We start from the raw sequence: 130,030 nt of genomic DNA, 5'->3' as shown, positions 1-130,030 counted from the left end.
GCAGTTCGATCACTCTGGCGCTCTCTCAGGATAATTTCATTGCCTGGCCTCTGAGCAGCCGCGTCTGTTCACTGGGAAGTGCGCGGTGCCCGGCCTCTAGTGCTTAATAAGTATCTGTTGAATGAGCAGCTGACTATTCTCGAACGGGGAGATTGAAAGCAAACCCCACTTGGTACCTTAGTTTCTGTAAATGACTTGGTCAAACTGACCCGGAAATCGGAGGTCAAACTGACCTCTTGTGAACCGATAGCTGAGTGGACCATTGGGGAAACACAAGGCCAGTGACCAGCACCCTGCTCCACGTTTCAGGAGACGGCTGTGTGACCTTGAAGGACTCAGTCAGCCTCTCTGGTTCTGCCTGCCTCTGTAAACGGATAGCCTGACACTGTGCATTTCCCCCCTTACTCTGCAGCTGGTAAGGACGGGTCCCGGGTGGCACAGCAGGCGTGGTGTCTGCTTTCTCCACCGGGCTTCTCGGACCTTTCCCTTCCCGTTGTGAAACTGCAAACAATTCTGCATTGTTTCCCTGGTGTCTTTGACCTTGTGAATCCTTGTTAAAGGTGGACTTCCTTTTTCCTGGCTCTCAGGAGGCCATTATGTCAGGAACACAGATGATGAGAAATCCCCATCGATCAGGAAGTCTCTGAAGTGCAGCTGTTCCAGCGAGGCTGTGAGAAGCAAAGTCTTTCGTGGGAATGTTCTAGACCCCAGTTCAAGTAATTTCAATGTCAGGAAAGATGGGTTGTGTGAGGACTTTGGACACCCCTTCTGCAAAATATCATTCTGTGTGGTTATCCACAGCTGCTGTGTGCTGGGCGCTCGTCACATGCTCTGGTGTGTTGGGACTTCTCTTTTAGTGGGGGAGACAAGCAGATGCACCTGCTGGGCCATCAGTCTGGGGTGTCACATCAGGGGGCGATAACTGAGAACCACTGGCCCAGGAATAATCCAGGGGTCATACCTGGGTGAGTGCAGTGATGAAGCTGCTATCTGGTTAGGGTGGTCCAGGAGGGCCTCTCAGAAGGGCTGTGATGAAGAGAGACCCAGATGAAGACGCGAGGGTGGGAGCAAAGCTGGTGTCCAGGCAGAGGGGACGGCGTGTGCCAAGGCCTGGGGTGGGACTGGGTTTGGCATGCCCGGGGCCTGGGGTGGGTGGGGGAGAAAGGCGGCCTGTGTGGCTGGAGGGCTTTGCGAGGTCGTCGCTGAGACGGGAGGCTCTCTGCAGACCCCTCCTGTGCTGGGTGCCGCTTCTGCACCAGGTCACTTATGTTCACAGACCTGAACAGACCTGGGTGCGGGCACTCCGATCACCCCATCTCACAGGGGAGGAAATGGAGGCACCAGGGGGCTCAGTCACTAACCTGGGGTCACAGAGCTCATGAGTGGCCGAGCTGGACTTGAACCGGGGTAGCCTGGCCATGGAGTCTTCAAACGGCCCAGCAGTGGTGGAGACGGGGGGCTGCCCTGGTACCTCCAGGCCACAAGAGCAGAGTGCCTGGGCCGGAATGTTCCTCGTTCACGGGGTAGCTAGCTGGTTACTGGGCCATTCCTCTATCCACCGGGGAGCCCTCCTTCTCTGTGTGCCTGTGCCAAGCGCCCCTTTGTGGGCAGCGCAGGCAGCAAAGGGCAGCGGGTCAGAGCTGGCCAAGCACTGTCCTGATTCTTGTTGGGTCTGCACATCAACCTCAGGTGCCGTTATTTTTCCACTTTGCAGGTGAGGGCAGTGGGGTTCAGAGAGGGTAAGTGGCCATCTAGTGAGTAGTGGCCAGGGGTGCTGCCAGACGTCCCATGGTGCCCTGAGAGGGCTCGAGCCAGGCCGACGGAGTCCAGGCCCCCGCTGCCTGTCCACAAAGCCACACTGCCCAGACTTTGAGACTTTACAGCCCCGCAAGTGAAAACCAGGACGAGGTCCCGCCTCGCACCTGTCAGAATGGTGGCCATCAGTAAGTCGACAAGCAAGTACTGGTGAGGATGCGGAGAAAGGGGACCCTCGTGCGCTGTTGGTGGGAACGCAGACGGGTGCGGCCACTGTGGAAGCAGTATGGAGCTAACCTCAAAAAATTAAACATAATGCTGCCTTTTGATGCAGTGATTCCACTTTTGGAAATACATCTTCAGAAACCCAAACACTGATTCGAAAGAACGCATGCACCCCTCTGTTCATCGCAGCATTTACAAAGCCAAGGTTTGGGAGCAGCCCGAGTGTCCTTCAGCGGATGAGTGGATACAAAAGCTGTGGTGCATCTACACAGTGGAACACGACTCAGCTGTAAAAAAGAAGGAAAGCCTTTGTGGCAGCATGGATGGACATAGAGAACATTATGCTAAGTGAAAAAAGCCAGACAGAGAAAGACAAGTGCCATGTGATTTCACTTGCATGTGGAATCTAATAAGCAAAATGAACTAACAAGCAGAATAGAGACAGACTCATTGATAGAGAGCAGGCTGGCCACTGTTGAGGAGGGTGGTGGTGTGTAGGGATTGAGCAAAAAAGAAAAAGAGAGAGAATTCACGGACATAGACAACAGTGTGGTATTTGCTGGAGGGGTTGGGGGCGAGGGGGAGGGGAGGAGGGATAAGTGGACAGAGACTTGACCTGAGAGAGTGAACACAGTGTACGGACGACGTGTTGTGGAATCGTGCAACTGAAACCTGTGTGATTCTGCGAACCATTAAGAAACAAACTCCACAGCCCTGAGTCCACATTTCAACCCTCCCACCCCCTGGTGTTAGTGGAATTTGGCCGTGGCTCTAGCTTCAGTTTCTTTAGCTGAAGAATGCACAGAGCAACCCCACAGGTTTGGGCAAAGATTAAAAATGAATGTAACACTGAGGTTATTTTTTTGTTGTTCTCTTGTTCTTTTTCCTTTCTTTCTTTTTTTTCCTTTTAAAAGGACTCTGGTCTGACACATTTGAAGAAGGCTTTGGGGTCCCTGAACTTGGGTAGAACTGCATGGTCCTGGAGGCCAAGGGCTGTGACAGCCGAGATGCATCTCATCTCTGCTGTCCTCTCAGCCTTGAGCAATGGTGTCTGGCATGGAGTAGGTGCTCACTAAATGTCGGTCTCTTCACCTTGATGTGCCACACACACACACACACACACACACTCACACTCACACACACCCCTTTTAGGTGCTGCCATTGAGTGAACGCATCGGGCGCTGTGTTGCCCGTTGGCAGGGTTGGGGGAGGGTCCTCACACTTGGGCTGACCAAAGCCTGCAGGGCTGAAAGCCACACAGGAAGTGTGGTCATCACGGAGCACATGCAGCTGCTCTGTTACACCCAGCAAAGCCTGTCCACAGATTCCCTGAGGCTCACAGCGCCCACGAGGACCTTCCAGGCTGCCCGGTGAAGAAGAGACCGTTGACCCCGGGTGGGATCCAGAGACACAGCCACGTCTCTGAGCCAAAGAGAGTCACCCTGAACTTGGAGGTGGCCTTCACTCCTGCACCCTCTCTGCCACACCGGGCCCAGAAGGGACGGACATGACAACCGGAGAGCAGGGAAGTGCTTCCTCACACCCGGGTCCCATTCTCCTGGTCTGTTCCTGGCTCTGTGTGGTGGCAGGAACGACCTGTCCCCACCTGGGGGAGGCCCACGGCCTGGTCGGGGAGGTATGGAGTGGCAATGAAAAAAATGACCCTTTGTCGCTGGGGAACAGCAAGGACCCCTCAGCTGTGCCCACCTCTTGGAGGTCTCCCACACCGTCCCACCAGCACGGTGGCTCCAGGGCAGGTGGGCTTCTTACACAGTGGCTCACAGTGTGTGCCCCGAGACGGGGAAGGCCAGCTGGGCACTGAGCCTCCTCTCCAACTTGGCCTCCACGAACCACAGAGACCCAGGGACTCCTGAGTCCACCAGGGACCTGGGTGGGTGCCTGAGGCCAGACCTTGCTCAAGGGGACGGAAGTAGACCTCACCTTCTTGATGGGAAGGGTGTCCAGGACTTTGCAGAAGAGATGTTTTACAGTTTCTGTTTATTAAAAAGCTATTTTGACATAATTTCAGACTCAGAGAAAACTTGTAAAACATTACAAAAGAATTCCTAAATACCCTTGATTCAGGTCTCCAAAACATTAACATTTTACTAAGTTATTCTCTCTCCGTTTAAGACACGAGGCCCATTTACCCCTTTTACACTTCAGAACACGTTTGCCTCCAGGTAAGGGATTTTCTTATCTAACCCACAGGCCTTAATTCAGATTCCACGATGATGTCCTTTGTCACAAAATAACCCAAGAGCATGTGTTGGCTTTAGCTGTTCCGTCTCTTCGGGGCATCCGGAGTACAAAACAGTCCCTGCCTGCCTTTTGTGGCGTGGACTTTTGTGAAGACCAGCCAGCCAGGCACCAGGCAGACTGTCCCTGATTTGGATTTGTCCTGTGCTTCCTCCTGGGGACACTCCAGCCCTCGCTTTGGGCGTGTGCACCTCAGAAGCGAGGCCAAGTCCCCCTCTGGGCAGCTTCCAGTGGGCGCGTGCTGCCAGGGAGTTTGGGGTCCACAGTGGGAACTTCGGCCTCGGGGTGATGGTGGTGTCCCCAGGAAAGTTACTGTTTTACCCTGTCTGATTAATAAGTGTCCTTTGGAGCGATGCTTTGAGGCTATGACGATGTCCTGTTATTCCTTAAACCTCCTGTCCTTGGTTTTAACATCTATTAAGGGTCCTTCCCTGGATTGATTCTTACTGTGGTTGCCAAATGGCGTTTTTTAAAAATTCCACCATGTTTTTATGGCTGGTTTTCTACTGTAAGGACGGGCATTTATTTTTTATTTTTTTAAAAGCAGCGTAGACTCTTAGATCCTAATTTTTTTCAGTAGATTATCACCCTTTACTCTCCATATTTATCATGATGTCCAATTGGTCCCCAGTTTGGCCAGTGGGGATGGGTTCCTGTGTCCTTCCTGTGTGCTCGTGTTATTCTTTGAGCAGTTTGCTATTTTTTTTTTTGTTTGTCACAAAACACTCCAGACTCACCTTGTATGTCCCCTGCCTGAGCCCTCTCAGCAGAGAAGGGTACATAGAAATCCAGACCCGGGCATGAGGGTGTCATCACTACTGAGGTGATGTGGCTTCCAGGCCCGCTCGGAGGACAGAGCTGGGAAACGGAGGTACTCAGAGGAGCATATAGGTATGTGCATATATATTAAATGTGCATATAATATATGCACGTTCCCACCAGCACCTGCTTTGTGCTTCTATGTCTAGCTCCATACGGATGTTAAGTCCCGTGGGCTTAGATCATTTCAATACTTTGTGGACATATTTTAAAATAATTACCCCTGGTTCGAATCCTGACCCCCTTAATATCTTAGTTCACGAGACCTGGAAGTTAAAGAAATTAAGTTACCTGCCGAGGTCCCTCCCCCCCGTGTTAAATCGGGGTAGTAACTTGCTTACCGTGTGGTTTGTTGGCAGGGTCACGGAACATGACACGAGTGGCCCGTGGAAGGCCACGCACACTGTGAGAATTTGGAAACTGTCATGTCTCTAAGCTCTGTGATCCCATCCCTGCGACCTAAGGGCTCAGGGCAGGACCTGTGTGCGTCCAGGACGCTCAGGGACCAAGAGCCGGGACAGTGAGAGAGTGAGTCAACAGCAAACCAGATATGGCCACACCTGGCACAGGAAAGGAGAGCACGAGATCCAACCAGGGGTGATGAGGAGAACAGGGCCGGGGTGAGGGTCAGACGGGACTGGGGAGCGCCAGGCCGACTTGAGAGGAACTCAGAGGACACGACTGTCCCCACTCACACATGCGGACAGAGCTGGTTCCAACGTGCAAGGAGGGTTTTAGGGGTCTTGGGCAGGGACAAGTGTATTTTGCATGTAGGAGGGATGTAAACTGTCGGGGAGCAGAGGACAGACGGGAGGCGGCCTCCCGGTCTCCACCCCGTGTCACTGCCTCCACTCGAGTGTGGGCTGAACCTAGTGGCTTCTAGTAACAGAACAGGGCGAAATGGAGGGATGCCCGCTCTGCGCTTAGGTCACACCAGGAGTGTTCCTGCCATCTCGCCTACTCTGTCTTGCCCGCTCTCTTTCCTGTTCTGATGGAAGCTGGTGTCCATGTGGGGAGCAGTCCCGTTGGGAGGGGCCTGTGGCAAGAAGCTACAGGAGGCCTCTGGCTGACAGGCATCAGGACCTGCCGGCAGCCACGTGGGTGAGCTTGGAAGTGAAGCCTCCCTTGGCTGAGTCTTCACGCGAGCCTGCAGCCCAGGCCGACACCCTGACGGCAGCCTGTGAGACGCCTTGAACCAGCACCCCCCGCCAAGTCCTGCGGGGCCTCCTCACCCACAGAAACGATGGGATACATGTCTCGCTGTTTTAAGCTGCGAAGTGTTGGGCCACTTTGTTACTGAGGGACAGATTCTAAGAGAGAAGAAAAGGGAGAACAGCGCTGTGCCTCTTTGGGGAGGGGGGTGGGAAGGGGGTGCCCCCTGTCTTTGGACACCCATTTCCAAAGGATCACCAGCACCAAGAAGCTTGCACCCGATGGTTCTTTCATATAAATGTGTTCATGGCCTTTGTGCTCCCCCTCCACGGCCCCTGTTATGGTGATGATGGTGATGGAACGTTGTTTACTCGCTTGTGGATTAAACCCAGATTCTGAGGACCTTGATTAATCCGGACTGAAAGCAATGTGGAGACGGACAATAATTTACAATTGACAACTGTTAGTTCTTAGGGAGACAAACAGCATTTCAGAGGCCCGTTTTGTGTTTGTTTTTGGAAAGGTCGTGAAGTCTTTTCTGTGTGAAGTGGCAGGAAGTCCTTTCCAAAGAAGAGCTGAGGGGAGGGGAAGGAGACTTTAAAGATGAACTGAAAACAAACCCAAGGGCACTGGGCCTTCACTGCTGCAAACTCCTCCGGAGGGAGGCTGTGGAAATAAAACGGAGAGTTTAAGCAACTTCCGGTAAAATGGTTTGGACCTTTGAGGCCACAGAGAAAGAGTGTTTGCTCGGGAAGCAAGAATCTGGGTCTGAGTCCCGGTTGTATGACTCGAAGAAAACGATCCAACATTTCTGAGTTCTCGCCTCGCCTCTAATGGTGGAAACCATGGTGCTTACCTCACAGGGTCGTTACTAATGTAAAAAGTACTTATTGCCACAATGTAGCCATACCAGATGCCACGCTCGGTCCTGTACTCTGGGGCCCCGCTGATCCTTGGGGTCGGGACGAGTCTCCCCCAGGTGTGCTTCCGTGGGCCTGGGATGGTACCGTGTGCTGGTATTTGGTGGTGGTGGAAGGGGGATGGTGCTTTTAGACCCAGCTTCGGGCTCCTGTTTGCACCCGTGCACGTGGGCCATGCAGGCAGGTGTAATGGGGTGGGGACCAGAGTGGAGGCTGGATCTGCCTCCCTCCACCCCCAGTTAATAGCGAACACCGATGGGCTGGGCACTGGGCCCAAGGGTTTCTGGGTAGGAACTCACTAGTCCTCCCATCGGTTCTGAGGTGTAGCTGCTTCCCCGTCCCTGCCCCGCAGAGCAGCGAGGGCACCGGCTTCTCCGCCAGGTGCAGGCGGAAGTGCAAACCCCAGGGGGAGTCTCACAGACCCAGGGTCTTCCTGTTTGGTGAGCCACGGACCGACCTCGCTCCCCCATGCTCCAGTGTCCCCGCTATCCTGAGTCACTCTCAGGCTTAGTCCCCTAAGGGCTCCCCTGTTTTGCCTCACGGGAGGGACGGCAGCCTGAATTCCTGATCCCAAAGGCCACAGGAAGGGGTTTCCCACCAGGAATGCTCACGGATGCACACGCCCCCCTCCGACCCCTGTGTTTTATTTCCTTACACAACTCCAGGCCAAGTTCACGATCTCTGTCCCCAAAGGACCTCAGGGGCAAAGAGGGAGAGCACCTGGGCAGGGGAGTCGTGATAGCAGGTGCTCACCGGGCGTGTGCTGCACACACAGGCTTAGTGGGGTTTCCTGTTCACACACAAATCCGGGGGCAGGCGGGATGGGCAGCACTGCTGTGCCAATGACAAGACGGGGGCTTGCCCAAGGTCGCACAGCGAGTGTGGCAGATCTGAGATGCAGACCCAGGCAGGACCCCAGAGCCCAGTGTCCCCCCCACCACATCTGACACCTGCCTGGGGTGGCCGTGTGACTCAGGCTTCTGGGGGGGGGAGGGGAAATCCCCCTTCTCCTCCTGGTTCTTCTGGCTGGTTGAGGAATTAAAATAACATAAAGTAGATTCACGGGAGGAAAATGAAATCTGACTCATGTGCCCTGGGACTTCACTTGGACTTGGAGAATTACAAAGACGGTGTACCTCCCGAAGGCAGAAGGAGACCTCTGCATCACTCTGGACTGAGAAGGAAGTACGACAATTCAGTTACAAGGAAACGAAAAGAGTTAATGTTTAACAGAAAAATGTTTGCAAGGCCCTTGGAGAAAATGGGTCACGGAGGAGACTTTGACCAGACAGGCCCCTCCCACCTGCCACACCTAGCGGGGATCAAAGGGTTCCCAGGTGCTGGCTCCTTTCGCAGCCGCCTGGCTTGCTTACCTTCCCGCAGGCAGTGAGAGGCGAGGTCAGAAGTTCTTCCCGAGACTTCCAGGCTGTGAGGACAGCCACCCTAAAGGAGTCAATATTCCCAAGAGGCATATTTCGGGGTGGCACACTCCACTCCCCTTTACTCCCTTAGGCCAGAGTCCTGGGAGTGCAGGGGGGTCCTCAAATACTCCATCCAGACACGCCCTTCCCGTCTGTTCTGGGGCAGCCCTGGTCGCCGACCCCGCGAGGTTCAGAGAGCATTCTTCTGACTCGAACACTGTCCCCAGCAGCTGTCCCCACACCACTGCCCTCCCCCACAGCTGTGCGAGGCCTGTGGCCCTCGTGAGCACGGGGGCCCTGGTCATTGGAGGCACGGAGTGGAAAGTGGACCAGACGCCTCAGTGGGCCAAGGGTTCCCCTTGGTCCCTTGGGGCGCCCCATGGGCGTCTGGCTTGCCGGCCCAGCGGTGCCCTGCAGCCACACGCCTGGTCTCTCGACCAGAGTTGGGATGTTCCTCCGGTTCTGGAACTCCACCCCCCACAGGCCTCTGGGTTTGGGTGTCTGTGGTCCGGGAGGCAGCAGACACCGTGAGGAGGAGGTCGGGTGGGGCGATGGGAGGTGGCCCAGGGAAGTCGGTACAGGAGGCGGTGGAAGCTGACTCCTGAGGGCTGCTCGGATGCCAGCCCAAGAGGTCAGGGATGGAGAGCCCAGAGGCCTGTCTAGCAGGAATGGGTCCAGCGATCAGAGTCCTCCTGCAGGCAGAGAAATGGGACAGGGCATGCAGAGGGTGAGGAAGAAGAAGGATTATGGAGATGGGAGACTCTCTGTTGGCTGAATTTATTTTGTGGTAGAACAAGGGGTGGGGAGGCTACTGGGTTTCATGATTGAGAACACACACAAAAAATTGGTGGTTTGGGGGGGGATGGTTACCAATGCACACCCTGGGCACTGGGGCAGGCTGTGGAAGGGGCCCCAAAGACGGTCACATCCCAGTTCCCAGGACCGCGAGTGCACCTTACAGGGCAAACGGGTGAGTGTTACCTCATAGGGCCACACACCTGATGGAGACAAGAATCTCGAGGGGGCAAGGTCACCCTGGCTTGTCCCACCAGGCCAGGGCACCACCAGGGCTGAGCTGGCATCTGCTGGCCGGCTCCCGACTCTGCGCACTGCTTGTCCCTGGGCTGCAGGCTAACGGGGCAGCCTGGCACGGCTGCTTTGGCTGCAGGGTCACTTCTCCGTCCCTGCAGACCTATCCCCCAGCCTTCTTTGCCAGAGCAGTGCAGAGTCTCGAATTATAAATCGAGTAATGACGAATATGAGGTCCCAGAGAGAAGTCACAATCCGTCACCTAGAAGAGCGTCGCCCCAGCTGCTTCATTCGCTTCTTCGGAGAGATCGGTTTGCACCCTTCTTTGGCGAGATGTTTCGTTTCCTGACACCCAGCTCGGAGAGCCCAAGTTCCTATCAGCTTCCACCCAGCCCTGGATGCGTCTCCCTTCATGCCTCCCTCACACCTCCTCCTGTCATGTCCAAGTATTTTTAGCTAGAGGAAACAGCAATTTAAAAATCTCTCTAAGCCAGTGTTCCTTTCCATCCCTTTTTAATTATGTAGACACACACTTGAACTGGAGTACCCCTCTCGCCTTACCTCCTGTTCACCTCTCGAGCCCCCAGATCCTGCGCATGAGCTCCCCGGGCGACAGGCACACTGGTGCTTTCAGGAGCCCTTGCCAGTCTCCCACTGATCCACAGGAAACAGGGCAAAGCATTCAGGAACATTTTAGGGGTAGAAGGCAGGCGCTGTGCAGGGCTGGATAGAGCCTGTGGGATGCGTGAGTGGAGGGCTGGATCCCTACAGGCGGCTGAGCGCACAGGAGGAAGAGCAGATGAGAGTTATCTGGTCCTCACCTTCTCTCTGACCCTTTGGGGGGACCTCAGCCGGGGCGGGTCTGGGCACCCAACACCAGCCTCTGTCTCCCAGGGCCGCAGCACAGAGGGGAGCACCCTGAACACCCCGAACACCCCTGGGAGCCTCAGGAAGTGGTGGGTGTGGGAGGCCCTTGTCTTTTTCCCTCTGAGGAGTGACCTCGATGTTTGTTGTGTCCTGTCTGCCGGCTTCAGTGTTGGCCCGAATACCCAGACAGATCAGAAGTGGCAGTTTCCTGATCAGTCTCAGTGTTTGCACGACCACGGACGGTCACAGTCGCTCTCACGGGTCCCAACCCCCACTACATTCAGGGCCTGCCGAGGAGCCTAATTTTCTCCCTGGGTTATTTATAACCCAATCAAAGTGGGAGTCATTATGCAACGAGGGCTGTTCCCCTCCCGCGCTCCCTCAGACTCTTCCGTCCCTGCGGGTCAGGTGAAGCTCTGGCTGTTGTGATCAGACTTTGTGAATGAGCAGACCTGAGAACTGCAGAGTGCGAAGGCGAAGGGATCTGGTTACTCTTCTCCTACGAGACAAGAAAGCCCAGGGGCAGAGCGGGGCTTTGAGATTCTCTAATCTAACTCTCTCGTGTCACAGATGGAAAACCGGAGGATCAGGAGGTGCGATGAACTGCCGCAGTGGCATAGTTACGGAGGGGGCTGCGGCTTGGGAGTCTGAGCCTCCGATTGCAGTCCGGGCTCAGCCACCTCCCACGCATGTGATCTGGCTCATTACCTGGGGTCTGGGGCCCTGAACTGTCCCTTCTGGAAAGTGGGGGGACGAATGCCGATGCTGGGATGCTTAGAGGTGACGTGTACAAGCAGCTGGCCTATGGCAGATGCCACAGAAATGCCATAGCGAGAGTAGTGCCAGAACTGCCGCCCTCTTCCCAGCACCCACAGAGCTTCGGCAGGCTCGCAGCTGTGCGGGAGAACACGCGTCCACCTTTCCTGGCTCCCTGTGTGACTCACTCTGATTTTTCACGCCTGCAGAAGAGGCAGGATCCCGTGGGAGTTCTGGTTCCTCTAGACGACCAGGAAGAGCCAGCGGGAGGGAGGCAAGGAGGAGCTGAGGGAGAGAGAGCACTGACCCCCGATCTCCGTGACACCCCCTCTTTGATGTGCTCTGGTTTTAAGTAGAGTGCTCTGCAAATGCAGCTTCAGTGGTCCCTCCTTGCTGCCTCCCTGGCTTGAATTGTGTCCCCTCAAATTCATATGCGGAAGCCCTAACCCCCCAGGGCCCAGACTGGGACCTTCTTTGGAGATGGGGTCTTCACACAGGTACCAAAGTTAAACTGAGGTCACTAGGGTGGCTCCCAATATGATATGACTGGTGTCCTTAAGGGGAAATTTGGAGACAGACACGAGCAGAGGGGGAAGACCCTGGGGGAAGACCACAGATGCAGAGCAAACCCAGCCAAGATCAGCCCGGAAGAACCTTCCCCTGAGTTAGACTCACAAGCTAAGTAAGACTTTGGTGTGGTTTCTTGTACCTATAGCTAGTCAAGCTACAACTCACAGAAAAAGCCAGCTCGGGGAGTGTATGGAGCTAGTTACCACCATGGGTTCAACCCCACGGGAGACCCTGAGGGACGCTGTGCGGGGCGCCATGCAGACTTTCTCTCAACGCTGGGACTCCGAGGGACCACGATACTCATCCCCTGGTGCTGAGGGTTGTCCTGTGGGCATGAACACTCCCGAATTTCTGGACTGTGGGGCCGAGACAGCTTTCAGGGCTTCAGACAAAGCCAAGGGAGAAGAGTGGAAAGACCAGACAGCGTGCTGGGAACTGTCCATCCGCAGCAGCTGAAGTCTGTGGCGGCCCGGAGGGCGTTGGGGAGCACTGGTGGCATCCACAGCAGATGGGGCATCTCAGTCACCTCGCCGCCAGCGCAGTGAACACCGGGCAGCCCAGGCGGGGAGATGCCTCAGGAGGACAGGTCCAAGAGTGCCACGTGCCGGCCGTGTGCGTCCTCATGGTTCCTCTCCCTCTAACTGGGTTCCTCCCAGTGGGCTGGGCTGAGGTCCTGTAGTGTAGTGGTGGGAACATTGAACTTGGCTGGACTTAGAGATGGAAGACCAGAGTTTGGCTCAAATGAAACGAGCCCAGGAATATCTACTTCCCAGGTTTCCTCCAGCATCCTAGGCAATAACGTGAAAGCACCTTGCAAACTGGAAAAGCAGAGAAATGAGCATTGTCAGGCAGAGAAGCCCGCTCAGCACCACAGACAGCTCCAAGGTTAAGCAGTGGTTCCCGGAGAAGCCCTGGAGGCCCGAGTCCCCGCTGCCTTTCGGCGCGGGCAGCCGTGCCTCAAGGAAACCACTTGCCGGATGTCCAAAGAGCCCGACTTGGCCCTTCGATTCTCATTTGCCTTGGCTGTTTCCTGTTCTGCTCCACATAAACTGAGTTTAGGGTTAGCTGCGACTCAGAAACCTCAAATAGAGGTAGCATAGACAAGAGAGAAGTTTTGACTCTCATAAACGAAGGCCCTTTCCGAGCATCGCAGGGCTGCTACAGCGTGTCTGTCGCAGGAAGTCCAGACCCAGGGTCCTTGCTGTTTGCTGCCCTGCACCCCGAGGGGTGGCCCTCAACTTCGTGGTCTAAGGTGGGGGGTCAGTGTGCCTGTCAGTGTATCCACCTTCTTTCATTTGCTCCTCCCTCCAGTGACGGCAATTACTTTCCCGGTGTCTAGCATGTACCAGAAAGAGATGAAAAGGTGTTGCGACATGAGAGTAAAAAGCCAGCACTCTCAGGCTCTGAGGAAAGAAGGAAGAGAGAAGGAGAGAAAGGAGGAAGCAATGTCTGTTTCCTTTAAGACAGACACCTGTGAGGCGGAGCGGCCGAGACGACTGATGTGCTCACAGCGAGTCCGGGTTGGGACGGGGTTTAAGTCATACGCAGGCACACCTGTTCTTATCGTGCTTAGAAAGGTCGTGTGGTTTGCACCCTGAAGGTGTGTGGCAACCCTGCGTCAGGCACGTCTATTGGGGAAGATGCTGTGGAGGTCGTTGACATGACAACAGAGGATTTAGACTGTTATATAAAGACTGAGGTGGTGGCAGCAGGGACCCAGAAGACTGACCCCAGTTCTGGAAGGAGTTCTGCCGTGGGTAGAATGCTGTCCAGCGGCACCACACGCTGCACAGGAGTCGACTGTGAAAGGAAGAGCTGGTCGGGGGGTCAAACCTCATTGTTGGCTGAGTAAATTGCCACACCACCCAACCCTCAGCACCTGCCACCCCAATCGGTCAGCAGCCTTCAGCACGAGGTGAGGCCCTCCGCCTGCAGAGGGGCTGCAACCCGCTGAAGGCTCAGGGGATGGTGAGAGAATTTTAACAGCAAACACAGGGTCCAGCACAAATAACACCTCCCTTTTTATTACAAAACCTGTAATTACAAAATCACAACCATGTAATTCTGTAACCCAGCAATATCCCACTCAAGCATACTCTAGACACTTTAGGTGAAATGTTCAAATTAAAACTAAATTATCTCAGCAATACCATTACCCCACCAACCATGCTCCCGTAGGCCTTACTTCTATAGGGCTCTGTATTTTAAATGAAGGAATGTACATAGTTTACATATAACGCTATTGTGCACTTAATGAAAGTGCACTTGATGAAAGTTCTTAACAAAAAGAACTTTCACATGTATTGGGAAGCCCTAAGAACATGTGTGACTCACTTTATGGCGATGCTGGCTTTGTGGCTCTGGTCTGGAGCTGAGCCTGGGCGTGTGTGTCTGTCCCTCGGCAGAGCCCTGCCTGACATGCTGTCCTCCAGAAGGAGCTCTTCTAGGAGTGGCACACACGAAGCACACACGTGGCAGATGTCACTGGCCAATCACAGTGCCCTTTCCCACTGGCCCTAGGTTCAGCTTCAGAATCATTCTTAATATTTTTTTCCCCAGCTGCAGTGCCCCACCCACCCATTAGGAAGGCACATCTAACACCAGCCTCTCCAGATCTTCACGTGGTGACCCTCCTTTTGTTCTCTGTGACATCTCAGATTCTCTGAGGGGAAGATGTTTCGGGGCTGGGGGTCTCGAGCCCCATGGGACACAGCCTAACGAAGGCTCAGCCTAGAGGGTGGTGGGTTGGTCGCAGGCTCTCCTGAGCCCGAGATCCACAAGGCAGAGCCAACGATTGGAAACAGGCATTTATCAGAAGGCATGAAGATTCTTTCAACTGAATTCTGAAATCCTCCACCCAGGACCAAAGCCAGCAGCTCACTGCGGATCCAGGGTGCAGACTGAGAGCTGCTCACGACTGCTTCCGGGAGAGCTGGGACTAGGCTGCAGCTGGCGATTTTCAGTCCGCTCAGCCTGTGTTGGAGCGTGTTTTCCTCTGAGCGAGCGTTCACGCCGCAGCCTCATTCTGAAACCACGTGTTGATACACGGAGGAGGCAGGCTGTGGGCCTACGCAGGAGCTTGGGGGGGGGGCGCTCCTCCCAGCTTCCAGAAGAGTCTGGGGGAGTCAGCCATGAATAAAGCCCAAAGGGTCCCAAGGTTAGATGAGCAAAGATCCGTTAATTTTTAAATACTTACTAATGTTAAACGTGCAAGGGGATCTTTGGTTCCCCAAGGTGGCGAGGCCGTCCATTCAGACAGTCCCGTTTTGGACATACTTGTCCGGCGTGGAGGAGGGGCCTGCGTCGGGCCGTTCCCTGAGCTTGTAGTTGGTGACAGCCACTTCGATCTGCCCCTCCCCTGGGTATGCCTTGTTCCTTCTGGCAAAAGCCTGGCTGATTTCTGCGTGGGTTCTGTTTTTGGTCTCAGGCAGGACAAAATACAAGTAGAGCGCCCCTGCGAAGCAGATCGCGGCGAAGACCAGGAAACAGTAGGTGTGCAGACTTTTCTGTGGAAAGGCAGAGGCAAAAGCCATCAAACAGACCGTCCCCACCCTGGCCGCAAAACCGTCTCCGGACAGAGGACAGATCGTTTCTTCCTCGGCCCCCATCCGGAAGCCCACGTCCCTGCACAGAACGCCGCGCGGGTGAGGCTGACTCCAGAGGCATCCTCTGGTGCCTCCCGGTGCCTCCAGGTGCCTCCCGACCATCTCCCGGAGACGTCTCACCTGAGGCGCGGATACATCAGCTGGTAAAGATGAGGACCTGGCATTTCTACGTTTTGAAAAGGGGGCATGTAAAACTGAACCAGCACGAAAGCAAAGTGTCGTCCACTTAACGTTGTCCTAAGTTCACACTCGCTGTTAGCCACATTTTCCCTTCCCCGCAACATGCACGCTGGAAAGTGTGAGGACACAAGGAGGCAGAGTTCCTCTGTTCATAAGAAAAGTACGGAGCAGGGACTAAGCCAGGATAACATCATTGTTTCTTAATACAGAAGAGGTAACTCCCTGACTGGTCCTCTGATGCGGCCTTGTAGAAATCGGAGAGGCCAGAAAAAAGAGGAATGTTGAATGCAGTCGCTCCATTTCCTGTGTCCTGATTATAACCCTTAATGCTCGGACTAGAACGACCCTGCCAGCTGCTCTAGACCTTGAGCTTCCCAGTGGCCCGGCTGCCAGTGCAGCTGTGCTGTGCTGCATGGCACTTGGCTCAGGTAGCCACTCAATAAACCTGTGTTAAACAAAACACTTTGTGGGTTCTGGCTGGCAGGGCTGTGACTTTTTTCATGCAACAAACGTTTATTGACCCAGAAAGGTGACACTGTGTTGAATGTTACCTTACAGGAAGCAATATCTTGATTTTAGTCAGTTCCATACTATTCTTTGATGTGACCTTCGTTTTTGGAGCACGACACAGGGCTCACGAGCTTGATGGGTAGATGGCGTCCCAGTCCCGCCCGTGACTGTGACGGCCTCACACCACTGCCAGGATGTGACGGTGTTTAATCTGGGAAGAGGCAGGTGCTAATGAAGCCCCTCCTGGGAGCCATCGATACTATAGACGTGACCTCATCTGATCCCCAAAGCCACTCTGTGATAGGGCCACTTTGATTTCCATTTCGGAAGAGGAAATTGAGGATCAGAGATGTTCTGAAACACGGCCAAGTTTGGGCCGGTGGGAGACGGGACGCACACTGAGGTCTGCCTTCCTGGGAGCTCATGCCCTCTCTCCTCCACTATTTCTCTCCCCTTGCTTGCTGCTGGGTGTGGGGTGGGGAGTGAAGGGTTCTATAGGGTTCCCCAACCGCAGCTGGGAAGTAGGATGTCTTACCCTTCCTTCTCTGACAGGTAAGAAAACGGAGATCAGAATGGGTGAGTGATTCGCCTGTGGTCACCCAGCCAGTAAGGCTGCACCTGGACTTGAACTTGGCCTGATCTGGAGGCCATTGTCTTGCTTCTGGACCTGCCTCCTGTGTGCAAATTCATGCAATGCAGCCAGGCCTGCGAAGCAGCTGGCACAGAGCCCTGGAGTCACCATTTTCGTGTACCCTCTTACTTCTGCGCATCCCAGCGATGCCCCACGGTTCCTGAGAAGTTGCTCAGATGCTGCTAAGTCACAGTGGGTGGGGGAGGGCAGCCCCGAAGCATCCTGAGAAGTTGCTCAGATGCTGCTAAGTCACAGTGGGTGGGGGAGGGCAGCCCCGAAGCATCTTTTCTCTTTTTAAAAAAAGTCATGCAGGCTTTTCACTAAGGTAGAATTTACATTTAGTGACTCGCGCAGATCTTAAGTGCTCAGTTTAATGAGTTTGGAGAAGAGCACACCCCTGTGTAGTGACAGCTGATGCAGAGGCGCAGCATCTCCAGACCTCCAGGACATGCCCGGTGCCATTTCCTCCCCTCTGCTGGGGCACACCGAGTTGACCGCTGTTCTGGTTTTCGTCGCCTTCGCATCTGGTTCGCCTGCCCCTGTCCTGGATCTAGTTCCCACCAGGCAGCCAGAGTTCTTTTAAAAGCACAAAATGAAGCCTGTCTTCAAACCGCACAGTGGCTTCCCGGAGTCCCTGGGACAACCCCCAGTCCTTCTCCTGCCCGGGACACCTTGGGGATTCAGCTGGGCCTCCCTGCTCCCCCCTCAGGAGTCGTGCAGTTCTCTCAGGCCCTCGGGTGCTCTGCGGCGGCTCCCTTCTCCTGGCCGGACACGCTCCCGGGGCCCCCCCACGCTTACTTCCTCAGTCTCGGCTTGAAGGGCCCCTGCCCTGCTCAGCCCAATGAGGCACCCGTTTGCCCGTCCCGTGGAACCTAACTACCACTGCGCCCTTGAGGGCCGTGTCTGCTCTTTCCTAAAATGTCGGGGCAGGACTGTGCCCCTCCTATGCATCCCTTGCCGCCCAGGCCGGCACCAGCTGGTGCCGCTCCCTGATGCCTGGGAGTGAGGTGTTCCCTCCCTCCCTCCAGCCCCAAGGGGTACTACCTGGGCCAGCCACAGAGGCCAGGGGGCTGTGTGTTTGCTCTTAGACCCCACCCCCCGGAGCTGCATCAGCTGTCCCCTCGCTATGCAGAGGCATTTGGAACAGGACCCAGCGGTTTTCAAGCTGAGAAGAATCCCTTCCCCCCTTCGAGGTTTCATTGCACTTGGACGGAGGTTTCTGCCTTCAGTGGAAACAGGCAGGCGTCACATTTGCATGTAATTTCCTCTGAACCAGAAAACAAGGGTGTGGGTGTCAGAGGCCAAGGAGCCTGGCTGAGGGGTCTGCAGGCTGTTACAACGAATGACCCAAGGGACACTCTGACTCTGACCACAGCCCAGGCCCAGAGGGAGAGTCTGGGGCTGAGGGCAGAGAGACAGTGACATGGTCTCCTCAAGGGCTGAGGCAGCCCACTCACCCCGCGTCTAGAATATTTAGTGAGAAAGGGTCCAGGTGGAGGGCAAGAGGGAAGAAGGAGGGGAGAAGTCTGCTTTGGGAGGCAACTAGTCCTGAAGTGCTCAGCCAGTTAGAACAGCGCCAGCTTCCGGCCCCGAGCGTGATCCCCTCCTGTCCCGTCTCCTCCTCCCAGCTGACCTTGGCCGGCCGCATGACAGGAAGCACCTCTGGGCAGGAATGCTGGTCGAGGCAGCAGCCCTTCCTGAGTGTCCACGGGCAGCCCTGAGCCCAGGCCTTGACGGCTCTAATTCTTTTGGGAGCCCTGCTGCAAAGTGTGGGTGATTCTCTTGTTTTCTAGATGTGAAAGCATGGCCCCAAGAGCGACCGAAGTCAGACCGAGTTTGGCCAGCTGAGCAGCACAGCCAGGGTTTGAGGTCTGGCTGTCTGACCCCCAGAGACTGTGCGGTTTGTCCTGTGTGTCATTTGGGTGGGACACAGTACCTGGACGGTCGGAGCAGCACACAGGCCTAGGGGCCGTCATTCCCCAAGCGGCTCTGTCCCTACATGGGGCAGCAAGCCAGGGCCCCTCAGGCTGTGGCCTCTGACAGAGCCTGATGGGTGGGCAGTGGCAGGGCGGTGGCAAGTAGCTCCTCTGAAAGCGATCTCAGGAGTGCTGGGAAGGGAGGGACGGATGACCAGGTGTCCACACATCTGGACACAACACAGCTTAGTGCCTTAGAGGCTGCAGTCCCCCTGCTCTGGGTACAGGCACGGAAGTCCACACTCTCGGACCACTGCCTTGGCCCTCATGGGGGAGGGCGCTCTAAGGATTGGATTTGCAATGATGGACTTGCCCGTCCTCCAGGAGCCTCAGAACCCGTTTCCAGAGGCTTCCACGGGAAGGCCTGGTGACCACCTGGCAGAGATGCAGGCAGGGCACCCATGCATTCACTGGGGTTTCCTTCCTACACTGAGACCCGCCGCGTCCTCGGTTCCTCCTTTTCTCAGCCCCTGTTTCTCCCAAAGCACCCCCTGCCCCTTGCTTCCACGGCCCTGCCACACGGACCCAGCACACTCCTGCAGAGAGGGCTCTGGGGCTGGCTTTCCTCCCTGGCTCTTCCTGACCATCCATCCACCGCTGAGTGCACAGCCTGCTGAAAACGAGCCACTTGGGATGGAAGCGGTCCTCCTCACAGCACACTGTTATGCGGTGTGTGACTGTACAGGAAATTTGTCTAACACAGTGATGAACACATAGCCAACACGATGAGTAGGGTGCAGGTTGGAGATTCTACCCAGGATTCCTTGCATACCTGCAGCAATGGAAGGCTCACTCCCTCTGAAGTAGCCCCCAGTGTTCAGGGGTCGCTCCCGGAAGGCGCAGGAGGCAGAAACAAGGTTAAGGGTTTTCGCCAAAGCCCACGTCTCCCTTCCTTGGGCCAACAGCCCGAGTTTCCAGCTGAGGGAGCATCAGCCTCTGCTCTGTGAGGCGCCGCTCACTCAGAGGGCGGCCAGATCGGGGACCCCGTGGGCGAGAGGCCCGGGCAGTCGTACCTGGATGAATGGGAAGAGGAGCCCCACGGCGAAGTTGGAGAGCCAGTTGACCGTGCCGGCCACGATGAAGGCCGCCGGCCGCTGCGACTGCTGGAAGAACTCGCTGGTCAGGATGAAGGGGATGCCGCCTGCGGTCAGAGAATTAATCACTCCGAGGGGGCAGCCATGCCACCACCATCCATCTCCCTGCGTTGTGGGGGGCCCTCTTGGTAAGAGCCACTCTGCCTGGGTGAGCGATGGCTTTGGGGTGGGGACGGGAGTTACAGCCCGGACTCCTGAAGGCGTAAGGACCATATGCTGCCCCGCATCACCCAAACGAGAGATGCACCATGCCCTTGGCTCTCCTCACGTCCTCTGACCCTGGCTGTGACAGCTGAGTACCCTGGGCACTGGTCTGACTTACAAGGCCACCATGTTCCCTGAACGCACGAGTTAGGGATGTGCTGTCTTTGGGTTAACTGGGTCAGGCAGGGACTGGCTACCTCACTCCTGGGTGAGGACCTGGGAACCCAGAGAGGTGACATCACTCACCCAAGGTCACCCAGCTCCCGGGGAGCAGAGCCAGGACCCAGGCTTGGGACTCTGGCCTCCAAACCTCAGCTTTTCCTGCCACCCCTTCCCTGGGAGGGTGGGGGCCCCCGCCACACTAGCTATACTTTGCCCTCCTTCTCCCCCCTGATTGGATGCGTGGTGGCCTCCTGAGTCACCCGGCAGTGGAGGTGTGGATGAAAATACTGTTATCACTCGGGGCACTGTTCTTTAGTCTGAGAGGCCATCCTGTGTGAGCAGAACTGGGTGTTAACCACCCCTTCTGGGTGCCGGCACTAGCCCCAGTCACCGTGGCGACCCGAGCTGCTTCTCCGAGTTTCTAAAAGCCCTCAGGCACCATGCTGTGCCCAGTGTCTCTTAGGTCGGCACCCGCCCCTCCCCACGTTCCCCTTCCCACGTTCCCCTCACTGAGACTCAGGGTTGGGCCCTGTTCCCGGGCGCTGGGGCTCAGCACACCTGCCGGGGTCCCATTTGCACCCCATCCTCAGCTGGAGCCCCCACTCTGCCGAGCAGGCCCGCACGCAGGCATCCACAGAAGACAGGGAGGTGAGGAAGGGGAACCCTGATAGGAAGCCACTGGGCCGAGTCACTCATTCTACCGACATTCAATGAATATTGACTGTGCTGGGCTGGCCCCACTGTGGTGACAATGTCTGAGAGTGACAGTGTCCCTGCCCTCTTGGGACTCCCTCATTTGACGGGAAAAGATGACTTGTTTATGGAAAAGGAAGTGAGTGGGTGAATCAATGATTATGCCCTGCGGTAGGCAGTCCACTCGGGACAGTGGGTGTCTGGGAGGGGCTGGGTGAGACGTGGCTTTGAGGAGCAGACGCAGCTTGCGGCCCTGTGGGGAAGTCTTGCCAGGTGGAGGGATGGGAGGGCAGAGGCCTGGAGTGTGAACTGGATGGGTCAAGGTCTAGAGCAGAGGAGAGCCTGCCTGCGAAAGGGGAGAGGACCTGGGTGGAGTGGAGGGGGTCTGCTATTGAAGAAAAGCAAGGAGGGGTTTTAGGCAGCGGTGGAGGCTGTTGGGCACTGCGGGAGGGAGGCCGTGGCTGTTCGTGGGCTCGGAGGGTGGGGATGGAAGGGAGGAACGGGTTCAGAGACCCTCAGTGTGAGCATCGCACACGACGCCACACTCAAGGTCAACCGAGGGCACAAAGCCAGCACCCCCTCCAGCCTGTGTGGATCCTGAGCTCTCACTATGACAGCCCCGGCCCACTGCCGCCATGAGATGTGGACCCCCGCTCACCAAAAACGACCGAGGACCTGCCAGCCCTTGACCCCCAGACGGGCAGACAGAGAGCACCTACTCGGTCGACGCTTCTTGTTTGGCTCACACTCCCCAAATTTGATTTTGAGAAGAGTGGATGTGCTGCTCCCCACAAAGGAAGAGGACTCCCCATGTCTTTAGGGTACCTGTCAAAACGCGCGAGGACAGCGGCTGTGCACGGAAACGTGCCAACGCCAGCCTCCAGGCCACACGGATGCACACCGCCGTGACGCGGAGGGGCCGAGCGCCACGCGTGCAGCTGCTCCCGCGGCGAACCCGCCGGGAGCCCCCCACCCCCACTGTCCGCTCACGGGGTGCCGTGCACTTGGAACCTCGAGCCTGTTGCTGGCTGTGCGGCCCTGAGGCGGGGGGCACCTTGTCTCTCTTATCTCTCTGAGCCTTGGTTCCCCCATGGATGTAAATCACACAGGCTTTTGGTGAGAGTCACGGGACTTGCTGTGTAACAGAAGTGGACACTTGGTGACAGACAGCGTTATTCAGATGTGAGGAGCGAGGGGGGCAAGGGCGAGGGGGAGGGGCAGAGCGAGACCTGCCCCGTGATCACGCAGAAGGAGGTAGGGCCAAGCGGGGCTGAGCCTTGACCTCATGACTATTTCAGAACGTCGAGGAGAGACGGCGGCTCTCTACCCGAGGTGGTTCCGTCCCCAGGGGACATCTGGCCATGTCTAGAGACAGTTTTGGTTGTCACAATAAAAGGTGATGCTACCCACGGATCGTGGGGAGAGGAGGGATGGCGCTGGACATCACACAATGCGCGGGGTTACGGGGCCCCAAACGCCAGCAGTGCTAGAATTTTCTCCAGCGAGACACGGCACGTACTGAAGTCTGCCTTAACAAGGAGGACAAGGAAGGAAGTTAATGTTTGCCACGCACCACCTGTGCCAGGCGCAGCGTGTTGCCACCAAACAGTCCTTTCCGCGCAGTCAGGTGCAGGCTGTCAGTCTCTGTTAGTCTGAGAGGCTTTCCAAGGACGTCACCAGGGACAGGAGGGGTAGCCTGACGTGACCCCACGCCCGGGCTCTCCCTTGGTGCACTGCGGCAGGCAGGGGCGAGGTCCCTCCTTTCCGCACCGAAGGCAGATGTAGGCAGCGGAGCTGGACTGTCAGTGCAGGTCTGCCGGCGGGCAGGTGAGCCGGCCCCAGGCCCCCGCAGGAGCGCTGGGGTGCAGGGCTCTGGCCCAGCGCCTGTGCTGTGGCAGACACAGTCGTCCAAGCACATGGCTGCTGCGTGAAGACGCAGCCAGGGCAACGAGGCCCCGCAGGCCGAGCGCCTTTCCTGGGACCCGTCTGCCTCCAGCCAGAGATTTCAGGAGAGTTGAGGGGTAGGGGGACAGGAGCACAAGGGGCAGGCCCCAGCCCTCGCTCCGACACTCACTGTGATACGTGGGGCCAGCTACTTCCTAAGTCCCAGTTTCCTTATCTGTGAAATGGGTGCGCTGACCCAGCAAGGTGATGGATCGACGGAACAGTGGCTGCTTATCACTGTCGTGTCAGCGGCACTTCCACCGTCACTGTTTTCCTTGCAAAACGCACCCCAGAGCAGCTCTTTGAGGACCTGTGGGGCACACCGCCTCTGCCCTGTTAGCCACACGGCAGCCAACGCGGTCATTTGAAATGGAAATCGGCTTAGGTCAGCCCCTGATTAAACCCCTGGACGGTCTCCACCACCCGGGAGTCCGGCAGCTACACCGACCGATGCGGGGCTCACTTCCCTCCCACTCTCTGGCTTGAGTCCCCCTGGCCACTCCGTGCTTGTCCTAGAACCGGGCTGACCTGCAAGCCTCTCGCCACAGGGGGTCACGGGGCTCTTGGAACGCAGCCAGTCCCAGCTGAGACTTGCTCGGGGGTATAAACGCACACCGATTCCAAGGACTAGCTATAGAAAAAAGGAGTTCTGAGCACCCACGCACACGTCTTATACAATGATTACACACGGAAACAACCGTGTCCGGGAGATGCAGTTCTGAACTAACAATATACTGTTAAAAGCAATTTCACTTGTTTTTTTTAAATTTTTTGACCGGGGCTAAAATTCCATCTGTACCTTGAGCTATGTTCCTGGTGGGCAGCCTGTGGGGCCAGGCCAGGCAGGTTCTTGCCTCAGGCCGTTCTCCTAGCGGTGGTTTGGGGGGGCAGGGGGTGGGGGGCTGGGGAGGGGGGTCACTTTAGGTATCTGTCTGCAGGGCTCAGAGCCCCACCTGACTTGGCCTAGAGCTCCACTCACCCTGGGAGGCCTTTCCCTGCGACCTCAGCTGCAATGCGCCCCCTACTGTTCTAGCCTGTCCAAGCTGGGTGGGCCCAGTACGGTCTCGGGGTCCTTATGAAAGGGGGCAGGAGCTGAGGGGAAAGGAGACACCGAGGGGGTAGGAGATGCACAGGCTGGCTGTGAGGACTGAGGAGGCAGCCTCTGCCAAGGAAGAGGCAAGGAAGCCCCTCGCCCTGGAACCCTCAGGGCCAGGCCCAGTGCACTGCGACTCTCAGCCTGTGAACAAGATCACAGCCTTCTGGCCTGTGGGTCTGCAGGAGAGCACGTGCCTGTGGGTCCTGAGTCACCAGGTTGACGGTCACTTGTAACAGCAGAGGCGGGGCAGCCACAGAGCCCCACCCACCTGATTGGACCCTCCCACCCACAATTGCTTCTCATTCACTCCTCAAGATCAGGGGTCTGTGCTCCTTCTCCCCCTCCCTGCCCACCCCAGAAGAGGTGACCGTCTCTGGCCTTGAACCCGAACTGTGCCTGGTTAGCACCGACATTGCTGGTGTGGAGGGGCAGGGAGTAGAATGTTAAAACAGAAGCTGCATTTGGCCTCCGAGCCCAGAAACAACGAATTCCAGGTGGCCCAGTTGCATGGTGGCATTCGGACGGCCAGCAGGGGTGGTTGTTCGAAGCTCTTCAGCCCTTCCCTGCCCACCCCCCACCCCCTTTGAGATTAGAAATGGGTGAGACAGTAGGGAAAGAGGGAGGAGTCTGTATGGAAATGCAGGGGGCAGATTGCTGAGTCCTGGACCCCTCCCCCAAGAGAGGGGGGCACCGCTCCACTCACCTGTGGACAGAAGGGGACACATAGGAACACTGACAAGCTCAGGGGAGGCCTGCATGTTGGCCGTACAAACCCAGAGACCAAAGTAACCGCCTAGGGTGTCCGAGATGAGTACTTCCTAACTAAAGGCAGGTCGTGGTGGGCATGGCCCCTGTCCTGGGCCATGTTCTTCCCTAACAAGGGTCAGTCTTTATACCTTAACTGAGTCTGCCCATTGTCTATTTTTGCATCTAGGATAACACACCTGGTACCGCCACTTTTGAATATCAAAGTAACTTCCTTTTTCCCTGACCCCTCGCGGCACCAGAGCAGAGACCACACGCCCTTCATTGTTCCTGGTACAGACTTGCTCCTTAACTGTTCCCTGACCTGCACCGGCCTGTGGAGAGGAAGTATGTGTGGATCGCCTTCTCCTTTTATCCAGTCCCAGAGACTTCCCTGCTTTGCTGTCTCCCTCCCTCCCTAATCTGCCACGGCTAGATTTCGTGGGACCCCCGACGTCTTCCCTGTCGATTCTGGTGTGCAAATCAAACGGTAAGACGGTCACTCTCCAGAGCTTTTTCTCAGCCTGTTGAGAGTGGGCCTGCCGGCAGCTCTCATCAGTTTGGCCCCAATAAACTCATAAGACTCCCTACGAGTCTGAATGTTCCTTACGCTGCCACGCCCCATCCCACAGCTGGGGTGTGCGAATGCCACTTTATGTGGTGAAAGATGCAATTAAGTTCAGAAACGGGAGAGGAGGCGCTGCTCCTGGGTTACCAGCCCGGAGCCGAAATGCCCCATAAAAAGCACAGACGGAGGGAATCTGGGACACAGGCGCGGGGGGAGGGGGATCTGAAGACAGGGACACAGAGCCGCGTGACGCAGCTGCAGGTCAAGGAACTCCGGCCCGGCGTGGCCCTGCCCACACCTGGATGTCAGACCTTCAGGCTCTGCAATGGCCAGAAAGTCCATCCCTGTCCCTTGAAGCCCCCAGTCTGCGGGGCTTTGACGGAGCAGCCACAGGACCCGGACACACTCAGACAACCAGCTCTCACTGTCTCAGAGGTTTTGAGGAGCCGTTCACAGGACACGTTGCTCTGCCCAGGTTCCCGGTTCCTGGGACGGCCCCAGGCACAACTGTGAGGGAGACAGCATCTGGCGGACACCACGAGAGGGCCCTAGGAGCCAGCTGGTGGCCCCTGACCCCGGGGGGAGAGGCAGAGGTTCAGACCTCCTCATGTTTTCGCTGAAGACCCCGGCTTCACACAGACATCTTTTCCCTGTCTGTGTGTGTTGTTGGGGTTGCTTCTGAGGGATGGTCCTTTCTGGAGAGGGTTTGCAGAAAGCTGTAAAGAACACTGCTGTATTTTTTTATTTCTGCTTTAAGAGATAAGCGCACTAATTAACTCTGCCTTCGGCTGTGGGAAAGAGATAAGAAGGAAAAACTAAGCACAACCAGGGGGAGAATGGCAGGCAAGATGAGACTCCAGAGCTGGGTGGACGTGGGTTCCAATCCTGCCTGGCCCACCTGTGTGCCCTGTGACAGGGGCAGGATGGGCCCCCTCGTGCCCCGGTGTCCCCACGGGGAAGGGGATAGGCCTTCAGCTCTGAGGATACTATGGGGATCTGGTGGGTACCTAGCACTGAACAGGCGCTCAGCTTATGGAAGACAATCCTATCACTTTTTAAGTTTCCCTTGGTCCTCCTGAGTGAGCGGCATGTGCGCCATAAGCGTCGTGGGCAGCCTGCCACCCACCTGTTTGGGTCGGAGCATTAGATGATGCAAAGCTCTCACTCCCAAAGCCTCTGGCCCTGCCTCTCTGGCTGTCTGGGGGAAGGACATTTTTCCTGCTAACTTCACGGCTGTATGAGGCCCTGAGGCTGCTGCTAACCCATTGCCACAAACTCGTCTCTCACAGTCCCAGGGCCAGAAGCCTGAGCTCAAGGGGTCAGTGGGGCTGGCTCCCTCTGGAGGCCGCAGGGAGGAAATGTCTCCACCCCGGCCGCTGCTGTGGCCGGCCACCCCTGGGGTTCCTTGGGTTACCATACCTCCCCAGTCTCTGCCTCGGGTGTGTGCCTTCCTCTCCGTGTGTCTATGTGTCCTCCCCTCGTCTTATAAGGACTCTGGTTGCTGGGTTTAGGATTGAGATTTTCGACGAATTATATCTGCAAAGACCTTGTTTCTAAACCAGGTCCCATTTTCAGGTTCCCGGTGGACATGGATCTCGGGGGGACACTGTTCATGCCAGACAGTAGCTAGGCACACGAACGTTGCCACCCTGCTGGCTGCAGGGCCGTCTGCCCTGTGTGACCTCCTGGGGCTGTAGCTCCTCCTGAGAAAACAGGGAACATGCCGGTCGGCCTTGTGGGGCTGGAGCGAGACCCCAGCACAGAACCCGAGCTGCCAGCCAGACACTCCACGGCCCCCTCTGTCACAGCTGGCGTCACAATTGTGCCCTCTACTCCTGCCCTGAGGGAGTGTGCAAGGGGCGTGAATGGCCAGGGTTCAGTGTGGCCGGCTCACCTGGGCACAGGGGTCTGGCAGCCTGAGAGCTGGCCAATGAGCTCCGACATGTGCCCAGGTAAGAGTTAAGATGGCAGGTCCTAGAACAGGATGGTATAGCCAAATCTGGAGCTTGCCTCTTAGCTATGTGACTTGGAGAAAGTTACTTGATCTGTTGTTTGTTTGTTTTTTCATCTATAAAATGGGAATAAAATTAGTTTGGAAACTAAAGTTTCAGGAGCTGAACTGTAGGTAACTCATCTTTTACCACCTGGGAAAGAGAAGGAGGGAAAAAAGAGAAAACTGATGTGGCCCACCCACTGTGCCTGTAAACTTGCAACCTCACGTTACAATGGTGTTACCAGCAGGGACTTCGGAGTCCTCACGCGTGAGACGCGTTAGCAGGCTTCACCGGGCCTGTTGAGGTTGGGATGTGTAGCTCCGGGCACGCCCACAGGAACCTGTCACCACCAGCTATGGGATGATCCAGGGAGAAAGTGCCTCAAACAAACAGTTCCTGTGCTCCCGTGACACCCCGCAGGGTCTCTTAGGGACTGCACACGTGTGGTTGGGGCCAGTGTGTGCCCTGATTCGGCCAGGTGGCTGGGAAGGTGGCAGGTGGCTCACCTGCAGCTGCAGTCACTGGTGTCCCACGAATTATTAGCCAAGCTTGGTTCTCACACAAAGCTCTGGCTGTTGTCTGATTTCATTTTGACACCACGCTCCGTGTTAGCTGATATTCAGAGAGGCCTCCCTGGGCACGCGACTTCCATGCCGGACTTCCACGCCCGTCTTTGAGCCCTGTGACAGCAGGCACTGCCTGTCTCCTGCTCCCCAAGGTTTCTGGGCCTGGCTCAGGGCCACCGGGTCACCCACTCCCTGGGGCACCCAGGCCACGGCTGCCTGTGGAGTGGCGGGTGGGCAGCCCTGTGGGGCTACACACACTCCCTCTTTGAACTGTGTATGACACGTGCCCCTCGCTTGGCCTCCGGCCTCCCTCCCCCTCCAGCCACCTGACCGTCCTCAGCATCACTGCACCATGGGAGTACGTGCTTGGGCGTGTGTCCCTGGCGCCCTCCCCAGTCATGCCTCCCCAGCCCATTCTGCTATCTCATCAGACCTTTCTGACGTCCTGCGTGGGCACAGGTGTTTTTCGTCATCGCAAACACGGTGGGCTGTGGGGCCCGATGGGGGATAGTCTGATGAAATCTGTGCCCTCCCCCCAACCTGCCACGCAGAGGCAGAAACGGGGGATGGGTACTACCTGCTCTGCTGGAGACTCAGTGCGGTTGGCGGCAACACAGAAACCACAACGAAGAGGAGGCACAGCAGCCCCCCCCTCCCCAGAGGAGAGCTCTGTGCCCGCACCAGACCCACCCCACGCCACTTCTCAGTCCCACCGGGTCCACGGATGGGGTTGGGGGGAGGACACAGACCCAGAGCCTGGAATGGCAGGGCTCTCGGGCTCACCCACCTTGCCCATGGTTCAGATGGGGAAACTGAGGCCCAAGGAGAGGAGAGGACTTTCCCACTAGGGCAATGACAGAGCTGGAAGTAAGTCCTGGGTGAACAGCTCAGAACGTTCCAGACTGCACACCCTTGCAGGAAGTGCAAGGTGGCGGTCAGGGGCCAGTGACAGGCCCCCCACTCTGTGACAGGCCTCCCGCTCTGCCGGCTCTGTGTAAGGCTCCTCCCATCTCCACCCCCTCCAGAGCTGCCTCGAGATACATGCAGCACGCAGTCACCGACACATCCTAGCTGGCACCCCCATTACCATCATCGCCACTCTGCCTCCCACGCTGCACTGTGACTTGTCCGTGGGTGGGCACGGCTGGAACTTGAGTGCCTTCAGTTCATCCCAAACTAGCATGTGCGGCTCATGCGCTCCCCCCACCCTGCACTGCAAACTGCTGCAGTGTGACTTGCAGTGTGACTGTACCTTATCATCAACCCACCTCCGGGGAGCACGTGACCCGCCATCCGTGGGATAGAAATCAAGACAGTCACTGAATTTAAATGTCCAGGGAACTCTCTCTTCCCCCTCCACTCCCAAGCAGGCCTCCCCCTCTCTAGGCCCCAGACTTCCACCTGTACAAAGGAAACCCCCACCATGATGGCACTGTGAGCCCTGGGACAGCTGGTGCATAACGGGGGGGTGGGTGCACCTTACCTGGGCCACTGCAGAAGGATGCAATGATGGCCAGAATGCAGAAGATGCTCAGGTAAGGGATCCAGGAAGCCTGGTCCTGCGAGAGAGCAGCAGTGAGCAGGTGAGGGGGCAGGCAGGCTGAGGACCTGGATTCCCACCCCAGTGCCTCCTCTGTCCATCTGCATGACCTTGGACAAGTCCCTTTACGTCCGAGTCCTAGTTTCAGAGTGCAGAAAATGGGGATAGTGCTGACCCCTGAGCCACTGCAGCCACTGTCTTACAGATGGGAAGAGCAGAGAAATTAAGTGACTTGCCAAAAGATTCATGGTTCGCAAGCCGGGGACTCACACCCAGGCAGTCTGGCCCCAGAGCCCCTGCTGGTCCTCACCAGCCAATGTGTGACCATTGTGCAAGTGCCTTGTGTGGCAGCAACAGGCGCCTCAGGAGTCATCTCTCCTATTCCGCAGGTGGGCAAACAGAGACTCAGAGCTCGGAGAGGGGGTGTGTCTTGCCCAAGATCACACAGTTCTCAGGCCTCTGGTCTCCCAGTCCAAGGACCCACCACCGAACCCTCCTCCCCATGGCTGCAGGGCTGAGAGGCCCCGGGGGAGCCTTCGTGCCAGAGGCGTCCACAGACAGTGCTGACTTCCCAAGCCAAAACTCCGGGGCACCGAAGCCACACGCCAGCTCCCTGCTGACCTCCCCAGGGTGCCCCAGGCACCCTGTCTCACCTGCAGCGTCAGCGTGACTGTGAGAATCCCGAAGAAGAGGGTCATCAGCCCAAAGCCGCCAATGAGGAGCGGCCTCCGCCCCAGGCGCTCGATGACCAAGCCCTAGGTCAGGGTCAGAGAGAGACGGTTACTACTGCACTTCTAGCAGCAGGGGAAGGGGACTGGAGCCGGCGGCGGGGGTCCTGGTTAGAGGGTGTCGTTGACCTGAGGCAGGAGGCAGTGGTCTTTATGAGGAAGGAAGAAAGAAAGTCACGGTTCTTGCACACCTGTGTGACGGTCTTACACTCACCTTTCCTCTGAGTCTCCCTCGTCAGGGGGCGGGGCTTACCTGCGGCGGGGGCGGGGGGGAGGGGGGCCTGGGGGAGGGGATGGAAGGACAGGGCTGCCACAGCCCTTGCCACCCTGCTTCGGAGCCCCGCTGCCGTGGAGGCCACACTCTGCATTGCTCCGTGCCCCCACGCTGTGGATTTTAGACGCCCACTCCCAAGGCCCAGGTGCAGGGGTGGAGTGGGCAGAGAGCCCAGACCTCCGCCGCATTGAAGACGCAGGCTGCTCGTGGCTGGGATACGGGGCAGCTTCGGTCCCCCAGCTGCTGGCACCCACCGACACTGTCCGTCACTGTCAGGCACATCAGTCTGGATTACAGTGGAGTTCCACGCAGAGGGTCGCTGTGCTTCAGAGCCCACCCCTGTTGCACCCCCCGACAGTGCATCCCTTTCCATGCCAAGGGAATGAACTATCGGTGTCGTTCACCACACTTTGCTCCTTCGTTCACCAGCTGGTGGACGTCTGGGCTGTTTGCAGTTCGGGTTCTTATGAACAAAGTGGTTAGGAACGTCGGTGTCCTGTCTCTTTGCAGAGTGTGCTTTGACTTCTCCTGGGTAGACACTTAGGAAAGAACGGTTGGGTCGCAGGTACAAATTTTATAAGAAGCTGCCAAAGTGTTTTCCGAAGGGCCATGCCATTCCCAGTTCCCACCAGCAGAGGGTGGAAGTTCCCGTTGCCCCGCAGCCTCAGCAGCCCGTGGTGTGACTGGCCTCTGGACCCTCCTTACGGCGAACTCTGGTGTCTGCCTATGGGTTTTAGTTTCATTTCCTGACGACTCACGGCGTCAAGAACCTCTTTGCCAGTTCACTGATGTTTTTCTATCTTCTTTGGGAAGTGTCTGTTCAAGGCTTTCGCCCATTTTCAGCTGGGCTGTTGGTTTTATTCTGAGTTCGAGGGGTGTTTTACATGTTTGGACTCAAGTTCCCCGTGAGGCACGTGCTTTGCGGGCATTTCCCAGTCTGGCTTGCCTCTCATTCCCTCAACAATGGCTTGTAAGTAGTCACAGCTTTGAATTGTGGTGAAACCCAGCTGATCCCATTTCAAAACCGATTCCCACCTCGTGGGCCCACCTAAGGAATCTTTTCCCCCCAGGTTGCAAAGCCTCCCTCCTGCGTCTCCTTGAAGAAGTGTCCGGACTTCGCTTGCACGTGTTACTCCTCGGTCCATTTCGTGTGAACTTTTGTACGTACCGTGGGAGCAGGGCTCCTTCCTGTTTTTCCCACACAGACATCTACTTTTCCCGGCACTGTGTGTCGTAGAGACAGCCTTTCCCTGTCACACTGCTCTGTCGCCTTTTGCATTTCTGGACTCCGTCCTGCCCCGTTGGTCTGCGTGGCTGTCCTGAGGCAAAAACCTCGCCGCCGTGACGGCTGCGTGCCGAGCGCTGCCACAGCACTGACCAGCTGCCAGGTCTGGCTCCGGGTGCTTTACCAATAGTAATAATTTCACCCTCAAAATGTCCTATGGGGGACATGCTTCCCCTGTTATACCCAGAAACTGAGACTCGGAGAGGCTTAGCCACCTGCCCAAGGTCCCACAGTGGCGGAGCGAGCGTCAAGGCCTAGGCTGTCGGGTTCGGAGTCTTGCGTTTAACCCTGTGCTCCCCTGCTCTTCCTCGTCTCAGGGAGAGAGACACTCAGGCAGATTTATCAGGAGGAGACTCCCTCTCTCCACGCTGCCCTCCCTTCCCCTGTGGGAGGCTGGCGTGGGGGCACAGGGAAGAAAGAAGCGGGAGTCCTTCCCCCCGGGGAAAGTGCTGGGTGGAACTGAGGCCTCCCCCAAAACTAGATGGCAGAGCCCTAACCCCTGGTACCCTGAAATGTGACTTTATTTGGAAACAGGGACATTCACGGAAGTGATCAATGAGGTCCTTTTACGGAAGTTCCAATGAGGTCCCTAGGCTGGGCCGAAATCTAACACGACGGGTGTCCTCGTACAGAGGAAATCTGGCCCCAGAGATGCACACAGAGAAGGCCACGTGAAGAGGAAGGCAGAGATCCGGGGGCACTTCTACACGCCGAGGCCCACCCGAGACGGGCAGCAAACCCCCAGCGGCTGGGGAGAGGCCTGCAGGCAATGTCCCCTCAGCCACAGAAGGAAGCTACCTTCTGATACCCTGACCTCACACTCTGACCCCCAGAACCATGAGATAACATGTCCCTGATGCTTAAGTCACTCAGTTTCGTGCCACTTGGTTACGTAGCCCCCGCAAGTCAACATGGAGAGCTCACGCATGAGGAGGGCTGGGCTCGGCATGCTGGGGGTTTGTAATGTGATCAAATGTAGGAAGAAGGAGAAAGGGAGGGAGGGAAGGAAAAGATGGCCTAAAGGTTCATTGATTTCAAATGTGACCCGAAGCTTCCAGATCTGACTGGATGTGGCTTTACAGAAGACAGAACCGCACAGAATACTTCATGGGAGATGTGCAGGTCGGTCTCGTCGACACCGTGTTCCGTGTCTACACCTCAGTATAAAGTGCGTGAAGCACGCAGTGCTGGCCGGCATCCTGACATGTCGGCAACAGCACAGGTGGCTCAGGGACGAGGGTGGGCCACTACATCCTAGTGGGCGCCTGTTCTCTCTGTGCCAGGCCAGGCCGGGCCTTTTCTGACTCTGCTCAGCCCCGGGAACTTGCCTGGCTTGACATGACCCCCACTCGTGAGCTGCTGGGCCTCGCGGGCTGACTGCGTTGTGTGTGGGGTGCCTCAGGGAGGAAGTGCTGTCTGTGGGGGTCTCTGACTGCGCCAGGGCCCTCATTCGTCCCAGCCGAAGGCAGAGTGTGGCTTCCTCAGCAGATGCACTTTCCTCACCCGGCTTCAAAGGAGCCTGAACCAAGCACCTACGCGCGGGTGGTCGTGATGGGCCAGCACTGAGCCTAAGGGAGGCACGGAGACCGGGAATGGCAGAGGTCTGATATTGGCAGAGGTCTACAGTAGCCATTGCCATTTCTTTATATCGACAGTGTCACACACACACACACACACACACACACACATGTGCATGGGTATAGAGCAAAGTACTCAGAACACTAGAGCAAGATGATGCCGCACTGATTCGGACCAGCGCCCAGGTGTTCCAAATGGCTGTGCATGAGCTTGACCCTCCGGGATGGTGGGGGATCCGTGAGGGGTCTTGCCCCACAGCAATCAGTGACTCTCTAGGCAGAAACCAGATTCTTGCTGAAGCCCGAGCACCGGGAACGTGGGAGGAGGGAAGGGGAAGGGTTTGAGTGTCGCTGACCCAGCTCTGTCTCGGTGAAGAAAGCAAGGCAGACTGCGCGAGAGGAAACGCCAGCTCCCCGAGTTTCTGCTAACTGGTGGCCGTTCTGTTTTAGGCGCGCAGGTGTTAATCTTTGCCTTCACAAGTTTCTGCCTGAAAAGAAGCCCAGAGCTTAAATGGCCGTGGTTATTTTCAAGCTAACTGAATTTTAAAGTCTATCTTCAGAAAACAGGGTCTCAGAAAAAGGTTTCCACTTGGAATATGCTCTCTCTAAGCTGAAAATTAAAAAAATTAATTCACTGAAACATAAACTCTGTTTGGAAATTCCTGTTTAAAAGACAAAAGTGTGAGACCTGCACATCAGTTTGGGCCAAAGGTATGAGAAATGAAAATGTTACTTTTAAATGCTTGCCATTCCAGGGTGGTTCATGGGCCCGAAAAATAATAAATCACACTGGTCGTGAGACATTTCAGCCCACATACAACATCAGACATGGACTTTGGCCGACTGGACTCCAAGGAGAAGCCGGCCATAGATCAGGCTTCTGCAAGTCCTCATGTCCTCGGGTCAAAGCCATAGCTTTTGCAGCTCTTGAGGGGAACACCTCCCCTACCTCCTGCCCCCTTTGAAAGGAAAAGGTAGTTTTTAAGAGGTTTATGATCATAAATTTAAAACCGTTCTCAATTTGGGGCAAATGGGAAAAAAAGTTAGCTCTTAAATGGAGCTGAGAAAGAGACCCTGGGTAGCAGGTGGCTGAGGAGTCAGGGCAAGGCCACAGGGACACAGGCGAGGGCCTGGTGGGCATGGGGGCGAGGGTGGGGCAGCGGCACTTGGGGCCGGCAGGAAGTGGGCAGTGCACCATCCTCACCTCAGCCGGCAAGAGCAGGGCGGGGGGCACAGAGCCCAGCCGCCCCACATTCCGCCTGGTCGCCCCTTCCCACTCTGCCCTCTAATGCCTGGCACAGGGTCTGGGGGCTCCAGGTGCAGCCGTGAACTCCAAAGCCATTGATTCTAAAATCGCGAGGTTGCTGGGGAAGCAGAGAGAGCTGTGAGAAGTGGAAACCAATAGGACATTTTCAGGTTTTTTGCTTCAACTCCATGGCGTAGCGCCTTCCTGACAGCCACACAAACTCACGGCGGCGAGTGCAAAGTAAGAGTGACTTGCGCAGATTCTGTTTCCCCTGATTCGAGAAAGCGCCAGGTCTCAGCCTCTCAGCAAAGGGAGCCTTGTGCCGCGGGCCGCCTCGGCCCAGGTGGCTGTGTGTGCTCGGGCCCCTGTGGCCTCAACGGCACGCATGGAAGCTCCCTCTCAGGGAATTCACGCCACACCAAGCAAATGTCTGGAACACCAGCTCTTTCTGCAGGACGGCAATTATCCACAGCTGCCCACGCCGAGCCCACACAGATGAACAAAAATGCCTTTCTCAACATCAGGAGGCTCCAAAGCCATTTTTCTAGACTGCCAAAACCTCCGGGAGGAGAAAGGATGAAAAACTGCAAAGAACTTTTTGACAGGCAGGAGCTTCACGGGGCTGGATATGAAACTGACTCAGCGTTTTTGGAAACGAGGGAAGGAAAACTTCGCCAGGGCCGGGGCTGCACTGCCTGTCCACTCTGCCCAGAGCACTGGGCCTTCAGGCACCTCCAGACCCATCTCCATGGCAACTGTCTACCGTGGTGACTCACTGCGCTGCCTGCTATCACAGACGACCGCAAATGTAGCAGCTTAATGAAACATCATTTTCTCTCATGGTTCCGGAGGTCAAAGTCTGAAGTAGGTTTCCCCGGGGAAAAAACTGAGGCGCTGGGGATTGTGTTCCTTCTGGGGGTCCCAGGGAGAGTCGTTCCTGGCTTCCTCCAGCGACTCCAGGCTGCTGCCTCCCTCGGCCAGCGGTCCCGCAGTCCGCCCTCCAAGCTGGCGATTGTATCATACCAGCCTCTGCTTTTGTCCTCATATTTTCCCTGACTCCAGGTCCTCTCCTCTCAACTTCACCTATGAGGACCCCAGTGAGTCACTGGGCCCCGGATAATCGAGGATATTGTCACTGTCACAAGAGTCTTAATCACACCTGCAAAGCCTCTTTTTCTGTCTAAGGTGACACAGTCACAGCTTCCAGGAATGACATTTGAGGGTGGCGGATGGGGATGGTCCTCTGGCTACCACAAATGAACATGGTTACACCCATTTTAAAGGTGAGCAAATAAATTCAGACTTTTGGGGCAGTTTTCCCAGGGCCACTCAGCTGGTAAAAGGATGATTAGGATCTGAATTCAGAGCTGCCAGGCCCGGAAGCCAAAGCTCTTTCTCCCCAGCAAATCATTCTGTTCAGATTCCTGGACTCATGCTGAGTTTAATCTCGATTTTTCCAGGGGTTAAGGTACGAGCTACCATTTCAAGGACCACGTCCAAAATGGTCCTTAGACGAGACTGTCATGGACTATATTATATTATACACTAGTCTGCTTCCCTAGCTCTTTTAAAAGATGAACTAGGAAAGAGGGCAGATGACTGGGGACAGGCTCACAGGGCCGTGGAACAGGCTGCCCAACGCACGTTCCTTCCCTTTGCCTGGCTAACTCCTGCTGGCCCTTCCACTCAATTTCCTAATCCCCTCCTCCAGGAAGCCCTCCTGGACACCCTCACAGGAGAGTTCATCCCTGTGTTGCACGTGGTAGGTGTCCATTTCTGGGTCTTTCTCTCTAGATCATGACAATTTCACTGGTGACATCCTAGCGTGAGCATGGCATGGGTGCGCCCTGAGTGCTGGTGGGGTGGATGAGTGCATGAATGAGTAAATGTCACCAGGGTGATGAAACCTCACTTCCCGCAGTGGGCCACCTGAAGGCTCCTGAACCTCCAGAACACACGTGATCCAAAATGACGGTGACCCAGACCGGAAGGGGCAGCAGGCAGGCCCTCCAGAAGCTGGGGCGCCCAGTCCTGGTTTTAGAAAGGTCCTCTTTCTCTCAGGAGTAGACCCCTAAAATTCAGACGCCTTTGAAGTGACAAAGGACACGCTCCTTTAGCAGGGGCCGGCGGAGGGTCCCCACAGCCCTGTTTAATCCCTGGCACTGTTCTCTGAAATAACCCTCCATTTACTTACAGAGAAGATGGAAGCCAAGGTCTCGATGCCGCCCGTGCTCAAGGTGATGTAGGGGATATTTCCCGGAGGAACCCCAGCCTTTCCAAAGATGCTGTTGGTGTAGAACCAAATCTATAACGCATGGAGGAAGAAGGGAGTGGGGTCAGTGAGGGGCATCCATGTCCGACATTAAAATCAGGCCCACGGTGTTCTCTTGTGATGTGCAAATCCAGAGTCACAAGGTGGACCCCCATGTGGTGTGTCTGAGCTCACGACACTCAGACACTGGCTGTCCCCACGGCCGACTTGGAGAGCAGACTCGATGTTTTTTCCCACCATGTGGTCATGCCTCGGGGTTGAAGGACACCCCCTGGTGGAGTTTGTGAGGTCATGTGGGGCACGCAGATTGGAAGGTGGCATCCCGGTGGGGAGAGAATGCTGTTTACAAACGCCACGGCCCCCCGTCTAGAGGCCTCCGCACACAGAGAGTCCCTAAGTGGCTCTTGTGACTCCAAGTTTGGGCTGTAAGAAACGAACGTATTCTCCCTCTGCTTTCTCAGAATGGGGGTGGGAGGGGTGGTGGCTTTGAGACCCTGAAGCATGACCTTGACCTTACAAAGAGGAGGAAACAACAGGACTCGTCCAAGGTCATGCCATTGACCCAGGCCCCTCCTCATTCTGCACACCTTCATGAGTGGGGAGCTTACCCACCCTGGAGGCAGCCCACTGTGTTTCTCCCCAGCCCCCAAATTCCCAGATTCTAATTTCTGGAGCCATTGAGAGAGAGAGAAGGAGCAACTAAGTTCACCAGAGGGTTTGGGGGCTCTCGGGGAGGGCCCCCTCTTCCCACTTCCTGCCTACGTAAGCTCAGGCCCATGAAACAGCCTTTCAACCTTGAGATTTCCTCACGCCAACATTGCCATTGAGTCAAGCCCAGCCTCAAGCACTTTTATTTAACTCATCTCAAGGTCTCTTCCTCATGACTTCCTAATACCCATTTTATTAGCAAATAGGACTTTTAAGTATTTTAGGAACAAGTCATCCTACTGACAGGCAGTATTCGTGAAGGGATAAGCCCGTGAGCTGCTGCATGGAACACTTTGCATGGATTGTTTTTTGTGTTAAGTTGTCCCATTTGACAGATGAGGAAACTGAGGATCAGATTATGCCCAATGGCATAACCCAGCAGAAGTGGCAGAGCTGGGACTGGGACCTGGGCGTGCAGGCCCCGAGCTACCCCACCCCACCCCACCCCACCCCACACCTCCCCTGGCTCCCCAACTTGGGCACTCACCGCATTGAGGCCGCAGAGCTGGTAGCAGGCCATGGTGACCACTACTGTGAGGACCTGCCAGCGGACGAAGGGGCTCCTCAGCAGCTCCCACACGGACACCAGGCGGATGTCCCTCTGCATGCGGTCCTCCGCCAGGACCTCCTCCAGCTCTCGGGACACATCCTCCTTGCCCAGGAACCTCTGGAAGGCTGCATGCACACCGGGACAAGAAGGGACGTTCAGGAGAGATCAGGTCATTGGCTGGGTCTATCACGGGGCCCCTTAGGGAAGGTTCCGACACCCAGACATGCACTTTGTCAGGGAAGGAGGTGGCAGGGACCTTCGAAACCATGGAGTTTAAAAATAGGAACACAAACCCCAGCACACGGAGGGACCAGCCCATGGTCGCCCAGTTGGCCGGAAGAAGAGTCAGGAGAGCCCTAGGATCTCCCAACTGCCCCCCAGCAAATCTCAGCGTGCCGGGGGTTCAAGTCCTGTGTCTACCTCTGGGTGGATGGACATTCTGGGCCCATTCCTGCCTCCATGGCTACAGTGGTAATGGCATGACTCACTGCCCACTGAACGCACACACAAGAGCACCTCTTGCTTGCCTGTGGGCTCGTCTTTCCTGGCTGCGTGCAGCCGGCGGTCAGATCTCCGCTTGGCCAGGGTGCCCAGGAGCCAGTTCTATCAACAAAGGAGGGCCCCAGGGCCTTTGCACATGACCCCTGAAATGCAGAGAGGCCTTGGGAAATAGTCCCAAGGAGCTAGCCTTCCCGGGATTCAAACGAACCCAGGTGGCTTATGCCTTTTCCACGCCAACACTGCAAATGTCCAGCCTCGGCGAACCTGTCCTTTTTACCAAGGCCTTCGTTGTGTGAACCCCCACGGGTGGGAGTGTGAAGGCGGGTGACTAATGAGGCCCCTGCGCTCATAGTAATCCAGGCATGGGAGAGGCCCTTAGAGGGCAGATTCAGACACTCAGCGCTGTGTATTCACCCTCCTCCGGGGGCAGGCAGCTCTGGCCTTGGCTCCTGCAGACAGTCATTCCGGACACAGTGGGCGTCGTCCTTAAAAACACTGCTCTGAGCTACAGGGCATGCGAAATTGCTCTTCAGTAGGAAAAAAAAAAAAGCCTTTAAACTTGCTCCAGATTCTCCAGGAAGCAAGCCCCGGAGGCTCTCCGTGTTATTTCCGGAAGTGTACTAAAACCTGCTTCGGAATGTCTCTTTGTGGGCCATGATTGAATACTTCTCCTAGCATTTATTAAGCATAAATGGGAGAAGCAGCTGAATGAGTAACATTTACGCATCATGCACTAAGCTGTAGTATTTCTAATCCTTCTGCCAAGTGTAAAATGCAGCATTTATATGATAAAGTAATCTTAGAGGTTTGGGTCAGGAAAATATTTCTCTCTCCTCCCTGTCATACATACTTTCCACATAAAATAAGAAAACTTTATAACTTATTCTTTTTTCCCTTTTCACTTTGGCTGTTAGGAAGCTCTCAGCTAAATTTAATGCTCAGGTCTTAAAAGACTTTCCTAAACAAAACTCTCTCTTATTTCTCTTAAAAGTTATGATCTCTTCCTCCTTTAATGCATCAATTTAATTTCCTGTTGTACATGTGTTTATAAAAATAGTTTGCTTTACTGGCCTCGTTCCCCTTCTTATAAGATTCCTACACCTGGGTGAGGAACTGCGTCTTGTGGCGAACGTGGCAGTGTGCGCTCAGTCCCCTTCAGGAACGGACTCCCTGTGTGGCTGTGAGCGCGGCAGTGTGGTTTACTGCTGGCATTCAGCTCCTGGCTCCGTGGGCATCCACCTCAACTCTGAAGCCCAGGCAGGGCTGGACTTGCATTTTTGGCTCACCCACAGCCCGTGAGTAAGAATGTGTCCTCCGGTCTTCAGGGGAGGGCCTGGAATCTGGGTCTGCAGCAGGAAGTCCATTCCCAAAAGGGCAGGAAACTGTAGGGAGGGACAAAGCCCAGTGTCGGGGTGTTCTGTAGATGGCTGCTACCACTTCTCCTGTCATCACGGTGACTCTACCAGCTCAGGGCAGGTGCTTATGCTGGTGTAAGGCTTGTGACACTTCCTGCCCAAGGCCGGGTCTTGTTCGGGGCCTGGCGGACAGCAGGTGCTCCGACCAGGTGGGATCGGCGTAACTGGACCTTCCTCATATTTGCTGATGTCTCATATGGGTGGGGTTGGTCTTGTTCTCCTCGGTCCTGAGTTCAGGACCAAGGTCAGGAGCTGTGATGTGTCAGATGTCAGCTCTCCAGCAGGAAGGATTGTCTGACTGATGTTTTCAAGGGTGGGTTGGGCGGTTTCACAAGCAGTGACTTCCCCATCCCTGGAGGTGTGCAAGGAGAGGCTTGATGACCACCTGTGGGAGATGTTGTGGGAGGGACCCTGGCATTGAACAGGCAAGTGGACAGTGAGGTCCCAAAGGCAAGTACAGAGATCCAGCGTGTGCAGGGTCTCTGGAAGACGGGGATAGGGAGGGACAGCAGAGACATGCAGTTGTAACTAGCTGTCCTTGGAGAGAGACAAAGCGACCTTAGAAACCTTGGGAAACCAACCCTTGCATAGGAGTCTGTTCTCTTCCATGTACAAGTCATCTAAACAGCTCACCGGATCGATCTGCCCGGGTCCTCTCCTCCCAGCTCAGGCTCCCGCCCTCACCCGCACTTAGAAGCAAGAGACGCCCCGTGGCTCCCAGCTCATTCCTGTTTCTGTTCACGTTCCAATCTGATTCCAGAGAACTGGAGAGAAGAAGGAGAATCTGCACTTCCCAACTGGAAGGCAGACCCTCTGGGAGCCTGGTCAGCTCTGGGGCTGGGAAAGGGAGCCCTGATGTAACCAGGATCTGTCCCAGTTAAAGACTCCCCTTTACTCAGGGGGAGAGGAGGCTAACATTTACTGTGTGCCTACTAAGTGCCAGACAGCGGCTAGGTGTCGTACAGACTGGACCACAATTCCTGGCACTGTGCGGTGGGCGGAGCCTTGGGGAGGTTGCGGAATGTGACAGAGGTCCCGGGTACAGAGAGAGGGAGTCCATGTCCCACTAGATGGGTTTGGTCTTTCTTGCTACACCCCTCAAAGAATGATGGAAAGAAACTGAAAAGCTGAGACGCTTGTGGGACCAAAGTCAGTTCATTTCCGTTAACCTGCAGCTCTGGAGGGCTTGCTAGGTGCTGAATAGGAGTTGGGGTCTGGGGTGCTAAAGTCACCGCGTGAAGGGAGGAAGAAGGCATAGTTTCTGCCCAGAGGCATGGGGGACAGAACTGCCACTCCAAGGGATGGTGCTGGAAGCCGGTCCTGCAGGGCTCTCTCCAAGCCCGGCCAGGGCAGTGCTTTCACTGCCATTTAACAGATGGGGAAACCGAGGTTCCAAGGGATGAAGTGACATACCTGCGTCCCACAGGAGTGCTGGCATTTGCATGCCTGCACTGCTGCGGGCCCACAGGGGTCTGGCTCCGAGGATGACATTGACAGAGGCGGTCACAGACAGCACACCTCCTTCCCCACACCTCTCTTGTCTGTCCGAGAAGGTAGGTCCCACCCGAAGACACACGGAAAGCCCTTCTGGCCCAGCGGCACTCTCCAGCTGTCTGCAGACACCCTGTCCTCTCCATGCTTGCGTCTGTGCGCACTGAGCTGACAAGTGCAATAATACAGTAGGAGCAATATTCGTAGCTGTGGCTCCTATTTCCTCCATTTGTAAATAGGTCGTTCATTGTTGCAAAGTTTTACAATGTCTTCATTCTATGGCGGTAAGAACCCACAGGAGCTGTCTCTTTGGACGCACCCTGCAGCATTGCTGGGGACAGGCACGATGTGGAACACCATCTCTGAGTGGCTTCATTTCCTCTAACCGTAACTCGGTACCTGTGGATCGAAACTTCCCTTTCCCAGCCCCCGCCCCTCTGCCAGCCCCTGGCAAGCCCTGCTCCGCTGTGAGGTTCCATGGGTTTGAGGCTTTACATGCCTCCTGCGTGCAAACCATGCAGTGTGACTGGTTTGTCTCACTTGGCAGACGTCCTCCAGGTCCAGCCGTGCTGTCTCTCGCTGCCGGACGGCCTTCTTTTTAGAGGCTGAATAACATTCCGTTGTACGAACACGCTGCGTTTTCTGTACCCACCCGATCACCCACAAACACTTTAGGTTGTTCCCACACCGTGGCTATTGGGAATGGTGCTGCAGCCCACGTGGGAGTGATGATGTTTCCAAGATCTTGGTTTTGATTCTTTTGGACGGGTGCCCAGAGGTGGGATCGCTGGATCACGTGACGGTTCTAGGTTTCACTTTTGGAGGACCCTCCACACTGCTTTCCGTAGTGACTGTACCAGCCCGCATTCCCACCCACCCTGCGCAGGGTTCCGGTTCTCCCACTCGCTCGCCGGCACGTGTCCTTCGTTGATTTACCGGTGGCAGCCATCCTGATGGGTGCACGCTGCTGTCTCGCTGCGGGTTTGGCTCGCCTGTCCCTGATGACTGGCGACGTCGAGCATTTTTTTCACGTACCTGTTGGCCGTTGGTGTATCTTCTTTAGAGAAATGTCTGTTCAAATCCTTTGCCCCCCTTTTGAAGGTTACTGGTGTTTTATGGAGGCGGTCCTTACATAGTTCAGAGAGTAACCCTATTGGACATGGGGTTGCAGCTACTTTGCCCTGTTCTGTAGGTTGCCCATGGCACTGGGTCCCAAGTTGCTGAGTTAGAGTCTCTCCTGCGTCACTGGCACTAGAGCCCACCGCGTTGGCCGGTTCCTGGGGATCCCATCCACGAGAGGCATGGATGTGGGGCCCCAGGTTAGAGGAAGGCAGACGGCTCCCGGTGGAACCTCTGGCGTGGGACAGTCAAGGAGCCGCTGGAGCAGCAAGGACAGGGGATGGTCCCATGGGGGGGAGTCCCTCACGGCAGAGACCTGACGCTCTCATTCCCGCCTTCTCTCATCTGGTTCTATCACCACACAGAGGGCCGGGCGGGTCCGTGACCTGCACCCGCAGTCTGGCCACCCTGTGCTATTCTTGAGGGCAGGTGTGGCAATGGTGTGGGGAGAGCTTGTGATTTAATTTACCTTTGGCATGAGGTCACTTGCATAGACTTTCTTTCTGCTTTAATAAAAACAAGACCCCCTGTAACCATGGCAACATACTTTAACCTCTCGCATAAAAGAGAACAGAGTCAGCCACATCAATGAGGGCCACTGTTGAGACCTACTCCTGTCCCTCTCACATGTGACCTCACCTCCTGGGCATTTCCAGCCACCTTTGGACAGAGGAGCAGCCCCTTAACCTGGCTCAGGCCAGAGCACCCATGGGTAAGGGGCACCACGGCCGTCCTTACAGACCGGCCTCTTTAGAAATGTAATGGTGTGCAGAGTGGATCTCAGCAGGACGTGGTGACAGCCGTCAAGGGCAGGAGTAAGACTGCACAGGGTGCTCAGGGATGACCAGTGGCGGCAGTTCCCATTAACATCCGGTTTTCACTCAGCTCCATGGGTGCAGGCGGCTCATTCCAGAGCTCAGCCAGCCTCCCCTTGGAATGGGCACTACAGGGCTCTGCCGCCCCGGCTCCTGGGCCGTCAGGAGAGGCCATGTGATCAGAGAGACACGGCAGAGGGGTGTGAGCCCCCAAGGAGACCTGTTTTAGTGGAAGGGTGGGCGCTCTCTCCCCCTCCTCCCGGCTGGAATGCAGGCGTGACGGCAGCCACTTTGGACCGTGGGGTGGCCTTCTGAGGGTGGCAGATCGAGAGATGGAAGGAATGAGGTCTCTGACACCATGAGGAATCCCAACAGCCGCGGATGGCCTACCTGCAATCCTGTCCCTGGTGAGGGAGAAATAAGCTTCTACTCTGTGGAAGACCCTACCATCTGGGTTTCCTATAATAAGATCCTTAATCCCGATATACCGTTCTCTGCAAACACACACACAACCCCAAACAAATACACTTCCTCCAATCAGGACACCAACCAAAGTTCCAACGGTAGTCAAAATGCACATTCCTCTTTCCTGTTCAGTCAGGGTGCTAGCTGGTAGCTGGGGCTGACCTTCTAAATGCTACTCACCCCCTCCCATCCACTGAACAACAACGGCAAAAAGAATTGCTTTTGGTTTGTCTTGGGGCTGTAGTCTGAGGTCTCTGCAAAGTCTATATGCCCGACTGGGCTTCTGGAAGCCAAGACCCATGCAGACCATGAGGGAGGAGTGACAGAGCCCTACCAGGAGGGAGCCTCTGGAGGTACCATTCCTTCAGAGAGATGGGCATCTACTACTTTGCCTTTTGCCTGTACTTTTTTCTTGATGCAATCCTCCTGTATTTCCTGAAATCTAGTAGAGATGTCAATCACCCCACCCAGCCCTTCATCCCCCCAATGGCCAGACTGGATAGTAACCTAGACTGGCCAATCAGGAAATTCCAACTCCCAGGGCAGCCATTGGTTCATGGGTGGCCATGTGACTCAGGAAGGACCAGTCAGAATTCTTCCCTTTACTGAGATGTCTCTGTGTAGAAAGGAACTCTCCTTCTACAGCAGCATTTACAGTTGGAGCTGCTCAGGGCTGTCTCAAGTGCCCAGTAGAGAAAGCCTGTCTAAGAATGAAGCCAATGAAATCCTAGGGACATCCCCGATTTGTTGAGAGAGAGAGATAGCACCTTAATGGCTTGGTTTTAGGTGCTGGATTCCCACCATGCCGGAAGGAACCCACCCTGCCATTCCCTGTAATGAGAAGAGCACGTATTGCTCACCTTCGACACTGCCTCCCCCAGCCCCAGGGCCATTTCATCAGCATATGGGTGTCTGCTCGCTCCTCCCCAGCAGGTGAGAAGGGACTTAGCTAACGGGTAAGCAGGGCCAGGAGTGGCTACTGCAGCTGATCCTCCCTCCCGGTTTGGAGCTGATCTGTAGGCGCACACACTGTCCAGCCCCCCTGTCTGTTGAGTTTCCCAGAGCAGGGCCCATGTGGGAGTGTGTGAGCAAGTTGGGTTCAGCAGTGGAGCCCTGAAGTCTGTCCTGGGTATCAGACCCGAACCCGTTTGCCAAGTGGTCTCTACTCACACTAGAAGCTACGTGTTTATTCCACCTCCTCCCCTTCCACATCCACCTCTGGGCTGGTGTCAAACTTGGGCTGGAAAGAGGAGTGTTAATCATTGGTGCCCCCAAATCCGGTTCCAAGGGACTCTAGTAAAAAGTTTCCCTGTTCCGTATGCTGCTGCTTTGAGCTTCTGTCTCTCACAACTGGATTGAGACACTTCCCTTGCCCCTGTGTCAGAATCATTGCCTCATCTCATTCCCCAAGCTAACGTTTCGTTTCTATTCAATCATATAAACCCCCTTTCCCCACAGTGGAAGTTTGGGCTCTTTTCCCATTTCCAGGTGCTGGGGGCTCCTCCCCAACTGACGGGGGTAGCAGCGTAAACCAGCTGGGATGTAATGCCACTCCAAACTGTGGGCGGGGGTGGGAAAGCCAGGTAAGGGTCTGTGTGTGGATGATGGAGTGTACCCATCCCCCAGATCCGTGGCCTCCCTGCATCTCCGTTCTCAGCTCTGCAACTGTGTAGCCCCTCCCACGCTGGGGCTTGATCATGTGACTTACTGTGGCAAATAGGATTTTAGCTCATTTGAAGCTTCATAAACTGCTCTGCTTTCACTTCCTCTCTGGGCCCTCTGGGAATGCACCCTAGCTGGCCCGCTGGAGGATGAGGGAGAGCAGAGCGGAGGGCACTCTAGGTCAGCCCAGGGACCACCAGACGTGTGAGAGCGTGTCCCCTGAGACAGGAGTTAGAAGGACAAGCCCCAAGGAGACGAACAGAACTGCACAGCCGGCCCAGTGAGCACTGTCTGAAGCCAGTGAGTGTCTAGGTGGGTTGTCACGTGGCATTATCATGGCCATAGCCGATGGCTGCAGGGCCCCGTTCTCCCAAGTTACCAACACACTGGACCAGTGCCAAACAAGGCGCCAGGTCATGGGTGTGTTTTGTTTATGCTCAGAGGTTCTGGAGCATCACAGTCCACGTTCAAGTCTCAGTGCTGCTATTTGCTCACTCTGATGCTCCATCAGGTTCCCCGTCCTCAGTTTCTTTGTCTTACAATAGAAATAATAATGCGATCTATTTCCCATGGTTGTGAGGGTTTAACCATCTAATATAGGGGAAGTGCTGAGAATGAAATAGTTCTCGATGCAGACGAGCCGGGAGGAGTGGGTGTGCCCTTGTCCCTGAAGCCGCCTCCCTCACCTCCTGCAGGGTGGGCATGCCGCCTCGGGCTCCTGCCGCCCCCTCGCCCCCTGCACAGGTGGGCACCAGTACCGTAAATATCCACTGTCCGCTGAGTGCCTGGAGTGAAACTAGCCCTTTTTAGCGAGATGCAAACTTTAATATTCCCTTTCGACCTCAGACCAGCATCTTTATTCTTTTTGTAGGGGACACATCTCCTATTTACCATTTTTTCACTCCTGGCCTTCTCTCTCACTCCCTACTGTGCTGTGAAATAACTTTTCTAAAATTTCTTCACTGTCTCACAGTCACGTGCATGGCCCATTCCGACTGTACTGAATTGAAGCATTTCTTGAGAGTTCTTCCCCAGGAGAGCCAGAGGGTCAAGGACATCCCCCCACCCTCCCCACTGAGCACAGAGAGAGCTGGAGGGATGGGCCTCTTCCAGCGACCCACAACCCCTCGCTCTTTCTCAGCCACATTCCTTTTACTCCAGACCATGTGCCCTCTGACCTTCAGCTCTTTTGCTGAAGCCTGACTTCTGGACAGTGGCTCCCCATGGGCCCATGGGCAGTCCCCAGGACGCTGCCCACGGACATCCCTCAGTGCATGAGGGTGGGGGAGGAAAGTCACCCTCAGATTCCAGTCCTCCGTCACCTACTGACTCCCCTGTGGGCTTCTGGGAGAAAGTGGGCTCCAATCCTGCCCCCACCACCGAGCTCTGCAAATGTCCTGTTCGTGGGTAACTTCTACTGAAGAAAGATTTATTGTTTCCTTTGTATTTTCAAAGGGAGGCCTCAGGCAAGTCACTTCACCCCTGGGAGCCTCTGTTTCTTCATCTAAAAAATGAAGGTGATGATCGAGTTCTGTCATTTCGTACTTTAGAAATGTCGTAAATGAGAAAATGTGTCCAAACCACAAACTCACAGACAAGCACAGGCAATTATTAACTTTCCATTATGCCACTTGTTAGGTCGAACATAGTTAGGTTGCATGGGTTTTTAAAAACGTCGCATGAATTATGTTAAACAAGATGATAGTTCTCCATGTTTTTTCTTGGAAGTGGATATGATGAGTGAAGTTCACGTTAGAGGGACAGGATATGGATTGAAAAATGGACGCAGTTCTCAGTAGTAACAACAGCAAATGATACTATGACCCATAGACAGACAGGCAGGCAGGCAGGCAGGCAGGTGAAGCTTCTGAGGGTCGGGAAGGTTAAGAGTCGCTTGAGGTCAGAGGGCAGAGCGGGGCCTCTCCGGCAGTGCCGGTGTTGTGGCCCCTCGCACCCCTAACCACGATGCTGTCCTGCGTGTCTCCTTTTCTCAGCTCAATGAACGGGAATGCTGGGTTTGTGCTCAGTTGCCTATCTCTAGGCAGAACGATCTTGCCTTTCTGGGGTGCTGCAGAAGTACCTCTGATTTCCAAAAGCCAAGCTTTGCACCTGACCCTTTGCACCTGACCCTATCACTGTTGAGGGAATTAGGAGAGCTACCCACAAGGACTCCCAAGCCTCCCACTCCATCCTGGAGGGTGGGCACCCCGCCTACCGTGTGGGGCTGTTCCCGGCCCCGCGTGGTGTGATGCTGGCGCTCTCTCTGTGCTTGTGAATTCCCCTCCCTTGCGCGTGGATGTGAAGACAGGAGAACTGGGCAGGAAGGGGGAGAGGCAGAGCAGAGGGGGAGCCACCACAGACCAACACCACTGAGAAATCTGTGGTCTTACCCTCTCTGTGGTTGGAACTACCCAATGAACAGACACCACAGCCCAGAAGGGAGCAGACCTGGGTCTTATCCTGCTCTGTCCTGGCTTCCCAGGCTCCCAGGGTGACCTGTGTCCCTTCCTGGGCTGCCACAGCAGACTGTGGGGAAGATGGAATGATTTACGGTGTCCTGAGGTGCCCAGCATCATGCCCGCAGAGAGGGATAGGTCAGGTCGCGCCACACTGACCCTGGGAAGATGCCAGAGCCTCCCAGCAAAGGCAAAAGACCCTACCTTTCTCCGCTCCAACCTGGTCATGCTTCTCAAACAGCAGGTAGCGTGGGCTCTCGGGGAGAAAGGGCAGGCTCACCAGCTGGACCACAGCGGGGATGACAATCACTCCAAACAAGTACGGCCAGGTGCTCTCCTGCAGGGAGAAGAGGGGTCCAATGAGTGGGTGTGACCTCCAGTCACGGCCTGGGAGCTTGGCCCAGGCTGTGCAGCTTCAGCTCTGCAGAAGGTCCCTCCTCTGAACAGTGTGACCCCCCACAAAGGCTGGAGCAGGGGTTGGATACTGTTTAGCACTAGCCCCACGTCTCTGGAATTCTCCACGAGGCCATGGATCCTGTCAGGTGGCGACCTGTGGGGAGCTCTGAGAAGGAGGAGTTCAGGGAGCCACAGGCTGATTCTGATCCATCCCATGACTCTGGGCACCAGGGCAAGCCTGGAGCGACTTTGCCCTCCTGGGGGTGTGGCCTTGGAAACCATTCTTAAGGCCCACCGGTATCTCCATCTCTTTACTTGTGGTGTGGGGACAACCCCAGCCACCTGTCAGGCTGTCCTGAGAGTCAGATCAAGTCACGCTTTCACGGTGGGCCCTGGCGCACAGTAGGTGCACAGAGGAAACTGTCGCTCATGCTAGTGCGGCCACTGAGCCGCCTCCAAGGCCTGCGCTCTCCAGCCTGTCAGTGAATGGGGCAGGCAACAGCCGCCTGGCTGCCAGGGCCTCGTGGCCAGGCCACCTCCAGAGCCACAGATCTTTCTGTCCCTGGGGCTCAGGAAGTCCTGTCTCCTTTCCAACACTCACACCTACTCAGGCCACAGACTCAGAAGGCACCTAAACAATCGTTTTCCCCTGAGGCTGCCTTGAAGACAGAACAGTAAAAGCCAGGCAAGATTCAAAGTCTTTCTCTAAAATCCATATGACATGACTTCCAGAACGACTGAATTTATTTTTGACTCTCTTCAACCTTCCTTGCTGGCAGACTGAGATCCCGGCTGAGTGGATCAAGAGGTCCCAGTGCCCTCAGCCCCAGGCAGGCGTCAGCACACAACCGCACAACATTCCCCGAGAGGGCAGGAGCCTTGGGGGGCTTTGATGCGAGACCTTCCTTTGAGTGATGAGGTTAGGTCAGGAGAGGTGATTGGCCCAAAGCCACGACACTGAGCACTGGGTGGCCCTTGTCTTGCCCACACTGCTCACAGCATAGCAGGTGAGCCAGGGTTTGGGGGTGGGGGTGGGCGGGGAGGTGTCTGTGTTTTCAGAAGCAGAGCAGCATTAGGAAGCATCTTAAGGTCACAGAGCCTGGTTGGATCTACAATGGTACAGAGACAAGGCCTCTTGCCACAGGAGAGTAAGAAGCCAGGAAAATTCCTGGGCAAGTGGAATGGGGAAACTGAGACAAGAACATGAAACCGAGCCAAATGGTTTGAGCAATTCACAAGCAGCTGGTGAATCACAAGACCTTACCTTCCCTCACCAGAGGTTTATAGCCTCACCTGGCTGTAAACCACAGGCATCCAGGGAAGAGAGGAATCTAACGTAGATGCAGATGGAGAGACAACACGGACCTAGGGAGGCAGCTTGGGAAGAAGCTGCCCATGCCCCTGTCAGCTGCCCTCTCAGGAGAAACAGCACATCTGCGTGCCCCCTAGGAATTCCCCCTCCCAAATCCCCACGTTTCCCCATGTAAACTTGCTTCCAAAAGCTCAAGGGCAGGTGGATGTTGGGGGTTTACCAGCCTCCTGCTCAGACTGCTGGCTGCTGCTATTAACGAAGCGCGATTAGAATCCAGCCGTGTCCCTGCCTTTTGGCTGGGCAGTAAAAGGCAGCGGGGGCCCCAGACCCGGCTGCCCTCCGGTTTCACGCTGGCCTCGGTGCCTGGGAAAGACCAGCGGGTGCATGACCACTCGCCTCCGCCATCTCTAAGACGGGTGCTGTTTGGGGAAGGCTGAAGGGGGACGGAGACCTCTAATGGCCACCGGAAAGAGGCGATGCCCGAGATGTGCCCAGCACACCTTGCGTGCAGTGAAGCTAAATGGAGCTAAGATTTTGGGAGTGGTTCCTAAATGCAAGGTATTGCCCTAAGAATTGTGTGTGTCACTGGTTGAATTTTCACAACGGTGCAGTGAGCTCTGCACATTTATCCTCATCTTACGAACCAAGATACAGAGGCACAGAGAGATTACGGTGTCAGATTTTGTCCCAGTAAGACTGGTTTTGGCCCTGGCCTGTGTGGCTCAGTGGACTGAACGCTGACCTGTGAATCCAAAGGTCTCTGGCTTGATTCCCAGTCAGGGCACATGCCTGGGTTGCAGGCCAGGTCCTCAGTTGGGGGCATGTGAGAGGCAACCGATCTATCGGTGTATCTCTCGCACATCAATGTTTCTCTCCCTCTCTCCCCCCCTCTCTTCCCCTCTCTAAAATGAATAAAATCTTAAAACAAAAATGGTTTTGAACTTCTGGACTCCAAGAATGGGACAGAATAAAATCTAGTCTCTGGTGTGGTAATTTGTTATAGCACCAACAAGAAATGAATATCCTTATGAAACCTTCCATCTTGCTTATTAAAGCAAGGGAAAATTAAAAATATTATAATGCATCCTGGCTGGTGTGGCTCAATGGATTGAGTGCCTGCCTGTGAACCAAAGCGTTGCCGGTTCAATTCCCAGTCAGAGCACATGCCTGGGTTTTGGGCCAGGTTCCCAATAGGGGGTGCGTGAGAGGCAACCCCACATTGATGTTTCTCTCCCTCTCTTTCTCCCTCTTTTCCCCTCTATCTAAGAATAAATAAATAAACAAAATAATTTTAAAAGTATGATAATGCAATACGATACTATTTTTCCCTATTAAACATCAAAGAGTTAGTCAATGGTTGTGATGACAAGCGCATGGTCACACTTGGGCTCCTGCACACCACTGGTGGGGAAGCGTGTCGAGGCAGCCCCTCGGTGTGAGAGGCTTTTGAGAACGTGTATAAAAGCCTTAAATGAACTGGTGTTCGCGCACCCATTGCTTCTATTTCTTGGACCCTGAACTACACGAATAATGAGAGGTTTCAACGATGACTTCTGCAGAAGACTGTTCACCCAGGTTTGCAAATTGCAGTGTTTCAGTAATAAACACTGGAAACAATCCGAATGCCCAGCAATAAAAGAACAATGAAACATCATGGTAACTCGTAAAAGAGAACACTATACGATTACTAAAATATCACATCAAATAGTTTTAATGACTGGCTCACAATACCATGCTGCAAAATAATCACCAGAGTTATAAATAGAACAAACCAACGGTGCCTCTGTGTGTGTGTGCGTAAGTTATATGCACAAAATGAAAAGGAATTTTAAAACTGCCAGTGTTTACCCAGAAATGATGAGATACAGAAACGTGAACGTTTTTATTTCCCGAATGCTCCCTGGTTGTGTGTGATGGGCGTACAATGGCAGCGTAGTAACCCTAAAAGTCAAGTAAGTAAAAGGAAGGAGCGAAAAGGTTTATGGAGCAGACATTTGCTTTAAGGTTACCCGTGTTAGCCACAGACCAGAAGGAGCAGCGGCATTGAGTAGGGGACAGCAGTTACCGCGCACCTGTGAGATGGGAGGTGACGTTCACCTATTTGAAGTGTGTGTGTGCGGAGGGTCTTCAGAGGCCCGGGGAGGGGATTCTGACATGGCGTCGGTGATTCTCACGGCAAAGCACGGCAGTATTTCTGGTGCGTGACAGGTCAAAGAAATGCGGAAACGAACCAGCACATTAAAAGTGGCTTGCCCCCTCCCCCGCCACCGACTAAAATGGCAGAATTTCAAGGGGCTTTGCTTCTTCCTTCTAAATGTCCTCAGCTGAGCACGAAATATTTCTGTGGAGCGGTAAAATGGACGTGTGTCACTTATGAAGCGTGTTGCTGTCCAAATGATGCTGAACATCCTCCCAGGTGCACAGAACCACCCACTCGTGACCCCGTGTCCCTCCCATGTCTTCTCGCCCATCTGCCCATGGTTTTTATCTAAGTTCCTTCTTTCTTTACCATTGCAGGAGAAATAGCTAGTTAATATGCTTTTAAAAATAGCCTTTGGCCCTGGCTGGTGTAGCTCAGTGCATTGAGCACAGGCCTGCAAACCAAAAGGTTGCTGGTTCGATTCCCAGTCAGGGCACAGGCCTGGGTTGTGGGCCAGATCCTCAGTAGAGGGTGCACAAAAGGCAACCACACACTGATATTTTACTCTCTCTCTTTCTCCCTCCCTTCCTTCTGTCTATACAAATAAATAAAATCTTTAAAAATATATACTTTGGAAGCATAAAACCTCACGAAAATCCCACCCTCCACAGTATCCACGGTGCTTCTAGGATTCAAGTCACGACAGCACATTGATTCCAGCCTCTCTTCTCTTTCCCTCCCCTGCCCCCGGCAGCCTGTTGGGACGCCTCTGGCTGCTTCCTGCCACCTCTGCACTTCAAAGCAATCGCCTGCATCTACAATGCAGGGCAGTCTCCCTCTCTTTATTTTTTTTTACAAGCCTGGTTTTTCTCTCTTTAATGTTTTTACAAGCTCAGTTGTCTCTGTCTTTGAAGGCAAATGAGAAAGATTAATGTAGAGAAAATGAAATTCTGACACTTAGTGAAATAACCGTGGACCGCACTTGGTCGGAGTGTCACAAGTGCCCAAAGAGATGAATGAAATTTCCCATTTGATGTTCTTTCCTGGACCGGAGCCTGATGTCCCGGAGCGTGGACTGGAGAACCAGACGTTCACCGAGCTACTCACGCCCCCTCCTACCCAGTTCTCAGAGTATCCGGAAACCGCCCCCCCCAAAAAAAACCCCAACCTTATGGGGAAAGACAGATCCTGGGAACCAGTGGCACACCTTCCCAGGGAGCTCAGGTCAGAAGGCAGACGCAGGCACTGAGTCCCTTGGCCTACGTCATGCTTAGAAGCCCTGTTTTTGCAGGGAGAGAGTGCTTGCCCCGGAGAAGCCCCATGGCAGTCCTGCAGTCAGCTCTGCCTTCGAGTCTCTCTGACTTGGGCAGTTTCCATCAATGGCCTTGTCATCCTACCTTCTGCAAAACTGCTCCTTGACTGCCAGGGCTCCCTCTCTTAGCATCTAGTACCCGGTTCTCCCTGGATGACTTGCCAAACAGCAGAGGTCCCCACCCACAGACACCGAGTCCCATTACTCACTAACCAATCTCCTCCGCCTGCCTGCACACCCACTGCATTGCCCAAATCCAAGCTCCTAGCCTCTCTCCACCGGCGGAGCGTGACCTCCCAGGCTGCAGTTCCGACACCCAACTCAGTGATCGGCAAATAGGCTGAACGAGCAAATGGAGAGAGAACACAGAGCTACAGGAAAGACCTGGGAACTTGTATGGGCTGAACACGTCTGTCCTCTCCAAACATAGTATATGTGAAAATCCTGACCCTCAAGGTTACGAAATGAGGAGGGGGCCCTTTGGGAAGTGATTAGGTTATGAGAGTGGGGCCCTCGTGGATGGGACCAGTGACCTTACGAGAGGAGACTCGAGAGGGATGATCGCTCTCACCCCCAGGAGAGGACACGGAGGGAAGGTGGCTGTCTCTGGGTCAGGAAGGGGCCGCGCCGGAACCCGGCCATGCTGGCACCCCCATCTCTGCCTTCCAGCTCCAGGATCCTGAGGACCGAACTTCTGTTGTCTGTAAGCCCCGCAGTCTGTGGGGTTTGTTACAGCACCCCGAAGCAGCTAAGACAGAATCCAAACAGCAGAAATGACCTGGTGTTGGTTTACAAAGGCAGACTTGGATGAGTGACGGGCAACTGGAAACTCTCCAAAAAGAAAAAGCGAAGCCTCTGTGGGAACAGCTGTCTACTTGCTTTCTCCCCCTGGAGGGCAATAGCGCTATTCATTGACTTGAAAATATATTTTTATCTCCAGGGAGCTGAGGCTGTAATCATTATATTGTGGGGTTTTTGGGGTCACACACATAATGTTTAAGATGTTTAGAATTTCAAAATAGCTTCAAAAACAAAAGGCAAGGAGTTTCTGTAGAACGGAGCCTCACTTGGCCAGGGGGACGTTCCCAACACACTTGCGTTAGTTATAGAAACTGCGATGCAGGTGACGACCGCAGAGGTGAAGTGTGAGTTGTCTTTGTTTTCTGTCAACAAGAAAAGCAAACGGTATCCATACAATCCCAAAGCGTCCGTAATAAAAGATCAGAAGCAGGCGCCTCTGAGGTGACGTGGATCGGCGGAAACACAGAAAAGCCACACTTGGTGCTATGAGACCGTTGGCTCTCGGGTGGTGAAAATGGCAAAGCCACGCGTAATGTGTGTTTTGTCTCAGGGAACAGTCAGCAGAGCCCCCCCAGACAGGTTTTGAAGGATAAGTGCCAACCAGGTCCCATTACCCATCCTGTCACCGCGCGGCCACCGTGCCGGATCCCTCCGTTTGGACAAGCTTCCCCGAACAAGGCAGGTGCTGCTCTACGGTTTCTCAGCTCAGGTACGAAGGGGACCTGAGTCCCTCTTACCTGGGCTCTCCCTGAGATCTTGTGATTCATAACAAGAAACATATACTTGGTCTTCTATTTCTGGCATGAACTCCTAAAACTGAAGGAATTTCCTAAGCAATAGGAGCAATAAAGGTGTCTCAAGGTTTATAACAACCCCCTTCCAACCACACCTGAGTTTAGTTAATGAGGTGACTCTTGGAAGGCACCTAAGGGTGAGAGCGGGTGGCCAAGGAAACAGCCCTTGGTTAGGGGGTCGGGATTTTCAGCGGCCCCTGCCTGACCTCCGGGCAGTGATTTAATTAACTGGGTCTGTGTGATAAATGCTCCGTAAAAAACCCAAAAGGCCAGGGATTGGCGAGCACCCACAGGGCAGGGGCGCATCCCTTGTGCTCTGTTCCAGTACATTCCACGTTCGATCATCACTCGGGGTCATCTCCTTCCTCCCTCCTGGCCCACGGGTGTAAGCGGGGAGGGAGAGCGTCCGCATCCCTGAAAGGCATCCTGGCCGGTCTCCTTCCCTCATCCCCTGGACACTCAGGCGCAGGCCCTGGACTCATCCACCCAGCCTCTCTATCCTCAGGCCACTGCCTCAGTCTCCTCTCACCATGCCCCAGGCACAGCAGCCTCCTGCCGGGCCCTTTCCTCCCCTTCCACCCGTCCGCTCCCTCCCCCAAAGCTCCCTTGTAACTCAGGTCAGTCACCCGCCTGCTCTAGTGCCACCTGCCCGGGGCTCCCTGCTCCCCAGGACCCTGTCGGGGCAGCTCAGTGAAGGGGCCTCACGTCATGCTCCCCACTCAGGCCCGTCCCTCAGCCCCAAGCCACTCGCGGGTCTTTCTCTGGGCCGTGCCCCATCTCACGGCTGTTCCCGATCTCGGCCTTTTCTTCCCTCGTTCTCTGCAATGTCTTCTCTCCAAACCCCGTCATCACCCGCCTCACTTCTGCTCACCCTTCAGGGCTCAGTTTCAAGGCCACTTCTTCTGGGAAGCCTTCCTTGTTCCCACCCCCGCCCCACGAGAACCTGGGCGAGGTTCTCCTTCTTGCCAAGACCACACAGCAAGTGAAGTGTTGGACTGGAATTCAGAGTCAGGCCTTTCTGCTTCCAAAACAGAAAGCCAAAACCAGAAGACAGCCATTACCTACTCACGTAGGAAAGGAAGGCTCAAGAGTGAGGCAGAGCTAAGCAAAACATCTTCGAAAGATGCCCGACATCCATTAAATGAAAACAGCAAGTTGAGGGACGATGCATATGGCATGATGCTGTTCCAAAACTACATAGGCTTGTATGGGTTTGCAAAAGCATAAAAGAATTCTCATTGAGCTGTTAGCAATAGCCGTGGGGTGGGTGCATTAGAACATTCTGTAAGGTTAGAATTTGTTATGGTTCTTTATATCCTAAAAATCAAAAAATCAAACTCGGAGTATTCAACAGTAACTTTTCTGCAATACTAAGTGAAAGGCTTGAATGTTCAGGAATTCCAAGGCACAGGTCCAAGCTTCTGGAGGAAGGGCTCACCTCTGACTGCCCTCTGCCCCACAAGGGACACGGGGACCCAAGATGGTGACATGAAACAGGATCAGCCATGGTGGGCCGGGGAGCCACGCTTACCTGGCCCAGCAGCTCAGGCAGGCCCAGCAGCTGTCCAGCGAACACGCCGATGCAGATGAAGACGGCGGTCACCTGTCCCAGAGAGCCACGGATCTCCTTGGGCGAGATCTCGCCCAGGTACATGGGGAGCACGCTGAGGGCGATGCCTGCGGAGGAAGCACGGCGGTGACAAGAGTCATCTTCTCTGGGGGAGGGGCACTCGGGTCAGTGAGGGGCTGTCTCTCCTCAAGGAAGACTCTGGCACGGCACCTCCCTCTGTTTGACGAAGATGGCGGCAGCCACAGCCCCATCCCCAGCACTCTGCACAAACCGCCGGTGCGTCAACAGGCACTGTGGCATTGAGTCCACGAGGTGTGGCTGGGAGGTGGGTTCCACGGAAGAGGAAACAGCTGATGACGGTGGTACTGATGCTGGCGGTGGTGGTGCTGGGGATGGTGGTGATGACCGTGATGGTGATGGTGGTGGTGGTTATGATGGTGATGGTGATATGGTGGTGATGGTAGTGATGGTGATGACGGTGATGATAATGATGGTGATGATGGTGGTGATGGTGACGTTTGTTGGGTGTTGGTGCTCTTTCTCAGAGAAGCCAGGTAGGCCTTGAATTTCCTTTGTTGAAAGGTTTTAAATGACATGTTCAACTAATTTAATTAAATAGGACTATTCAGATATTCTATTTTCTCTTCTTTCAGTATTGGTGTGTTTTTTCCTTTCTAGACATTTGTACATTTTATCTAGAGTTTTCAAATATATTGCGTGAATGTGTTCACATCTCTGAACCTCAGTGTCCTCATGTAAAATGACAAACAGCCCCTGGGAACTCAGGAACATGTCCCCGCCCCGCCCCGCCCCTGGAGAAGCCTCACCTCCGTCTATGCCCATGACGAAGCGGCCCACGATGAGCATTTCGAAGGCTCCGGCCCAGAGAGCACAGGTCATCAGCAATGCAGCAGAAACCGCAAAGAGGTTGTTGGCCAGTAGAGTGCGCTTCCTGGAAGACAAGGGGGTTCGATGAGGAGGCCCAACCATGAGGCCGTCACTGGCCTGTCCAACCAGGAGCAGGGTCCCTGTGGCCCCCACGGCTGCCTCTGCCTCTGAGATTCTGAGTGAGGTACTTGCTCCCTCTGGGTCCACCATGGGGGGTGATCGCCATGACCATGGACTGCTCTGCACAGGACTGTCACCGCTGTTTCATGAACACGTCCCTGAGACTTCAGGTTTGGAAGCATGACTTGAGCGGAGGTCCGGGACCTTGTTCCCACACCAGCTCCCTCTTTTTAGGACCTGGGTGACTTTGCAAAATGATCACAGTAGCTCACAGGTATGAGACTCTGGCTCTGTGACTGACCTCCTTATATACTCTTTACATGAGTACCTCCACCATGGCTCGGAGTGACCCCATCAGGTAGGTAATAGTCTTATTCTTACTCTACAGAGAAGTTAACCAGGGCACAAACTAGAAACTTGTTTGCGATCACACGACTAGTGAGTCAAGGAGCTGGGGAAGCAGCTCAGCCTCTCGCAGGGCATTTTTCTCCCAAAGACTCTATAAGTTAACAGATATTAAATTGTTTTATAAATTGTAAGAAGCTCAAGATTGAAAAGGACTTCGTTATTGCTTTTAGGAGGTAGATCTCCTCCTACTTTCTATTCCCACTTCCTATCCCACTGGGCGTGGAAGCAATCCGAGAGGCCCTTCCCATGTTCCCTCCACACGCACGGGCCCCCCCGCCTCTGTGCCCAGACACTCTGCTGCCCTTGACCCGAGCGTGGGCCCTCCCCACTCCTCTCCAAGGGCAAGCCTTCCAGGGTCTTACTCGCCGCCCACCTGCTGTCAGCCACTGGGGATATTGCTTCACCGAGTTTCACCTCTCAGTCCTAACTATCTGTTTTTCTCTCTCTACTGGAACATCTCATTCACGTGCTGCCGTAGCTCCTATCTTGAGAGAAAGCACAAGAACCGTGCTCCCGGGCCTCCAGCTCCCTCCATCGACCATCCTCTCTGCTCCCCGACGTGGAACTCCTCAAATAGAGCATCTCACTGATTGTCTCCACTTCTTCATCTCTCCTTCTCTCTCACACCCACTCCGACGCTTGTCCCTCTGTGGTGCCCTTGACACGACTGCTGTCCTGGCACCCAGCAACCTCTGTGATGCTGAAGCCACCACTGGAGCTCAGGTCTCGCCTGCTTTTCTCGGCAGCATTGGGTACAGTGGATGGCTGCCTCCTTCTTTCTCTTGCTTTCCAGGTCACACCCAGTGGTGGGTCTGTGCCGATCTTTCGGCTGATATTTACCCTCTTCCTAACCCCCCGAAGAGTGGAGGATGCAGTCTGTGGCAGCTTGTTACGGCAACGCAAGCCAACTGCCACAGGCTTAGACGTGCAATGCAGGCTTCTCCGGCCGGCATCTAGGGAGCTAACATTCTTTCCTACCACTATAAAATAAAGACATGCTTTAAAATATTGAAGTAGAAAAAGAGGAGGAGAAAAATGATACGTTTGAGAACCTGCTCTTTGCCTGGCGTGATACACAGGGGGCTGGCTGGTTGTCGGTGTTTGTTGACTATCCATCCGTCTTCTTCCGGTGGGAGTCCCTCAAAGTGCCTCCAAGGACCCTTCCTGCCCTCACTCTCAGTGTGGGGGCCTGTGGTGGTCATCTACTCCCAGTGGCAGCTCCAGGGATGAGCATGTGACATGGTAATCTTAAAGTACATTGGAAATGTCATTTGCCAGGAATACAGCCTTGGAGCTGGTAACATTTGGAGCTGGAACTTCTTTGCGATGTCCTGTGCATTAATGGTGTCCCTGGCCTCTCCTAACTAGTAGTGCCCTTTAGCTGTGACAACCACAAATGTCTCCAAACATTGTCAAATGTCCCCTGATGGGGCAATGCTGCCCCTGGTGGAGGGTCCCTGAGGGCATGCAACCTCACTCAGGTCGCTGAGATCCCACAGATGTGTGTGCAGTGCCAGTGGGAACAGTGTCTGCCTGAGCAGATGGGCACACTTCGCGCTGACGTGGGGAAAGACTGCTGCTGTGTGTGAAGCCAACACAGAGCAAGGCGGAGCCTGGAGAAAGAGAAAATAGTGTTTCTTACGACATCCTATGAGTCGCTGGACTCGACAGAGGTATAGCCCAGTTATGGGAGCCAATTTGAATTTCGGGCCTGAAGCAGTCTGATCTGGGTTCCTGTCACAGGCATTCAGACAGCCTTCTGAGCGACAGGGGACACGTCAGCACGATTTTCATAATGAACTGTCCAGGGCCTGCCTCCCTGGCAGCAGGCCTTGGTCTCCGCCGCCCACGGGCCAAGCCCAGTGCCCGGCTCCCCGAGGGCACTCAGAAAGGCTTGCTGAGTGGATGAGCATGGGCAGATGGGCTGCCCAAGATGCGGGCCTGTGTCTGATGCCCAAGCCCGTGGGAGTTCCCCCACGTCTCTTCCCTGGTTTCTGTGCTCTTCTCCAGAGAGAAGAACTGATCTAGTGCCAGGTAAGGAGGCTCCTCTCGGTGGCATTTAATGAGTATGCACATTGGCTCTGCCAACTGCTGGCAGGACGTCCTAGGGCAGAGCTGGTGATGATGGCATTGGGATGACAGTGAACTTGAACTGGACACTGACTCTGCATCAGTCCCTGAGACGAACCCTTTACATACACACGGTAATCCTGTGACTCAGTCTTCATTTTCCTGTGAGCCAGGGGAAGCCCGGAGACTTTGAGACATGCATCCTTGGTCCATAAGTTGCAAGTATAGAGACTCAAGCCTGAGCCTGTAGCCAGCATCTATGTACCCACATAGTCATCATCCTCTCTCTTACTAAAGCCATGTAAACAGAGGACAAATGGCCCCACATGAGGGACTGGGACTCAAAAGCAATTCTCTAAGGCCAAAATTCCCCAAGCTGGAGAGTCCAGGAGACCTGATAATGGGATGGCTCATATCCAGAGATGGTCCCTAGTCCCTGTGCTTCCCTGTCCTCATCCCTCTCCTAAAGCACAGGTGAGTTTAACATGCCCTACCTGGATTGGTCACCTGGCAGACCTACCTGTGACCACATCTGCCTGGCTCCCAGGGTGCCCAGCTCCAGCTGAACCTCTCTCCCAGCCCCTTCCATTGGCCCTGACCCCAGCCATGCATGTCAAGCCCAGCCTGTTCCTCCTCCCCAACGGCCCCCAGCCGGGACCGATAATGAGGTCTCCAGAAGCACCGCAGTCGGCACCATGTGGTGGCAGGAGCGTGGGCTTGTGGCCACGCAGACCCAGACCTGAGCTGCAGGCCGGCTACGTCTGTGGAACCCGGGCCACCTTGCTGGCCCTCTCAGGCCTCAGACCCATCTCCCATTGACCACTTCCCAGCCTTTTGGCTAAGATCAAGTATCAAATCTCTCCAGGTGAACTAAGTAGCATTTTGCTGTCTGCTGGGATCCTGACTATAACCAGACATATCGCGAACACTACAGAGAGCATCTGCAAACAGAGACAGACCCACTGACCTCCCCAGAAACTTTCCAATCAGCTTCACCATTAACGTCCCCACGAGTCCGCCGATGGCGAATATGGACACGGTCATCGACCAGAGCAGAGTCAAAGTGTCCGGGTCTATCGGCTGTCCATGCCTTCTTTCCCATGTCTCGTTGTAAAAGGCCTTGATGTGCTGCAAACAGACAGTAAACCGGGTTATTGCCGCCGGCTGGTCTGGGAACAAAACAGCAGGGGCAGGACGTGTTCTCCCTGCTCGGACCTCGCTAAGTTCCATTCGAGCTGTATTTCATCGTCTGCTCCTAACTGAGTTTGTGGATGGGCCCTATTTTTTTCACCTCATTTTGCAGATAGAGAAACTGAGGCTCCAAGAGACAAAGTGACTTGCTTAGTAAGTGGCAAACCTGGGATACGGACTCAGATCTGACTCCAAACCAAGAGTGCCCACAATGCCCGGGCTTCTCCAACGTTGGTGCCCAGGAGAAAGTCCTGGGGAGGGCATTAGAGATGCGCACACCTAACACGAGAGGACGCCTGTGCCTCCCGGCGGCAGGCCCGGACACAAGATCAGAAAACACTAAGCGTAAGAGAAAAGCAAAGTGGCCATCTGCATTTCATCAAAACTAAAGACTGAGATAACGTATTTGCAACACATATATTACAAAGGACTGGCATTCACAATCTATAAAGAACTCACATGAGCCAAAAAGAAGACACAGGACCCAATTTAAAGTGAGCAAAAGACTCAGACTCCAGAGAAAATCCAAGTGACAAGTGAACTAATGACGTGATGCCCAACATCATTCATGAGTCAACAGGGCAATGCAAATAAAACCACAGTGAGATACCCCTTCACACCCGTCAGACCCTCATCTCTATCAGTTCAGAGCAGTGCGTTTGGGAAGGGGACCGGGTGACTGGGATGTGAACCAAAGGCTGAGGTCATGATGCTCCCCTAAGGGCTCTATCCCCAAGACGCCCATAGTCACCCACTGCTACCCAGCATGGGCCCACAAAGCTCTCCAGAGCCAGCATACGACACTGTGGAAAACTGTAGGTTCAGGTTGCAAAGACCTGGGCATGAGTCCCAGCGTCATGATTTGCTCGTCATTTAAACCTGAGGGATCCTGGTCTCCTTATCCGCAACACTGGAGCAACCACACTGACGTCTCACAGCCGTTGTGGGGCCCAGACAGGAGCCTAGTGCTGGGGGAGGGTTCCCCCAGCCCCAGCAGCCCGAGAAGCTGCGCATCTGGCGAGGCATCTGGGGACCCGCCAGCAGCATGTGTCCTCCTGCACTGGCAGTGGGACTTCAGTTTGTCCAGCCGCCCTGGAAACCAGTTTGATGGTGCCCCTACTCTATTGTCCAACCTGTAAAATCCATCTCTAGAAAATTCCTCTAAAAACCTCTTTGCTGCCTGGCCTGGGATTCATCAGCGCAAAAGCCCGAGGCAGTGCTGCACACAGCCACGGGGGCTGCCATGACTGCCGACTGCCCCCTCACTGAGCTGCTCTGTCAGTGGCTGGCATTAACACTGACCTTTGGTTTTCATGTTCTTCAGTGGCATCTGTCACCTTTAGGCTGCCCGGCGTCAGAAGCCCCTGTCCCATTCAGGAGTCATTCCTGCCTTACAAGCCCAGTGGGAAACGGGGCCCACTCATCACTGCGGAGGTTGGAAATGTCAGACACCTGCCCTCCCAGCATCACTTGTAGCTAGGGAGTAGACATGTGACTAGAGCTCAGCCAATCAGAGGCCTGGACTTTGCAAGAGGCTCCTGAAGCTAAGGAATGGGGCCAGGAATGGTCCAGCAGCAGAGGAATCTCTCTGGCAAGTGGCTTTGGGGTGGTGGCAGGGGCCCCATGGGAGCTGAGGTGCTATTCCAGGGGCAGTAGGTGGCAGAGGTGGCTGCAGGGGACCCCAGAGCCAGCTCCGGTGTGCTTTGGGGTGTCATCCCACGCTGCAGAGCTCCCAGGCCTGGCTGGCCAGCCCTCCCACGGACCCTGGGAGCTGCTCATTACCTTTACAGCACCTCTTTTTTTCGCTTCAATCAGACGAAATGGTTGTTGTCACTTACACCTGCGGAGACTCTGCCAGAACATGTACACTCTCCCATTGGATCCCCACGACAACCCTAGTGGTAGAAACCTTCATTTTCAGAGGAGAGAAGCGAGGGCTTTGCCACTCGCTCAGCCACACGGCTGAGGTGGTGGAGGAGGATTGTGCGACATCAGCCTGACCTCAGAGCCCAAACACACCCAACCACTGGTGGCCTCTTCGTTGCACAGTGGAGGTGTGGGAGGGAAGCACTAAGTCCGATGTGCACTCATAGATTCAACAGTAGCCTCAGTGAAGCCCTGGCTGAGGGCTAGACATTCTGTGGCCTTGGTGAGTGCGGCAGCCACAACCTTCCAGGAGCCCAGAGTAGAGCCGGAGAGACTGTGATAGTTTCCAAGATGAAGGGATGCAGGGGTCCCCGGAAGGCAGGCATACAGGAGGCCCCGGGGGCAACAGCAAGTGTTTATGGGGCCGAGCCCCTTAACGTAGATGATGGTGGGGCCTGCTCTCTGATCTTCCTGTTTCCACTGATTCACACAGAGCCTGCCAGGACTCCGTCCCTCTACAACCCCCTCGGAGAAGCTGGAAGGAGTACCCAGGACTTCATAGGTACCCCTCCTTCTCGCTGTCCGATAAACAGAGGACCCCAATGCATAGAAGGTGGTTCTTGGATGTGACCTTGGCCCCTAAAGCCATCCTGCATGGATTCAAGGAAGTGCAGCTGCCTTGCGGATCCCCATCCTGGAGGCTCTCGTTACACACAGGCAGCCGTGACCAGTTTCCTGGAGTTCATGTGCCGAAACTAAGAGGATGCTGTTTGGAAGGAAGTTCTCTCTTTCTCTTTCCATGCACTCAGGAGGCTGGAGGGAAAGGGGGCTACTTTCTACGGTTCACTGCTCGGTGTTGCTGAGGGGCGTGTCTGCAGAGAGCAGGACCGTCTGGGAGACAGGCAGGCCTGGGGAGCACCTTTCTCCAAGGCTCCCTGAAAGCTGGTTTCTAAGGGATGCCTTTGGCGATTAAATGTCTGTCTTCACGGGTACGAGTCCAGCCGAGGCCACAGTGAAAGGCAGCTTGGAGGCTTACGTGGCCTCGGGAGCCGGGAGATGAAAAGTCTGTTCTGCTGTTTGCACAAACATCCACCAAGTTTGAGATTTGTGTACCTAACACCTGTGGACACCAACTCGTAGTGCATGGCTCATAACAGCTGCTTAAATAAGTGTTTGTGCTTTAATCGAATCTCTGCTTCGAGTTACTCACTGTATAATAACAAAAATAGGTAACCCATACATCTTATTTATACACTAAGTCCTCTCTTAGCATCATCAATAGTGTCTATGACTTACAGCAAAATCACATCCAACAAAACCAGTTGACCTCAGTCTCATGGATAAAAAGAAGTCAAGTTCCTACAGCATCTCATCAATAGTGTAACGAAAGGATGGTGAATGAAACGATATCCGTGGAAGGCCTGCTGGCCTAGCTAACCGCTAAGGTCACCTCATTCACGAATTCCTCCCCTGGGCCACCTCATTCATGGATTCCATGGCTGACTTCCCTGGACTTGACCTCCAGGAGGCCCATGCCCGGGTCTTTCTAGCAGCTCTGCATACCTGCTTCCTTCCCTCCGGGGCCCAGGTTCCCAGCAGGTCTCCAGACACAAGCTCTGCAGCCCCTGTTCTCAAGGAGCTTGGGACCTAGTGGAGACCACAGCAGGACAAACATTCAACGAGAACACTGGGTGGAAGGTGCGGAGGAAGGCTGTGGAAACCCAGCATGGAACCCAGGTCAGGGAAGCCAGATGGGCAGGCGGGGTGGACCTGGGGTGAGCCCAGGGCAGACGAGAGCGGTCAGAGCTCTCAAAGGCTCAGAGCTGGAAGCCACGTGCCTACGTGGAGGAACCACAGATGATGCAGTGGGGTTGGAGGCTGGCCCAGCGGTGGGTGAGAGCAAGGCTGGAAAGCGAGGCAGGGGCTGGTCGGAACGGGGCTGAATGGCCAGCCCCAGCGGCCCTGCGCTTAACCTGGGGGAGCTGGGGAGTGATTGGCGGATCTGTGCTCAGAATCCAGGGATCCAATGTGCGGGTTGGATCATTGTAGGTGCCGTGTGGAGGCTGCACAAGGAAGTTCAGACTGGGGGCCTCTGGACCAGTCGGGAGACTCTTGTGATTGGTCAGATAGGACGAGGTGGATGGAATCTTTGAATGAATTCACCAAGGAATATTTATATTTTCATAAGTACTGACTGGAGCTCAAATTGCAAAGCAATGAAGAAGAGGCTACATGGTGAAAGGACAAGAAGCTGAGCTAAGAGCCAAGAGTCCTGGGTTCAAGGCTTGCTCATGCCCAGAGTCTGTGACCTCCAGCAAGTCTCTCCGCCTCTGAGGACGGGCTCTCTGTGGGGCAGGGCCCTGGGAGTCCACTATGTTCAACGCTCCTCCCTGGGTGACCTTGAGTGTGCCACTCAGCCTCCTTGGGCCTCAGGTTCCTCGTGCGTGAAATCCTTTCCCTCCTTAAAGAGAGCCCACAAGGATTTCACATGGGGATAAGCAGAGCTCAGTGTGGGTCCACACGAAGCTCACAATGAGACTCGGAAGTCGGGGCGGCTCGTGGCAGCATTGATGTCACTATGTCTGTAAAACAAGGGTCCCAGACCTGTTCCTTTCTCAGGCCTATGTTTCCACAAATGATTTACCACGGCCTCCCAGCCAGTGACTCAGAGGCCAGGCTCCCGGCCACACGCTGGACTTCAGTCTGCAATCAGGCAGAGCTGCTCAGAGCACTTCCAAAGGATGACAGCAAAGCGCCAGACAGTGGGACGTAGATGACCGTGGGGCCTGCTTTCTGGTCTTCCTGTGTCCACTGATTCACACAGAGCCTGCCAGGACTCTGTCCGTCTACAACCCCCTCAGGAGTGCTGTACAAATGCACAGAAACAGAGCATGTCCGTGGAGGGGCCGGAGCGCACAGCCCCACCGTGTCACCCAGCACAGGGCCTGAGGGATCGGTGAAGACGGGCCACACCTCCGACCGCCCCGGAGTGGAACAGTATGGACGCCCTTACGGAAGTGCCCGCCGCCAGACCAGGCTCTCTGAGGGCAGGACAACACAAGGACAAAATTCCCTAAGCCCAGCACTGCCACCTAATGTCACCTGCATAGCAGAGTGAAGGCCTCCTGTGCAGAGCAGTGGACACAGCAGGCCCAGGGCTGCTGTCCTCTGAAAGGCCAGCCTGCACGGTGGCCCTGGGCTGGCTGCGGGGGAACGTTGACGTAAACAATGAACTTGGATGAGCTTGGATGTATCAAGATGAGTTCATTGATTATAACAAATGCACAGCCCCCTCGGGGGATGTGGACAGAGGAGGCTGTGTGTGCGGATGCCACAGGGGACAATACACAGGAAATCTGTACTTTCTGTTCAGTTTGGCTGCGAACCAAAACCTGCTCCAGCAAATAAAGTTTCCGTAGACTTAAAACCCTTTTGAAACAGTGGCAGAATTGGCCCTTGCTCATGTTCCCACAGTTGTTGCCCAAACCGTTATTTACCCGCCCACGCCGTTCTATTCCAGGTTCACGTTTCACGTCTGCTCCTTGGGCGGCCGGTGCCAAGGCTCCCCACCCTCCGCTGGAGTTCCAGCCGAACCGACACGATGAAGCAAGAGTGTACACTCCCAACCTCTTCTAAGGACAAATACGGAGAAATCAGATCTCCATCTCAGGATGATACCCCAATGACAAAACCAAAGCCACAGACAGCTGTGAGCATCAGGAGACACCCTTTCGACCCCCTGGTTTTCAAACTCTTTTTAGCATCAGAATCGGTTTTTCAAATGAACTTGCACAGAGTTAACAGTAAAAAAAGACATCCGCAGCCTGGCTCCCGTCTGCCTCTGCCCTGTGCTCTCCAAAACGTGACCCACGCCCCAGCTGCATCACACCTGCATTTCTGCAGGGTCCCTGCACCCAGTTCCTCTGTCAGGCCTCTGTGCCTTTGCTCCACCCTCAAAACACAGCTGGGCCTCACCTCCTCCGGGAAATCGGTGGAGGCGGTCCGGCAGAAGCCAATACCCCCAGGAATGGGCGGTGCCTAAATCTAATAGCCGAGATAGGTGAGAGCCAAACCTTCACCTGCAAGCCAGCAGGGCAGTGGTGGGGGTGGGGTGCTGGAGGAAGTGACATGATTCCAGAGAAAACAAAAGCCAACAGTGGATCTTAACCAACACATTCTCAAGTGGCCTCTAGCTCTGGTGAAAAGACATGCACACAGAACGAATCAGGAAAGTGTTTCTGCCTCCGGCCCCTCTGTGGGTCCTCAGACTCCGTGCTCTGTGCCCTGGAATAAGACCCTTGGGATCGCCCCTGGCAACTCTGGAGGCCCCCTCCTCTTCCTACACTCCAGCCTCAAGGAACTGACACTTCCCCTGCCCCTGGATCCCTCCTGATTTTCCACCCCCTGGAGCCCCCCTGCTCCTGTATTTTCCACCTCCCCTGCAAAGGCGGGGACTGGTGTCCTCTCTGCCCCTCCCCTCCCCCAGCCGTCCCCAGGGTCTAGCAAGGGTCTGGCACAGAACCTGCCCCACAAAGGTTTGCACAATCCGGTACCAGCCAGCACCAGGTGCCCCCTGCCCAGCACATCCATGGCGGTGGGCACTCACCGGAGTTGGGGCATTCACCACGGAGAGGTTGTACCCGTAGAGGAAGGAGGAGCCGAAGGCGCCCACGAGCGAGGCCATGACAAGCGGGCAGGACCAGCCCTGGAGAGGAGAGGATGGCACGTCAGACCTGGCAGTCAGCTCTTGCAGCTGAGTGTGGCCAGTTTCCGACCACACAGGAGCACAAAGCAAAGCCAGGCCGAGTTGTTGGCAGTAGCCACTGGCCTGTATAAGAGCTACAGGCCACGCAATGATCTAAGCGCTCTCTGGGTATCACATTGTGGAATTCACACACAATGCTATTCTGTCCTGATCTCATAGGTGAGAAGACAGAGGCACAGAGCTGCTCCAGGTGGTCCGGCTCCAGCCCCGACACAGTCACCCACTGTGCCCACAGCCTCTCCCCTTCTGCCTCTGAATCTGGGCGGGGGTCTCAGGCCCTGAGGCTCCTGACAGGCTCACTGACGTGCCCACACCCACACACACACTGTTCCAGGCCGAGGCGCCTGTCTTACAGGCCAGTTCGAACACCTTGGGACAAGGACCTGCAGACAGAAAGTTACAGGATGTGGCATCCCTGCAGTCCTGCCCTGTGGCTCCATCCAAGAACAGCCACGGCCACGGCCATGGCCAAACCAGAGAGCAGAGACATCTGGGCCCTTTGGCAGAGGCTGGCCTGCTGGCAGAAGCTGGAGTAGGTAGGGCTGCCCTCCTAGGCTGGCCCGGGGCAGGGGGGCCGCTCACCAGGTGGAGGGGCCCAGGTTCTCTCTGCAGACACATCCTCCACCAAGGTTGAGTGTGTGCATGTCCTAAGTGCCAAGCCCTGATGAAGCTCGGCGGGTGCAGCAGGATACACGGCCGATGAGATCCACAGTTCAGGGAAGTGTGTCATCACATACTCTTTGGAAGGGACGGGGGGACCCCCATGGCCAGTTCCCCGTTCTGACCACCTTGGTAGCCTCCTCTGGCACCAGCTCTATGCCAGACGGCCCGCCCCCCGCTGTGAAGCTGCGCCAGTTTCCTGACCCGCCTGCGTCTCGGCTTCCCAGCTGCACCGCGGGGTCTCAACAACAGCGCTGGCTGCACGGCCGGCAGAGGGTCGATGTGTTGTGGGTGAGGACGATTAGGATGTTCCATGCGTGTGTGTAGGGAGCATGCAGAAAGAATGTTGACTCTGTTTCTCTCCCCACGCCCTTCAGCCCAGTCACCCAGAAGGCTGCTGCCCGAGTGACATGCTGGTCTCTCCTGACCTGGCCTGGCTGGCATCCACCTGCGGACCTCCCTTCTAGAGACTGCCTACGACCCGCTGCCCACATAACTCCCTGAAAGGTCCACCTCCTTGTTTTACATCTGTCTACTGTGTCTGACCCCCAGCTCTGCCACTTTGGACTGTGTGGTCTTAGACTGGTCCCAGAGCTGCTCGGTGACTCGGGGGCCTCATCCGTAAGGTGGGCCTGATATGGACCCACCCCCTAGACAGTATGCCGGAGAAAGGAGCTAAAGCAGGGAGGGTGCTCGCCGGTCCTGTGTCAGGTGCCCATGAGTGTCAGCAGCAGAGGCTGGCCAGTGGGTGGGGGTCTTACTCTTTACTGGTGGGGGTCTTGCCTTTGCTCTCTGCTTCCAGGCTCTGAGCCCCACAGCAGGAGAGGCGCTGACGACAGAATGGAGGGCAAGACGGGGGCGTTTATGAGTTGTGGGGATGAGTACGGTCAGCCTCTGTACCACGGGTTCCGCCTCATGGATTCAACCAATCACAGATGGAAAAGTCACATTGTTGTGGACATGCAGTCCGTACCCTCCTGTACGATGGTTGTGTCTGTGTTGAACACGTACAGACTTTTCACCTTGTCATTAGTCTCTGATCCATCCAGTGTAATGACTGTTCACACCATATTAGGTGTTATAAGTGAACCGGAGGTGATTTGAAATGCACGGGAGGGTGTGCGAAGGTTATGTGCAAACACTGCAGCATTTCACACAAGGGAGATCTTGGTGTCCTCGGGAGTTCTGGGGCCAGTCCCCGGTGGGTATCTGGGGACAACTGTGTCTTCCTGCACAACAGGAGCTTGAACTTACTGGGATTTGTTGAGGAACAGAATCACACTTTGGACAAAACACCATTCTCTGTCACCTGTTGTCTTTGAACTCATCCTCTGGGTCTCAGCTCAGATGTCCCTCTCCTGCTGCCCCAGCTGGGCTGGGCGACTTCTCTCCCCGGGCCTCCCTTGCTCCCAGCACCATCCCTCCTGCTCTGTGCGGCCCACCTGAGCCCCCCACCCTCCCCAGCAGCCCCAGGGGCAGAGGGTGCCCGCTGTGGAGAGGGGGAAGGAAAAAGAAACACCACCCAGCGTGGCCTTGTCACACGAATGAGCATGGTCAGACTGACAGGAAGCACTGTCAGCCCCAGGAAACTGTGGCTGGAGAGTTGGCCAACGTCACAGGGACTGGGCTGCAAGCCTTGTGGCCTGCGGGGCAGGGCAGTCACAGGCACCCACTGCCACCCACACAGGGACTCTGAGCCCTGCTGGTGGGCAGAGGCCCTGTCTCCGTTTACCTGTTTTCTCTTCCCACCTGGCTTCCCGCTCCTGGGCCAGGCTCCCTTGGGGGGCCCCTGGTGGCGAGGGCCCCGCATGAGGGGGGCTGAGCTGAGCTCCTGGGAGTCCATGTTCGGTTCCCTGTGGTACCCGGCACCTCCCCCAGGGCATCTGGGGCAGCTGGGAGGGGAGGCAGAGTCCACAGGAGGGGGCAGGGCACTGCACCGGAAGTGTGGCAATTTTCTCTTGTCTGAACAGGAAATGGACAACATTTTCCTCCCCTCCTGTTCCTAAGTCATAACAGCAATTGGAGCAACCAGGGAAAACTGTCTTCTCAGGAATCACCCCTGGGTGATTTGGAGATTTTTAATTTTCCTTCTTAACAAGGCCAAGGCAGGGAGGGGAGAGACTAGCATAAACCCAGGGGGCATCTCTCTAAGGGTTGGAACTCGTGAAAAAGGCACTGAGGCTGCAAAGGTGCCTGACAGAATTCCAACCCTGACTCCACCCCTTTTTTCTCTTCTGATACTTTTTATTAGCATGTATCAAATACAGTGCCAATCACCAGTTTTTTTTTTTTACTATGTCCTTAGGCAAATTGCTTTGCTTCTCTGAGCTACCACATGAGCAAAAGGAGAGCTGATCCCGCCCTGATTGTCCTACACAGTTACTCTTTAAAAAAACACAACTATTTATTTCTTTTTAGAGAGAGGGCAAGGGAGGTAGAGAAACATCAATGTGAGAAACATCAATTGGTTCCCATGCAGGGACTGAACCCACAACCCAGGCATGTGCCCGGACTGGGAATCGAACCAGTGACCTTTCACTTTGCAGGATGATGCCCAACCAACTGAGCTGCACGGATCAGGGTCCTGCACAGCTGGTCTGAGGCTCAGTGGGAAACCATGAAGCTGGCGCTGGAAACAGACGTGGGCTGCCCTGCAGTCCTAGACACATGGGGAGACTGTGGGCTTGGAGGAAAGCAATCTGCCACTGGGTCGTTGCCCCGTCCTGCCCCTTCTGCAATGACTGAGAAAAGGCCTCCCACGTGCCGGCCCCAGCGGGCTCCAGGGAAGCATTAAAGCAATCAGACCCCTCGTGCATGGGAGGACGGGGTGAGAATTAGTTCACCTTCTGCCCATTTGCCCCAGTGTCAGAGAAACACCTTGTGTCCAGGACCAGCGGCCTTGGCCTTTTGCTCCCAGAGGCAGAGAGCAGACTGGCAGGTGTGTGTGGGGAATGCAGACGTGCTAGGAGGCCGCACGAAAAGCACACATTGAAATAAGACGTGGAGCGCGGCAGACATGCCGGGAGGGCGCTGTGTCACACACGAGTGAGCACGCCCGGCCCCACCATGCACACGGTGGGGAAGGAACTGCTGCATGGTGAGGCCTTCCTGGGGTGCGGCTGAGAGAGCCGAGTGAGAACCGCGTAAAGGTCCAGGACAGAGGAGGTGCCGGCCGGCTGCTGGGTTTTGCATCTGGTTTAAAGAGAGTTGGGCCCAAGGAGTCCCAGGGAGGGAGAGAGGCTTTCTAAGTGCCGAGGACTTCCTGGAGGAGAGGGCAGGTGAATGGGGCCTTGCAGTGGTGTGGGGGATGAGTTTCAGTGTATCCTCAAGGAAGATGATGTCCTTACTTTCAACATCAACGTGCCCTTTAGAGAAAGGACCCCCGGAAGGGAGGTACCTGCTCCCCTTCAACTCTGGAAGGTCCCCAGCAGACCGTGTTCTTATCACCAGGAGCACCAACCACGGGTGGCCTGTGCCTCATCACACACACTGGACGACTCACACGTTCCTTCCCACAGGGCCCTGCTTCCAGCCTCTGCTCTCCTGGCCTGACCTGACCTTAACCTGCACTCCCCTGGGGGGAGGGCAAGGGCAAGGAGGGACAGCCCCCCCGTGTCACCAGAAAACTCGTATGGAAAAGGTAAGGAGACCAGGACTGACCGACTTCTTCTTCTCCAAGTTGCTGTCTTTGTAATCTGCCAGGTCCTCTTTACTCAGCTCCATGGTTTATTTTCCAGGTCTGGGACTGGGCTGTTTTGTTCCTGAGGAAGAGGAAGGAGGAAGACACCATTAGGTGGCGTCAGAAACAGGTAACGTGGGGGAGGTGGCCCTGAACCAGCAAGGGGTCCTGGTGATGACCCCACGATGGGGGACCCCTGCTCCCCTGCAGACCCGGGCACCCCTCTGCTCCTCTCTGGTCTCAGGTTCTCCCTGGTGTGATGGATGATGTGTTTCCCTCACTGGCTGCATGCTTTTTAAGTTAGTACAGGCCCCTCCCAGAACATTCTCCTACAGACGGTGATTCTCACAGGGGGGCGTGTCTTGTGAACCCTAGACTTTCTGTCTCTGGGATGGGAAAACAAAAGCTGTGACCATGAAAACAAAGTGCCAACCTCCCCCGTCAAACTGGAAGCAGCCACCAGAAATGTCCCCCGAGTCCCTGGCACGACAGAAGTGAAAGCCCGTGCAGTTCTCCTGGAGCTGGGAATACGTTTCTGGAGCCATAAAACTACGGAGGCCCTTTGGCCAACTACTCCATTTCTAGAAATTGATCCTAAAACAGTAAAAAATATGCACCAAGACTGCAGCCAGAAATGACCATTGAAGTGTTTTCTTCATGTTAAAAAAAATGGTATTCACGACGGGCAAAAAATATCTGAGAGGAAAGTTTAAATAAATCGTGGCACACCCCTTGGGTGAAAATGCACACGGCACTCAGAACCTTCCATCCGAGCACATGTCAGGTCGTGGGGAAACCCGCATAGTCCTTCAAGAAGGACTCGTCCTACAAGAAGCAGGCCAGCCCCTCAGAGTACGTGTCCCTCCCTTTCTACCTCTGCGGCTCTCTCTCCTCCTCTCTGTCTCCAGGTCCATCCATCTCCATGTCTCTCTCCCCATACGTATCACTGTATCTCACATGCAGATACAGGTCCCTTTGGTTTTCTTCTGGAGACCCCTGACAGACACACCCCTCACCCTGGGACTGCAGCTGACTGATCCCTGTGTGCACACAGTCTGGTATTGGCCTGGCCCAAGAGGAGCCCAGGAAACAGAATGGGTGAGCTGGGGTGGGAGGGAGGGCAGAGGGCACCAGACTGGGCTCAGGCGGGATGGGATGGGACAGAGGAAGCCAGCGGGAGTGTATCTGTGGCCACCCCCGGCCCCATCCAGGGGCTGCCTTCCCATTTGACGTTCTGTGAGTAGCTGCCACCGCATAACTCCAGGAAGGGCCATTCGCCCAGACGACACTGTAAATGCCCCCCTGGAGTCACGCCTCCTGGTGGCCCTGCAGGTGTCTGAGCTCTGCTTCCTGGTCACCCAGTGGAAGTTGGTCACCATTCGCTCATGTCAGATGAGGGTAACTGAGATAGCAGGCCTTGAGAGAGGGCCCTTGGCGTCCGATTACTGGCACCCCTCACTCGGGTGGTGGGAGGAGACACCCAGAAAGTTACAGGTGTGGCGATGGCAGAAAATGAAGGGTTCTGTCTAAAAAGTGAGCTCGAGGTGTTTGTGTGGCGTCCTAGTACAAATGTCCCAGGGGCAGCGGGAAACGAGAGCGGCGCTGGAGCCGGGTCGGGCCGGAGCGGGGCGGGGCGGGGCCGGGCCAGGCCGCCTGGGAGAGTGCGGAAGAAGGGTCCTTGGAACTCCAGCCTGGGAAGAGCAGGTCGGGGAGGGAAAACGGCGGAAGAGACTGAGTTGGAGAAAGGAGGGAGCCTGAGGTGTTAGAGATGGTGAGACAAAAATACCCCAAATACATACAGAACTCACAGAACTGACCCTCTGATGAGAGGTGTGCCCTTGGCCAGGCTGGGGACGGGCTGGTGCCTTCTCCCCAGAAAACATGTTCCCAAAGGGGGATGTGCCGGCACCGGGAGGATGTGTGAGTGGTGGGCTGTGCTTCCTTTGGGGTCCCGGCCACCTCTGAACTCCTGTTCCCAGGCCAGCAAAGAAAAGGATGAGGGTGGCTGAGTCCATGAGGACCCACTGCCCAGGGGAGCTGTGTGCGGCCGAGGTCTCAGCCTGTGCACCTCGCCCTGCAGAGACCAGCTCGGAGCTGAGAATGGCCTCATGGCCCCTGAGATGTGGGGTCACGGGTGGGAAGCTGCCTGCCCATGTGGTGCAAAGCCGAGGGCAGAGAGCTGGCACCCAGGCAGCGTGGAGCCAGGGGTTCAACTCCCAGCTCTGCTGCTCACGAGCTGTGTGACTCAGGGAAAGTTAACCTCTCTGCTTCTTTAGGTCAAGTGGGGAATAATACCAGGGTCTGCCTCGTAGGGCTATTGTGAGGGCTAAGTGAGTTAACGCTAAGCAATCACAAGCTGTTGTCATCGTCACCAGACTCCCAGCCCGTGGCCTCTGCGGAGCACAGATTGGGCGCTTCTTGTTTGCAAGGGCCGCATAGAACAGGTGATGTCTTAGAACCGGTTAAGAAGAAAGGAGGGGAAACCTTTTTATGACTGACTAGAGAACCCTACACTGCCTCTAAATTGTTCTCTAAGGTTCAAATCGAATAATAAATAACATAACATAACAAACACAACATAATGCAACATAACATAAATACAAGCTCCATAAACAAGGTTTTACAAGTGCTAGGTTCCTGTCTTTGATTCACAGCAACAACGCTAACATCGCTGCTCTTCAAGCCGAATACCGTGCCTGCATCTGCCCGTGTGGCCAGGCCAGGCCTAACAGGTACAAATGCTGTGGCTCTCACGGTGACTGCCCGCGTCCTGAGCCCCTGGGTGCCCCCCTTCCCAATCAGGGCCTCTGCTCCCAACAATTTGATTGGCTGCCGCCTAGGTTGTCGCTGGGCTTAAATACTAAGGGAACAACCTCCGCTTCTTCTCTTGCGGCTTCTCCCAATAATACAACCCTCATGGGCACCACATGTCTGACGCCACAGCGGCTGGGTTAGAAATAAAGCAAGTTCAAAGTGACCTTACCCGCCTGACCTGTCCCAGAGCTCCGGTCTGACAACTAGGAGTCAGACCCTCCTTAATTGGCCCATGTTGGGTGGAAGGACGAAGGTGGAGCCCAGGCTCTACTCACACCAACACAACGGGGGTGGGGCGGGGACAGCAGAAGGAGGGCCTTGTCCTCCCAACACTGGTGCACCAGCTGGAGGCCACCTCCCCGGGGCCCTGGAGCTCTGTCCCCAGCAAAGCCCCGTGGTTCCAGAGCTGCTGGCCGCCAGCTCTGAGCAGGAAATGCCACCAGCTCCCTGGCCCCCGAGTTCCCTGTCTGATTAATGCTTGAATGTGACTTTATTCTTGATTTTTAGGATTAAGTCTCTGCTGACTTTGACACAGAGCTACAGATAAGCCTAAATCAAGATATTGGAAAGGAATGTGAAAAACAGAGCAGGAGGAGAGAGAGAGAGGGAGAGAGAGAAGAAGAAGGAGGAGGAGGAGGAGGAGGAGGAGGAGGAAGGAAGGAAGGAAGGAAGGAAGAAAAGGAAGGGAGGCAGATAGGAACAAGGTTACCCGACCCAGCCACCAGCCTGTGGAAGAATAGCTGTCATTGCTCACGATCAATGTCGTTTTCAAGTTGACATCTGTGATATCACACTATATTTTCTGTGCATTTTCCCACTTCCTCTTCACCAAGTTGATTTTAAATTGCCTCAGTTTTCAAATCCCTTGTTCCTGCTGTCCTGTAGGATTTTCAACCCTTGAAACCATTCCCGAAGCTGAGCCGAGTCTGCGAGCATGGCTTACCTGTTTCTGGGAGCTTCCCTCAGCTGTCCCCGACGAAGGAAGACACAAAATGCACTTTGCTGAGAGATGGGCTTCTGATAAAATCGGATATAAACCTGGGAAATTGTAAAACACCCTCAGTGCTTTCATGGCCTCGAGGACAGCTGTCCCTATAAACACTCTACGATCCTATCCTGACAAGCAATAAGTGATTAACAAACATGCCCAGGTTGGGGTCAGCAAAGTCTGGACCAGGAAGGCAGAGGTATCCCAGCAAAGCCCGTGCTGACCAAGAAGTTGACCTTCCTGGGTATCAGGCCCCTTCTTGCTAACACGAGGCTGTGCCCAGCCTGGGGCCAACCTGCCCGGGCTGTGGTGAGGGTCAGGTGCAATGACATGCCAGCTCATAAAGCAGGACACAGACAAATGCAGGCTCATCGAGCCCTCGGCCCGAAGGGCCAGGATGAGGGGCTAATTCTCGCTACTCCATCGATGCAGGAGTAACATCAGCCTGCGGAAAAATGCACGAAGTCGTGTCTCAACCCTCCAGTCGAAAGTGATGCACACGGGCTAATCCTACTGTCCCTTCAGAACCCCGAGAGAAGCAGGGGGCCGGAGTGGCAGAGAAGATGTAAGGGACCCGAGTGTGCCTGTGCACCCGGGGCAGGTCCAAGTTCAGCCAAGGGCACCAGGAGAGGTGAAGGCGTGGGGAGTGAAGGATGGCCCTGGGGTGGAGCTGAGGAAGGTGGGTGGCTGGGAGCCCCCACTCTGGGAGAAGGATGCTGCGCCTGGCTTCCGCACATCCGCAGGCCCTGGAAGACGGGCCATGTTCGGGAACACGGAAAAGTCCATCGGGCTCCCTGGGCATCGACTGAGAGCATCCGGGCAGCCTTCCCAGCGCCAACCCCGTTTCCCCTGAACCTTGATGTCAGACCAGCGGGTGCCAGGTATAGGTCTCCCCAGGAGAGACCTATATGTCTATAGGAGAGACCTGATGTCCTTATCAGCCACCCTCTGATGTGGACAAATGGCACAATAGAAAGATGACATTTCTGTGCCCGGGTGATTTTGGCTGTGCTTAGGAAATGCAAACACACCAAGTCAGAGGTCAACTCTGAGCAGTGGCATTGCTGTCCGGGCTTTTCACACAGCCCACAGTCCCCTGGCTGTCACCCCGCCCCCTCTCCCCACCCCTCAAAGTCTTATCAGAATGCTGTGCATGGCCTGGCCTCTCGGACTGCATCTGAAACCCGCCTCGTTTCCTAGCTTCTGCTTAGCTGCCTAGCCCTGACCGTAGATACAATAAGCATTAGAGAGAGAAATTCTGCTTGCTGCTTAAGTTTTAAAAAAACAAAACAAATCAACAAGCAAAAGAAAAACCCCAGCCCCTTACTCAGAACTGCCTCCCCTGAGGAGAAAAGGAAGCATGTACCGAAGTAACGAGTGTTTGTAGAAGACCGGTAGGAGCACCACGACCAAAACCACAGCAACTGGAATTTGTTGGCCGAGAACAAGGGTCACCTCCTCTACCTCTGCAGGCACCTACATGTCTCTTGTTGTCAGTCACTTCCTGACCTCAGCCCCTCCTGTTTCTCTTGCATTAAGAAAGTCTGAATTCTGTACTTTCTTTTTGAAAATTTTAAAAGTAGTTTTATTGATTGAGAGAGAAAGGAGTGGGAGAGAGAGAAAAAACATCGATTGGTTGCCCCCATATGAGCCCCGACCAGGGACCGAACCCACAACCTTCCGGTGCACAGGACGGTGGGATGGTACTCCAACCAAATGGGCCACCTGGCCAGGGTCTGTCTGTCTTTCTCTCTCTCTCTTTTCCTTCCTTCCTTCCTTCCTTCCTCCCTCCCTCCCTCCCTCTCTCTCTCTCTCTCTCTCTTTCTTTCCAGGGAAGAGAGGGAGAAAAAAAGTGAGGGAGAAAGTGAGGGAGAAAAATATTGACGTGTGAGAGATACATCAACCAGCTGCCTCTCCAGGACCAGACCCACAACCAGGCATGTGCCCCAACTGAGCATCGAACCAGTGACCCTTCCCTCTGCAGGGTGATGCTCAACCTACTGTGCCATGCTGGCCAGGGCTATACTTTCCTAAGGTGCCTCTTTAGGAGGCTAACTTGCTTGTCTTGCTGGCATTCCGAATAAAGTGCTTTCCTTGTCTCAACACCTTGTCCCTCGGCTTACTGGCCATCGTGTGCAACTTAGTTACATTTTTAGCTGCAGTGAATCACTCTGAGATACCAGGTTTATTCAACCATTGGCTTAGCAGCATGTGGATAGACAGTACAAGATGATGACGAAGAGCCTGGGATTTGACATCAGACCGCCCTCCCCAGCCACGGGATGCCAGATGGGGCCACTCTGCAGGGTGAGGTAAGGGCGTACGCGTCCCAGGTCATGTTGTGCAGGTCAGATGAGACTCTGCCCTTGGAATTGCCTGCCGTGTAGAAACAATAGTAAATATTCACCATTACTGTTATTATCAGGAAATCTCTTTTTTGATCGTTATTTTTATTCGTGTACCTTCATTCTTTTTCAGGTATTTATGGAGCACCTCGTGGGGCCTGGCCATGCCATCGAAACCCCCATCCAGTCTGTTCTCCATTACATCTGGGCCAGTGACATCATCTGTCCCCTGGGAGACTGCCTGCCACAGCCTCCTGACTGTGGTCCCTGCTCATCTCCCACTGCCCTGATGGCTCCATCCCGTGGCATCCAGTGTGACTTCCTATGGTATAACCACGTGACCCACCCTGCTTAATGCCTCCAGGGCTTTCCTAGAATCAGATCCCAACCTGATTCAGACCTTCCTCCTCCTCGCTCGTTCCCATCACATGCCTTCGGCATCCCTGACCTGGGTTCAACTTCTGGCTGTGCTGCCAACTCCCTTAAGCGGGTCAGGAAGGTCCTGCCTGAGTCACAAGGTGGGTGGCCCTGCCAATGCTGCGCTCAGAGTCTGACACAGAGAGGCAGGTGCCTTTGGGGAAGCATCCTCCAGGCAGAGGCAGGTCAGGGGCCTGCTAACCAGGCTGTTCTCTTGCTGCTCACCTCCCACGTTTTCTGCATATTTTCAGAACCGGGAGGCATAGTTCCTCCTCCGATTCAACCCTGAGCTTCGACTCTCCCCGCCCACTCAACTCGTTCTCCACCCCGGTCCTTCAGGGCGAGTCTGAGGTGCTTGTAGCCAGGAATCCAACTGGCCCATTTATCTGGCTCCTTTCAGGTGCACCATTCATACCTCTCCACGCCCACACCCCTTATCTGGAAGGTCAACCAGGAAGCCCGTGGGGCCGGGCCATTTTGTCTTGGGTCAGTCCTGATGCGGCTTGACAACTCGGGTGGAAGAATCAGTCCTTCATGATGAGAAAAATCAATGAACTCAACGCATCCCTGGAGATCCCCTTAGGCTCTCAGTCATTTAAAAAGTGGAGACGGTGAATGAGTTTCTGGCCATGGGAGCCTTCAGAGATGGTTGGTGCCACTCTCCTGGGGGTTATACCCCCCTTTAATTTTAAAAAAGTCAACGTGCAACTACTATACTCATAAAAATGAAGCACAGAAAACAGCAGTCCTATTTTGTGGCTAAAAACATTTTCAGAAGAAAAATGACAACAGTGCTTAAGTGTCTTCTACGATATTTAGACACGAGGATGGAGACCTTCGGAAAGTGGGCAAAGGTTGAAGAGACCCTGCCGATCTCGAGCTTGGCTGGGCCCCTTCAGGGTCTCACTGAAGTCCTCCTGGGGCCACGGCTTCGACTGCACAAACCCTCCACAAGTTAGTGTTTCGAAGTCGATTCAAAATTTCAGCGTTTCTGAAAAAGTGCAGTGGAATGGTCTAAGATGCAGCTGTGACTCCTCGCTCACTGGTTTGGGAGAAGCAGGAAGGGTACGGCGGCACCCACCATGGTCCAGCTTTCGTCCCTGACTCTGCCACCACCCCGCTGTGTGACCTGGAGCAACTCAGTTGACCTCTCTCAGCTCAGCGTCCTTACCTGCCTCCCAAGTGTGATGCCGCATCCCTGCGTGAAGACTAATAACCACATGTGGACACAATACTCAGTGCCTAGCAGAGACTTGTGAGTTGGACCTATTTTCAACATCAGTAAGTCAATCATTCATGAAATCCAGCAGGTCCGATATAAATATCTACACTTAGCTGCTCATTCAGTTCCTCCAGGTCTCTTGTTCCGCTTGACCGGAGTGGACACACAGGAGCACAGGAGCCTTCGGCCATCCCGACAGGGTCCCGATGACCTTGTTATTCCCCAGGGAGACTCAGCGTGTGTGTCGATGTCGAAAGAAAGGCCGGGGACCAGACGCAGGTCAGCATGGGTCCTCCTTAGACCGGGGCAGGCTCACTGGGGAGCTTCACCGAACCCCTGATTGGTTCGCCCCCTTTCCCTGGCCTCCTTCCGGACTCACCCTGCACTTGCTGTACAGGGTCTCCGATCCCAGGTCCCATGTGTATCCTGACGACTCCCCGCACGTCATTAGACCCTCCCCCGCCCCCGTGAACCCGCCCCTCTGTGGTCTCTCCCTGGCAGGCAGCTGGCAGCCTCCTTCCCCGCCGGGACCCACCCAGAACCCGGCCACTTTTCATCAAAAGCGGCTCTTGTGCCTGAGTCCGAGCTGCCTCGTGGCCTCCTGCCTCCCCTCCCTGCCTCGCCCTGCCCCTCACACACTGCCACCACTGCCACCACCGCCACCACCACCACCACCTACACTGTCATGACATCAGAAATTAAAAAAAAAGTGAACAGATTCTGTAGGTCCCTTTGGACTGTGTGATCAGCAGAGTTCTGACTGCGTCTGTCGCCTGTACTGGCTGTTACCCTCAGGGTCCAGGTGACAGGACTTTCCTCCCAGACAGACGGATGACATCTCTGCGACCCCCTTGACCTTGGAGCCACTGCTATCAGCCCCACCTTCCCAGCTGAGGTTGTGCACAGAGACTTCAGGCTTATGCTCTGCCCAGATGAGGCAGCAAAGACTCCTGCCCTGCCCAGGGACAGTCCCCAGGACTCACACCCCTGCACGGAGGACAGGCCTAGCCTAGCTGTTTCTCTAGCAGGACGGGACCTTCCTCACTAAGCAGGAGCACTGCCCAAGCACCGGCTCTTTGGGAGTCCTTCGGGACTCCTTTGGTTGCCCCACTTCCAGCCAGCTCCTTGTCACGGTGGCTCTGTGACAACTCTTTTAAGTGGAAACCCACAGCACCTTAGCTTCCGAGATGGGCAGTTACATTTCGGGGTCTGTCAAAGCTGGGGTCAGGGCAAGGGGACGGGGGACGAAGAAACAGAACAGCAAATCCAAGTGCTGCTGGCCCGAGAAGCCGCGGGATCTGCTGCCTCTTTCCTGCTCTGTTTCCTGAGAAGCAGCTGCTGGAGACAGGGTGGCGGGCAGGGGTTTTCTCTGTGCCACGAGGCACAGGGGGCAGATTCTCAGCGATCCGGGGAAGGCAAGGGGCAAAGAGGCAGAGTCAAGGCTGCACCACCATCACCTCCTTGTTTTGCCCCAGCCAGCTGGGTGTGCTCCTGGTTTTCAACTTTTATAGTCCTGACCAATTCTTGGGGCTCGAACATCCTAGCAGCCACAGGCGGTGGCCACAGAGGGATACCCACTTGCTGCATTTTGCCAAGTAGAAAAATGGAAAGAAATCCACTCATCCACCCACCCACCCACCTATCCATCCACCCATCCACCCATCCATCCATCATCCATCCATCCATCCACCCATCCATCCATCATCCATCCATCCACTTGTCCACCTGTCCGTCCATCCATCCAACTATCCGTCCATCCATCCATTCATTCACTTATCGGTTTATTTGTTCAACAAAGGCTCCCCAAGGGCTTACTAAGAATCAGGCCCTTGGTGAGTGGCTGGAGACACAAATGAATCCGACAGAGTCCCTCCTGGGAGCAGCTCACGGTGCCAGGAGGAAGAGAGACGCACAACAGAGGGCTGTGACCGCGTGGTCCATGTCCCTCCCTTCGCTCGACACACCTTGACTGAGGTGCAGCCCCGGCGCCAGGCCAGGCGCTGTCCCAGGCAGTGATGCCCATCCTCATGGAGCTTCCATTCCCAGGAGCAGGACAGATCCTAAAACAAGACACGTGAATCAATGACACGGTGTATTCGAAGGTGACAGGTGCTGTGGAAAAAAACATAACAATGGGGATGGGGGGCTAGGGTGGTGGCGGAGCTGGGGAGACGGCAGGTTTTAGAAAGATGGTTTTGGAAGGCCTCCCTGGAAGGGGGGCATCTGAGCAAAGCCTGGGAGGATGGGAGAAGCTAAGCCTTGTGGATGGCGGGGCTGGGGCCACAATCACGGAAGATGCAGGCATCTATGAGAACCAGGAAAGGGATCCTGACTCCCCGGCAGCAGGAGGACCAGCAGGGTGAGGACCATGACAGGCAATCTCTCCGGAGAGGTAAGTGGGACAAGAAGGTGGGACCAGCCCAGTTGCTCGAACTGGATCCTGCTGGCAATGAACTTGCTCTGAGAGGTGGGCTAATGGGATGATGGAGAGGCTAAGATATTGGTTCAATGCCCCTGGGTTCAAACTCCAGCTCCACCATTGGCTCTGGGACCTTGAGCAAGTCCCCTCGGCTCTCTGAATCTCAGTCTCTCCCCTCTCTGTAAAATGGGGAGCATCACAGAACCCCCCTCACAGGATCAAGTGACTCACATCGCCTCTGCATTAGGTACGGATTCCTCCGAAAGGGCATGGAGGGGCAGGGGGAGCTGGCGCTGGGGGCCCCACTCACAGCAGGGGGCACATCTGAGAGCTCCAGGAGGATGGCTGGCTGCATGTCCTGGACCCCGGTCCCAGAGCAGGATGTTTGCACATAAAGACAATTTGCCTCCTTGTTCGATGCACGATTCCTAAGCACTGGCCACTTTCCCAGTGAGGTGCTGGAGATACAGGTGTGATTCTGCGGCCCTGGGTTTGTTGCCTGGCTGTGGGGCAGACCCCGCACCGACCACGCAGGCAGGCTCGCACAGAGTGTGCGGACTCGGGGGTGGGGTGGGGGTGCAGCTCTGGACCCCGGAGGAACCTAGAATGCCCGAGAAGGCAGCAACATCAAGGGTCTGTTCGTGGCCACTACCTGGACGGGTTCTCAAAAACATGTCTCCAGCCCCCATCTGGAGCCAGCGATTCTGAAAATCTAGAGGAAAGGTCTAATAAACTACAATTTTAATGGGTTCCTGGCAATTCTAGTTATTAGAAAAACTGGCGAATGCTGGTCCCACACAACCCCCCACCCCCCTTCTTGCGGACAGGAAAGGTGAGGTCCGGGGATTTGCCACGGGCAGTACGCACAGGAGCAGGTTGCTGGGCGGGGCTGCAGCCCAGGGCCCTTGCCCCGCTTCCCCGCTGCACCGGAAATTTCCTAGGGCTTCAGAGCGAATGTTGCACCCCCGGGGGCTGCAAACAACAGAAATGTATTTTCTCACAGTCTAGAGGCTGGAAGTCCGAGGCAGGGCCATGCTCTCTTCAGGGCTGTAGGTGTGGGTCTGTTCCCTGCCTTTCTCTTGACTTCCAGGAGCGGGCTGGCACTCCTCGGCTTGTGGCTCCAATCCCCACGTGGCCCGAGTGTCCCAGGGCACACCCTCTCCAGTGTGACTTTATCTTAACTAATTGCATCTGCCATGACCCAATTTCCACATCGGTTCACCTCCGAAGACAGTGGGCATGAGGATGTCACCTCGCCTTTGGGGAAGACACAGTTCAACCTGTGGCCTCATCCTAGGCTTGTCTGTCACCCCTACGGACACACAGGGTGGGCAAAAGTAGGTTTACACTTGTGAGCACACAAAACAGAGTTTATTGTTGTGTTATTATATATTCATTGCTGTATTATTTTCCATACAAACAATGGCACACCTATTTTGCCACCCCCCTGTGTTGAATTGTTGCAGCCCACCTAATTCTGGGAAGATTTGAGGAAAACCAATAAAACAGGACTAATACTGTCAGAAATTGCCCTGACCAGCATGGCTCAGGTGAGCTGGGTGTCATCCCTCAAATGGAAAGTTTTCCAGTTCGAGTCCCAGTCAGGGCATATGTCTGGGTTGCAGGTTCAGTCCCCCGTCAGCATGTACACGAGAGGCAACCAACTGATGTTTCTCTCTGACATTGCTGTTTCTCTCTCTGTCTTTCTCCCTCCCTTCTCTTCTTTCTAAAAAATACATAAATATTTTTTAAAAAAGAGGGAAAGAAATAAGTCATGACAAAGAAACCACAGCATGGAGGAGGGGATGAGCGTGGCAGACACTCAGGGTACATGTGGCTTGTGCCTCTGAGGGCTCAGTGTCTGTGTGCCTGGCTTCTGGCCACCCCCGGGAACTTCCCACACTCGGGGTGATCTTTACAGGGGTGCATCTGCGGTGCTCATAGAGGAGCCTGCGGGCAGAGCCGGAGCTGGCGCCGTGGGGGCACACGTTCTGCACCTCCTGGGCTCGGAGATGTTGCTCCCCAAGCCTATCTCACAGGCTGTTGTGGAAAATCAATAAGCCATGCAAATTAAATAATACTGGGAACCAATAACATTTTTTTGTTGAGCTTTACCATTTGCAAAACCCTTTCGCATCCATTATCAGAAATAATTGTCCTGGGAATTCTGTGGGGTGGAAAAGACCACACTTCACACTTGCGATGAGAAGACCCAAGGGCGGACAGGTAACTGACAGTCACACTCTGAGCCGTAAATGAGTCACCACCGGGCCAGGTGCCCTGGTTCTCCGTCCAGGCCTCCTCCCATTTCTCCCACGACAGTGAGGCTCTTCCCACCTACAGTTTCCAAAGCCAGTCCATCAATCAGTCTCTCCATCTGTCTGTCAGTCAGTACTTAAGTAAATACATGGCCATGGTCAATTTAAAAACATTGTTTATTGTGTTACTTCTGGGGTCACATGATCTCATCTGGTTTCAGCAACAACCTGTGAGACAGCTTTGGCCCGGACCACCTCCAAAGCTGGGTGCCTGGGGAAGGTCAAAGCCACCACCACCCCAGCCCAGGGGCGTCTACTGGGCAGGACCCTGGGAAGAGATGCCAGAGGGAGCAGAGGTCACCCCCTTGAAAGGATAACGCCAGCCATGTCGCTGCTGTGGCGCCACTGGCCAAGCCGGCCTGGGACCTTGTCAGACATGACGGCCATCTTACTCTTCTGAGTTTATGTCCCCAGGACTGAAAATTACTGGGAAGCAAGAAGAGAACAAAACACTCCCTACATCCACAGGTGGCAGAAAACACAGGAACAGCCTCCTGGTGGAGCATTCCAGCAGCCCAGGGCCACACAATGCCAACTGCCCCTTTTATTCCAATTATAATCCAATAAAAGCTCAAAGCCCACCCCCCCAACTCAATGCTGGTGTATTCCTCTACACCACATCCCTCTCCTCTCTTAGAGAGAGAATAAAAACTTTATTCTCTACACCTTCTTCACTCTGTGAATTCCTTCACGGCCCGCATCACCAACCACCCTAACACCCCTGACTCCCATTCCCGGCTTCGACCTCCTCTCCTGCTGGCCAAGAAAGACCACAGAATACACTGGATGGACTGAATCGCAAGGATCACCGAAAGGCGTTGGAGAGAAGCTGCTGCAATGCGTCAGTGGGGTTCTGTGGCTACACCGGACTTTGGTTCCGAAGCGAAGATGGAAATCTGTGTGGATTAAGTGTGTCCAGTAGCAGCCGCTTGTTATTTTTAGACCCTCATATAAAACTCCAGCATTCACCCCCTTAATCACCCTGAAAGAATCTGTTTGCGAGACGGATACACCGAGCCTCAGAGGGTGAGTGGCTTGCCTGCCGCCAGACCACCCTGCTGCGTTTACACTTAGACTCTGGCCAAGGGTGTCCCTCTGGGGACAGAGGTTTTCCTCCCCCTGCAAGCTCTCTGCAGTCACCAAGCACCTACTGCGACCAGGCTGCAGGCACCTCGGGGAAGGTGCAGGTGTGGGGTTTTCCGACGGTCTCAGCAGTGCCTCTGGGCAACAGATGCTGGAGGCCCTAGATGTGGGAGTTACTCACTGTCTTGCAATCTGCCTGAGCACGAAGCTGCCTCTTCTGCCAACTGAACCTCAAACCACGTCGCTGGACTGGGTGTTCCTCTGGCCTCTCTGACTCCTTCCTGTCCCGGGGAACCAGGCTGGACACGCTCAGAGAAGCCTCAACTTCTGCATGGAGCACAGAGCTTCCAAGGAGCCCTGGTTCGCCCACAACTGCAGCTCTGTGCCCCTCGCTGCCTTGGGTGGCCACTGGCTCAGCACATCCCGGGTGTCAAAGTGCCACCGCCTGGCACGGGCTGGCCGGCATCCTCCCCGTCTCCACTGCCGGGCTGACAGCGGAGCGTCTCCCTCCAGAGCGTGGTCTTGACCTTTGTAAATGGGTGGCTCGTTACTGCCCTCCCTAAGGGCAGGGCCAGGGTGGCTGATGAGAACAGGCACTTTCCAGGCCCACCCTCTGGGATTCTGGTGTGATGGGTCTGGGATGGGGCGGGGCATCTGCAATTTAGCACCTGCTGAGCCCACCCTACCCCCGCCCATGCTGATCACAGCCTCCAGATGAACCGCCGGGCTTACCAGGGTTCCCAAACCTCAGCTTCCACTCGCCACTAGCGATACATCACTTCTATACATAACTTCGAGTTCTTTATATTTTTTACCTCGCGTTGCCTGAAGCCAGCGGAGCTCAGGCTGTCGATTAATGCTCCCAAACTCCCGACTCCTCTCTGGGCTGGAGCGTTTTTAAAGCTCTGTGGACAATTTTAAGCAATGATGTGCATGAAACTAAATAGACATTAACATGCAGGCACAAAAACTAAAATCAGCACGCTCATCCACAAACAACCAGAAAGCATCCTGGGTTCCATGCTCTGAAACACCCCGGACTGGCTGTGAAGACCCTTCCGGTCTTTCGAGTCCACATCGAGAAAGAAACAGACTTCCTCTCACTGAGTCTGTCACACGCACTAGACCCTCTCGGGCCACTTCACATGTGACCTTTCGACCCGCCACAGCAACCCGGGGCAGGAGGTCATTATCAGGCCTGTTTTATAGATTTGCACACTGAGGCTTAGAAGGCTCTCACAGGCTGATTCCTGTAGCATTAGAAAGTTACTTGGATGGAGTTCAACTCCAGCTACTGTGCCCCAGGTCAAGGGCAGAGAAGTGGCAGGTCCCCCTTCCAGCAGGTCGGAGTGCAGGTGACCGGACTCCTCCAGGGCACCCCTCGGTATCCTCTGCTAAGAAGAGAATTCCCAGAGGGCTGGTGGAGGGGGTCAAGGGCATTTGCACAAGCTGCCTGGTTTTCTCACGCTCGCCCCTGTCATTAACTCCTGGTTTCTGCTCAGATTAGAAAAAGGAATAAAGCTTCAAGACTATCAGAGAAGCTAAGCTTTAATCAGCATCCTAACTACCTGGTAGTCCATCGTTTTTGGGATAACAGCTGCCCCACCTTGCGTTCCTGGCCACACCTAATTGCAGGAGGGCTTGCACAGTTTGAAAGCAGGCTGCATTGTTTACAGACCCAATCTAATTAGCCCCAGATGTCCTGACCGGCCAAAGAGCTGAGAGTTGCACTGGGTCCTCTAAAGCAGGGCAGAGGCCTCTCTCCCAGGGGACTCTGAAGCGGCAGGGTGTCAGGGGGCGAATCAGACATTGAACAACCAGGTGCTTGAATGGATGTTTAGGTGCAATTATGGGAAACTCTAGACAGGGCATAGGAAGGTGGCAGTATGGGGAGATTCTCCCCTAAACAGAAGACAGAGAGTTCACCTGACCTCATTCCTGTGGGCTGGGGGTGGGGGGTCAGTCCAGGTGGAGGTAGGAAAAGCCCCGGCTGGGTTTTCCAGGCCCCTGACCAGTCGGCTGGGGCCCAGGGTCTTAGTCCACACTCTCTTCTTTCCTCTTGAAAGGTAGCACCCATGCCCTTCCTCCCCCTGCCCCCCAAACCCGTCGCTCCCGGCACCAATCCCCAACCAACACACCCTCCTTCCCGACCCTCTGGCTTTCCCACAGGGCTGTGAACCACACCCAGCATCCCAGGCTCATTCAGGGGCACTTAACTGAATCCCTAATGGGAGCAGAGGCACAACCCAGCAATTATGAAACTTTGATGGGGATAAATTATTGATTACAGATGTTACCTCTCCAACAGCCCTGAGTGGGGGGAACACAGTTTTCATCCACATTTACAAGGAGAAAACCGCAGCCAAGAGCAGTTGGATGAGGCATCGGGAAAGTGGGTCGCAGGGAGCAGAGCAGGGCTCAGCTGAGCGGGCGGCCTCACTGCACGGCCTCTCAGACCCAGCGGCTGGACGCGTGGAGCCCAGACCTGCCCAGCCGGGCTCCTGCTCCAGCTGCTGGCCTCGGACAGGCTACTCCACCTCTGGTTTTCTTTCTCCACTGGAGGCCATAAACATCCTGCCTGCTTCACAGGGTTGCTGTGAGGGTGAACTACCGCCAACACGGAAAACCCTTCAAATGCCTGGCCCATGGTCTTAACTTATGTCAGGTGTCATTTTTCTTGTAAGAATGTTTGTTACAAGCAGCCCCATGGGGGCTTAGTTAAGATCCTTAACTAACAGTCAGAATTCTAGAAGGTCAAACTGAGTCCTCACCCGCACACCTGCTGACCTCTGCTTCCGTAACAGAAAAGCCGGCCTTTCTTCGGCTTTCCTCCAGAAAGGAAGGAGGAAGAAATACCAGATGGAAGGACAGTCAGTAGTGACGGGAAAAGGACTTTCTGCACTTCCCCCTCTTATTTCTCATCGTGAAGGGGTGGTCTAGTGGACACACACGTGGCCGGAGGGGCCTGGAAGGAGGGGTGTTGGACTCCCAGTCTCGCCGTTTCTAAGCAGCGCAGCCTTGACCAAGTAACTTAAGCTCACAAGCTTCTGTTTGCTCAGTTGCAAAATAGACAGAAAGACGGTGCCAGCTTCACTGGACTGGCAGGAAAGGAGCACTGATGGCTTCCACGGAGCGTGACACGAGGCCGGAGACCTGGACGGCCTTCAGCAGCCCTGCCACGCAGCGGGAATGCTCTGAGACACGTCCCCTGCCCCCTCTGCCCTCACCGCCTGTGGGAGGGTATGTTCAGCTCCTGTACCCAGAAGCAGAGTTGGCAGGTCTCGGACGACGACTTGAGAAAGACTGCACCAGAGATCACCAGTCGGAGACCAGCCCAGACCTCTGCTCTCCCAGCTTCCCCACCGAGTCTATCAGATTGCTCCCAAACAAAACGCAGGACAGCTACTCACCTCCTCTGGTCCCGCGCTAGGTCCTGGTCCCAGGCCTCCCTGTGTGAGGAACTAGTCCAAGCTGCAGGCGCGCGCTGGGCTCCTGGTCCTCCCTCCGGGGCTGGCTGTCTGGCTTCTAAAGATTCCTCGAAGCTCCCTGGCCTTTTCGCTCACGTTTCCCCAGCCTGTTTTTCCAGTCCTTCAAGCCTATTCCCTGTTGACCTGTTAGGCAACTTCCTGATTTGACTTCCTGATTTCAGCGCAACCCTCCTCCTGCCAAGGGGTGAGACCTTGATTTCCTGAGTGACTAAGTGTTTCCCCATCCAAACCCAGGGTCTGTCTGCCTTGGCTCTGTCACATTTCTGGCCGGCTGCTCCTGTTGCAGGGTGCTGTTGGTCCTGCGCATGGGGGGCTGGCTGTAGCATCCTGGGCTTTACCCGCTGGGCACCAGTGGCGAGCCCACCATCCCTCCCTCACCCTATCACGACAACCAGAAATGTCTCCAGAATGACCAAGTGTCCCCTAGTGGGGCATACCCGCCAGGTGGGAGCCACTGTCCTCCTCCCACGGAGCCCTGTCCCTGGCTGTGGACTAACCTCAGGCGGCCATACCTCCATCCCATGACTCTGCTGCGGTTAGACCCGGTGATCTGGACTGGCTTCCCCCTGGCCTGAGAGTCCTGCGCTCCTGGCTGCCCACTCTCTGGTCGCGGACAGAAGAACGAGAGTCGGATGCTTTACATGCAGCTGCATCCAACAAGGGGCCAGATTTGACCATGGCATTGTATTAGTCAGGGTTCTCCAGAAGAACGGAACTCACAGGATGCATGTATGTATAAAAAGACTTATTTTAAGGAGTTGGGTCATGTAATTCATGGTGATACAAGCCCCAAAATATGCAGGGTAGGGCCGCAGGCCTAAGACCCAGGGCAGAGGCACAGTGAGTCCAAAGGCTGTCTGCTGAGGAATTCCTTCTTGATCGGGGAAAGTTAGTTGTTTTTCTATGCTGGACATCAACTGATTAGACAAGGCCCACCCACATTGTGGAAGGCAATCTGCTTTACTTAAAGCACACAGACTTAAATGTTGATCTCATCCACAAAACACCTCCATCAAAACACCCAGAATAATGTTTGAGCAAATACCTAGGCACCGTGCCCAGCCAAGCTGACATGTACAGTGAATCACCACGGGCAGAAACAATGAATGTATGACAATGAGGAGGAGGCGGCGAGGCCAGGCTTCTGTGGTTGTTGTCTGAAATGTCCACCCTGCTGATGCCATCCTGCAGCCCGCAGTGGCTGTCTGCCCTGGTCATAACAATGACCTTGAAGAGATTGGGGTGTCACAGCCACCCTTGGAGAGGCAGCTCCATGTGGTGTGAGGTGGGCCCAGGCACTGATGCACAGTCAGAGACCCTTGGGTAGTCCTCCCCTGCTGCTGGGTTGAGAGCCTCCCGGCTGAGGACGGACCAGCGTGATGAGCCCAGGCCTCACGGGGGTGGACTGGGATGGAGCCCCAGTTCCCTTCCAGTGAGTTCTGTGGGGTGTCGGGACGGCCTCTGCACCTCTCTTAGGCTGTGGCGGGGGTGAAAAGAAAACGCTTGGAAAGCACCCAGCACAGGAGGGAGGTGACACAGCACACGTCACATGTCAACACGTGCTTGTTCCCACTGCCCACACAGAATGAACCACCTGGTGCCCCTGCCCTGTCGTTTCTGGTTCCCGTCAAACGCTAATAACAACTCTGCTTCACCTCCTACTCATTGAGCCGTGAGACAGACACGGTGCTAAAAGCAGGCATTATTTCCTCTTCACCACGACCTGGTGAGCAAGAGTCCGTGCCAGCCCCCAGCTCGAAATAAAAAAGCGGAGGCTCAGGCAGGTTAAGAGACTTGTCCCAGGCGGATGCTAACAGCCTGGGGTTTGCCAGACGCCGTAGAAGGTTAAAGCCTTTCAGTGCCTTGCCTCCCGAAGACAAAGCCAGAGTTATGGCCGCGGGGAAGGAGGAAGCCCCAAATGCCAGTGTCCAGATGTCACCATTGTGCACCTAGAAACCCTCCGACAATGAAAATATGTGGCTATAATGAGTCCGGGAGTTTGGTAAAGCCTTGGTACGGGTCCCAAGTCAGTCATGTGCCTAGAGAAGAGCCAGCCAGTGGAAGTTGTGTTCAAGAATGAAGGACTCGTTCACAAAGGGCAGAAGGGCACGAAACTCCTGGGACCGCATGGGGCACGGGAGGTGCGGTGCGGGGCGTGACCTGCATGCTTTGCTGAAGGGCAGAGGACGTGACCTTCGCAGGGACGCACTGCGCCCGTGCCAGGCGCTACAAAAATGCGGATTCTTTGCAAAGCGGTTATAGGGTTAAGTGAGTCCTTCCATTTTTCAAGGCAAAATCAGGTGTTGAAGTAATTTCTAAACATTTTTAAAAAGTTCAGTGTGTAATACGTACGGTGACTTCCGAGTCACTTCCGATACCCGAGAAGGGAAGAGTCAGTGGGTGCTCCCAGGCACTGAGTCGGCGCAGCACTGGGTCTGGATTCCGCCGCTGCCGCGACACAGGCTGCGAGAGCCTTCCTGCTCGGCCGCATTGGGGCTCATCCGTCGTCAAGCTAAGTTATCCAAGAGAAAAAAAAATGGCTTCATGGCTCAAAACATTTTAAATTGTGAAACATACCATAGGTTTTTAAATATCTATAAAATATATAGATATAGGGTCCGGCAGAAGTAAGCTGCCTGAGTGGGGCAGGTAGGGTAATAGTATGGGTGTGATGATTTATAGTTTTAATGTGAACATGTCACCTAAAATGTCATGGGGTGTGCTTGTGGGACAGTGTTATGTTACAGAGTTACATGCTTGTGATTTTGTAATAAAAGATTTTGTAGTAAAGAAGGTCGGGCCCTGTATAATATAAACACGTATTTGTATTACATATTTTATAACTATTCTATTCTATAAAAATATTTACACATTTACTCTATAATATTAGTTATATACTGTACAATATTGTACATTTATGTAGCCATATTTTACAAAAATATATTTACATGTTATGTAATTATAATTTATACGTAATATGATCTTTATACACACACACACACACACAATCTAACATAATTGAATAAACACCCATGTAACTACCTTGGCAAACTGTTCAGGAGGCCCTGGGACCTGGCTTTCCTGTGCTGTGTGAGCAGACCCCATGACCTGCTTCTACACACAGAGATTATGGCAAAGGGGAGGGCTACATGTGACTGCATGTGTGCAGCGACCGCATGTAATCATGAACACCTGCAACGTGCCATGCTGGGAGCTCCTGGGGGAGAGGGCCCTGAGTCTGGTCCACAGCCAGCCGGCCCAAGGCCCTCCATCCTGTGGGCTGCGGGACACTGCGTGCTGCCTGCAGCCACGTGCTGCCGTCAGAGGCGGAGCCTGCCCCAGCTGAGCCTCAGGGAGCCTCCAGCCTTGACCATTGCCGCACACAGGACACAGCCAAGCGGCCCAGACTCCTGAGCCACAGAAACCAGGAGACAGTAACCACACATTTTTTAAAGCTGCTTTTTGATAATATTGCAACTGCCCAATAGATAACTAACATACCACTGCCCACATTGCCAATGCCCCAGCATCCCCCCAAGCACGTGCCCTGGTGTGCGGGCCGGGCTTGGCCTCCTGGGTGCCCAGCTGGCAGCAGCCAGTCACCCTTCCAGCTTCCAGGGCACCTGGCCCGGTGGCTCGGCTTCCACCCAGCCGCACTGCCCAGCCTGGCTGCCAGCGGCTCTCTGCTGTTTTCAGGTGAGCACTACAACTGGCACCCCAGCAACCGGTGCCTCGGCAACCAGCTAGGGCAGGGCCTGGGAAATGGGAGGTGGCCTGCAACGTGGAGGTGGGGCAGGATTACCTCGAGGAGCTCTAGAACCCGGAAAGGTGGGCTGTCATCCCCCCACACCCCACCCACCCCAGGCTCGGTCACTCAGCTTCCCCAGCTTGCTCTGCACAGCCCGACTGTTGAATGGACGGAATCCCTCCTTAGGTGCTTCCCCAGTACTCCATGGACGCCAGGAAACAAGTCCCGCTGGTCTCCTCTCCAAGGGCAGCACAGCCCCCAAGTGGACTGGGGTGTCTGGTTCATAGCAGAGAATCAGTGAATATGAGTAAATGGAGTGGGCTTTGTTAAATGAAATGAAAAAGGCAGGTAATTCATCTTTACTCCTATCAAGAGAATGATGCTGGAAGGATCTAAGTTGTAACCCTCTTCCAGCATCCCCCCCCCTGCCCGCCTGCCACCCCACAACCCTGTCCAAATAAAAGGGCCCTCTGGTCTGAATTGCCAGTGCCTGGGGATACTTCTGGTGGTCACCATGGGGCAGTGGGTGCTCCCGGCACTGAAGTGTGCAGAGGACTGTCCATCTGCGTGCAAGAGGCAGCTGCCACAGCCGAGGGTCGTTCTGCCCATCACCACTGGGGCTGGGGTGTTGGAGAGCCTGATGGGAGGAAGTGGTGGCCAGAGGGCTCAGTCAGAAAACTCCACTCACAGAAGTCCAGGACTTTGTGGAAAAAACAGGTTTTTGTATCAAAGAATGTCAGGTTGCAACTGGTCACCCCCACAGAAGGAAGGAGTCCCTGAAAGAACCCTGGGTGAGAGTGGACCCGGCCTTGGGTATGTTCCAGGCTGGTACAACCCGAGTCCTCTTTGCCTCCGCAGCCTGGAGGGCCGCCTGCTCCAGGAGGCTGACCCTGATTTTCCTCCTCCAATTTCCCCCCAGCTCCTGCTGGGACGCAGGGCACTATTTGTGGGGCATCACCGCCAGCTGGGTAGTCACGGTGTCCTCCCCCAGAGCGGTAGCTACCACATGTACGTGTAATTTGCCAATTGCTTTTTACACCACAATGTAATGTACTGATGTAAATGGAATAATGGCTTATCCCATTTATTGTGGGCCAGCCTGTCTCAGGGCTTCCCGGGAGCACCCCTGCACTCCCTGCAGTTTGCCCAGGTGAGCCACACCCTCTCCACCTCGCAGGGGCAGACAGCGCACACTCTGCCCACCCTCCCTACGCCCACGTGACTCAGTCAGGAAAGGCTCTGGTACCTCTGGATTGTAAAGGACGAGATTACAAAGGCTGAGGTGAGGCGGCCCAGGGGACGCAGGGGCTTGGTGGCTGGCATGGGAATAAGACCCAGGAGTCTCAGCCCCTTCTGGGGGGCCTCTCCGCACGGAAAGGCAGACCTAACCACCCCAGTGCCCGGACGTCTCCTGGACCACGCGCCCCCAGCCCCCAGGTGCCCCACCACACATAGTCAGCCATCCACAGTAAAGAGAGAGATATTTAATCATCTTTTGGTCTGATCTTGCAAAGCGCTCAAAGTGTTGTCACAAGGGCAGGGGGCACTGCTCTCGGCCGACACTGACCAGTGATTCCGACACAAGCAAGAAAACTCCAGATCACCGTGCTTTATACTTACTTTTAATTTCCGCACTGAAAACGAAAAGGTGAAAATGACAGGTTACAGTGGCTTCTTTACCTTTAAATTAACCTTTGCTCTTGGGGACAGGAGGGGTAAGACAGAAAAACACCAAAGGGTAATGGTAAAATGGGGACAGGACACCTCGGTCTGGCTAACAGGGGCTCAAACACCCCGGAGACAGCGCCCGCAACCCACTAGCTTGTAAACAATGACGAGCAACAGTTAAGACACATTAAAAAGAAAAAAAAAAAAAACCCTCACGGTTCCATTCTTAAAACCAAGCACAAAAACTGACAGTGAAACACACGGTCACATGTGTGCCCGTCTGCTCTGAGGCTTTCTGGAGGTGACCGTGAGGCGTGGCTCACACTCCGGGACCATGTGACACGGGCCACACGGAGCCCAGGCCTCACGGAGCGGCAGGTGCGCCTTCCCCTCCCCGCACGGCCTCCGCCTGCAGGTGGGCTTGGGACACCACCTCCGTCAACAGATGGCAGAAGCCACGGGAGCGGTCTGTGTGCTTTTGAGGCTCTGCCTCTGGAATGTTCCGCACTCGGGCTGCGCTGGGGCTGGGTTTGAGTTATGCTCCACACACTGTTTAAGTGCTCACTTTATTTTTCATGTGCAAACTGTCACTGTCTAAAGCTTTCAGAAGGACGTGGATAGATACGAACACCCTGCAGAGACAAGGGCTGTCGGGAGTTAGGGCCCCCCCCCTCGAGTGGGGCAGGGGCGCGGGGGCGTTACAGAAATATTTAGAGGAACGCTGTGTTCCGCTGCGGTGAAACTAGTCCCTGATTCGGTCCGTCCAACGGCGGGTCCTCAGTAGGAGATTGTCCACTCTTTGACAGAGGCATCGTGCGAGGTGGTGACCAGAGTGTGCTCGTCCAGCCAGGCCAGGCTGCTGACGTGGTGGAGCCGGTGTGCATCTGTGGAGGAAAGACACACTTTTTAAGGAAAACCCAGCTTTTCTGCTCCTCCCCCCGCCTCAGACAGGGACAATGGAGTGACCTGTGCTGAAACCAGCTGGCCCCAAGGCACCAAACACAACTGCTATTAAGCAGCCCCGTTCCCTCTTCACAGAAGGACCAGAGTTGGGCATAAGAGGTGAAGGCGGTGTGCCCTAGGCTGGTACTGGCCACACGGGGCCCTGTCCTCCACAGGACAGACCCACCCAGGGCAGAAGCCACGGGGAACAGTAAAGCCTGTGGCAAGAGCTACTGCCACCGTGTGGAAATAACATGCTGGGTCAAAGAAAACTGACTACTTTTTAAAACGTGGCTGCTAGAAAAACGTCGAGCCCACGTGTGGCTCACATGCAGCATCTAGACGCTGCTGCAGCCGAGATCCAAACGGCAATGGTCGGAATGAATGTTACGGTTCCCCCAAAGTTGGCTGAAAACCCAATTTAGCACAAGGGGACACTGGGAGAAGTTCAGGTCACAGACAGGAGCAGTGCTCTCATGAAGGAGAGCCCACAGAGCCCCTGACGCCGTGGGGACACCTGAGAAGTCTGCAATGTGGAGGAGGTCCTCACTGACAGGGAACTGACCCACATGGCAGTGGCAAATGCACTGTAGCCCGGTTAGGAAAGCCAGGGGGCGAGAGGCGGCACACAGGAGCAGGCCCACAGATCGGCTCTCCTTTGTACCCAGACTGCTTTGAGGCTTGCTTTTGCTAAAACTCCCTCACTGTGAATTGAATCAGAAAATGTTTACTGCCTATCTTTAAAGTAACTTCCTAAAGTCTGTGCTAATCCTCCCGAGGACTGAGTGTAACCAGCTTGATTGCTTCCCCCCTGAAATTTGCAATGTTCTTTTCTTTGAAATAATCAGCAACATCCTCTTCTCCATTATCTGTAAAAGGTACTCACCTACAGCAAATCTGTACATAAGAAATGAGGGCTATCCCAGATGTAACGTGCCCAGAAAAGCAGAAGCCTGTACAGGCAGGGGTCGGGGGCCCTCTCTCACTCAGAGTGACTGTGCCGTTCCCTTTTCTGCAGTCTGTGTGAATTTGTTGGTGGCATCCATGACATAGTGGACACCAATGGCCAGAGTCCGCATCACTCACTGGCCACGCTGGCACCCTGACCCCGACGCCTTCCAGCCTCTAGAACTATGGGCAACTAATTTCTGTCACACATAAGCCACCTTGTGCGTGGGACTCTGTCACGGGGCAGAACGGACTGAGAGAGGTCAGGAGTAGCCCCTGCATGTCCCGCGTACAGAGACCACCTGCTCTTGCGCTGGGACCCCTCGATCCCTGAGAGGGCCCAGCATGGAGCTGCAGAGCCTGGACAGAAGGGGCCCTGGGGCCAGCTGCCTGGAAGCCAAGACAGGTAAGAGAGTCACCTTGGATCTTGACCCTGGTCTCGGGGTCACTCAGGGTCCAGACGTACACCATCATGTCCATGCCGCCGGAGGCGAAATGCTCGTTGTCTGGGGACCAGGCCAGGCAGACGATCTTGGCGTGGTGCCCGTAGAACACATTGGTCTCCTGGTCGTGGGTGACAGCAGAGGTGGCGGGTCAGGCTCAGCCCAGGGGAACGCACCCTCTCGCCAACCCTCTTGCTAACAGTGTGTGCCAGGCAATGTCCCCACCCCCAGCTCCCTGTAAAATGTAAAAGCCCAGGAGGCTCCTGCTACTTGAAGGTGTGGCCTGGCATCAAGAACCAGCCCCCGTCCCCTGGACAGTGCTGACCACGCTGGCCACCTTCAGATCTCTCAGCCTAGTTAGGGGACAGATGGAAATGCTGACCACAAAAGTATGGAGATGGGGAAGTGTGAGGAGGTCCCTCCTATTCTCTCCCCACAGGGGACTGGGTGTCCTGGGCCCAGCCCTAGGCTCCACACGTGGCCACTCAGAGTGTGTCCCAGCCTGGAAGCTCTGTCTCTCCGGGGTTTCTCATTCTTCGCCCCCAGAAAAGGTCAGCTTGGCCACGATGGTCTCTCTCCAGTCTGCCTGTTCTAGCCCTGGTGCATCCTATGGCTGAAAATGGCTCAGTACGTCTTAAAACAAGGCTCATCACAGGCAAATGGAACCACTTAAGTGTGACCTGCACGGGGCCAGGAGGTCTGGGCTACAGGCAAACTTGCGTGAATGCGAGCTTGCGTGAATGCGAGCTTGCGTTCATGGCGCCTGTCACCTGACCTGAATTCTACAGCCAGAGGCAGCTACTGAGCTCTGGTCTGCCACTTGCAGGCCGAAGTGTTTACAGGAAACAAAGATGGCCTGGAACTCACAGTGGACACACCAGAATGCAGGTGACTGGGTGAGGCAACGTAGCAGCGCCAATGGGAGCACCTGGACGGCGCGTTCCTTCAGCTCTGCCCCAGGTTTCACAGCTGTCACAACCGCTGGGGGGGGACTGGAGACCGTCCCAGTCTTGCACTGCTTGCGCCTGTCCCTCACCGCGCTCAGGACTGAACCCCACCAAGTGCAGAGCTCCTGCCCTCACGCAGGTATGGCTGCTTCCCACACTTACTCTTGGAGCACGTGAGCTCCTAGGTGCCGTGGCCCCCGGCGCAAGGCGGTGGATGACCCACGCTCCCCACCCAGGACTTCACACAGCAACGAGACAGGACACAAATCGAGCCCAGCCCTTCGCCCAGAGAAGTAGGCCACCTGGCTGAGCCCCTCTGCTGCCTCAGTTCCTCACGAGCACTGTCGCCAGCTCCCCGAATTCTGGCAACCCTGACTGAGCTCTCCAACAAGACCTCTAGCTCCTGGGCAAGAGGGTTGGGTTCCATGTCATCCTCTAAGAGCAAGGAAGTCACATGGTCTCATGCTTCTACCTGGTCAGTGACATCAGGAAGGAAAAGCCACGGCCTCCACTCACTACCTGCACAGTCTAGAATGGGGACAGACAGGGACAGATGGCCCACTCACCGAGTAGCCATCAGCAACGCTGAAGACCGTGACCACTTTGCTGGCATCGCACACAGCGAGGAAGGCGCCATCATGGGAATATGCCACGTCGGTCACAGGGCCCTTGGCCTCCAGGAGCTTGCCCTCGTCCTTCAGCGTGGTGCCCAGGATGGAGTACAGGCGGACGTTCCCGTCCTGCAGGGGCAGGGGCAGTGAGCCACTCCCCTGGCATGTACACGTCCACGTGTGCGCACACATGCGCATGCGCACATTCACACAGAGCTTAGGGAGGCAGGCAAGTGAGGGACCCCGGGTAGCTCTGATTCTAATTCCGTCTGCCTTGGTGCTCTGGACTCGGCATACCTTACAAACAGCCCAGAAAGTTCCAGTGCAGGGGCTCCCAGGCCAAGCTCTGAGAAACGCCGACACTCGCCAGCTCTCTGCACCCCGCCCCCAGGACGCCTGGCTGCCCCTGGAGGAACCGCCCTCCGTCCTGCAAGTTGCCCGTCCAGGTGCTGGCACCTCTCCTCGGGGAAGGCCCACCTGCCCTCTCAAAGGGCTTGTGCTGCCACCCCACCCAGTTGCCGTCCCCAAGCCGCTGGGGATCCTGGGTCAGGGATGCCTATGGCCGACCTCTGCCCAGCTCCCATCGGCCGAAGCCTCCAGAGGGGCCAATGCTGATGGTTCCACCTGCGGTGAGGGAGCCTGACGCACCTTGAACACGTCCCCTTCGAGGCAGGGAGCCCTCGATTCCACGCCCCCAGGGCCTGGCACCGAGCGGTTTAATACTCGCTGGAGTGAGTAGTGAGAGCAAGCGCATGGGACAGAGGGAGAAGGGAACAGCAGTGACAGGGTAGGTGGGGTCCCTGCAGCCGCCCAAGGCTGGCCCAGGAGCACACCAGGGACCGGCCATAGCCTTAAGAGCCGCCTGTGTTCCAGAGACAGCTCAGGGGCTCTTGGTGAGGGCCCAAATGCCCCGTCCTTGGTGTCCCGTGCCATGTGCACAGCACCAGAACAAGCAGTGTCAGGGGCTGGGCCACCCTCGGGGACTGGGGGTCACCATGGAGGCTGTCGCTTGGGCAGCAGGAGGAACCCGAAGCTGGCTCCTAGAGTCCAAGTCCTACCTCCCTCCTGTTTATCCAAGACAGGCCCACAGCCAGATATCCCAGGCAGAGGGTGGGGTGGGAGGAGCCTTACCGCGCCCCCGACAGCCACCATGTCCCCGCTGGGGTGCACTGCCACCACCTCGGGCTCGTAGCTGAGGTTGTCGACGCTGGAGCACTTCTTCTGGTTCTTCAGCAGGACAATCTGGGGACACACAGCGGCAGGTCAGGCCAGGTGGGCCTGGGGACACACAGCCGGGGCTGGTTAGGCTCCGCTCCCGGCCTCATTAGGAGCAGGACTGGGTGGGAGCCAGCCCCAGCCCTGTGCCCTGAATGACATGTCCTCCCTCATCAGTCAACGCAATGGTGACAGGTCCTAGTCCCAAGACCACAGTGAACACGGGCTGCCACTGTCACGCTGTCACCCCCTTACTGCCCCTACCACCACTGCTAGCACCGACTCCTCGGGAAGCCGACTGACGTCTGAACTCGCGCCCCCTGGCTGCACCCCAAGTGCAGTGAGCGCGCCGCTGGACCAGCTCCCCGAGGTGCATGAGGACAGAGGCACTTGGGAGTGACGGGGCTCCGAACCAGCCTGGGGACCGGCACGAGGCACGAGCATCCTCAGTCCTGGTCTCTCAGACCCGAGGACACACCCTTTGTGACCCTGACCTGCCACTTGTGAAACGTCCGATGTGGCTGGCGTGCGCCTCCACACCCGGGGTGACAGTGCCGGCCCATCTCACAGAGAGAACGGAACCCCCGGCCCACAGGCTCTCTGCGCTCCCGCAGCAGGACAGGCGCAGCGGGCAGGGCGCAGGGCCCGCCTCACAGCAGGCTCCCCGCACACCTCTCCTGCACGCCCCCCGGCCCTGGTTCTCCCGCCCTCGCGGGGACAGGCTGCCGGTTCTCTCCTTACATGTTTGGTTTGGTGGTGAAAAGGTGGTGGGATTGTTAGACACCTGTATTTCAGGTTCACTGATTCACATAATTCCAATGAAGTTGTACAAAATAATTTCTTGGCCAGAGAACAAAGTTCTCTCTAATGAAATAGCCCCTGAATATCTAAAAGTTATTGGAGTAACAGCCCCTCCTTTACCTTGGACGGGAATATGTATCATTTAGAATTAGGCAAAGAAACAGGAGAAGCTGGTTAATTATTACAAACTAAGCACGTAGAAACAATTACTAAGGAGTCAGAGTCCGCGGTACATAAAGAAACATTTTAGACAGAAAGATAGCTAAGTTAGACATCACAAAGGCCTTATATTTGCTATAACCTCTACTCAATCCAGCGTACCTTTTGCCCCATGACAAATACTGAAAACTTTAATAAACGAGACATTCAAACTCTGTACATACAGGTATTTCAAATTGTCTGATTAATGGCTCTCCTGGTCAAAATAACTTGTTTAACAGAACCGAAACTATGGAAGTTCTTGTACTTTTCCTGGTTACCTCTGTTATACAACAATCTCTATAAAAATAAAGCCTAAATCAAACTCTGTGAGTTTGGTCAGACCCTCAGAGGCTGGCTGTTCTCTGGCATCCAACTGGGTGTCTGACTCGTCATCTGTCACCTGCACCGTCCATCCCTCGGGGACCCTGAACCTTGCCGAGGCTGGACCCTGGCACTACAGCTAATACTTCACCTGCAAAGGACAGGTGTTCAGACAGAGGCTAGGAAGTGGCCCCTGCTCGGAGTACCCGTCCGCCTGTCCCAGAATGTCCCCTTCCAGTCCCTGCCCCCACTCCACTCAGGTGCTGCAAGCCACCAACTCCGGTGAGCCCCCACTGACCAGCCAGGCTGCCTGCAAGGCCTGCCTGGCAGGAAGTCTGTTATCTAGGACACAGAATCCATTTGCCTGAAACAATTAAGTTCACAGGACGGGGGAGGGGGCTGTGGGTGCTGAATGGCAGCTTTCTTTAGTGGGGTTCGTTTCTCCTGCCTGCAGGGTTCCGTCATACCCGACTCTCTGATCCACAGGCCGGGACCCCAGGCTGAGAGATGGCACCTGCGACAGCAGGATCCTGTATAAAGTGGGTCAGGCTGGGGTCTGTCAAGGGCACTTCATTGCAGAAATTCCAAAAGGGAAGCCATACAGGGGCCTGAGCCACACTGAGTGAGACCAGGTGGTGGGGCTGAACCCAGTCTGGTCCCGTGCCCTGCCTGCAGGCAGCCATGGGGAAGTCCTCACATCACTTAGCTTTAACCTCCTCCTCTAAGAAAAGCAGCTCAGAAAGACACAAGGAGCGCACTGCATGCTGTTAAGAGATGAGAAAACGGAGGAAGCCCAGGAGGCGAGGAGAAGGCCTGAAGTGACACAGCCCCGCCACTAGAGGGCTGGGGCAGGAATACAGGGAGGTGGGCACACCCGCCCTACCGGGGCCCTGGCAGGCCTCTGTGGACAGGACACCCTGGGTGGCCTGACTTGGGTGCAGGACCTGCCCAGCTGCCTGGGTTCAAACCCAGCCCTGCCCAGGGCCGGCAGCTTGTCCTCTCTGTGCCTCCATTCCCTGCTAGGAGGGGATGACGTCCCCTGGAGTGGACAGGCCTGATGAAGACCAACAGGGAATGTGTGCAGGCTGCCCCGGTGAAGGCCAATGGCATTCAATAAAGAGGCTGGCTTGAGCTGCATCCGGGGAACGGCAAGGGACTCAGAGACTGGACGCCGCACGGCCACCCACCCCGTACGTACCTGCCCGATGCACACAACCACCGCATAGCCTCCAGGGCCCACAGCCACGCACTTGGGCTGCACGTCCAGCTTCACGACCCCCTGTCCACTGCGGGAGAGACGGAGAGCGCGTCACTCCCACCTCTGCGGGCTCGGGTGGGCGTAACACACTGACCGCAAGGCCACAGCTGCTCCAGCTGGTCAGAGGAGATTCTGCTGCAACCCACAGGGGAGTGGCTCGGACTGGGAGGAAGTCACAGAGCGGGAGCTGGGCCTGGGAACCCAGGGAGTCCCTGCCTGGCCGCACCCACCACTGCTGCGTCTCCTCCTCTGCCCCCCATTCCCGGGTGCAGAGACAGAAATGAGCTCCGCTGCTCCTGCCCCAGGTCAAAACCAGTCTTCTCAGCAGACCCCTTAAAAATAGGATCCACCACTTTTAAAGGATGAAAATTGTGTGATCTTTCCTTTCAGCTGATGCCATGGAATACACCCCAGGAAAACCTCCGAGCTTCTGGAAAACGACAAACTGAGGGAAGTTCCATGTGCAGGTCCCAAAGGCTCCGTGACCAGCCCGCGACAAGGTGGGCAGGCCATGGCCCTGCCCTGGGTTCTCTCATTGGCTGAGGCTCAGGGTGCCCCGAGGGAAGACAAGGCCGGAGTCACCTGGAGCAGCGGAAAGGCGGGCCCAAACACTGGGGTTGCGGGGTGGCTTCTGCACTCAGCCCGAGGCCCAACTGACCAGATGCAAGCACGTCAGGAAAGAAAGACCCGTGGCACATGTTCTCTATGATCGGGTGCTGTGCCAGTGTGAAGGCCACCAAGACACCCTCCCAGAGCCCGCCATATGAGAGGACAGTGGCACCTACACAACCGAACAGAGAGCGGCTGGGGAAGGGCCAGTGGGGTGTGGGCGCTGGGGGCGGAATCTGCCCCGGAGTAGGGACCCAGCCCTCTCCCACCTCCTTGCCCTGCACTTCAAACCCCAGCGTGACTGTCACAGCAGCCACCACCACTCCAGCAACAGTCAACCAATAGTGCAGAGCAGACCGAGCGCAACTGCCCTTCACTCCCATCTCCTAGGCGCCCACCTACCCTCGTGGCCCCCCTGCCACACGCCAGGCACCACTCACTGCCTCCCTGGTACCACAGGCACCTCACCTGACGGGACAGAGCCAAGGGGGGGGGCAGGGGTGAGATCTGTGTCACGTGGCCCCTCCGGCAGCCTATACCTAGCCATGCGTCTGCTGCTCACCTGGACTTTACCTCAGCTCCTAGCCGCACAGTGCTCAGGACAAGAGGCGAAGAGCAGAGAGAGAAGACACTGTTGCGAGCGGTACCCAACAGGCACTTCCCGGAGGCCCAGGGGCTCACCTGTAGTCCCGCAGTGCGAGGTTGGTGTAGCGCACCGTGTCGTCCATGCTGCAGCTGACCAGCTGCCCGGACTCGTCCACAGTCATCCTGGACACCTGGTTTGTGTGGCCCTTCCCCGTGAAGGAGTCGTTCTCCCCGGTCTCGGAGTCCCAGTAATGTGGGGCCCAGTTAAGGAAAAGCTCAAATCCAGGATGGAGGGGTGCCCCGGCCTTGAAGGGCCTAGGGCCAAGTGCTCGTCCGGGGCAGTGTGAGCTCCCAGTGCACACCCAAGTCTGAATTTCAGAGAAAGATGTCCTGGTAAACCAGTAAGCTGGCCAGCTTGACGGCAAGTCCATGGGGACACTTACAGCCCGACATGCCCAGTGACTGGTGCACAGGCCAGCTGAACAGATCACAGAACCATGCGGCCGCTGCAGTTGGCAGCACATGAGCCACAGCCCAACCACGGCGGGCCTGGCAGGGAGGGTCAGCTTCCCAGGGAGGCTCCAGAAAGACGCCGCAGCCTGCTCTTCCCAGAGGCTGCTGCTGAGCCTGGACCCTCGGCAGGAGGCTGGCCAGGCTCCGCTGCTCAGAGGATGGGCGCCGGGGGCCTCCAGGTAAAGCTTGGGCTGACCTCTCAGTGGGGCTGGTTTGTGAACTGTGGGCTCCAGGTGCCTGGGTGGGAGGTGTGTTTTAAACTATTTCAGTATCCGAGGTCCCGGGGCATCAGCACTGGGGGTGAGGATGGGTTGAGAGTTGTCGTCGGGGGCACCGGGAGGGGAGGATGTGGGCCCAAGGCTGCGTGGCTGTGCAGGCTTGCACACTTCTCGGGGAGAAGCAGACTCTAACACCTTCTCTCCCCGAGTAAGGACACAGTCACCCCTTACCCTGCGTCTCCTTACATTTAATGGAGCTGAGGGTGGCTTATCTGCCCTCCTCTCTTGGGACGGTGGGCAGACTCTGTGGATTTCATGCAAACAGAGGTCAGCCCTGGCTGGTGGGCCTGTGAACCAAAAGGTTTCCAGTTTGATTCCTGGTCAGGACACATGCCTGCGTTGTGGGCTAGGTCCCCAGTTGGGGGTGTAAGAGAGGCAACAGATGGATGTATCTCTTGCATAATGTTCTCTCCCCCTCTTTCTCCACCGCTTCCCCCACTCTAAAATTAAATAAATAAAATCTTTTAAAAACAAAAGAAAAACAGAAAACACAAAGGTCTGCAGAGGAGTGAGCAGCAGAGTTCCCAACAGCCCCCTGCAGAGGTCGCGGCAGCCGGGGCAGCTCAACGATGCCCCTGCGGGGAGCCAGGCTGGTGCGGGCACCTGTGGATAGAGCCCCGCTCCGTGTTCAGGACGGTCCTGGGAGGTGGGGTGTCCCGCCCCAGGCCACAGACATGGGGGTGGGTCTGGCAGGCACACAGGCCTCCAGGACCGTCTCAGAGAGTCTGCAAAGCCCTGACCAGCAAGAGGGAGAGTTGGTCTGGTTCCGACCCTGCCGCCAACAGGCGCTAGGACAGAGCATTTCTGCAACCTTGGCACATCTTCCTGTTCAGAAAACGAGAGGCTCTGCGTGGAGGTCTCATGTCCTTTCGAACCTCAGAGTTGGTGACAACTGCTTGGGAGAGACAAGGCCAGCACGAGAGTCACATATAGGAGTGCACCACCCAAAGCTACAAAGTGGGAAGTGACCTGTCAGGTCAAGGCCACGGCTGCTCAGAGGGGCTGCTGCCAGCTGGCTGGCCCTGCATCTGGCACTGTGGGAGCGAGACGTTCCCACTCCTCCCACCAGGGGCCCGGGAGCCAGCCCCGGGAGCCAAAGGATATTAATGTGTCCGTCGTGGCTCCCCGAGTAGATGTAGGACTTGCCGCCGTTTCTATGCACCGTCAGGCACTGGATTGATTTGCTGTGACCCTGTGGAGAAGGCAGACAGGGCAGGGTGAGCCAAGGACACGCCGGCCTGCCTCTGTGGCCCGCCAGCTGCTCTCTGCTGACTCCGCCTGACCCCGAGCTCCCACTTCAGATGGTGTCCCACTACTCGGGCAGAGGCAGGTCTGCTGAGGGGCACCAGGGTTGGCCTGAGGTGCTCCTGGTGTGGCAGCAAGTTTCCGGAGAGAACAAAATCACTAGGGCAGACAGTGGGGGAAGGCAGGAGGGTGGCTCCTGGGTGACAGGGGCTGGGGCTGAGGTCCTCTCACCCCTCCAATCTCTCCCTGGTACCCAAACTCCTGGCCAGGCACTTGAGGCCTCCTCCCCTCAGGCCCCATCAGCTCTGAGCCCCATTCCTCCCACAGCCCTCACGCCTTCTGTTCTAACCACACGGAACCCAAAGGGCTCCTCACATGCACCCCCATGTTCAGACCCGGCACGATGTGCACCTCTAAGGCCATCTGACCCTCCTCCTTGAAGTTCTCATGGCTCCCCACACCTGTGGTGATGCTCCACTAACCCCTGTCTCAAGGCTCTGGGTGTCAGAGCCCGCGAGCCCCTGACTGAGAGAGGCTGAACCCCCGGGACAGGAGGAAGGAAAGGGCCCCTGGCCTCCCACTCGGCTGAAGCTACATCCCCAAAAGCAGCCCATGTCCTTCTACTCCACCAAAACCCCAGGCCCAGCCTCCCATCGGCCTTCCTGTCTTTCCCTTCCCCAGGCTGAGAGCCCACCTTTCCCCCTGAGGCCCCACACAGGCAGGGCCGCTGCAACGCCGCCCTACCTTGATGACCCGCAAGGGTTTGCTGGGGTTGTTTTTGTCCAGGTAGTTGATGTACCCAGACAGGGAGATGCTGAGGAGGTGGTCCTTCTGCCACAAGCAACCCAGCTGCTGGTCCAGGACATTGGAGCCCATGGTAAACGTGGTAACGACAGAGTTCGCGTTGACGTCCCAAATTTTCGAGGTTTTGTCTCCAGAAGCAGAGAGCAAGTGGGTGCTATCAGGACTCCAGCTGATCTACTCAAACGAGACAGTGCAGAGTGTCGGAGAATTCAGTGGGGAGTGGCCCCAGAAAGCCCCTGGCGACCGCCCCCACTTCTGAGTGGAAAGAAACAAAGCCGGAGGTAGTGGGGCATGCCAGGGCAGGGATGGGATGAGTGTCCACGCCACGTCACCCGCCAGACGTGACCCTGAAGCTCTGTGCCACCACCCCGCCCCTGAAGCTTCTACCTGCCAATCTGTCCAGATGAGCGCAAACGCAGGCCCAGCTGGACCACGAGCCCAGGCAAAGCCGCATACTCACAGCGTAAATGCCTCCGTCGTGAGCCTTGCTGCCTCCCAGTGCGCACACCTGCTCCCCCGTCTTCCCGTCGTAGATGTATATCTTTCAACAGAGGGAGAGGCGTGTGAGTTCCCCGAGCACAAGTCTCCAGGCAGCGAGCGAGCTAAACGAGCTCTTTGGTTCTCATCGCTGCTATCAGAGCTCTTGACTGAGGCTCAGAAACTAAATTAATCTAGAAAGTGCTCACAGACTTTGAGTTCTGCTCCATTTACAAGCAGACAGCTGTCCCTGGGCTTTGGAGATGGCTTGGTGACAGAGTCGTGTTCCAGGCAGTGGGAAGGAAGGAGATTCCCAAGACGGGCTTACTAAAGCCGGCCTCTTCCAAACAGTCCCAGAGAAAGTCAGATGAGCACCCCTGCACAGCCCCCGGGCCCTCACCTGGCCGTCAGCGCTGGCCGTAGCAAATCTGTTCCCATCGGGAGAGAATCGCACACAGTTGACAAAGCGGCTGTGGTCCTGCGGGAAAGGGGACAGTTATCCACTTGACGACAGGAGGTCCGGGAAGGTTCTCCACGCGATAGCGGCTTTCATTACACAGCCGCTGCCACCAGTGTGAGTCTGCAGCCCACAGGACAACACAGGCTTCTACGAGTGCCAGTGAGCGCCTGCCTGGGCCCGGGCCCGGGCCCATCACCCTGCTCGGAAGGCCCTCTGTCCTCTAGCCGAGACTCCCTCCCCTCCCAGCCACTCCCTGCTTTCCCCTCCGCCCCCCAGAGTCAGTTCAAGCACCACCTCTACGCTTCCTGCCGGCCACACAGGCAGGGCCTCATCCCCAATCCCTAGGCCTGGCCCAAGCCTGGAACATGGCAGGTATTTGGTGGGCAATCAATGGGTATTTAAAATAATTAAACAATGCTTATGACTCTCATGAGGAATAAGGACCTAAGTGAGGAGAAGAAATGACCTCCAGCCCTGACTGTTGTAGCTCAGTGGATTCAGCACGGGCCTGTGAACCAAAGGATCGTGGTTCGATTCCCAGTCAGGGCACGTGGCTAGGGCACGTGGCTGGGTTGCAGGCCAGTTCCCAGCAAGGGACATAGTGACATGTTAATATTTCTCTCCCTCTCTCCTTCCCTTCCCCTTTAAAAATAAGTAAATGAAAAATTAAAGTCTTTAAGGAAAAAAAAAAAAAAGAGAAATGACCTCCAGGGGTGATTCCCTTATGTGGAGGAAGTACAAACTCCTCTACTCCATCAAGGAGGGAAAGGTCTGTGTAACAATGACCCTCCAAAAACCCAACCTCAAAGCCTGACCAGGCCTGGCCCCTTCTCCCAGGGCCCAGCCGCTCTTCCACCCCAGCTGCAGCCGCACATCCACCCCCCAGCGGGGTGTTCGCTGCCCCCCGGAGCCGACACTGGGGTAAAGCATCACACGCAGTCACCTGCCCTTCTCCCCAAGGTGGAGCACTGACTTAATATTACTGTTTATCTGGAAATACGGTCTTGGCGGATGAGATCGAGTTACGATGACGTCACCAGGGTGGGCTCCCTGCACTGGCTGGTGTCCTTCTTGGAAGAGGGAGGTTCAGAAGGACACACAGAGGGAAGGGGACGTGTGGGGTTGGAGGCAGGGGCCGAGCTGCGCTGCTGCAAGCCGGCGGGGCCCTGGCCCAGCAGATCTGGGAGGGTCGAGGAAGGACGTCGAGGAAGGACGTGGAGGAGCCGGGCCTTGCCCACACTGTGACCCTGGACCCCGGCTCCCGGGAGCGAGAGAACCCTGTGGCCGCTGCAGTTGCCCAGGTGGCAGCACTTCATTGTGGCAGCCCCAGGAAAGGGACGCACGGATGACCAACACTGTCCAACGCTCACAGGACAGCCTTCGGGTTCAACTGTGATGGTCACGCTGAGGAAGGAACCCAGACCAGGAGAGAAATTTGGGTGAGGTTCCCGGCAGGGCACCACCAAGCCAGGTATCAAAGGAACCATGTTCCTGAGGAGTCTGCTGGGAGGGTTGGCAGAACACAGGGCCCCCCACGGTCCAGGTCATGCCCGCAGGCCCCAAGGCTGAACCGTTTCTGGCCAGAAGAGGTGGGGTCCAGAACTTAGGGATAGGCAAGCCCAGGCTTCCCACCTCTGATGAGTCTGGAGGGAACAGAACATCCCCCCTACGGTCTGGCTCACCAGAGTCAGAATGCCCTCCTGGAAGGCAGCCCCAGACACCTAGGGCTGTGCCCGCCCCTCCTGCTGCTACACAGCACCCAGTGATTCCATTACAGTGCCACCGCCTCCCCGCAGAAAAGCCTTCACTGAATGCCTGTCCCCATCTCCTCAGTCCCAGCATCAGCTGCCCCCGATGTCACCGGGACGTGGCCCACCGAGTGCGCTGACATGCTTGTTGTCCCATCTCTCTGCCCCCACTCCCCTCCAGGCTCCTGGGGGGGACCCTGCTAGACGGGGTTTAGTGAGGGCTGGGCAAAGGCCCCCGACCAACTACCAGGCGCTGAGTGGCTTTAGAAACTCCTGTCAGCTTTTCCTGCAATTGGAGCCAAGTGTCCAAATGAGAAGTCCAGTGAGTGTCTGCTCCTGAAATAGCCCATTTAAAGGGAGAGTGCCTGAACAGCCCATTAACTAAAAGAGGGAGAGCTAAAAATAGTTTTTTCCACGGTGAGGGCAGGGTACAAAGAAGGAACTGTCTGGGGCAACATTGCAGGAGACCGAGACTCAGGCTTCTGTGGCTGGCCAACCTGGCTGCCACCTACTAGGCTGGGGCTCGAGGGCCTGTCCCTCCCCTGCCATCACTGTGGCTCAGGACGATCCTGTGGGTCTGGGTCCTGGGTGGCGGGTCCCCTCCTGCTGACCGTCAGTCCCAGCCAGCACTCGCTGAAGCTCCCAGGGACCCTCCCTCGTCGTCGTCTGCCCCGCCATCACTGGCTCCCCACCACCAGCTCCTCCCTTTCGCCACTGAGAAAACAGAGGCGTAAAGCACTTAGGTAATAATTAATGCATCCAAGTCCGTATCACTGATAGGGACAGAGAGCCACCAGACTCCAGGCCGCTCAGGTGTCCCTCTGGGAGCCCTCCCTGATCCCACCAGCCTGTGCTGTCCCTCCACTTCCAACCCTCACACTGAAATGCCCGGTGCCCACCTGCCTCATCTCCTTGCCGTGAGCTCCTGGAAAGAAACAGCTGCAGACGCCTGTGCCCTCCATCTCCCCACCACCCAGAGCAGGGCACGTGCCCCTCGGCTGGGCCTCTGGAATGGGAATGCTGCTGTGCCCGCCGCCCTCCTCACCCTGCAGCTCCCTGTCCGGCGCCTCGAGGGGCAGCACCACACCCATCACCTGCCTCAGCAGGACTGGCAAACACAATGAAGACCAGCTTTCCTGCCATCTGCCTGCCCCTTCTATCACCAAAGGGACAGAAGACTTGTTCTAATCCTCCTTGGGCCACCCACTGTCCACGGTCACTCACCCTGCTGAGCCCCAGCGCGACTGCACTAATGCAGGCCTCGGAGCAGCAGGCAGGGCCGGCACCTGGCACGTGGGCGATGAGGGCGAAGAGCCAACACTGCTGCTTCTGCCCAGTCGTGAGCAGGGGAACGGGAAGGAAGAGCCACCACCAGAAACCCTACGTGTCAGAGCTCAAACGCGACTTAACTGTCAAAGACGAGACTTCCACCATCAGCCCAGACTGAGGCTTCTGGCTTCACTCACCTGCGGCTGTTTAACAGGAAGTGACACCCCGTCTGGAGCAGCTGTGACACGGAAGACCACACCCAGGTGGCAAGTGAAAGCCTGTCCCGGAGCACCCAGCTGTCGAACGTGCACTGAGGAGACCAGGTGTCCCTCCACTGCAGGCGCACCCGCCCTGCTCTCAGACACTTAGGCAGATCGACAGGAAGTCCCCAGTCCCAGGTCACACAGCCTCAGCCAGGACAAGCAGGCCCAGGGCTAACGAGGCCCCAACGCTGGCCTGAGCAATTGCTCCGCTCAACCAATTACTCCACTTGGTGCAATACCCGGGGCCTGAGGTGAACACAGCTCTCAAAAGTGCCAGAGGGGGCATCTCGGTCATCTAGGCAGCCACCTTGCACACCTGACAGAGGAGAGGGAGGTGGCTGGAGAGGTGCAGAGAGTCGCCCAAGCTCACACGGGGCCAGACGAGTGGAGATGCTGAGTGAGGCAGGTGCAGGCAGGGTCCCCACCTGCCCCACCTTCATCCTGCTGCCTGAAGAACTCCGTCCACACCTGTGTCCTGTGATCCCGGGAAGTCACCTCCCCAGATGCCACTGCATCTGCAATGTGGGTGGTGCCAGGGCCTACTCCATGCGGAAGGTCCCTCCATCCTGTGCTCCTGTGGCCTCTTAAAAGCCCATTTCGAGTTCAGGCAAATGTGGGCTAAGGCTGGACGGAGGGCCCGAGAGGGGGCCGGCAGCCAGGTTAGAGGAGCCGTGGCCCAGCTCTGGAGGAGCCAGGTGTCCACGCCTGCCCTGCACAACCGGAGCAGCCGGCCTGAGCAGGAAGGGACAGCACTGAGACCACACACTGGCCAGCAGGTGGCCTGATTTGAGTCTGGTCACCCTGGCTTGTCTGGAAAACTGGTTTCACACCCCCCCGGTTCACATACTTTTGTTTCAACATGGACTGAGCTCAGAACACAGCTCGCTCCTTTTCAAGGTGGTAGCTTGAACTTGACACCCGTGCTCCTCACATGCCCGCCACTTATCCTACGGTCAAGAGGAAGGTGGCAGGAGCTGGAACCTGGGTGGACAGGCAGCCCCCTGCCAGTCCGCGTTGCAGCTTTACTCAGGGTTGTGAATGCCCACAGTAGACGAGCCTCGAGGTGTCGCAGGTCCACCCCCGAAGTTGTCTATACCTTCACTGGGCATTCCGGAAGGGTGTGGGGGACTCGAGGGCCCCCCTGCCCTTCCTACACTACGTCAGCCGAGCCTGTCAGAATCTGTGCCGATGGAAGCCCCAAGAACTCCACAGGGACACTCAGCCATTCACCAGCATCTCTCTTGCCCTGCCCCCAGCTCTGTGGGGACAGCAGAGGCAGGCCATCGTCACCCTGCTTCCTGGGAGGGCCAAGGGGCGACCAGCCTGAAGGTCGCAGAGCCACCCGGCTGCAGTAGTGAGCCGACACCCAGTGTGCCCTGCTCTTGCTCACAGTCCCTTCTGATCTCTCCGAGGTCCCCGCATGGGACCCCAGTGCAATGGGCTCGACAGGAAGATTCCAGGTAAGCTGCCAGCCACCCTGGAGACAGGTACCAGCTGGGCGAACCTTTCTACCCATGCCCCCCAGGCCGGGGCCTCAGAGTGAGGGCTGTGTGCTCAGGCTAGAAAGGAGGACAGAAGGAGAAAGAATATTCTGGCCAAGTGAGCACAAAGAGAAGGCTAGTAGGGCAGTGAGGGCACAGGCCAGAGTGGACTCTGGGCTCAACTATCAGGTCCCCTAGCCTGCCCCTGAGCCAGTGTGTTGGGTGCAATCCATGTGTGCAGAGAGGAACTGACCCCCGCAGGCAGGGGGAAGAGCCCCGCCTCCGAGGCCCAGAAACCAGACAAAATGCGTGGCGAGCTCGGGGCGCGGGCACAGCTCCACTGGGACAGCCACGGCAGCCAGGAGGTCACCCTGCCTTCTATGGTGCACATCCCCACTCAGGAAACACCAACCATGAACCAGCCTTCACCAAAGTCCCCCCACCCCCCAAAATTAGGCAGTGGTCCCAGGAGAGGGCAGGAGAGAAGTGCAGGGGGCTGGGGAGGAGAACAACCCCCCAACATAGCATACACCACCTGCCACTCAGGCATTGGCCAGGCCCCGCTGAGCGGCCCGATGAAACAGACAAAACACCTCACGATTGCCAGGGAGCCTGAGGAGAGCCCTCAGGACTGAACCGAGATGGGCTGGAAGTTCTGCCTACTGCCCCCTCTGGGGACACTGAGGCAGCATTGCTGCCCTTTCCAGCTACACCTGGGGTGCAGGTCCAGGGGTCAGAGTTCACTGCGTTGTCATCAAAGTCAACCGGAGTCCTCAAGGAGCCTCCTGCAGGACAAGACCTCATTTAACCCTCGATGAGGCCGAACCTGCAGGAGGCTGAGCACAGCCGAGCTCCTGGTTAAACTGCTGAAACTGGTACCCCCACACCCACCTTGCAGATGGGAAAGGGGAGGCCTGGAGAGGATCAGGACCTCATGCCAGTCAGGGGCATGCACGGACCTGGGACTGAGACCCCAACGACATTCACCACCCCCCCGAGCCCGTGACCCTTCACTGGGGCATCTATCCTCGAGTGTCTCTTGATAGGGTGTCCTTGCACCCACCTTCTTTCCTCGGGAAGGCACCAGAAACAAGTCCCAGTGTCACTGGGAGCTCACCTCCTCTGCCACTTTGGTGGCTCAGTGGGCCTAAGGGTGGCACAACTGAGAGCAGGCTGATGCCAGCCCTGGGCTGCCCCTGTGCAGCCGGCATGCCTGGCTGTGTGCTGACCACATGGCTCACAGGTATGTCCCACACCCACCCAGAATGCACACCTCGTCCTGGAGCGAAGCCCTGTGGGGCCCTCTTGATGAAACTGGAACCATCCAAGGGACAGGGGCTGGTGTGTGTCCCACCTGGGTGACATCGCCTCATGAGCCCCATTTCCTGCCCACACGCCACTGGTCTGTGCCATGACCTCTCTTCCATCAGCATCAAACACATTTAGACTCCACCGACCTCACATACAAACCACCAAGTTCACCCAAAGCTACCCTAGAGAGAAGTCCACTTACGCCAATTGTAAACTTGAACTTGAATGGTGGCCCCTCAAAGAATGCAGCGCAGTTATCGTCGCTGCCTGTCGCCAGCCGGTATGGCCTGCTCTGCTTGATGTCCACACTGTTGATGACTTTGTTGTGTCCCGTGATCTCACCCACAGAAGAGCCACTGTCCCACAGGAAGACGGCTCCAAACCTTCACCAACGAGAGGGGCCACAGGGAAAACAATCAGCCCCAGGAACCTGGATAACACATGGGCGGCCGGGCGGACAGCGTGGCCCATCTTGTGACCATGCAGGACGCACGCCTGTCTGAAGAGCTCACCCTGAAGGCGCAGCGGTTCTGGCCCTATGCAGCATTTGTCGTGAGCACCAAGAACACATGCCTTTTAGGAGAGACCAGAGGTCCTTCTAGATGTGTCTGCGAGGCCCAGAGCCCACGGGCCTCCCGCATGGAAGGTGCCTTAGAAAGCACCGGCCAGGGGACCCGCTCCGTGGTGCCGTGGGTCTCCTCACTGGGCAGGAAGAGGGAACACAGCACTTACTGCCACCCCTCCTAGGAAGGAGAGGCTGCCTTGCTCTCGGCTGGCATTCAGTGAGGATGTGCTGTTTTGGTTACTACGTGCAATCAAACGCAAAAGGAACTGTTAGGACCACCAAGGAGGACTTGAAATGCTAAGGAAGACCTGACACCTACCATGACAAGGGCTAAAAGGAGCCTCCCCGTGAGGGGTAGAGACCGTGCCTGCCCAGTTCGAATCTGTGAAGGCAGCCGTGGTGCCCCAGAGGGAGCCCTGATCAACCCCCCTGGGCATCAGGCCCTGACTGCAGCAGCCACCAGGGGCCACCTACCCAGTGTCCCTCTGCCCCGTCTCCCGCAGTAGGGGGACCCAGGGTGATGTGCCCAGCTAGGGAGAACACCCACTCTCCCTCGCAGCCAGGTGTGGCCCCGTGTGGCTGCTGGGAAGGACCCCGACCCTGCTCTCGTCTCTCTCTCCCCTTTTCCTGCTGCCTGCAGCCTGCAGTGTGGGCACGAGGGGAGTTCCAGGACTTCAAACACAGAGAGGAGGTGCCTGGGCCCCGAGACAAACCCTGGGGGCTCACCCACTGTGACACGTCACTGAGGCCCACCCTGAAGGAGCCAGTGGCTCGTGCTGGTCACACGTTTGTGAGGAAGGCCCAAGGGCCTGGCACCTATGGGACTTGGCACATACTAGTCCCCGCTGGCACGCTGAGGCCACTGAGGGTGTCCCCTCCCCCCCAGGGACACCGAGGAAGCAGCAAAGCAGGGGACGTGGGCAGGGAGGGGCCGAGGCCAGAGACTCACTTCTCCCTTCCTTCCCCGACCACTGCGATCCTCTTACTGTCTTCCGTCCAAGCAATGTCCTTGATCTTCCCAGCGAAAGGCTGATACTCGTACTTCAAGAGGTGCTCCTTCTGCGTGGTGTCCCAGATCCTCAGCTTCCCAGACACATCTGCAGACACAACGGGGTGGCAGGAGCCACGTCACCACGGGTCCAGGGCCACGTGGGCACAAGGCTGTCTGGGTAGAGGGACATGTTTGTAGGATAACAGTACTTGGCCACTCACGGACCAGAGCCTGCTGGTCCACGAGGACACTACTGGGTCTGTGCCCCTGGCCGGTGACCACTGCATCACAAGGCCACACAGGCAACAGCAAGCCCAGGGATGCAGGTGGCAAACCCAAGGTCTTGAGATGCAGCCTCATTTTATTTCTTCCTTTGTAGGGGATTGAAATGGCTCATGGGCCTCAGGCAACTTCCGTAACACTGGGGGACTAAAGTTCTTCCTTTGCACAATGCGAGCACACCAGGGACACCCGCCTGTCCCACCCAGTCACTGCATTACTAACAGAAGCATGCTAGGACACACATGGGGACCCAAGGGGTGTGCAGATGTACCCCGCTCCCACGCCTCAGGCAGTCAGCGGCCGGCCGCAGCACAAGCCTATAACTCCCAGCTGAGCCGCTGGCGAGACACAGGGCGGGTGCCGGAAGGAGCCACATCACGGACAGAACTGGGGGCAGGCCTTGCAGCCTCTGTCGTGGGTTAGTGGTAACAGTCCTTCCCTACCTGCTACCAGCCTGTCACCAAGTCCCAAGCACAACCCCCCCCATGAGTACTGACCCCCAAACCAGCAGGACAAACAGAGGATTCAACACCAACACTGGAGGCTTAAACCCTCAGCCCCGAGGGGCCCCCCAGGACCCTGGGCCTCTTGGGCACCCAGCGCTAACTCTACAGTGGTCTCTCGAGAGCAGCTTTTGTCCTGTTCAGGGGGGACAAGAGAAGAGAGGCCAGCGCCCGCTCCAGCGAGTCTGAATGGGCCTCATGCCCCCACTGCGGGGTGAGTAACTGTGCCACCCAGAGGGCTGTCACCAAGGTGAGACGCGTCCACAGGCGGAGAGTCTCGGACGAGCCCTCAGCACACCGCAGGCTCTGTGGGGGCCTCTCCCTAGGAGCAAATGCCTGGCACCCACAGGCCAGCTGGGGGGCAGACGGGAGACACCTTCCACGAGAACATCACTAACTGAGGGGCTCCCAGGGGCTCCCGTCCTCTCTGGGCAACGTCTAGGAAGACCGCCTGGCACATCACCCAAGGGGAGTCACAGCGAGGTGACCTGGACCTTGGTTAAGTCCCTTCACTAAACCAACTGGCCAGCAGGGAAACGAAAGGCAGCAGCAGGGGGCAGCGGCATGTGTGCGGGAAGGGCTCGCATGCGCACTTGGCATGCAGTGGGCTGTCCAGGGCTGTACTGCCCACAGCACAAGGCCCAGGGCACCCCACAGCACAGGGGTGAGCCCAGTTTTCCCATCTCCCTGGGCTCAGCACGCGCCGCCTGTGCTGCGTCAGCTCAGGCTCCCTGCTGCACCCCTACCCCCAGTGGCCTATTCCATCAGGTCCTGCTTGCTCATCAATGTCCCAAGTTCCTTTCAGAAGTAGCTGGGGCCAGAACACCACCACAGAGCTGCAGACCGGGCACTCAGGCCCCACCTGACCAGGGCACCCCAGGCAGTCACCCAGCAGCGACAGAGCGCCACGGGCGAGTGCTGGGGGCACAGCGGACAGGCAGCTGCCTGGGGCCTCAAGGACCACAGATAGTGAGCACACATCCGCTCACGCGCCGGCTGCTCCGCAGAGCCGGGGGAGAGTGGCTACGGAGCCAGAGGCCTCGGCTCACAGCAGCCCACAGCCCGAGCAGCGCTCACATCCTTCTCTCCTCTGGGCTCAGGCCCCAGGGTCCTGCTTTCTGAGGGTCACCCGGGAATCAGTGCCTGGGGTGCGAACCCCAACACCTAAATCACCTGAGGAAACCACCACTAGAAAGGGGGCGGCCTGCCCCGGCGGTGGCTCCATGCTGAGAAGCATCACCCCGCAGCACCAGGGGTCCTGCCTGACAGTAGACACATGGACTGCCTCGTTCGGGCTGGAGGCCCAGGCCCTGGCACAGGCTTCCGCACACCACAGGCCTTCCCGAGGGCTGGCGTCCTGTCTAGGAGTGAATGGCAGGCTTCTCGAGGCCCTGGGACCCCCACCCCAGGCAGGCACAGCAGTTGCCAGGCAACGCACGCAGGCACAGCGCTCGATCGGTCTTCTCTTCCTCCTCACGGCAAACTGCACACACACTCACACTGCTTAACTCAGCCCTGGGCTCTTGTCTCTGCAGAACACGTCACCGACTTGGATCTGGACGAAGGACCAGTGCGCTGCAACTGTGGATGTGAGCTCCGCCCAAGGACACCGGTGCCCGTGTGCACCCGAGTCTGCCTGGGCCCCCATTCAACCAGGGCACTGGGAAGAAAGTATCACACTGACCCTGGACTTGTGTGGACTGTCCTCTGTGACCCTCTCTGCGCCAGCCCTCCTCATGGACTCCGCATCAGCACCTGAAGGCCAGCGACGTTTGTCTGGCTGAACACCCTGCCTGGGGACACAGGCCAGGGCAGGGAAGCTTACGCCACGCAGGCAGTGGGGCCTCCCCCGACCCTGCTCTCTGGAGAAGACACTGTCTCACAAGGCCCCAGGGCCAGAAGAAAAAAAAATCCAGAGGGCTAAAGTAAGTCACAGGAGACAAATCAGAGCAGGTCAAACACCAAACCAGTAAGTGCCCACCATGTGCCGGATGCCTGGCCAAGCCCTTCACACACGACCCCGGCTGGCCGGCGCTGTGCTCAGCCAGCAGGCCTGCTGCCTGATGAGCCAGGTGTGGGTGACAGACACTGTGGTCATCGGTCGTCAGGTGCCCACCACACAAGAGCCGGCCTAGGTATCTTACAGGCATCGCCACACGGGACCCTTCACAAACAGACCTGGCAGGTACTAGCAGCCCAGGTACAGCAGAGAAAACAAAGGCCCAGGAAGACAGGTGATTCAAGGAAGGCCGCACAGCTGGGAGGGTGCGCCCTTCAGGGGCAGGCCCGTGCACCGCCGGCCACGCCCGGAGCAAGGGCAGGGTAGACAAAACAGCCACTGCTGTGTGTGAATCCCAGCCCTCCCCCATGGCTGGTTAGTTCCTTCAGCACTTTGGTTCTATCTGTTGCTCTCCGGGGCTTCGGGGACGCCCAGGTCACCTCCTCCCTGGGCTCTCTCCCTGGGGCCCAAGACGGGCTGGGCGCAGGCAAGGCAGACAACAGACACATGCAGAGCGTGTGAATGAACGGGACGCGGGGGTGCAGCAAGTCACTGTAACTGCGCCTCCCTTTCTTACCTGTGAATGGCGGAAGATCTACCTCAAAGGACTGGGTGAATAAAGGCAGCAACACAGGGGAAGATCTCTGCGCCCAGCTGCCCACTGAGCCTGGCTGCAGCATAGGCCCAGACCAAGAATGAGAGGAGCTGACCCAGACGGAGGCCGGCACTGCGCTGGGGACCAGGCAGGAGCAGCAGATAAGGTAGCACGAGACAAAGCCTCGATTCAGAAGCGCCCGTGCGCACACACTCACGAGCTCCAGTAACCCTGATACAGCCGCCTCAAAGGCCTCTGGCCAGCCTCACAGGGCATTTCTGCTGACCTCTGAGGATGGACCAGCTGGCAAGCTGCAAACTAACAGGTAATGGAATGGGGCTTTTTGGTGGCTTTATGCTTTGTCAGCCCCAAGAAACTAATCACATGGGCTCCACCCCCACCCCATCCCTTCAACTGTCCCCCACCCTCCGGAGAAGGGAGCCCGGCCTGGCTCTAAAGCCACCTCGGCCACGCCAAGTGCGTTCACGAGCCACGCGCACACAGGTACCTCCAGAGGCGATGTAGAATCCGCTGGGCGCATACTTGGCCACCACGACTTGATGGGCGTGCTCAGTGTAGATGTCGGCGACGGCTGGGTTCTGCAAGGGGACTCGAGTGAACACAGGCACACAGAAACCACTCCCCTCTCCCGACGGCCAGATTTTAGGGGACAGCGGCACAAAATGGAAGTTGAACGCTTCCTAAAGAAAAGCCCAGAAGCACACCTACCTGCCTAGCTCCGGCGGGTAGGATTCTAGGGAGCTGTAAATCTCTCATCTATTTAATTAGAGAAGTCAAGGTACTTTTCTCTCCTAGGTATTTGTGAAATAGACACATAGAACAGAAGTTTCATTCTTCAAAATCCAGACACAAATTTTCTCCAATTTGTGCGAGCAGCAGCCGATTCTTCATGTCGGAGCTCCACCACTCAGTGGTGCCCCTCCCCCACCCCACTCAGAAGCAGCCCTGTCCCCAACCGCCACTCGGGGCAGGACCCAAGCCGGAGCCTCTGCTTTGAGGCAGGAGAAGAGAGCAGGGCACGGGGCTGGGAGCCTCTCCCCATCAGAACCCTCGGTGGGAAGGCTGGACTCCCAGCCCCTGGCCTGGCACAGACCAAAGGCTTGCTGGACTCTGCAGCAAGACGGGGCTGGCCTTCGAGACCAGAAGCATCTTTACTGTGCGACAGGCAGGTTTTAACACGTGACTCACTGACCGTAAATGGTGGCGCCCACCCCCTACCCCTCATACACACGTGGGCGCACACACACACAGATGCTCTTGATTTGTGTCCATGGCAGTTTGCTTTCGGGAGGGAATAAAGACTCAGCCCCAGCATCCCTGAAACCCGCTGTCAACTTTCTCTGAAAGGCAGCTTCCCACAGACTAAGCTGCTGCAGGTACAAGTAACTGGACCCCCAACAGACCCCCGACCTGTTCTGGCCACCTGGCAGTCCCCCCTCCCCATCTCCTTTCAGGATCAGAGGCCTGCACTCTGCTCAGCCTCCGGCCACAGGAGGCCCACATCCCTCCTCCCCACCAACCACCAGAGCAGCACACCCTGATTTCCAGCCCCATCAACCACCGGCCACCTCCTGCCAATCCCGGCAGCCCCAAGCCCCTCGGCTTGTCCCTCGGCCAGCCCAGTGGCTCCTCTTCCACGAAGCCCCCTGAGATGGCCTGTCCCCTCCTCTGTGCTTCCAAAGCACTCCACACGCCCTGGAGGCAGCCATGACACATGCTACCACCCCCAGCTTCCAACCCTCCTGTGACCTGCTCCACACGCAGTCACCTCCTCAGCCACCATCGCAGTCAGCAATTAGCAGGTGCCCGAGAAATGCCTCTGGAAGGAAATCAGTTTCACATCCTGCTCTTTCACCCCAAGACTTAACACTTATTACTACGTGACTCATAAATTAATTCCTCTCGGAATAAACATTTGCTAATGAAGTTAGAAAGATGTCAGATACCCAAAAAAGATAGTCTGAATGGCAGATAAGGGAATGAAAAGGATTAGAAGCCGGCGCTCAGCACCACCGGTCCTTTGGGAAATGCAAATCAAAACTACAAGGAGTTACCGCTGTGCGCTCACTGGAATGAGTAAAATTAAAGCCTGGTGCCACCGAGCAGCATGCGTGGGGGTGGGGGACGGGACACTGGGGTGTTCCTGCACTGCTGGTGGGAATGAGGGCAGCAGAGAACGGCCGGGCTGGGTATTCATAGCTAAGCACACACTCACCCTGCAGAAACCCAGCAGTCCACACCCAGGCATCGACCCAAGAGAAATAAACACACAAGCCCGCACAAAGTCATGGCCAGTGACTCTTTATCCATAAGGGCCGGAAAATGGAAACCACCCAAAGGTCTCCCGCCAGGAGACGGAGAAGCTGACCCGAGCTGGCAACACGGAGGACCAGCTCCTAGAACCCCCACCACAGGGAGCCCACACCCAGAGCACAGCTCCTTTGACGAAAAATGCCAGAAAAGGCAAAGAAGTGACAGGAAGCAGATCAGTCCCTGCTGGGGGTTGGGGGTGGAGGGAGCCGACTGACTGCAAGGGGCAGAGGGGGCTTGGCAGAATGACTGGAATGTTCTCTGACTGTGGATTATGGGGGTGGTTACAGGACTATACATAGTTCACAAAAACTCAAGTTGTCTGTACTTAAAACGGAGGGCTTCTTCCGGCTACATTACCCCTCAATGAAACTAAGACACTTGGGGTCCATGACATGCCTGCCCGCTCCCGCCCAGAGTAGTCCTTCCGGTTCCCCTGTCCTGCCCCAGACAAGTTCCCTGGGCCACCACAGGCCCACTCTACAGCCCACAGCACCCCGTGAGGGCAGCCACCCACCCACGCTGGCACTCACAGCCTGGTGACTTGCACATGCACCACCCTGCACTGCCTTGAACTGGGTGGGCTCCACGGGGGGCCTTCGGGGAAGGGTGGGTGACAGGAAGAGCAACGGGCGGTGGCCCTGAGAAGTCTGTCCTAAGAATCCCTGTCCCCTCAAAGGGAAGGCATTGGCAAGCACAGGGCAGGGCGTGGGAAACTCCTGAGGTTGCCCCTGGCAGGCTCAGCCCCAGAACTCTGGGCTGGACGAGATGTTCCTCTTCCAAATACAACCAGCCCGAAGGGACAGCGGCCTGCAGGCTGGACAGGACCGCCTGTGTCAGCAGCCACTCCTCCCCACACAGGGAGGCCGGCCACCAGTGGCAGAAGTGACACCTCCCCTGTCCCCAACATATTCTGCCACAGATCAGGCCCATCCCCCAGCAGTGGGTCCAGAGGCACCGGGACTCAGGCCCAGCGCCCTCCCCAAAGCTTCCTGTTGCCTCAGGGACCAGGAAAGCAGGATTGGGGTGAGCAGCTCCCTTGGGGAGTCGGGGAGGGAGGAAAAGCAAACCTGGGTGGGCCAGGAGCACTGCTGCTGGGCGAGGGGCCCCTGCCCTGGGCCTTCCTTCCGGCACTGCACCGCCTAGCTCTGGCAGTCAGAGACCTCAGGCAGGAGAAAGCCTGGCACCAAGGCCCTGGGGGCACCATGAAGATGTGAGCAGGGGCTGACAGGGCCGCCAAAACTTCTGGCTGCCTTGCCTGCACCCCAGCCCCGCCCCATCTTCTAACAGCGCCCAAGTCCACCTCCTCCTTCCACCCCAACTAGATTCCACCCAGTTCTTCCTGCCCGCCCCCCAACTGGCCCAGGACCCTGATCTCTACCTGCCAACAATCCACCGTGGTCACCGAGTCCCCCATTCCTGCCTTGGAAACCCTTCCTTCAGCAGCTAGGAGGCCTGACCCCAGCTCTGTCCCACAAGGTGTCCCCCTGCTGAACTCAGGGCTTGACTGGAGGCAAGACACAGAAGACACTATTCGAGAGGAGTCACAAATGTGACAAGACTCAGGACCATGGGCCACCCCACTGCACGTCTGCGGGAACAAGGGGAGGGTGGTCCCCTTCCCGCTTCCCAGCACCATGGCCCCCCACAGCGCTGTTGGAAGGCAGGTTCAGGACCCAACCTCAGACCGTCCCTGTCCGCCCCCCCATCCTGTGCAGAGGGCCCTCCCATGGGCAGCACACCCAACAGACCCCTGGGGACCTTTCCCAGCCCAGGAGAGCCACTCACATACACTGTGCACCAGCAGTGTTGACCCGAGCTGCCCCTGCGCCCCCAAGCTCTTTTGCATTCCTGTCTGGGTGCAGAGCTAGGGCCAGAGGTCACCACAGCAGTTTACCCATAAGGTTGGGTGATGGCCCTCTGTTGGGTGGGGCAGGTGGCACAGGAAGGGACAGCGTTCACAACCCAACCAGAAATATGACCACCTCTCCACTGGCTTCACGTGGGAGGCTGCAGTCTTCTCTTTTTCCTGCAAGAAGGCTTTGACGTCCCCATCCACCCAGCGGGAGTACAGGACAGCGCAGAGAGGATGCAAGCCAAACTCCTCCCAGCCTCGATGGACAGGCGATTCCCTCTAGATGCCCCCCTCCCTGGGGCCTCTGCCTCCACCTTCTTACTGGAGAACTCACACTCACCCCTGAAACCCAACCCGAAAGTACCCTTTCTCCAGAAGCCTCCCTTGTTGCTCTGTGGCACCGATGCGTCTTCCCTCTTGTCCCCAAACAGGCCTGGACACCCCTTCTAAAGCGCTTAACCTAGTGTTTTAGAATCCACCCAGCAGGGTTCTTCCAAGGCCATGATTGACATCCTAGGCTAGATTACTAAGGGGGTGGGGCAAAATGGCCGGAGAAGCACTGATTTCAACCTTGGGCACTGTGGCCATAGGCAGAGCTCAGTGAGAGGGGGGCTGGCCGTGGAGGGGCCCCAAGAAGCAAGGCCTGGCTGTACCAGCTGAGAAGCACTTGCTAAGTAGTATATACATCCTTGTCAGCTTCTTAACTGGTCACCCTGCGACAAATCTCAGATACAAAAGAATCTAATCCTTCTACCACAGACTTCATGACCGGCTGGGTAGCTTTTTAATGGTGCTGGTGCCCTTTGGACCAGGGCTGGGCTCCGTGGTAGGACTGCTTGACACCCACTGCCAGAGCCCTGCACCCATCCTGTGGAGCCCTCTTGCCAACCATGCTCCACATGCTGGCACCACCGACCCTCTAGGTGTCTTCCCCGGGCCTGCAGGCGCTCGGAGCCTCCCGTGCTGAGTGCCCCGCGGCTTCACTGCTTTCTCTGCGTCCGCCCAGGCTCCAGAGTTCCCGAGTTGGCTTTCCCTGCTAAACAGCGAGCACCGAGGACGGCTCTAACGGGCTCTGCCTGGAGCAGTGTGAGGTGCGATCTGAGGCCAGATGGAGGCCTTATCAGCCACAGCGAGGGAGGGCAGAGGAGCAACCTGGTCTGACACAGTCCAGTGCGGTGCACAGAGCAGGCCCAGGTGCTGTTTGTGTTTCTGCAGTCCAGGAGGGGGTGGTAGCTTGGAAGAGGATGGAAGAGGAAGTAGTGAAAATGTGTTAGACTCTGAAGTTACTCTGAATGTAGCATCAGTAGGACTCCTCGAAGAGTTAAACATGGTGTGGGAGAGAGGGGTGGAATCGAGCCCAAGGCCTGGGGGACCGCACTGCTATCCCGGGGGAAGGACACATGGGAAACCCAAATGTGGTCTGGGCACACTGAGGCTGAGATGCTAATCAGATGCTCCACGTCCAGTCCCACCTCCCTTTCCCGCCCCTTCTCCATGCACTGAGCCTGTCCTCCAACCAGCCGTCTTCCCCAGTCCCTGCATGTTGACGAGGACTCTGGTCTTCTCCAGAGCACCTGCCCTCCTGATAGTCGCACCAGCGGCCCGTCACACAAGGGCCCCTGTGCCTGGTTTACACCCAGAACATGGAGGAACACCTCAGCACCATCCTGTCCTGTCCTGGCCCTGCAGAAACTTACAAACAACTAGGAAGTAAAAGCAAATGCATCCTCAAAGGAGAACAGTTAACTTGGGGGTGGTGGTTAAAGTAAAGACCGGCACGGATTTCCCAAGTCAGGGGCCGCCTCTTGCAATGGGGGTGGTCATCCGTGGCTGTGAGCAGCTTCTCCACGGGAACCAGCTCCAGTTCTTGGCTGCCTTCACCAACTGAGCCTGATGCTCTTAGAGCCCTGGGCCCACTGTGCGGTTGAAGGAGGTTTGGCAGTATAACGACTGTTCACGGTACCAGATGCAGTAGGTACTTCGAGTGAGGTCGGTGTCTGGAAGTGAGTGCCGACAGCCACAACACGTGCCTGCCTTGCTAGGGGCAAGCCCGAGGGGTCCACAGTCTGCACCCCTGAGCTGCTTTCGCCCACTTCATTTGCTGAACTGCAAGTGACTATCTACGTAAGGCCATCTCAACTCTTCTCAAAATTTCAGGCCCTCAGTCTGGAGCTCTCTGGATCATTGCAATCGAAGTCCTTGGTGATACTTCCCCCAGTTCTGAGTGAGACCAGATCAGCTTTCTAAGAATCTATGTGAGTAGTAGACTAGCTGTTAGCACCTTGAAAGCACATTCACACCCACCCACCCCCTCACTTCAGGTGCCCAGCAACCCTGGGCAGAAACCGCTAAACAGATCTCCCATTTTCCAGCAGAGAAACAGCAGTGGCTGGATTCACCGGAGGTGGGGTGGGGGTGGGGGTGGGGGTGGGGGACCAGCAGCACCTCGACCCTGAAGAGGCTCCACTTTTACAGACAAGGAAACCGAGGCCCACAGACGCCCTTCATTCCCTCAGCCAGCTGAGGTTCCTGAAGGCAAGCACGCCTGATCAGTGACAATCCCAACCTATGGAGCACAGTTACTCACCAGAGATGTGAAGCAGACACCCCTGGTGAAAGCAAAAATCACCCACCTACGTACTGTGTAAAAGGCCTGAGCCTGGCTGAGGAGAAGCCCCTCCAGCCCTAAATGGTCCTGCTTGCATCTCTAGCTTCCACCCCCCACCCCCAGCATCACTCAAACTGAGTTAGGGAGAAGAAAGATCTCAGTGTGCCATCCTGCCAGTGAGGAGAATGACAAGCAGACTGGGTCATTTCAATCATCACAGAGCAGTGCAGAAATACGCAAGGATTTCCCAAGGAACTGGCTCTTGAAGCATTCTCAGCCTGGGGACAGGAGGCCCGCTTCCACGGGTGGTTCATGGGAATTAACTGGTTTCTGATTTGGCACCAGGGCTCAGATTCGTAAGGGGAAGATGAGGCTTCAGTGCAGAGGCCTGGGTATGGGTAGGGGCTCAGCCGTGCCGGGAGACCCTGGGTGTGTTAACGGTGATGAAGCACAAGTGCCCATTCACCAAGTGCTGGGTGAATGCCAGTCATGCTGGGCTGGAGGGCCACCTCATCTCCTTCAGCTGGGCAGGGCAGCCAGGGGAAGTGGGGGGAGCCTCATCTCATCTCCATTTCACAGAAGAGGAAAATGGGGCTCAGAGAGGCCTAAGTCACCACCCCAACGTCAAGCAGCAGCTGATGGGCCTGTGTCACCCCCAACTCCAGAGCCCTTATGCTTATGGGAACCACTACGGGCCTCAGTTTCCCCATGAAGAGAACCGGTTCTGAACAAGCTTGAAACAGTCTTCCAGAGCTTTCTGAGGTGTGGCCCCATGGCTGAGGGGCGTGGTGTCCTCTCCTTCCCAAGCCACCGGTCCGGGAAGGAAAGGGTAGAAGGGGAAGGAGAATTAACCACGAGCTCCGTTGCTCAGGACTGAACCGGCGCCTGGTGGGGGGAAGGGGATACTTACATCGATGTTCCTCAGAATAACACACTTCCCATTGGTGTAAAGAAAATTATTGCCTTTAGGGTCGCCGCCGATGATTTTGGAGACGCCCCTCTCCACTTGCGGGAGGCTGGCGAACACCTTCTCTGCAGAGACACAAACGCAGCAGCGCACGTTAAGGAGCGCCCCGCCTCGGTCCCCTGCTGGCTGAGGACGGAGGGGAGAAGAGCAGGGGCTCAGGACCGGTCTTAGCCGGTCACCTGTTGCCTCCACGGGAGGGGCGGACGCCACTTTGAAGGAGCGTAGGGGACCGTGTGACTTCCTGGTCCACTATCCCCTCCAGGCCCTTCGGGGACGTGGGGGCTCCACAGGGCCCGGCCCGCAGCTCCAACTTTGGGGCCCCCGAGATCGATGTCGCACCGGAGGGCGGCAAGGCGCTCGCGAGCCTGCGCCCGCACCCCCCCTCGCGCCCGTGGACCCCACCGAGCCGCCCACGCCCCACCGATGGCCGAGGGGGTCTGGTAGCGCGGGCGTTCACCCCAGGGGCACCGGGCCGCGGCACTTACTGATCTCGTACGGCATCCTCGCCCACTTGTTAACGCCCCGCGCTCGCCGCGACCCTCAGGGGCTGCCCGCGCTGGGAATCAGACCTGGCCGAGGCCGAGCCGGGGAAATGGACCGAAGGCGGCGCCGGGCGTGCCGGACGCAGAGGGGGCGGTCCGAGGCCGGGGCTCCAAGGTCTGCTCGCGCCCTGCCCTGCGCGCAGCCGCTGCGGACGCGCCGAACCCGGAAGCGCGGCCCCGCGCGCGGCTCGCCCCCAGCTTTGACCATATATAGTCAAGCGCTCAGCTAGGCGCAGCGGCCCCGGCGAGCCTGCGCGGACCCGGCCGCGCCCCTCCTCCTCCACGGCCCCCGCCCGGAGGCCCCGCCTCCGGAAGTGGCGTCACCCGGAGGACCTATGAAAAGGTGGCGCGAGCAGTGTTTCTGGTCAGAATGTTCTTGGGTGCGGGTGGGTAAGGGTGGTGCTGTTGGTTTTTGGGAAGGGAAGTTGGCCTGTGCAAGGCTGGTCTTTGGGGGCGCTGAAAGCTTCAGCGCGTGGAGGGGAGGGAGTCTGGGAAAGTCCTTCATGCCTACGCGTAGCGGCCGTTCCAGAGCCGTTAGCTTCCGGCCCTGTCGGCGCCCTGTGTTTGCAGAAGCTGCCAGGTGTCCGCTGGGGTTTTGCAAGCGTAGTGCTTTTTCTTTTCTTTAAAAAAAAAAATCATGGGTGAATGGGAATGCCCTTCACTCAAAAACAGTTGCAGGTGCAGAAACTTGAGGGGTGTCCTATGCTGACTGGGCCCGAGCTTTCTCGTAACTTAAAAAGCTAAGAAGCCAACAAGAGCGCGCCGGGTGGGGGAGGGGTGTAGGTTCTAAGAAACTCAGGGTTTTCTTTCCTCATCAAGAAAGCAGAAGGGGAATTTCATTTTATAAGATCAAAGCAGCGGCTCGGAGGAGGAAAGCAAGGGTTTTGAAGTGTTACTTTGAGCCTCACCTTTCGGTTTGTCGGGATGGGGGGGGCGGGTACTTCCCCCCCCCAGTTGAGGGGAAGGGTTCTGTGAGTATACGTAAAGTACCTGCTTGTACTTACGTGTTTTGTTTTAGTTCAAGCTTTAAACGTTTGAACGACTCTAGACTTACTGTGTCTAATGGGAAATTCTGTTGACTGTTTTTCAAAAACTGTATCCAGGTTAATCCTGTTTTGCCTCCTTGGCTGTTATGCAGAATCAGGTTGTGAAGGCTCACCTGGGTTAGTTACTGCAGGTGTGTCCCTAGGCTCCCTTCCCCAGCTTTCATCTGTCCTCCAGGTAGCCGCCTGGGTGTTTCCTCTAGCTTGAAAACAAATTTCACTCTTCCCTAGTTGAAGACCTACAGGAACTCCAAGTCTCAGAGTAAAAGCTGAAAGTCCTGGAATGGCCTGCTGGGCCCTCTGGGGTGGGTCTCGGGAATTCTCAGGCTCCATCTGCACTGTCTGCTCTCTACTGTACACTCCCTCCTTGCTTTTCTCCCCTAACCTGACCTTGGCTAGCAGAAAATATCCTAGTTGTTCCTGCCCCAGGGCCTCTATATCTGTTCTTTACCTTGAATTACTTGTCCAAAAAGTACTGAAATGTTCAAGTCACCTACCCCTGACTACTTTAAACTTCAACTTTCCACCCTTGCAAACACTTTTGATACTCCCATCCCTGACTTTCCGTCTGGAATAGATCCCTAGCACATTGTAGATGCTCACATGGATGACCTAACACCCCAAATGCAAGTCAGACAGTAGAGGTGAAGGTCGCTTTGTGAACTGAATGACCCTGGAAATGTCTTGGTACAAAATGGGATTCTTCCAGCAGAAACACAAACCACAAGTGAGGGCTGTTAACTATCCTGAGAAGCCAGGATTCAATGGTCAGACCTTAATGGGACTGGGGTTTAGAGCAGGTTTGACAATTGAAGTTCATCCCAAGGGCATTTATGTGATCGTAGGGGCATAAAACTAAGGCACCAACCTCAAGCTGCTGCAAGCTGATGACACTTATGTAGGTGCATAAAAAGCCTTGTTGGACTTAGCATTGTTCAATGTGAGACTATAAAGCAAACTTGGGTAAAACACTTCCAGGTACCTGGTAGGGTGCTAGGCTCTATGGAAGTCCTGTGTTGGTCTGGGTGCTCCTAAGCTGGGAGGGGGAGGGGTGCCAATTGTGATAGAAATCATGAGTGTCTACAAAACAACGTGCCTGGCAGGCAGTTGCTGGGGTTGAAAAGCGAGGGCACAAGGCGCCATTCCCCTGGTTCCCCTGCGGGGTGATCTCCGTTTGGTGGGCTCAGTAACACCAGGGTGGAGTCCAGAGTACTGTGGTTCCAGGACTTTTCCTTGGGTTTGCCTTCTCCTCACCCATACCTTCTTTAACGTAATCTGACACAGCATGCCCTTGGCCTTCAGTGGGGACTTGAAAGGTCCCTACCCCAGTGGTTCTCCGTGTCAGCCCAGGACTTCTGAGCATCATCTCACTTGTGTAACCAGCTGTCTCCCTGGTATCCAGGCAGGGATATGTGAGGCCAGTCCCTTCGACTGAAGTCTCAAGGTAGACCAAAGCATGTGTTACGTTCACTCCTGCTCCTGCTGGGTGCATCGGCCCGCCTCCCCTCTGCCTGGTAAACATCACAGGAACGGGACCACATGTTTTTCTGATAGTTAGCCAAAGGCTTGCCAAGTGAGCCAAATGAAGCTGCTGATTGTTGTCCTGGAGGGAATGAGCAAGGAGAGCATGGCCTGAACTTGCTCTGAATTCCAAAGTGTAAATTAGTGTGTTTGGAAAACGTGCTATTAGGGCACCTCCTTAACTCTTTCCTCGAAGAAAAGCCCGAGACTGGCTTCGGATAAACTGGTTGCAGTCACGTGAACTGGGTAACTTGGACGAAACCCTTAGAATTGGCTCCGGGTGTGTGTAGGAGGCCTTCCGACTTCCCCTCGCTGGAGTGAGATGGGTTTCAGGTCAGTTCCGCTGAAAGCTTTGTAGTAAACGAGGGCTGGGGATGTGTGTTTCTACGGGAACTCACCCTAGTGCACGCTTCGCCTCAGCCCTGTTTCCTCTCCTGTAAGTGGGAATATACCCAAGAGACGGGTTTGGGCCCCTGCTCTCAGAAACTTCAGGAAGGAACAGAGAAAGGGATGGGACAGGAGTTCCGAACTTCTCTCCAAGGCCCATACACCTACTTGTGCACCTGCAACCCCACATTCTCATGTCCAGGCTCAGGCAACTGCTCATTCCTGTTCCAGTGTCGGGCCCCCGTACAAAGGGCTCTGCGCAGGGAGCAACAGGGGGTGAAGTGGGCATTCCCCTCTTCAGGTGCTCTCAGGGGGACTAGTCCACATCCCGGGAGGGCAGGGCCCTGCCCCGTCTAGGAGTCTGTCTTCTTGGATCCTTCCCTGTAGCTCGGGTATGCCACACTCAAGGGGCTGTCTCTGAAGTGTGTCTGGAACAGATCCCCCACCCCTGCAGCCAGCCAGCCTGGGTGCCACGTCTTCTCCAGTGCTCACCAAAAGCAGCCCCTGACAACTACCCCGATCAGATCAAGGGTCCATTCATGGTCGTCTTAGTGACAAAGGGAGGCTAGAGGCAAAGTCACCTGGGGCTCACCTAGCCACACAGTACCTGCCTGGTGATTCTGGAATGCTGGGGTGGGGCTCTGGGCCTTCCTACTAGAAGAGAGATCTATTGAGGGCGGCTGGGTCGTCACCCCAAAAGCTCTCCACTGCTCTTGTCCTCTGGGCTTTGTCAGAAGACTAATAACACAAAACCCTAACCCGCCTTTATAAACCTATACAACAGG

General features: G+C 56.0%; 2 protein-coding genes across 7 annotated transcripts; both read right to left on the bottom strand.

The window, feature by feature from the left end:
• Window positions 1-14,743: 14,743 nt before the first annotated feature.
• SLC2A9 (solute carrier family 2 member 9) lies at window positions 14,744-89,011 on the bottom strand. 6 transcript variants are annotated; one of them, XM_037045917.1, is made up of 14 exons: window positions 88,833-89,011; window positions 81,567-81,662; window positions 71,798-71,898; window positions 67,319-67,417; window positions 60,623-60,783; window positions 56,997-57,121; window positions 56,131-56,276; window positions 48,049-48,181; window positions 37,858-38,045; window positions 36,585-36,695; window positions 29,934-30,035; window positions 29,224-29,299; window positions 19,689-19,816; window positions 14,744-15,279 (listed from the first exon to the last, which is right to left on the bottom strand). In XM_037045917.1, the coding sequence occupies exons 3-14, from the start codon at window positions 71,858-71,860 to the stop codon at window positions 15,025-15,027; spliced, it is 1,587 nt and encodes a 528-aa protein (XP_036901812.1). In that variant the 5' UTR covers window positions 71,861-71,898; window positions 81,567-81,662; window positions 88,833-89,011; the 3' UTR covers window positions 14,744-15,024. The 6 variants fall into 6 exon arrangements, with proteins under 6 accessions (XP_036901812.1, XP_036901794.1, XP_036901798.1 ...); XM_037045899.1 differs by having other exon boundaries at window positions 60,623-60,787; window positions 67,323-67,417; window positions 88,833-89,010; XM_037045903.1 differs by lacking the exon at window positions 81,567-81,662 and having other exon boundaries at window positions 60,623-60,787; window positions 67,323-67,417; window positions 88,833-89,010.
• A 5,253-nt stretch (window positions 89,012-94,264) lies between these two features.
• Window positions 94,265-126,445, bottom strand: WDR1 (WD repeat domain 1). The gene is made up of 15 exons (XM_037045891.1): window positions 126,238-126,445; window positions 125,696-125,817; window positions 118,500-118,590; window positions 114,571-114,718; window positions 113,259-113,439; window positions 106,925-107,002; window positions 106,508-106,588; window positions 105,988-106,221; window positions 105,103-105,190; window positions 103,304-103,460; window positions 101,954-102,041; window positions 99,349-99,459; window positions 98,173-98,346; window positions 96,636-96,780; window positions 94,265-95,210 (listed from the first exon to the last, which is right to left on the bottom strand). Exons 1-15 carry the CDS (start codon window positions 126,251-126,253, stop codon window positions 95,104-95,106), a joined length of 1,821 nt encoding a protein of 606 aa, XP_036901786.1. The 5' UTR covers window positions 126,254-126,445; the 3' UTR covers window positions 94,265-95,103.
• Window positions 126,446-130,030: the final 3,585 nt, after the last annotated feature.

Source organism: Sturnira hondurensis, unplaced genomic scaffold (genome assembly GCF_014824575.4).
Source record: "Sturnira hondurensis isolate 20B ecotype Veracruz unplaced genomic scaffold, ASM1482457v3 Scaffold0000780, whole genome shotgun sequence".
In the NCBI taxonomy this organism is placed as follows: Eukaryota; Metazoa; Chordata; class Mammalia; order Chiroptera; family Phyllostomidae; genus Sturnira; species Sturnira hondurensis.
Note: the sequence above shows the minus strand (reverse complement) of the source record. Positions and strands in the feature narration are given on the sequence as shown.

What these genes read in the sequence shown, in the direction of transcription:
- WDR1 (XM_037045891.1), bottom strand. An exon ending in GTCGGGGAAGGAAGGGAGAA is followed by an intron (nt 113,440 to 114,570) that starts GTGAGTCTCTGG and finishes TCGTTGGTGAAG; the next exon opens with GTTTGGAGCCGTCTTCCTGT. An exon ending in CTCGCACTGCGGGACTACAG is followed by an intron (nt 102,042 to 103,303) that starts GTGAGCCCCTGG and finishes TCTCTCCCGCAG; the next exon opens with TGGACAGGGGGTCGTGAAGC.
- SLC2A9 (XM_037045897.1), bottom strand. Translation starts at nt 69,980, where the DNA reads ATGGACTCCCAGGAGCTCAGCTCAGCCCCCCTCATGCGGGGCCCTCGC. An exon ending in CGTCATGGGCATAGACGGAG is followed by an intron (nt 56,277 to 56,996) that starts GTGAGGCTTCTC and finishes CTTCCTCCGCAG; the next exon opens with GCATCGCCCTCAGCGTGCTC. An exon ending in TGCCTGAGCTGCTGGGCCAG is followed by an intron (nt 48,182 to 56,130) that starts GTAAGCGTGGCT and finishes TTCTCCCTGCAG; the next exon opens with GAGAGCACCTGGCCGTACTT.